At 50.1% G+C, this 142037-nt stretch overlaps 2 protein-coding genes across 5 annotated transcripts in view; both read left to right on the top strand.

Annotated features, from left to right (window-relative positions):
* The first annotated feature begins 21432 nt into the window (after positions 1-21432).
* Positions 21433-124816, top strand: Rasa3 (RAS p21 protein activator 3). Of its 2 annotated transcripts, none has more exons than XM_052751723.1 (24): positions 21433-21668; positions 67763-67880; positions 82469-82572; positions 88468-88562; positions 95966-96042; positions 100375-100455; positions 100817-100889; positions 104014-104090; positions 105604-105708; positions 106932-107088; positions 107639-107787; positions 108958-109072; positions 110595-110669; positions 111350-111473; positions 112666-112772; positions 114478-114555; positions 115468-115545; positions 117523-117596; positions 118951-119057; positions 119830-119912; positions 120153-120361; positions 121493-121596; positions 122280-122463; positions 123269-124816. In XM_052751723.1, the coding sequence occupies exons 1-24, from the start codon at positions 21614-21616 to the stop codon at positions 123342-123344; spliced, it is 2505 nt and encodes an 834-aa protein (XP_052607683.1). In that variant the 5' UTR covers positions 21433-21613; the 3' UTR covers positions 123345-124816. The 2 variants fall into 2 exon arrangements, with proteins under 2 accessions (XP_052607683.1, XP_052607682.1); XM_052751722.1 differs by lacking the exon at positions 21433-21668 and adding an exon at positions 22757-22874.
* Positions 124817-127390: 2574 nt separating this feature from the next.
* CUNH13orf46 (chromosome unknown C13orf46 homolog) overlaps positions 127391-142037 on the top strand; it is an 18325-nt gene continuing 3678 nt past the window's right edge. Inside the window, exons 1-8 of one of the 3 annotated variants that reach the window (XM_052751721.1) lie at positions 127391-131161; positions 133239-133278; positions 134402-134561; positions 134657-134704; positions 135626-135676; positions 136902-136969; positions 138739-138817; positions 141313-142037. The exon at positions 141313-142037 is cut by the window's right edge and continues 3678 nt beyond it. In XM_052751721.1, coding sequence (XP_052607681.1) covers positions 130972-131161; positions 133239-133278; positions 134402-134561; positions 134657-134704; positions 135626-135676; positions 136902-136969; positions 138739-138817; positions 141313-141378 — 702 coding nt within the window. In that variant the 5' untranslated portion in view covers positions 127391-130971 and the 3' untranslated portion in view covers positions 141379-142037. Of the gene's footprint in view, positions 131162-133238; positions 133279-134401; positions 134562-134656; positions 134705-135625; positions 135677-136901; positions 136970-138738 lie in introns of all 3 variants that reach the window. The other 2 variants (XR_008221385.1, XM_052751720.1) reach the window with 2 other exon arrangements.

Raw genomic sequence — 142037 nt, 5'->3', positions numbered from 1 at the left:
TCCAGTGAAACCCGGTGACAGTTGATCTGACCTACGGCAAACTGGAAAGTCTTGAGGGTAGCACACGTGAGAGGGGCCAAATGGCCCCAGAGAGTATCACGTGCTGGGGGGGGGGGGCGGCGGGAAGCAGGATGTGGATCAACACCAGGAGTCTCCTTGGATCTCTTTGCTTCATAAAGCAGCACAGTTAGCCTGGGACACGGCACAGTGACAGAGCACTTGCCTAGCACGCATGAGACCTAGTTTAACCCTTGGTTCCACAGGAAGGAAATTGAGAAGAGATAAAGGAAAGGAAAGAAGAAAATAGAAGAGTTAGAGAGAGAGAGAGAGAGAGAGAGAGAGAGAGAGAGAGAGAGAGAGAGAGAAAGCAAAGCAAAGCAAAGCAAAGCTGGTGTCACCAGAGAGACTCACTAGCAAGAAGATACATTGGAGAGATGCACAGAGGAGGGGCACACACCACCCTGAACAGCCCAGACCTGCCTGTTCAGGACTCTGTCACCATCCACAATCAACCTTCATCACAGGGACTCCTGCCAGCCCGGTGTGCCCTGCTATCTCCCAGAACCTCCATAAACAGCTAATTCAAGAAGGGCTTTCCTCACTCAGGGCTGAGTCATAGTTAGAAAGAACTGGCATGCAATCTACATAAGAACAGGATAAAAGAAAGAGGGAAGGTTCCGTGCAAGCTTCCAAGGGAAAGAAGCAACCGGCGATCCTCCCAGCTATGATACCTGTGAACCATAACAACTACCAGTATGGCACAATAACCCTAGGGTGCAGTAATGGCATGACTATCTTGGCTGTAACCAACACTCTCTAATTAGGTTTAAGACTCACTTGACAAGAGGAAAATCATGCCTTGTACTGGAAACCTAGCCAATTATCCAGGGCTAGTGAAGTCATGGATCTTGGAGGAGAACCCACAACCACTACTTGACTAAGTCATCATAATCCCTAACTACACTCTTAATGGTTGACCTAACACCCACAGATAAGTGTAGTCCCCACCCCTCATCAAGGAAACAACATTTCTTTGAGACATACAGACTACTACAGAACACCACAACCAATCAAAATGCAGAGTTGTGGAGCCCAGCCCCAACGGATACATCTACAATACAACTTCTGTCCCTAAGGCTCAGGGATCATTGTGCAAGAAGGAGCAGGAAGGTTGTGAGGGCCAGAGGATCAGGGAGTTTGCTGTGAGACTGTGTCTCCTAGTGATGTCAGAAACTGAACCCAGAATGTCTCACCAACATGACTGTTCAAACAGAAGCTGAACAAAGACAACAATAAGTATGCTAACATTGACAGGGAAAGTCCAGGAGGTCTCAACCCTACACAAAGAACTACAGGCAATCAAGGAAAGCTGAAAGCTGGAGAAACAGTCTTCCCCAGGGAAGAGCACACCAACTGGTTATCCAATACCAAACAGTCAGCCCTGAAAACACATGTACAAGTAACATTATAGACAGAATATGTGTGTGTGTGTGTGTGTGTGTGTGTGTGTGTGAGAGAGAGAGAGACAATTTAAAAAAAGGTAGTGAACTTAAAAGAGAGCAAGCAGGGGTGTGTGGAGGGTTTGGATGGAGAAAAGGGAAGAGGAAAATTATGCAATTATATTATAATCTCAAGAAATAAGTTAAAAAATTAAAACGAAAGGAGAAAAACAGAACAATAGTGGGTGCAGAGACAGAGAAACCCAGGAAGGTGGGGAAAGCCAGCCACACACCCCTGAAACAAAGACATCGCCTCCACATGGGGCACAGCCAACAAGGGCACACAGACACACTGTGAGATCCTTTGAAGAAAAGCAACCATAACCAGAGAATGTGATGCAAGCTATGAAGGCAAAGCCCAGAGCAAGCTCGGCCTTCCTGCTGTGTGTGCTGCCAATGACCTAAGCTCCCCACCGACATGAATCAACACATTTAGTTCCTTTTTTTATATACATATATATTTACCCAAATATTCACAATATAGAAAACTTCCATCACCCACAGTAGCCCCTGCTTTCTCTTGCATTTGATGTCTTCCTCCTAATCCCATCCTCATGCAGTCATGGATTTATTTTCATTACCTGTAATACTGCCTCTGTGAGACTGCCATAAGATAGAATCTTGAAGCGTGGAGTTTGCTGTGTCTGGCTTCATTCGCTTGCTACAGTGCTTTTGAGCTTCATCTTTGTTGACACAGACACGCTTAGTCTCCAAGCAAGGGAAATACCTGCCGGTGACCTGGTTCTGGTAGAACGCTGACCAAGTGACGTAAGCAAGTAATCATGGGAAAATGTCAACCGGTCATCATTTATTACCGGTCCTTTATTGATTGATTGATTGATTGATTGATTGATTGATTGAACTGGATAAGACTGGATCAAAACAGCTGCAGCAGTGTCTGTTAGAACTAACAGTGAGGGTGGTACAGGGTGACCAGATGAACATGTTTGAGGCCAAATGTTCTACTTTGAATTTTGTTGCTGATGATAAAATACTGACCCAAACCAACTTGGATTGGAAAGGATTAATTTCGTTTGTGGGTTACAGTTCATCATCCAGGAAAGCCAAAACAGGAGGAAAAAGTGTGTGTGTGTGTGTGTGTGTGTGTGTGTGTGTGTGTGTGTGTGTGTGTGTGCGCGCACACTGCGTTGAAACCCAGGGCCTCACATGTGCACACAATTTTTGTTTCCTAAGATGCATCCTTCGTACATTTTTTTTTTCCAATTTGCTCTACTACCCAGCCAATTCCCTAAATCCTTAGTTTTGTGCTACCCTTTTCCTTCCTGTTCTGGAACAACCCGGGGACTCTGTTTTAGGTGCTCGACTTTTGCCTTTGCCTACTTGCTGCAGGACCGTCAGCCACCAGTGGAAAGGCATCTTGGTTTATCTGAGGAAGGTGATGGCAGGACCCTGTTTCCTGCTCTGCGAGGTTTCATACGGGCTGCCCAGAATCAGGACCTCAGGAAACGCCGTGGACACACCACATCCATAGGTGGTGGTTGTATCGTTACATAACTGAGGCCTTTTGTTTCAAAAGTTCATGAATAAAGTCCAAATTGTTCAGTGAATAAAATCGTGAAGCAGATATGGCTGTGTGCTGGTAGAAAAGAACATGATCTGATATCAAGTTTTAAGCCTCAATCTAAAGAAGTATAGGAATAGAATTAACCTTTAACTTGGAAGTACAATGGTTTCGAGATTTTATCCTGTTTTTTTAAAAAAAATTTTCTATTTAAATGGCTGCCTCCTTAAACACTCTTATGTAAGCTAGGCATGATGGTGTGTGTCTGTAATCCCAGTGCTTGAGAGGCCGCAAGGCAGGAGGATGAAAAGTTTGAGTCCAGCTTGTGCTACAGAAAGAGACTGTTTAAAAAAATCATCTTTAATGGAGAAAAAATATTCTCCGAAAAATTAATTCAAATGCCAGGACTTGTTTTGTGATGGTCCCTTGGTTTCACTCTTCTCAGAACAGGACTTCTGTGTCATCTGCAACAGTGACCTTCCTGCAAGATCTACTGGGGCAAGAGTGGGACAGACCTTAGGGGGTCACCAAGCACTCTCTGATTGGATTTAAGGCCCGCTCATGAGACTGAACCCATGCCTGACACTGCTAAAGTGGCCAAGAACCCGAGACCAGACAGGCCATGGGCCTGGGTGGGGGAGAGGGGGATGACCTACTGCTATTATTCTGCTAAGGGAACATAGCAATACAGTGACTACAAGGGACATATTGCTCTACCTGCAGATCAATGTACTGCTCAGCCCTCATCAGAGAAGCTTCGTCTTGCAGGAGATGGGAATTAACACAGAGACCCACAACCGGTCAATGTGCCGTGGGTAAGAGAGGCTTTGGAGCACTCAGCCTGGATGGGATGCATTTATCACGGAATGCATTACCTCTTAAGACTCAGGGGTCTATTCAGAAGGGAGACGAAGACTGTAAGAGGCAGAAGTAGTGGATAAGTCCAAGGAAACAGCATCTCCCAGAGACAACTGGATTGATGCACATATGCGCTCACAGTGTCTGTGACAGCATGCACAGGACCTGCACAGGTTCAAACCTGGCAAAATCCCAGCTCTGAGAAGGGGAAGTGGACACAAAGTCCCACCCCTAACCAGGAAGCTGTTTGCAATTGGCGCTTGCTGGGAAAGGGAAATCAGTTTTCTTCAATGGAGAGTCACTGGGTATTTCAACCTACTCCAGGAGTAGTTAGTTGGCTAACACAAAATGGACTCCATGGTTTTTTGTTTGTATGTGTGTGTATGTGTATATGTGTATGTGTGTGGTATGTATGTGTATGTATGTGATATGTATGTGTGTGTTTTTGTTTCATTTTGATGTTTTTGTCTTATTGTTTTTATTTTCACTTTGTGTTTTGTTTATTTTTTTTTTGAAGCGAGGAGAAGGAACACAAATCTGGACAGGTAGGGAGGTGAGGAGGATCTGGAGGAGCTGGAGGAGGGGGAAGAATGTGGTCAAAATATATTGGATGAAAAAAATCTAATAAAAAACAAGGAAGAAGGAGCAATAGCAAAACAAACTAACAGACACAGGACTTCTGCTCAACAGATGCTACAAGTTCAACTGTAGGGTCCAGGACTTCGGGCCACACGCATGGTTCCAGGTGACTTCTCCCTTACCTAGAACTGCTCCTGTTTCAGAACTAAAAGTCTCACGTTTTGCTAACTCCCTCAGTGTCTGGCTCCTGGTCAGTCCACCCTAGAACCAATCACAAAGCACCTCCTGGAACTTGCCGACTGAGCTCACTCATGACTTGCCGCACCTGCTGCGCAGTCCTTGTGACCCAGTTATCCGTGTTACTGTGTGGTGGTAACGCAGCAGGACACAGATGAGGACTAAGGAGCTGCTTCTTGGGGTCAGGTCCACCCGAGAGGGCTGGTATTACCCCGGTATCCTGTGTCCAGCCTCTGACCAACCCAGCGTCTTCCCTATACTCTCAATCCCTCAGCTTCCTGCTCCTCAGCCAGGCTGAGGCAAGAATCCCTGTCGGTGGACCTGCGGCCTGGGAAGCTCCTGCTGAGAGCATGACCCGAAGGGCCTTGTCCTCTTTCCCAGTAGGTAACACATGCTGTCTGCTGTTAAAACACCGGAATGGAGTCGGGGTAGACACAGCTACCAAGGTGTGATCCTCCACAAGGACTGGAGGCCAGATGGCCTGTCAGCAGCAATCAGCTCCAACTCACTGGAGCGCAGCAGTGTGTAATTAAAAAGAACAGCGGGGCTCTGGCCAGCAGCGCTGGGACTAAGCATTTGGCTTTGGGGGGGGGGGTGAAGTGAGGGGTGGGTGGGAAGAGGTGGATGATATCCTTAAACCAGGCATTGCTACAGATGCTTTGCACTGTGTAGAAGTGGATACAGCACTGGCCACATGAAGCTTTCTGACATGCTTCCTCCCGGCTGGCGTGTGTGTATGTGTGTGTGTGTGTGTGTGTGTGTGTGTGTGTGTGTGTGTGTGTGTGAGAGAGAGAGAGAGAGAGAGAGAGAGAGACCAGCAACATACTCTTTCTGTGTGTCTCTGTCTCTTCTTCTCGAAACAGGGTCCCATTTTGTAGTCCAGGTATGCTTGCAACTCAAGATGAAGCCTAGAATGCCTCAAACATGTAGCAGTTCCCCCTCCATCAGCCTCCCAGGTACCGGGCGATCCACCAAGTCAAGTTTTAACTTCCTCCTTTTTCTAAGGAGTGGTGGCATGATACGCTCTGAAGAGAGAACAAGCCACAAACACATGTGGACAGTCTGCTGGGGTGTCTTGTGAAGCTGCCTCTGCAGAGCCTCATAGGAAACTTGGGGTGCAGGGACAGTGGATGCTGGGCAGTCCTCTCGGCTCTGGTCACTCTGTAGGCCAGGATGAATGTTCCTAGACTGCAGCCCATTCTGTCTTTGGAAGTGAGTTCTTCATGGTTGAAACACCATAGTGTTTGAAGTTAAGAAACACGCAAATGAAAGGTTTGATGTCCGATGTTCTGTGGGGAGGCAGGATGTCGTTTCCGACACTGAAGAATGGTCACACCTACGCCAAGAGAATGGGCAGAGCATAAAATGTCTGGGTCGCCTGCTTGGCAGTTGTTTGGTGTTGGTCTGCAGCCCTACCAGCTCTGTCATTCTTACTGTCAGCTCGACGCAGACTCTCATTTATTTGAGAAAAAAAAAAAAACTGTGAAGTATCGATAGTCTGAATGAGATAAGTGTTTTCTATGACCAAGTTTCCTACGACTAGAAAATAATTATCTTCACCAAGCTGGAGAGACACAGAGTCACCAGGTTAATACAAAATAGGTCAGACAGTGAAATGCATTGGAGGGTAAAGGACTAACGTGGGCAGGGTGGTGTCAGTAGGCAATAAAACCTCTCTCTACAGGGATCATGGCAGCCAAGTCCCAGTGGAAAAAGGGAGATTGATGTGCAGTTACCTGGGGATGATGACATCCTTGCAATGGAAAGAATGCACTCTGCTGAAAGCGTACCAAAGAGCCAAGAGTCCTGGAACAGTAAGAAGAGGGTTAGTAGAAGAGTCTGGAAGAGCAGCACGTGTTCACACAGCATCCACTTACAGGCTTGGGGGACGCTCAAAGGTCTTTGCAGAGGATTCGCGCTGCCTGTGCAACATTTGTATCCTGTGTCCTGTATGATGTGAGTCTGAACTTAGCAAAAGTTATGGAGTCCCAGCCGATCCTTGAAGCCTTCTATCACCATCAACACTTAAACATGACATTCTGCTCAAGACCCGCCCTTTCCCTAGGTCCCCCTCTCTGGCTGTCTTTCTATCCTTCCATCCTGGCTGGATCACGTAGCTCATCTCATGGACATAAAACACAGCTCTTGCTCCAAAGGCAGTAAGAACAGTGTATTCTTCACCAAATATGAGTAATCCTGGTGCAGGAAAATCGATTAGGGTCACTCCAAATGAAATGTTCCACTGGGGAAGTGGCTATGCTAAGTTTTTGTGGTTGTAGAATAACACAGTCATAAATCAAGGCTTTTGATAGACACATTAGTAGGGACACCAGGTAGGGATATTTCTGCTAGAGACCTCAGATGCTGTCTGGTGACACTCAGCCTTCTGGCTAGTGGAAGCCAGAACTCTGCTAAATTAATACGTTCCAATGCTATCAGACAGAGAGAGATGCACCAAATACATACTAAGGGAACTAACGATGGCCCCCAAGTAATTCTGGCTCCAGATCAGCAACCTTCCAACTCCCCACAATAACAAAGTTCTAAACAACCAATGGATCTGAAGCATCATCAACACAGGTATGGCCGTTCATGGTAACAGCTGATTCGGGCCGACCCCAGCTCTGTAGACAATGAGGCAAGAAAGACAGCGGAACGCCCAGTGACTAGGCTGAGAGCACCTCAGAGCGGTAGCCACGTGTGTTCTTTTTCCAAGAGGAAGGTGCCATGGTCAGCCAGCCCTTATTCAGCCCAGGCAGACTCGGGGAGAACTCTAAGATGGAATCAATCAGGCTCCACTTCCCTCTACCCCATAAAATGTGAGAAAGACCTAAGCAGCCCTAGACCATTGGGTCCCAGGCCTCTGACATCTCTCAGTGCCTTTGTTGGGTGGTCTGGGGCTCAGCTTCCCAAACAGTGGATCATTGCCTGTAACTGAATGTAGAGTTGTGGCAACGGTCAAAGGTTTCTAAACAGATAGCAACAAAAAACTAATTCAAAATCAAATACGGAACAGCTCCAAGGTGTTTTCTGTTGGCGCTTGCTGGTGCCAAAGTATTCGACTTAACTGTAGCCTTGATTCTGAGTGCACAGCACTGTGCCCTGAGCATCCCATCATGCCATGCAACACCAGTCAATATGGCTTGAAACACAGCAGCTCAGAATCCAGTCTATTGCGGCATCTCACTGTGCATACGTTTCTTGCTCTTCTAGGAAACTAATGGTCTAGTTTTGGAGAACAGAATCAGTAGTTCCCTCCTGCCATCCCTCAGCACATATCAAATTAGTACATTTTTTGTATTGTGTTCTATTAAAATGTTTGATTTTAAATATTGCTGTTTGCTGGGGCTGGAGAGATGACTCAGTGGTTAGGAGCAGTTGCTGCTATTCCAGAGGATCCAGGTTCGATTCTTAGCATCCATATAGTGGCTCACAACTGTAACTCCAGTTCCAGGGGACCTAACATCCTCTCCTGGCCTTCTTGGGCACTGTGTGCATATGGTGCACATATATACATATAATCACACAAGCACACACACAGACACACAAGCACACATGCTTGCAAGCACACACACACATATACATGAGATAAATAAGAAAAAAAATCACTGTTTAAGACCACTGTGGTGGCTCAAGCCTTTAATCCTAGCCTCATGAAGGCAGAAGCAGGAGGATCTCCATGAGTTTGAGACCAGCCTGGTCTACATATCGAGTTCCAGGTCAACCCAGGTTACATAGTGAAACCCTGTCTCAAACAGCAAAGAGATCTGGCAGCCTGGATAGATGGGTCAGAGGTTGAGAGTGTGCTGTTCTTTCAGAAGAACTGACCCTAGATAAGCTCCTACAGCACCCAAATAGGGCCCCAACCAGCTGTAGCTCTAACTACAGGGAGTTCTGTGGGCACCAACACTGAACCTGCACGTACCTACCCACCCCCAGGCACACACCCATATAGTTAAAAGTAAATCTTAAAAAAAAATCCCGGGGCTGGAGAGATGGCTCAGAGGTTAAGAGCACTGACTGCTCTTCCAGAGGTCCTGAGTTCAATTCCCAGCAACCACATGATGGCTCACAACCATCTGTAATGAGATCTGGTGCCCTCTTCTGGCCTGCAGACAGAACATTGTATACTAAATAAATAAATCTTTAAAAAAAAAAAAAAAAAAAAATCCCATTTGAATTGTTGACCTGAAATTCATTTTTAAAAAATTATGCAATGAATATTGGTCTGGGATGGGGACAAAAATTGTTTAACAATTTCTGAAATGGTTCTGAACACATTCCTGCCATTTTGCATTATATATTTATGCAAAGTAACTCCCAGCATTGGTGATTCTAAGATCAAAATATAATATCAAGAAGCTAAAGGTGCTCTACATCCTGCCGTATCAAATATGCAGCCAAAGTTTAATTCTTGATGCAAAAATATAGATGCACATGCATCTCATTGGCATGCAAATTTGCTTTTTCTCTTTCATGGTAACATGACATGTATACCAAATAACTGCTTTAGGATAAATTTCTTTATGATTTGTTGTCAGTGTGTTTGATGTGTGTATCTGTGTTATATGTCTGCACACCTGGGGTCGAGTAAAATTTTCTCAAGTGAAAGGGGACAGCAAGCGTTCAAACTCAGGAAGCCTTGGTCTGGAGGGACACTTGCTGCTCATTCACCAAAGCAGAGCAGGAGATGAATGCAACTCCTTCGGGGAGAGCGGAACACATTTTGCAAGAGCCTAGAGGACTCTAGCCAGCAGGCATGCTTCCCATGAGGAGGTGACTGGAGCAAACTTCTAAGAAGGGCCTCTTCCCTCCTCCTCACTCTTGGTGCTCTCTCCTCCCAGAAATTGCTTTGATGCATTTGGAAGGGACAAACAAAAGGGGCTTGAGGCTTAAGCATGAAGACACTGCAGAAGATCAGGCCCCAGAGGAAGACTTGCCCTGCCCTCCTCTCCCAGTCAGGGAGGAAGGTGTCTAACCAGCAAAACAACCCCTGAGCCTCCTCGTGGCCACCCACAGGAGCCCACATGTCCCACCTGCACACGTCTCGTCTTAGGGCAGGGTGGGAAAGGCCATCTCTAAACCTCCAGGCCCAGGCTGCATCCTATGGCCCTCACCTCCTTAGAGGTCCCAAGAGCTAGAGGCTGTACCTTGGGGGCAGCACTGTGCAGCACTGGAGGGCTCCCTCAGTCCTCCTGTCTGTCCACAGGTGTGGCAGGATTAGAGTCTGAGTGAATGAGGACCGGCTCAGAGCCCAGGGTGGAGCAGGACACACTGGAGGGAGCATGTGGCTATTGTACCCATGGCATTCTTCCCCAGTTAGCAGTGGCCCCAAGAACACAAGCTGTGTAATTCGAAAACCTCTCAAGAGAACAGAATCAACTTGAAAATGATGGGTCCATTTAGCCGTCTGCTCACAGAATTCCCAACAGTTTAATGGTTTTCTCTCACAAGCATGAACCATCAGCATGCCAGGGACTCACGGCCAAGTCTTAAAATCACCCTTTAAAAAGTAAACAAACCAGGGGCTAGAGAGATGGTCCAGCAGTGAAGAGCACTTGGCTGTTTGCCCAGAGGACCTGGGTTTGATTCCCAGCACCTACAGGGCTGCTTTAACGATCTGTAACTCTAGTTCTAGGGGATCCGATGACTTCTTCTGGCCTCTTCCGCCACTGCAAGCAAATGGTGCACAAACATACATGTAGATAAAACACTCATAAAATTAAAACATAAAATATATTGTAGAAATTAAATAAAGCAGATTACCCCAACGAAGCTAGAATAGCATTAGAGACGGTTGGAGCTACTGAGTTCACCTTCTGAGTGTGTACTGGGCTGTGACTTCACCGTACCATCTGCCTTGTGGTCCTTGAGCACTCTGAATTATTCTGGAATGGAAACAACCAGCTCCTCTCCTCCCATGGCTGGGTCAGGAGACTGTTACTCATTTCTGTGCGCCCAAGTCTCACAGAGCAGGCTGTGATTTAGTGCTAAAGCCTATGGCTTCACAACATCCTGCAGTCAAAAAGTTCTGGAGGGGGGAGGGAGAGAGAGAGAGAGAGAGAGAGAGAGAGAGAGAGAGAGAGAGAGAGAGAGAGACAGACACAGAGACACAGAGACACAGAGAGAGACACAGAGAGAAACAGAGACAGAGACAGAGAGAGACATACAGAGACACAGACAGAGACACAGAGACAGACAGAGACAGAGGCAGATGCACACACATACAGACAGACACAGACATAGACACACACACACACACAACACACATTGATAGACAGACAGACAGAGAGGGGAGAGGGGCAGTGTGCAGTGGGGACCCAGGCTGTGCTATGCCACGAGAGCCCCTGCCCTGGATTCCTCTAACTGCATCCTCATCACTGGATTCCACCTGGGGTGAGTTCCTTGCAATCAAACCACCCGGGCAGCGTGATGCTCACAGACCTTGAGTTTCCCCTGAGCTCAGCTCCTTCCCCCCACCCATGACATTAAGGGCTGGTTTTACAGAGGGCTGTGCCCTGCAAGGTGAGTAAACACGGGTCACACCCTTCCTGTGCAGAGGAGGTTTGGGTTCCTACCGAGAGAGCTTGGTTTCTGGAGCTGCAGTAAGAAGGGGACCAGGGTGGAGCAGGGCACGCTGTGACAGTGAGGTGACAGCTGCCTCCATGTCACCCTTTGCTCTAAGCATTCTAGCCTGTGAAAAACGTGGATTCACGTTCAGTTATAGGACAGAGGTCCTGTGGAGTGTCTCTGTTTTCTCCCAGTGGTAACACCTTGCAAAGCTACAGGATTGGAATTGCTTTTGGTATTAGAATGGCTAATGGCTCACTTAGGTTGCCTTCCCGTGTGTGTGTGTGTGTGTGCTGTGAGTGTGTGCGTGTGTGTGCTGTGAGTGTGTGTGTGTAGTGTATGAACATATACATGTATAGGTACTGAATGTGTGAGAATATGTTAGCATATGTGTGCTAAGTATATGCATATGAGCATGTGTGTACTGAATATATGAGCATGTAACCTTGGGCATGTATGTACAGAGTATGTGACCATGTGGGTGTGAGCCTGTGCAAATGTATATATGCTGACTATGCAAACACGTGTGTAGGCATGTGTGTGGTGATAACAGGAGTGTGTGTGTAAGCTTTTGTGGGCTGAGTCCGTGAGCATGTGCTGGTGGACACGTGGATCTAGACTAATGCAGTTCTCTCATGTATGTGGATTCCTGTCAAAACGCAGAGCATCTCCAGACATCAGCGTCAAAGGGCTCTTCTATTTCTTACCAGCCACAGCTTCCCCTTTCTCTAGCCCTGAGATCATCTGGGCCTCCATCTCTGTCACTCTGTCACTGGAGAGTGTCGTACAAGTGGCTGCCCTGCAGATGATGCCTGGCTGAATCTCCCCTACTGCCTTGGGGTTGCCCTAAGCTTGAGCCTTGGCCTGACCAGCAGTCTGCCTCACGTGCTTCACCCTATCTACTCGGCACATGCCTACTCAAGGAGAGGTCAAAGGTCATTTCCAGTTCTGCGTGTAACCCTGTTTTGTGTGCCCGACATCTTTTTTGTTTTTTTGTTTTTGTTTTTGTTTTTTGTTTTTTGTTTGTTTGGTTGGTTTTTCGAGACAGGGTTTCTCTGTGTAGCTTTGTGCCTTTCCTGGATCTCACTCTGTAGCCCAGGCTGGCCTTGAACTCATGGAGATCCGCCTGCCTCTCTGCCTCCCGAGTGCTGGGATTAAAGGCGTGCACCACCACTGCCTGGCCCAACATCTTTCAATAGGCAGTTTCTCTCTGTAGATGGAGTGACAGATCACGGAGGTGCTTGTGGTGTGAGGGATGGAGGTCCCAGCCATCTTCCTAGCATAAAGCAGCAGAGCAGTGGGTGTTGGGATCACTCGGGGCCTTTGCTGTCTGTGAAAGGAGGCTTAGTCTGACAGGATAGTGGTGCTCTGGGGACATGAAACCTATTGCACTACCTCACACACCTCTCCCTATGGTGTGATGTGAGGCCTATAAACCCTCCAGTGCTCAGCACATGGCAGCATCAGGGGATGAGAGGCCACTCCTGACTCTCAGGCAAAGTAGCCAGTACAGGCCCAGGTGCTCACACCACGGTCTAGAGCCGTGGTTCTCAACCTACGGGTTGCAACCTTTTGGGGTCACATATCAGATATCCTGCACACCATATATTTATATTATGATTCCTAACAGTAGCAAAATTACAGCTATGAAGTAGCAATGAGATAATTTTATGTTTGGGGGGGGGGTTCACCACGACATGAGGAGCTGTATGAAAGGGTCGCAGTGGTAGGGAGGTTGAGAACCACCTCTAAGAGCTGGTCTTAGAGGAGCTGGGGAGAAGAGGAATGCTCATCTGCACTTGGAAGACAAGGAGATTGGAGCAATGCGTACTGTGGGTAGACAGTGACTTTCTGTCACTCTTCACAGCCAAGGGCTCTGACGTGGATAGGGAAGCACAATGTATCAGTGCCCAGGCCGTGTCTGCTCCAGATGCACCACACAGTTGCCCCACAGGGAGCTTTACACTCTTCATTGATTGGGCCCAGAGACTGAAGTTTGTGGGGTGTGCCCTCCTCGGCCAGCCTACCCTCAACTCATTAGTAAGTGACAGAGCAGCCCCGTTTGAGGGAAGGAAAGTGGTGTGACCAGTGATCTTAGTCCCCCAGAGCTATTTCCTCTAAGAACACAGGCTCGGATTCTTCCGTAACATGGCCACTGTGGCTATGCCCAGGATGTCTCTATCTCTCCTCTACAGATGCCCCGTCCCTCGGAAGAGGGCAAGCTCACTTGTACCCGGAGAACCAGACAGGGGATTGAGCCCTTGGGCTGGGCCTGGCTGGGTGTCTCTGTTGTTTCATGGGAGGGCAGGTCCTGGCCACAGCCCAGTGCTTGGAAGAGATTTGTTATGTAAACCAGTTTCCAACCAGAGGCCACCGCATCTAAACACATATAGAAACTTCAAAGAGCCAGGAGAAATAAAAACTCTCGTGCTGAAGTGGTGGACATACAAGAATATTTTTGCCCATTTAGAGGTGGTTTTTTTTTTTTTTAACTGTTCAGCTGAGTCCCTTGACTAGCAGCCATTGGTAACATCTTTTTTTTCTTGATTTCAGCAGGCTTCAGCCACCGTTTCGGATGTTCCCTGCATTCACTGTCTCTCCAGCACCTTGGACAGGAAACACCTGTCTGTGGGGCGGGACTTCCCACAGCTCCAGTCCTGCTGCTGCTTTAAGCCTGTGTGGGATTCTGACCAGAGGTTCCTGTCATGACCGCTACCGTTCATTTTAAACTCCTTTGGGTAATTTCATGGAGATTTTAAATGGGATTAAAAATACTTCCCTGCCATCGTTAAAGAGGTAAGACATTTGAGGTCTCGTTAGCTGCTCTTTTCAGCAATTTCAAAAGCTATTTGGCTAATGAGGATAAAAATATTAAGCTAATTTCATTAAGATCAGAACCATATGGTCACCCCAAAAGAATGTTTTTATGGTCATCACAGAGACACGGCACACAAGGGTATCCTTAAACACCAGTTCTGCTCCTACCTTGACCATTTACACAAGCCCACACCTTTACCCTGAGTTCTGCTCAGGGTAAAGGTGTGGGCTTGTGTAAATGGTCAAGGTTTCTCTCAGCGAGCCAGGGCCTGCTCTCTTGAGAACATCTGCATTTTAATGCTCTGCGCAACTGAAACTCATTCTCACATGTGGAGACATCCACAGCTGCAGCTGCACTTGGAGCAGGTAAAGCCATTCAGTCACCAGGAAGGGCCATGAGGGACCCGGCTTGCTCTGTTTGCACTCTGTACTTCAGTATGAGGTTTGAGGCCCCATCAAGAGAAAACTGGGATGCACAGGGACTGTGACTGCCCAAGGAGGGAAGGGGGTTCACCACCTCCACTTATACTTCTAGGTAGAGTCCTCGGCCTGGCTGTGAGGAGGAGATTAGGGAGTGACAACCCACAGAGCCTCCTTCCTACTAGTGACAGAGAGCAGGGGACACCAAGAAGGGCTGTGGTGTAGACACACTCCAGCTGCTGTCAGCTGTACCTCTCCACAGCCTGCTCACCCTCTGCTATTTCTACACCATCTCCCCTGTGACCCATGAGACTACCGGAAGCAGCTTTCCCATGTTCTTTCTAGCTTTTCACGAAACAATGCAAGGAACTCAGACACTGACTTGGCCCAGAGCACGTGACTGCGTCCCGACTCTCCAGTGTCATTTAAGATCAAAAGCATATCCTTCTAACTCGTTAAACAACCTTTTGAATATTTTTTTGAACAAAATAGTGTCCTTCCTGCAGAGCTTACCTCTGTGCTCTTATTAGACACATAGTCCATGTAAGATGCTCTCTTTACGTTTCTCTTCTCAACTCCAGCAGGCACAGAGCTGACCTTTGTGTCCATTACACCAGCTTTTCCCAAATGATGACACCACAATTCCTTCCTTTGAGTCTTACTTTTGTAGCTTTTAAAAATTACTCGCCGGGCGGTGGTGGCGCACGCCTTTAATCCCAGCACTTGGGAGGCAGAGGCAGACGGATCTTTGTGAGTTTGAGGCCAGCCTGGTCTAGAGAGCGAGATCCAGGAAAGGCGCAAAACTGCACAGAGAAACCCTGTCTGGAAAAACCTAAAAAAAAAAAAAAAATTACTCTCTCATATATTGACCGTTTATCTTATGTTGCCTCAAATCCTTTGAAGGGAGATTGATTGGATATGAATAATGGGTGATCTAAGGAGCTACTAATAGTTTCAGACTTTGCAGGAAATAATTTTGAGGGGGGCAGAAGGAGATTATGCCAGAGAACAGAAAGAAATAGTAAGTTAGAAGAAAAAGAAATAATAGACTCCATATTACCATCTCTTGTTCCTTTAAAGTAGTTGTTCTCAACCTGTGGGTCGTGACCCCTTTAGGGTTGAATGACCCTCTCCCAGGGGTTGCCTAAAACTATCCTGCATATCAGATATTTTCATTACAATTCATAACAGTAGCAAAATTACAGTTACAGAACATCTGCATTTTAATGCTCTGCGCAACTGAAAATAGCAATGAAAATAAGTTTATGGTTGGGGAGTTCACAGTATTAGGAAGGTTGAGAGCCACTGCTTTAGAGTTTTATATTTTCCTATGTGTCACTGACTTTGTGTCTAGGACATGGATTGGGGAGGCCAATGATGTATGACAAAACTTTTCTGCTGGGAGATGCAACACACACACAAACACACATACACATACACACACACACACACACACACACACACACACACACACACACACACACACACACACATCTACTCACCCCAGATAGGGAGCCCATGACAGACCAAAGTATGGATGCCACCAAAGTTCAACTTGGTGAACCATGAGTTTTATTGGAGTTACTTACAGGAACAGAAATGACTCAAAGACAGTCATGTCACCAAAGCTCACCCCAGTGTGTGTGACAGCTCACAAAGCTGGGAACCTGGAACACACTTCACAGCTTTCAGGTACCTGCACAAGTTGGAGAGTGTCCTTTCTAAGTGTCTCAGTTGGTCTAAACCTCTTCCAGGCAGCTTGTCTGGTTTCTATGAGTCTTCTTTGCAGCTTGGTTCTGGTCCTCTGAGAGGGACTGAGCATTTATTTACTCTCACAGGGTGGGGCCTGTAAATCTGCTCAGTATCAGGGACTTCCTCAAGCTGAGTTGTTTACCTTCCTGCTCAAAGTGCTTCCCTGATGGATGGAATGTTTCAATCTTGAAGGAAATTGTCCCACAACAGCGAGGTCCACATAGTTCTTTGGCGGGAGACTCTAAGACATGCTTCATAGGCACCTATGCTTCACAAGGGGAAGGGGGTCTCCCCTGTGTATGACAGACTTGTGTGTCTGGTTAAACACAGCAGACAGTGAGCAGGGCAGCCTTGGGAGTGACACCTGTTCTCCTTGGTGACCATCCTGGGGTTCTCCAGAGAGTCTTGTGACATATGACTGTGGCACAGGGATCTCCCCTCAGTTCTGTCATGTGGTAAGGATGACGAACACAAGAGAACAGGATTGTAGAGGGGTTCAGGAATATGTTTCTAAGGCACAGGTGCTCTGTTGCTGAGATGCTTGCGTGGTAGAAGCCTCAGGTTCTGGTAGGAATAGACCAAGATTCAGTCCAAGGTGATATAAATTGTGGTGTCCCCAGCTGGCCCAGTAGCTTCTTCCCCAGCCCTGCTCATGGCCATCTGCATCCTAGGATAAGTGGCAGCTGGGTCTGCCTGGCACCCCCAGTGGGTATCATAGATTTCCAACTCTAAATGGCTGAGTGATGGTCTTATGGCTACACTGCTCTACCAGGGCTGAGCTGGACCAAAGGCTGCTTGCTGAATATCATGCTTCTTTCTTAGGGATGTTCCCTTCAGAGCCTGGAGGGCCGGTCTATGTTCCTCCAACCAAAGTGCAGCATGGACTTTGCATCCACAGACCACACCAGTGTTCTCTCCCTGGGTCTTGAGGGTAGTACATGTCAGACAGCATGGTTATCTTCCTTACATCCTGAGCTGCCTATAGGGTTCTCTTCTGTGCCCACCTCAAATTTTCAGCCTTCTCTACCCTTCTGGAGAAGTGACTCCAATTTCACAATGAACCCGTGGCCTCAGGCCCTTCTTCACAGAGAAGAGTGGGAAATATGTGACATAACTGCCCTTGTTTATGAGGAATTTCCTGGTGTTCCTGGGAACTCTGGACACCTGGAGGCCTCAGCAAGTAGCCTGCACAACACTGTTAACTTGCTTCTGGACCCCCCTGAGCATGTCTTAGCAAAGCCTGGTTCTCTCCCGCAACCTGTCAACGTTTTGATAACCACAGTGTCAACTCACAGATTAGGCTGAGGTGGTACAGAACAGGACTGGGAAGCTGTGGGGACAAGCTATGCCAAGAGGCTGCAGATGAACTACTTCAATTCCCTCCATAGCAGGAAGAGGAACACTTGGCGGGCAGCTTCTGGAAGCCTGGGCAGGGGCTGGCACCAGAGCTGTAGTAAGATGGCTAGTGTATCAAGTCTGTGGTTACCTATTGTTCCCCTTCAAAATCTATATGGCTTCTCAGGAACATGTCTACTGAATCATATTGACCACTTATGCTCCAGGGGCAGCATTGGTCTCTGTCCTGGGATTATTGCCTTTTACCTCGCATTATGATGTCTTGGTTGGCCTTCCCAACAGGGACAGCTCTTAGCCTACATGCCAAGGGCGTGCATGGGTGTTCCGACTCCCACTAAATTCACCTATACAAACTTCACATTCAGCCCAAGAGGGGATGGTGCCTTCATGAAGCTAAGTGTACAGTTGGTCTACTGTGAGCCAGACCTATGCCGGGCTCCGTTGTTTTTTTTGTTTTAGCTTCACAAATCCGCATTGCACAGCAGCATAATGACCTTGGGACCACAAGTGCCAGCTCTTCTAGAAATAGCTAAGTGAAAGCCCCTGCTAGGTGGCTGCAGGCCCTTGGGATGTCCTTAGCATGCGCGCACACGTTCATGTGCTCACACATACACACACCAGGTGTCATCCTCAGAATTCAGACTCACCTCAGTTAGCCGTCTGTAGGTGTGAAAGCTGCCCACTCTGGAAATATATGGCAAGGGCTTTGGGGGAGGAAAATTTTCTTTAGTTTCTTGATATCGATATTTGGTTCCCTTTGGTTTTGTAAATTAAGCCAGAGCTCCTGGGAGTGTTTTGCTCAAGTAGCTACCTCCGGGCTCTCCTGTCTCGATGGTCATGATGCTACTGCATACTCCTTGCTGCTGACGGCTGGTTACCAGCTTTCCTCTCATCTCCTGGCTCCCTGCTGCCACTGTCCTCACGGCTGTTAGGTGCTCAGGCCTGTCTTATCTCATCCTTGTATGGGCCGTCATCCCTGAGCATCTCCCAAGTGCACCTTCGCCAGCACACCCGTGTCACCTTGTAATAGAGCATCGTCAGCCCAGCCTCACAGAGCGGCTCAGAGGCCAGTGAGCCACTTCTCTGGGGATGTGAAACCCATGCCTGTTGTCTGCCATGACAACCTGGCAGCCTTGCTTCAGCAAATGTGGGGGCGTGCTTTTTAACAGCTTCAAAAGGCTGTCCGAGGAGCAGCGGGTATTTGCTAGGGTACTGAGTCCCCCTTGTAGGTGTGGGCAAAATTTCAATGAGCCACTCTGCTCCGTGTCCTTCAGGTCTACATCTGCCTGGCCTCAGCGCCTGGGGCCCATATTCAGTGTCTTGGAAGGGCTGTTGGTCAGCGGTCTCCTTCCTTACGGCCTGGCTCCAGCTGATCCAGTAAAGGGAAGGGACCAGTGGATGGAACAGAAGCAGGTATGTAGTATTTTGCAGAGGTCTCAAGGTGTTTCCAGGCATAGAGAGGTCATCTGCTTTTATTGAGAGAAATAAGACCTCTGAGCATATTCAAAGGAGTCCAGAATCCAGGTTTTCTTGGCCTTTTCTCTCCTTTGGTGGCTGTGTGTGTGTGTGTGTGTGTGTGTGTGTGTGTGTGTGTGTGTGTGTGTGTTGTGTGTGAATTTGACACAAGCTAGAGTTATCTGGGAAGAGGAAACTCGATTGAGAAAAGTCTCTATTGCATTTCCTGTAGAAAAGTCTGCAGGAATTTCTTGATTGTAGGACATTGATGACTGATATGGGAAGGCCCAGCTTACTCTGGGAAGTGCCACTCTTGGTCAGGCGGCCTTGAGTTGGGTCAGAAAGAAGGCTGAGAAAGCCAATAGAAGCGAGCCAGTAAGTGGGGTTCCTGAGCGACTTCTGCTTCGGTTCTTGCATCCAGGTTCCCACTTGACTTTCTTTTATGATGGACCATGATGAAAACAAACCATTTCCTTTGCTTTCTTTTTTTTTTTTTAAAGATTTATTTATTTATTATGTATACAGTGTTCTGCCTGCATGAATGTCTATAGGCCAGAAGAAGGCACCAAATCTCATAGATGGTTGTGAGCCACCATGTGGTTGCTGGGAATTGAACTCGGGACCTCTGGAAAAGCAGCTAGTGCTCTTAACCTCTGAACCATCTCTCCAGCCCTCTTTTACTTTCTTTTTTCCTTCCTTCCTTCCTTCCTTCTCATTCTTTCTTTTGAGACAGGGTTTCTCTGTGTAGCCCTGGCTGTCCTGGAACTCACTCTGTAGACCAGGCTGGCCTTGAACTCAGAGATCTGCCTGCCTCTCCCTCCTGAGTGCTGGGATTAAAGGCGTGCACCACCACCACCCAGCTTTTTGTTCATTTGTTTTGTGGTCTCACATTGGTTTTGGTCATGGTGTCTTATCGCAGTATAGAAACCTAAGACAGTCTTTCCATAATTTTGTGTTGTCTCCCCCCCCCCCCCCCGGCCCCCGCCCCAACCCCATTCCATTCCTGCCCAGCCATGAGCTTGCTAGACAAGTTCTCTACCACTGAGCTAAATTCAAGGGCTGGAGAGATGGCTCAGAGGTTAAGAGCACCGACTATTCTTCCAGAGGTCCTGAGTTCAATTCCCAGCACCCACATGGTGGCTCACAACCATCTGTAATGAGATGTGGCACCCTCTTCTGTGTACATAATAAATAAATAAAGCTTAAAAAAAAAAAAAAAAGGAGTGCGCTACCACTGAGCTAAATTCCTGAGCCAGGAATTCAGGGTTTTTAATGTGTCAACCTAGAGGGGCTCCCTTCACAGAGCCTGACTGTGACCCCTGGAGTCCCAATGCCTTACTGATAGTCCTGGCCTGTGCATCGTGGGTCTGTTCTCTGGCAACTGGTGACAGAGCTACCGCATAGCACCAAGGGGCTTTTGTGTCACACTTTTCTTTCAGTTGGTGTATCAATGATTTAGCCCCCTGACTCCACAGCCAGTGCCGGCTCAATTTTCAGACCTCCTAAAGGCAGTGTATTCTTCCCACAGGTCTCCCATCCAGCTTTCACTGCTGAAGGAAGGGCCTTCTTCAAGGTCACTGCAGAGGTCGCCTCTGTCACCACTTAGCACCCACCTGGGCCAAGTCTGTGGAAGACACTTCCCGTGACTACCATAAAGGCCGCTGAGGAGCCTGGAGCTCTTGCCCCTCGAGGAAGCTGGGAGTTGTCCCAGCTGCAGATAAAACTTCGTCTTAGTGGAAGGATCAGGATAGGACCTCAGAGAGGTCTGTTGGCTGCAGAGAGCCAACAACCTCAAAGTTGGATGGATACCAATCAAATTGCCAGTAAGCACCAGGTTTGAAGGTCCCGGGATGCCAAACTCAAGGCCCACGTAGAGGCTACCCAAGTACACCAGGGGGCAAGCAGGGTCTGCCTGCTAGGCGCGGGGGTCCACACGGACCTCATGTTGGCTGTGCATCACCGTCGGATTTCTTCAGCGCGATCGGCAGGTGTCACTTCTCTTAGGTGCTGAAGCTGGGACCAGAGGAAATCTTTTCCTCTCATTCCTTTGGCTTGAATATAACCTTTTAAAATTTTAAGCGCGAGTCAGTCTCGCGGAAGCTGGCGGTTAAAACACAGAACAGTACTCACGACCCTCTCTTTGTCCCCGGTCCGAGGAGACCAGATCAGCGGGGATCAGGAGAACATAAACCGCTAAACCCCGAGTCCCTTCCGATCCCGCCTCAGAGTCGGACTCCGCCCCCTTACAGATCCGACCAAAGGGACGCGGAGTTTCACAGTAGGCGGAGTCGCACGGCCCCGCCCCGCGCGGAGCCCTAGCCAATGAAGATCGGGGGTCCGGCAGAGGAAGGCGCCCACCGCCCCGCCCCCGAGCTCTGCCAATGGACGGACGCGAGGCGGTGCACCCGAGCAGAGCGCGGACCGCAGCGCGCGGGGCTCCGGGGGCATCCGCCGCTCGGCTCCGTCTGCCGGCCTTGTCCGCCTGTCTTGTCCTCCTCCTGCGGCCGCGCTGCCGGGCCCTCGCGCCTTGGCGAGGTCGACAAGCAGCATGGCGGTGGAGGAAGAGGGGCTGCGGGTCTTCCAGAGCGTGAGGATCAAGATCGGTGAGGACCGCGGTGGCGTGAGCAGCTCCCCAGACCCCTGCTCCTGGTATCCGGCCCGGCTGGACCAGCTACTCGTGCTTCCCCGCCCAGACGGCCCGGTTCTCCGTGGCACTGCGGGGGAGGCGGGACCTGCATCAGGGGGGCGTCTGTTTGTGTGCGTGAGCGCGCGTGGCTGTCTGCGTGTGTCCGTGTGCGCAGGACCGTTCCCGGACCGCTCCGGGTCTCGGGTGCCTGAGTTTACATGCACGAGCACACGCGGTTCCGTCCGGGTGCTCCCACTTCAGGGATCAGGGCTCCTGATGTTAGTCTCCGGGTGTCCCCTTCACAGTTGTGCGCAGGAACTTCCTTCCCAAGGAGGGGGCGCCCCTTCACCCTTTCTGCTGTGCGGTGCTGCAGGCTTCGAGGCCGTGCGCGCGCGACTGTGTGTCTGCGCGCTGCAGGCGTGGTGATGGAGCTGCCAGCACCTCCCCCTCCTTTCATTGAGAACTGGCCGTGGGAGCTGTGGCCGGCAGGCCTGGCATTCAGGCTGCACTCGGCTGTTCCGGACTTTGGCAGCAACGCTGGGGGCAGGGAGTGAAGTAGAACTGGGGTGATCTGGAAAGGACTTCCTGATTTTTTTTTTAACCTGAAAAATTTGCTTTTCCCAGTTGCCTTTTTTTTTTTTTTTTTAAAATCTTGTGAGTGATGTGTGAGTCCACTTCCTAACAGTGGTTTACTGAAGTGACCGTTACACATCGAACCATTAACGCACTGGGCAAGGGCCAATTTTCTGGAAGGAATTCTGGGTCCTAGCGCGCTGTTCCTGTAGTCCTTCCCCTCTGAACTGCGTTCCACATACTGGCCTGTTCCCATGTGAAAAGGCCCCTAGTGGGTGGCAGCAGTCACAGTCTAGTGTCAGTTGTTGATGACATTCGATGCTGTCTGAAGAATGCCCGCTACGCGCAATCAGCGTGTTGCTTCCTGTCCGCTTTATTTTGATTTTGAATCATCGCCGAGACAGTTTGATCTTTGGTTCAGAAGCACTGCGGATACCATGTGGTGCCTGGGCTCCCAGAGGGCATGGGAGGGATTTCTCTTGCTTTTGTGCCTGGAATCGCTGTCAGTTTCAGTCTGAGGAATGGGGCTGCTTCTGTCCGCTGTGCGGCAAAGAGCCCTTGTGTGAGGGTGGCCAGCTTCAGTTTCCTTCAGTTGAGACCATCTCACCAAGTGAGTCCACCGGGCTCCAGGGGTGCTGAGCCCCTCTACTCGAGGAGAGCAAGGCGGGGGGTCTCGTTGTGGAATGCTGTTAGGGGAGAATCCAGGCCTTCAGGTCAGCAGGTAACAAGGGTCCAAGACCTTCCTGTTCTGGCCAGTGTGCCTAGCTCAGCTACTGTGCACAGGGAAGGGTTTCAGTTCTCATCAAACAAAGAGGATTTCTCTTCCAGGAGGACACAGGAAGACAAGAGGGAAGGAAAGGCTCTGATACCCAAGACTGCAGCCCAGCCTGTCTGCCAGTGTAGGGTCTTCGCTAGAGGAGCAGTGGTGGGGACAAGCCGCAAGGTCTCTCCTCTGTTGATACATTTTGAATAAGGGTGTGCTTGGAGCCTTCATTGCCTCTGATTACACAGGGGCTGGGCAACACTCACATGTTCAGGATGGCGGCAATGAGGTTGGGTAGAGATACCCAAGCTCCAACTGCCTGCCCCCTCCCTAAATGTGCTCTGTCTCCAAGAGGCTTGTCTTTCTCAAAGGTCCTTACCCATAGGGCTCGTCAAGAGGGGTGCCCGTGTGCCCTCTGGGTGGAGTATGCAGGGGAACACAGCTCTGCATATAGATCCTGCCTCCTGCGTCCGAGCACACGGGTGGGTGTGTTGTGTTAGCCCTTTGGAGCCCAGAAAACAGCTGTGGCAACTGGTTTGGGTTTGGTGTTGCGTAGCTGCCCTGCTTTTCTGATACCACTGGGGTCCCCAGGGAAATCCCATCAGACTAAATAGGACTCCTTGCAAGGTGGGAGGTATGCTGGGCTCCCCGTGTGCTGGGCTCCCTGTGTGCTGGGCTCCCTGTGTGCTGGGCTCCCTGTGTGCTGGGCTCCCTGTGTGCTGGGTTCCCTGTGTGCTGAGTGGGCTCCCCGTGTGCTGGGCTTCTGGGTTTCCTTTTGCAGTTCTTGGTCTGTGGTCAGTTCACTCTGTGATTAACATCTGCCTGAGTGTCAGTGGCTGTGACATTGTAGTTGACTTGAGGGCACCACGGTTGACCCGTCCTGCCCCTCCTGTTTCTCTGTCTCTGTCTCTCTCACTTTCACACACACACACACACACACACACACACACACACACACACACACACACACGTACGTCACTCCTCTGAGCCTTGTCTCCAGGTACTGTGGCTTCCAGCAAGCCTGCTGGTGCCTTCCAGGGTGACCTAGAGGAGCCTCTTTCTTGTCACAGCCATTTCCCCATCTGAATAAAGCGAGAGCCCATGTGGGCTGCATCTGGTGGGAGTGCACGAGCTGTGTTCTGTCCTAGTCAACACCCTCCCCCACCCAGAGAAGGAAAGAGAGACAGTTTCCCCTAAAATCACACAGATAAACACCATCACCACTGCTGTAAGAACGCAGGGAAGGGGTCAACGCTGTGAGGCTTGGCCTCTACTTGGTTTTAGAGCATAGGATAGTATTGGTTTCATCAGAAATGAATCTCTCTGTTCTTCCTCTTTCTCATTCTGTCTACCCTTTGCTTGTACAGAAGAAAAAGCCGCAAAAAAGTAAAGTATCTTAATTTAAAAAAAAGAGAGTATTTTTTAAATCGCGTCTTGAAGAATCTGTTGCTTCCCCGTTTAAAAGTTGCATGGTTGTTTGGATGTGTTCCTCTGTGCACTTAGAATCTTAAGTGTCGGTGGTGACAATTACTGCTTTGTTACAGCCATCTTCAGCCATCACATGTGACTGACCCACGCTTCCTTGAGGCGGCTGCATTGAGGAAGTGTGTAGCCCAGCTCTCTAGAGTCGATGCTGGCGGTGATTGGGCGGATAGCCTGGCCAGAGCTCATCTGCCCAGCTATTTTGGGCCCACTGTTCCCTGCGGTTGCGATATAGCTTTACTTCCCAGTCATGTTTTCCTTTTGCATAATATTTATTACTTGTTTTTGAGAGTGCTCTCTGGATAAAAATGATGAGTGTTATAGAAGTAATTATCATCTGTCGATTAATAAATAAAAATTCAAAATTCTGGCTTTGCATTCCCAGACCAAAAATGTTCTCTTGCGCTGTTATGGCTTTCTTCATTTTCTTTCTGCTGAGGTCTCTGTTGAGCTCCCCGGGTCCCCAGGAAGGCAGGCTCTGCTTCCTGAGTTCCCACTGGGCTCTTGGTGACTCCAGTCCGTCTGCCTGGATGTCACGGCAGCCACTGTGCATCCTCGCTGAGGCTCTGTGCTCTCGCTCTACAGTTAGAATGTGGTTATGGAGAAGCGCAGTGCCCAGCAGAGCATACAACAGTAGCTCCTCCCATCCCGCAGGATTGGGCTGCTGTGGACCAAGGCTGGTTTCTCACTTACAATTCTCCCCCTTGCCTCTCTGCTGACAACAAAATCTCACCAGAATCAGGCCGAATCAGTGAAAGGAGGATGAGCAGGAGTGCAGGATGGGGTCAAACAGGGGTGTGAGCCGGCCTGGCTGCTCAACCACGCGTCGGCAGCAGTTGACAAAGCCCCAGATTAAAGGCTGGAAGCTCAGTTAGCCCACTGAGCGAAGTTGCTCTCTCCACTGGCCACAGCATGTTGACACCAGGGTTGCTGTGGGTCACACAGCAGGCCATGGACCTGCAGGGGGCGGTTATGCTTTACGGGTTAACACAGTTGTCATGGGCCGGCCAAGGCTGGATTCAGAGAGAAGAGGTGTTTTGTGAGTCATGGCAATAGCCTTTGTGATACAGTAGCTTCTGGGCCCGAGTTTAAGAAGATGCCGTGTGGGCCAAATGTGGTCCTTGGCATGGGAGATTTTAGATTCTCTTGAGCTCTCTCATGCTAAAATTAACTTGGGTATTCCATTAACCGAGCTCAGCTCAGCTGGCTGGGCTATTTTTAGCTGCCCAGGACTAATGTGCAGATCTAGGCTGTACCTGTGGAAGCTTGGAAAGCTCAGGGTCGGACTGCTTCGTCTGCTGATCCAGGTGCTGCCTGCTGGCATGCTGGGTTGGCCATGCCTATGGTGGGCAGAGAAACGCAGATCTCAAGTGAGGGGTTTGTTTGTGCACATTATTGTCTCATTAATTTTTTGTTTGTTTGGTTTTTTTTGAGACGGTTTCTCTGTGTGGTTTTGGAGCCTGTCCTGGATCTCGCTCTGTAGCCCACGCTGGCCTTGAACTCACAGAGATCCGCCTGGCTCTGCCTCCCGAGTGCTAGGACTAAAGGCGTGCGCCACCACCACCCGGCTGTCTCATTGATTTTAAAGATTGCCGGGCGGTGGTGGCACCCTTCCGGCGTCCCTCTCTGCCTCGGATATTGTGAGGGAGGCACCGCTGGCTGTGCATACAACTTTGGGCACAGATGATTTGGCCCGGAGCTTCCGACTTGGTGAATAGGTGGGCCTCCCTGTAGGGCAGAAAGCATGTGTAGGTAGGTCGTGTCAACACTCAGATATATGACTTGTAGGTGTTGGTTGGCTTCTCGAAGGCACAAGGTCCGTGAGTGATGGATAGTTAAGCATGTTGGCCTGGGAGGAACCTCATGGGTCACAGCTGGTCTTCTGTGGGTGCCTGTCAAGGTATGCTGGTCTATCCTGTCAAGGTCTGCACCAGGTGCAGAAGAGGAGCCGCCTGCATAGCTGGACTGTTCCTGCTCTGACCAGATGGTGATCTTGTACAGAAGTGCCTTCTGCACAGCCCCATAGCCCACAGTTCAATGAACCAATAACAGAAAAGTGAAGTAAATGCTAGCTGAAAGGGTGATCGAATCATGGAGCATCCACAGAGGGACAAGGGACGCTGTCTCTGGGCCATTGTGCACTGCATGAGACCGGGACTGTTTCCTTGGGTTCTGCTCTGGGCTTTCCCTTACCGTGAAGAGGCTACAAGGAACGACCCCACAGCAGTCAAGCTCCTCTCAGGGCTAAGATGGTCAGTCAGACTTCTCTTTGGTTTCTTGTGAAGAAAAGAATTCACTTTCATATCTGAAAGCGGTTCAGGTCAGTGGTTCGTTCGGCTTGCCAAAGCCAGGCTTTCTTCTCCAGGTGGGTTTTCCTGGCGCGAAGCAGCAACTCTACAGCTGGAGAGGGTGAACCTAGGTTCTGAGTCAACTCTTGGGGTCTGCTTCCATGCTGGGCCATGCTCACCTTGGCACTGCCGAGCAGCACCAGTGCCAACCACTGCTCCTAGAGCTGGTAGAGGAGCTGAGGACACACTGATACCTGTGGAGGATGGTTACGGTCCCGACAGGTATTTCTCACTTTTCATCCAGGACTCGGAGAAGCAAGGTGGCCTCCCACTAAGTTGTTCTGTGACGTGTCTGCTTCTCAGGGCCCAGAAGTCTTCATGATTGGCAAGGATGGTCCTTGTGGACTTGTCCTCCAGATGGGAATGACCAGCCTCTGAATGAGTGCCCTTCCTTCTCAGTACATTTTAAAAGCAGTCCCCCTTCGTGGGACTAGTCCATGGAGCACAGCTCTGACCAGCGCTGGGGTCACCAGGCAGCGTGGAATAGAGAGAGCTGAGAAGTCAGTGTCCGGGGTGACCATTCGCAAACCCTGTCCCAGCTCAGCGACATCTTGTCGGGTGAAACCTTCAGACCAGCATTACAAAACATGGCAGCGTGGAGATGCTGCTCTCGTCTCAACCTTGGCTTCCAGGGTACTTGATCTCTCTCTTTTACATACTCCTCTCAGGAGGGGTGAGATTCACTCTCTCCTGCCGGAGAGTCACTGCCTCGTGCCAGGAAAACCCACCTGGAGAAGAAAGCATGGCTTTGGCAAGCAGAAAGTGGGTTCAGTTTCAGTGTGGGGACGTATCTCAGTCCTAAGACCCTGAGCCTCTGGGCATCTGCTTTGTTTTGACTCTGGCTAACTTGGGATTTTCCAAGGCTGGGGTCAGACTGGGGCACGGGGCTATTAGCATATCCAGGAACATGAGGCACTTCCGGAAAATTCATCTGTGTGCAAGCCCCAAAGGCCCTGGCCAGCCTGCACTCTTGTCTAGAGTCTGGGATGAGTGCTGTGATGGGGCTGGGTTTCCCATGGCCTTTGGGGTGAGGGCTGAGCGGGGGAATTCCAGACCCACAGATACACAGATGGCATGCTTAGCCTTCCTGGGAAGCCTTGCTGGCCTGAGGCCCTTGATGTAGGCAGGCTGCTGCAGGAGGGAATTCTGGGAAAGCTCATCCACCACAGAGCCTAGAGAGGACACTACCTCTTGTCCTAGTGGCTGATCTCCAAGACTCGGCTGCTGGACTTAGAGTTTGTGCCAGATTTTCATCTGTGCAGCTGCCTCAGCCGGCTCCCTGAAGAGAGGATGCATTTCTGCCACCCAGTCCTTGAGCCTGGCCCTAGACTGGGCACAGGAAGAAGGAAGCAGGCTGCCGGCCTCAAGCCCAAAGGGGCACTGAAGATAATTCCTGAGTGTCAAGGCTATCTCTCAGTAGTGGTCATGAGAGCCGTAAAGTTGTTGACCTAAGAACACACAATAGGGTATTTCCTCCACCGTGGAAAGCTGAGTTCTAAGGGCTGGAACTGTGCCCTACGCTTGTCTGGACCGCTGGGGGTCTGACGCTGGCCACCACTGGTGCTTCCTGAGGCGTGAGGTAGGGAGAGAGAACTGACCTGCACCCATGAGGCAGTATTCAGGTTAAGTCAAGGGCCATTCTCTTTTTTATGAGGTGTCCACTTGTGATATGGTTAGGAGCTTATTTACACATGCACACACACACACACACACACACGCGCGCGTGTGTCTGTCTATGTCTGTGTCTGTGTATACACACTGGGGCCACTGGCAGGGCAGAGCTTCATGCCCCAGCATGCACAGTGTAGCAATTGTGGTGAGGGTTGGGGTTCTACACTTTCCAGGATTCGTAACAACAGGAACGGGTCACTCCTGGCATCGTGAGATTTGCGAAGTTTAAATTAGTCCAGATTTTCACAAAGTCCTATACTTCTCCTGTCACCTGCATATGGGCGGGGCTTTGTCACCTGGGGTCTAGGAACCCCTCAGACAACTTACCTCCTGCTACTATGACTTTGGTACTAGGGTGCGCCTGCCCTTCCATTCCCACGTCACCGTAAGATCTTTTCCCACAATTGTTTTGGATTTTTAATGTATTTTATATTTGCGTAACACACTCATGTTCTTAGGCCCGCAGTTTAGAGTTCTTCTCCTGGCATTTCTTCTGTTTGTTTCTGACCTGTTTCCCCAGGCAGGAGCCAAGGCCCAGTCTCCTAAGCTGTGTTCTCAGGAAGCCATAATGATTCCCAGGTGAGGATAGAACAAACTGAATGAATCCTTATCTTTGGGAAGGAAGCCATGGGCAGGTGTGGGAGCTTGACTTCAGTAGGTAAGATGTGACCAGGGACCCCAGGCAGGTACGGGCCATAGACTGTTGATGAGAAGCATGAAACAGATGCTTGCAGATCACTGTTTGGACAGTAATTTGGGGAGGGTTCATGGGCAGTTTTTACCTGCAGGTTGTTTCGGGCAGAGTTGGTACAAAGCCCTATGCCAGGTGGACTTTTGCCAGAGGGTGAATGAAGCTCTGCCGGGATGATGCCCAGCCTCTTTGAGCTGTGCTGGCTGCACAGCCCTCCGGCTATTCCTGGGATGCAGTTCCAGTTCCCTTGAGGAGTCCTGGAGGCCACATCTGAGACATTAGTGTGGCTGCCCAGCTCCCCAGCTGGTCCCATCCGTCTGGAATCTGTGACATTCCTTTTGCTGTTCATCACTTCCTGCCTTCGGCGGCGGCGGCGGCGGCGGCACTGCGTTTAGTGTTTAGAGGGAGAGTTTCTGAGTATTGGAACCCAAGAATGTGTTTATGCATGGCCTGAGTGGAAAGCAAGGGTCACATGGAAAGAAAAAGAAAAGTTTTTCCCTGTTTTTGCCGAGTGTCTTGATTTCGAATCTTGTTTCATGAAGTAGATTTCATGACGCCTGCCGGGAAACTTGGTCTCCTTTGCTGTTCCCTTGCTGAGCCCCAGGATGTGATTTTCTCCAGGGGGCTAGAGGGACCGGGTCAGGAGGGGTTGGCAGGCAAAGAGGTCCCATGGGGGTCTTCTGCCCCGAGTCAAACACACTTGCTTACTCCTTGTGATTGTCATTCTTATCATCAATAGTGTAGTTCATCCCCCAGCCTCAGCTCCCACTCCATGGAGGCCATCCACCTCAGGGCTGGCTACACCATCTCTGTAGCCACACTGCACCTCGTGGTGGTGTGGACATAAGAACGGTCAGCTGCAGATGTGTTGCCGCTGGGTGAGGGGCTGGAAGCTGATGGTGCGGGCAGGGTCTTGAGGCAGATCAGCTGCACTAGTTTGGAATATGATGGGTAGGACTGGAGTTGTAACTCTGTATGTTTGGATTCTGGTGTGTTTCAGAGGGGCTGCCTGCCTGGGGAATGCAGGGTAGGTGTTACCCAGGGGCTGCTACTCAGGGGCTGCACACAGGTACCATGTTTTGGGGTGCGTCTACTCCTTCCTAAGATGCCTTCTCAGTTCCCTGGTCCTTGTCATCAGAGCAAGGAGAGAGTGATAGGACAGCCCTTTTTCCAGAGTGGACATTGAAGAGAGGACTCAGAGGGAGGCCAAGTGTGTGTGTGGGGTGTTTACCCACCACTCCACAGCTCCCCAGAGTTTTGAGTGAGAGTAGTAGGAAATATTAGATAGAAGGATTTAGAGTGTGGAGATAAACAGAAAATACAGGATAGCCTCAAGACGGCCTGAAACCTATTCCAATGGGCCCCGACTGTCTCTGCCCTAGGGTATTTATAGAAATGCCAAGGGGTGGAGCAAAAGACCTCCTCCAGCACAGCCAAGTGCAGACCATCTCAGACACCTGCACTCAGGCCCGTGGTCCAATCATCCTCTCTATGCAGACCTGCTGGGTAAAGCCACTAAGAACTTGAAAATGGGCTCCCACACAAGTGGGCCCGGGAGAAGGTTTACCCGGGACCTTGGCCTCCCTGGTCATGAGCTGATGTAGAGGTAGGACCCCATCATTCCCCCCTTGCTGGCTCTAAGGGACCTTGTTACCCCCAGATTTGCTACACATGACTGAGAAAGCTATGGTTTCTGTCAGGTCAGACTGAAACCCGGGAGGAGAGGCTGTGTGGTGTCCTGTTTATGCGTGGTCTTCAGCACCTGCCACCTTCCCGAACTGAGAGCAGGTCAGCCCAGTGCACAGCAGAATCGATGCTGCCCCTCTGCCTGAGTCTGCCATCTCAGAGTCTGGAAGGAAGCGTGTGCAGAGGGCATTTCTCTCTGATGCAGAGGTTTTATCAGGCCATTTTGTGTCTCTCCCCGCCGCCCCAACCAAGGGTCATTTGGTGATAGCTGGGTTGTTTGTTACATGATGGATGCAAGCCATGGGCATCCATGGGGCATGGGGTGCTGAGGTGGAGCCCTTGTTCGATGACATTCTTGAGTGGCATGGTGGGAGGAAGGGTGGCTATGGGGATATCTTGAACACTTGTGGACACTGAGAGTGTGTCAGACTCAGGTCCCCTCTTCTCTTCAGGAAATAGAATATCACATTACTGTCAGTCATATTTTGGGAGCAGGGAGCAAAGGTCTCTTTGTCCATCTGCTGGAGGAAAGACTCCAGAGCTGTGTACTGTGTGACTGCTGCGTCACAGTCTTGGGTGCGGATCCAGGGGGTAGAAGCACTTGCAGTTCACTGGCTGGGCGACTGTCACATGTTACGTGAATTTTCTGTGCCATGGTTTCATGTGCAATGAGAATGATAATGGCCCCTTCCTAGTAGTGTCGAGGATTGGATAGCGTGTGAAGTGCCAGTTCCGTGTGGGCACAGAATAAGTCGAGCCTGATGTGGTCATCGCTCCCTTCTGGCTTTTTTATCTCACCCAGGAGCGATGTGGGGGTTGGTGAGCCAAAGGCTGGGCTGTGTGTGACCAGCAGAAAAACCTCATATGACTACGGAGTTTGCCTGATGAGTAGGCACCACGGGTGGAGTTGGGCTGGGAGGGTAGGAATTTGTGGGACCCCTGTAAACCAGAGCCCATGCTATCTGCCATGCCAAGGCTGTGTGCTGCATTAACTGACAGTGTTCAGATGCCTTCCAGAGTGTGCTCCGGTCTACCATGAAATGCTAACCATATTGTGGCCCCGTGCCTATGTAGAGTCTTTATACCATGTCTGCTGTGGGGTGGCAGCACCAGGGTGTGGAGTTGTACATCAAGGCTACCTTCCCAGAAGCTGCGACTGGGCTCCCTGCCACTGGTGATAAACAGTTGGTACGGGATACCGAACCTTGAATGAAGCACTTGAGTGTGGTTGCAGGTAGCCCGAAGCCACTCAGCATAGTTGTTGGCTCTGTGCTATTTCCCGGACTGTCTGGTGGCCATCTCCGCTACACAGGCCACCATGACAGCGGATGCAATGTGCCGTGGCAAGAGTGTTGAATGTCCCTGAAGGCCTGTGCATCAGAGGCTTCATCTCCAGGTTGATGCTGTGGGAGGAAAGATCTTTGGGCAGTGGGGCACGGAGGATGCTGCAGTCCTGGGCCCCTTCTTGTCCATTCTTGGTTATGAGGTAAGCTGCTTTACTTTCTCCACACTATCCATCCATGGTGTGCTAACCCTCGCCTAGAGTGCAACCTCCCGTGGCAGGAGCCTCCAGGGCGGAGTGAAAGCCGACCTCTCTTTAAGGTGGTGAACACAGGGGATATATCTCCAGTTTATTTTGCAGAATTTAGGAGGGCGTCCACATGGGGTCCAGCTTAGAGCAGACCCTGCGTAGCGTATAGCCCACGTGTGGACGGGCAAGGTCAGGTTCAGTGCTTGGGTCCCAGTGTTTTTCTCCGAGGTTCTTGCTTGCTTTCTGTTAAGATGTGTTCATTTGCTCGCACCCAGCAAAGCTGACTGGGATGGCTCCACCAGGATGCCCAGGAACTCTCCTCCACAGTGGCACAAAGGCAACAGGTACCTCGCTGCTCACAGGCAGGAACACAGTGCCCTCCCCACCTACAGCGAGGGCCTCAGGGCATCTGAAGGGACTCTGGATTGCTAGACCTTGGCTCTGTGCACCATGAGGCAGCCTGTCCCTGGAACTAGTCCTGCTCAGGCCTGAAGCTGCCCACGAGGGCTGGGTGACCTGCTGGTAACATTTCAACTCCAGAAATACCAGGGATCTCCCTGGCTTCCTTCTCATAACTCTTCTGGGGCACACTGGGCCACTTCATTGTTGATGTGTTTGGAAGCAGAGCCTCTGAGAAGTCAACACTGGAGGAGTGTGGGAGGCAGGTCAGTCCCGTGTGGTTTTAAAGGCCACAAGAATCAGCTCTTATGTTTTTCGGAGTGAAATAAGGTCTGGGTTCATTGCCTTCTTAGCAAGCAAATGGCTAGTTTTTAATGGGTGGAGCTCACGCAGCCTGTCAGAGCTGGGAAATGCTGACTGTCCTGGCCCCCTCTCCTTACCCTCAAATGCGTAAGACCCATATGTCCCGTAGCTCTTTCCAAGATAGTTTTGGACGCCAGTCTAATAAAGGAAACATCAGGAAATCCAGAATAGAAAGTTAGCACACGGCCAGAGGAAGTTCATTTTAAGCCCTACAGATAAGTTAGTGGTCTGACACTCTAACAGTACCACACCAGTCAACTCGCTGAAGACAAGAGGTGTCTCCTTCACTCAGGGAACTGGGGGTCAGTGTCCACTGGGAACCTGGGAAAGCGGGGTAGGGGTTTGTGGTGTTTAATGAGCTAGTGAATGTCTGACATCATCTATTTCACAAGCTGGGTCTGGGTGTCGCGTTAGGCTTCTCTTATTGTCAGGAGGCACTCGGTCACTGGGAAGGAACTCAGCAGTGGTCCACATTGTTTATGAACCTTTCTTTTCTTTATGAGCAGCAGCTTGCAGGGAAGCATGGCTGGCATGCTTGCCTCCCAGTGTGTCTGTCTGTCTCTGGTGCCCATGCAGGAGCCCTCCAACCCTGGGGCTCCGTGCACAGGTGTCCATGCTCCTTGGAAGCAGAGTGAACAGCCTTGCAGGAGAACACAAAGCAGGAAAGCAGCCTGTGGTCATGGAGGTGTGTTGGTTCAGGATGAGTGGTCAGGAATCATTCATACTCTGATTCCTGCCTGCTAGATAGTAGGGCCCTATACCCTGTCAGGCTTCCCTTCCATCGTAATGGGTCAGCTGTTACCATGGCCTGGCCACTCTGTGGTCTTAAGGCTTCATGGCATCCTCGTGCACCCTCCAGTCCTCCTGTCTTACCCTGGGCACTCTCCATCCCTCATTTCTTTGGAGTAAGAGGAGGGATCCACCCTATCCGTGCAATATCTACAAAGGACATGCTGTTCTGAGTTGCACTTGGAATCACCCTCAAATGACTCAGTGGTCCTCTAGAAACATATTTGTCAGTTCTAGCTTGTCCCAGATGCTACAAGTAAGGTATTTGGAGAAGCTGCGTAGTTAGAGGTTATTTGGGACAGAAGGCAATGTGCCTGTAGCTGAGAGTACTGAGCATTGGTGTGGCACTCTGAGAGACTGGATGTCCTGTGGGTGGGAGGTGGCATTTCCTCTGTGAAGGCATCAGCCAGTACAATTCAGTTTGTGGTCCAGCTGTGGCTGGCATCGGCAGGTGCTGTTCTGATGGTTCCTGCAGCCCTGACGATGGTGGCGTCAGTATGCATGGTGGAGACATACTCTTGGCTTGTTGGTATAACTACATGTACAGGTCCAGGTCTACACTAGAATCTCATCCTGCTGTTCATGTGGGTTCGGGGTTCTCTGGGTAATCCCTTACCCTCCAGCCAGCGTAAGACCAATGTGAATGTGTGTTGAGTTCAAGTGGTGATGCTCCTGTACAGACCCTCGCATGGCCGAGGAACCACTGTGAGCCCCACCTGTGTGGTCTGGGAACTGGGACACCTGGAGCCTGTGGCGACTCAGCCTCGCTGCTGTAGCTCAAAGTAGCCAGACAGTGTGTCACGGGGTAAGTGTGACTGCATGTCTGTGGAGCCTTATTTATGGACACTGACATTTGGGCTGCACATAATTGTCGTATGCTCTGAGATATCTTCTTGATAAAGTTATTTGGAAATCTAAAAGCCATGTCTGGAGAGATGGCTCAGTCAAAAAATTGCCTGCCATGCAAGCATGGAGGCGAGTTCAGATCCCTAGCGCCTGGGTAAAATCTAGGCACAGGAGAGTGAGCAACCTTGGAACACTCCTCCTCAGTGGGACATCTCTACCAAATCCCTCTCCTCCTGGCGCAGGGAACTCCATGGAAGAGGAGGGGGGAAGACTGTAAGAACCATGAGGATAGAGGACATCAAGGAAACAAGACCGTCTAGACACACCAGGACCCACACGCATATGAACTCACAGAGACTGTGGCAGCAGCATGTACAGGGCCCTCACAGGCTAAACCAGATGGGGTCCCAGTGCTGAGAGGGCATGGAGACATAGGCCCTCACCCTTAACCCAGAAACTATCTCCAATTGCTAATCGCCCACAAAGGAAAAATTAGTTTTCTCCGACGGATATATTCAATATATATTTGTATTCACTGGGTATACAAACCACACTTCAGGGCAGGCTCATGCCCAGCAGATGGCCAACACAAAACGAACTCAGTGGTATTTTTGGTGGTGGTGGCGGTGGTGGCGGTGGTGGTGGTGATGGTGTGTGTGTGTCTGACAATGCTTTGTCTGGACACTTCCTTTTCTACCTTACAGATCTTTTGCTTCTCATTTTATCATTATCTCATTATCATTTCCAATTTTGTTTTTATAGGTTTTCTGTGTGTGAGAATGTATGTGTCTCATTGTATATGTTTCTTGTGCTTTTTCTTTGGCTCTTTTTTTTCTATTTGCTTCTTTCTTACGTCTTATTCTGGTTTGTTTTTATTTTATTATTACTTTAGATGCCTGTTTGTATTTTAATGAGAGAGAGAAAAAAGGTATGGATTTGGGTGGACGGGGAGGTGTGGAGGATCTGGGAGGAGTTTTGGAAGGGGAAACTATAATCAGAATATATTGTATGAAAAAATATATTGTGTAATCAATAAAAAGTAAATAAAATAAAGTAAAACCCAGGCATAGTAGGAAACAGCTGTAATCCAGTGCTGGGTGAAGGGGGCGGGTAGGAAAGGAGGACCTCTGGGGCTCACTGGTTCCTCAGTCTGGTAGAATTGATGGGCTCCAGGTTCAGTGAGAGACCCTGTCTCAAAAAATAAAGGAGAGCTGGGTGGTGGTGGTGTACGCCTTTAATCCCAGCACTCAGGGAGGCAGAGCCAGGCGGGTGTCTGTGAGTTCAAGGCCAGCCTGGGCTACAGAGTGAGTTCCAGGAAAGATGCAAAGCTACACAGAGAAACCCTGCCTCGAAAACCCCCAAAAACAAACAAACAAATAAATAAAAATAAATAAATAAAAATAAAATAAAAAATAAAGGAGAGAGGACAGAGGGAAACACTAATGTTGACCTCAGTTCTCTACATGCATGCACATACATGTTTACGCATACCCATCCATCTGCATATATGTCCACCCACATGAATGTGTACCCTCCATACACATATACAAGCCAAGAAAAATATAAAAAGCCATTTTTATCTTGCATCGGCAAACAGAATAACTGATTTGGGGCTTTAATCCATCTTGCTGACCCCGAGCATTGGTGTCTCGATACAGAGCAGCGGGCAGCCTGAGAGCAGGGGTCCAGGCCGCTAAGCTGCTCAGTCACCAGATTCTCCAGGTTCTCTGCCACTGGTTTCCCTTTTTTTACGTTAGATTCTGACCATTTCTTTTCCTTGACACACTAAGTTTTCTGTTTACAGAAGGAATGTTTCTCCTCAGTCCACATTCAGACCACAGCTAAGTGAGGCTGCTCAGCGTCTTGTGAGCATGAGAGGGTCTGGCTTGTGCCTTGTACCCTGCCCTGACCTAGGGCTTGGCTGCGTCAGAGCCTAAACTTTTTGAGGGAAAGTTCCATGCCCCTGTCCTTATAAGCTCTGGGAGCTGGTTGCCCTTAGGGAAAGCAAAACTTGGAGAATCAGGGATTAGGGAAAGGCAGAGCCTGCTTCTGGGGACCCGACAACTCTCTGAAGTGTTTGGGTTGGAATTCTCGCTGCAGAAGTTTGCGAGCCAGAAGCACAAAGACTCTGGGGCCGGGAGGAGGTGAGGCTGGAGAGGGGGCGTCCCTGGCGGAAGCCCTTTGCCACCGGGCTGGGAGCTCCTGCCATCCTGGATGAGCTTCCTACCACGTGGCGGGTGTGTGCAGCCAGCACCCACTTCTTTGCTTTCACCTTTTAGGGGTGCATCACATGGTACTAATTTATTTATTTTTTCTCCACGAGACCAGTGTGCTTAGCAGTGCTCTGCTTGTGGGATACGGGTGGTTGTGAGCTAAAGTGATTGCACAACAGGCCCAGACCTTCCCGGAGAGGACTACTGTTCCTCTTTAGTGCCCGAGTGAGCTGGTGCCCCTCCCTGTGCAGGCCAGCGCTGGACACGCACTCCCGGCTTGGCCTCTCCTCCGCTTGCTTTGTGCCGCTCACGGTGCAGGCTCTGTGGATGCTCACAGTTCGGAAGGCTTCCGGCAGATGCGGGCGTGTCCCTGTGAGGAGGCCGTGGCAGGACTTCTTCAGTCCAGTGAGGAGCCTCAGGGACGACTCAAGGCCCCTTGCCTAGTATCAGAACTACTGGGGACCCCCCCCAAACAGCCCCAATGCACAGTCCACTCCCCCAAGTCCCCCAGGTTGGGCTGGGACTGGCTGAGAGCTTCTGGGGACCTGATGTAGGATCAGCCGCGAAGGGGAAGCAGAGGAAGGTGGCAGAGGGTGTGTCTCTTCTCTTTCCTCAAGTCTCTACCCTGAACTCTCCCCAAATCCTGTACTGCTCATGTCATTTGTGGGTTCCTGGCAACTGTTGCTCCAGGTCAGCGGTTCTCAGCCTTCCTAATGCTGCGAACCCTTTAGTACCGTTCCTCTTGTTGTGGTGACCCCCCCCCGAAGCATAATATTGTGTTCATTGCTACTTCGTAGCTGTAATTTTGCTACCGTTGGGAATAGTGATGCAAATATTTTTGGAGACAGAGGTTTGTTGAGGGGGGACATGACCCACAGGTTGAGAACCATTGGTCCAGGTCTTTGTATGCGTGTATGGAGCGGTGATGAGTGAGGTTGTATGATCACTGTAGACAGTTTGGGGGGAAATCCAGAAAAGCAAAGTTAAAACGTGTGTAGCTGTGCTTCCACACTGGGGTGCCTTGTGTGTAGGAACCCCCAAACGTGCTTTCTTCTGGAGGGCTGGGCTTTGTGGGTGTCTGAGACCTGGAGCATGTTCACTGGGTGGTGTGAGCTCTATGGGGGGCTGTCTTGCATAGTTTCAAGTAGACCCCATACAAAATTCTCAGCCTGTGTTGAGGGGAGACCCTCTTATCTAAAAGCTCTCTAGCCCTATGGCCTAGCCACACGTTGCCTGTGTGCATGGCCAGCCCTAAAAGCCATAGTTGGAAGGTCTGAAGGCCCTATTACTGTTCAGACGAGGACCTGCAAGTTTTGTTGGGTGGGCAAAGGATGAGCAAGACGTTGTTTTCAGGGATTCAGGTTTTGCTTTGACATACTGGCTATGGGTTATAAGAGCTGTTTGGGTCATCAACCTAGTTCCTTGTGTCTCCCCATACCCGTAAAAAGGCGAAATAGGAGTTCCTAAGCCAGCCACGTGTCTGGTTTTTTGTGTTTTTTGTTTTTGTTTGTTTTTTTCTTTCGAGACAGGGTTTCTCTGTGTAGCTTTGCGCCTTTCCTGGAACTCACTCTGTAGCTCACACTGGCCTCGAACTCACAGAGATCCTCCTGCCTCTGCCTTTCGAGTGCTGGGATTACAGGCATGCACCACCACCATCACCACCACCACCTGGCTGTGTGTCTGTTGGTTTTGTTGTGTTATTCTCTGCCTAAGATGATAAGCATGAGAAGTGTGGACTGAACTTGAGTTTGGAGACCTCTCTTGATGCTGATGTCTCTCTGATCCTGGGTCAGCAGGTGGGTAAGGGCCGTGTGCCAGCGGATGCTAACCCTTGGCTCCAGTACTAGGGTGTTGTTGGCAGGAGGGATGCACAGCCTGTGCCTGTCTGGCAAACTCCTTTTTTGGAACTCTGCTGGCTGCGGTGGGAAAGTGGATGGGACAAGGTTGTTCATTTCACATGTGCAGTATGTCCCTGGAGACTGAAGCAAGCAACCAGAATTGATCCATTTTACTGGTAGGGAAACTGAGGCTTGAAGCAGCTCCCATCTGTCCTTAGGGCTGTCTTCCATCTTGGGATGAATGTCCTACAGCGAATACAGGCCTCTGTTTCTGAGGACCCAGGGCCATGTGGTCAACTGTAATGTGCACCCTTCTCTGGTGGCCGCTGGAGATCCAGCCTGTCTACTGAAGCCTGTTAACTGCTACTGGCTTATGCTGGCTCTGGCTTCTTCTGTCATAGCCTTTGTACCTTCTGAGCTGACTGGGTACCATGGGAGGTGATGGGAGAGGAGACAGGTACTGTTTTAACTAGGGTCTAGAGTCTGCTTGAGGAGTATATAACAAAATGTCAAGGAAACTGTTCAGAGTCTCACACTGGGTGTGGGGAAAGAGGAGGTGAGAGCAGGCATGTGCCACACTCTCCTCCAGCAGGCTGGCGGGTAGGAAGATCAGACTCCAAAGCTTGTGTAGCAGGCAAGATGCAGGAAAAACCCTTCTCCACCAGGAAGCCGTTGATAGAGTACCGTGTCTGGCTCCAGGGTGGCGCGAGCCCAGGCTTAACCAGGGCGTTGTCTTCTCGCACACATTGACTTCTCTACCTTCTGCCTTTCTCTCTGCCTGGGCTTGGTGGAATTTGGGGTCCCTAGTCAGGCTCTGGAGCCCAGCGAGGTCATTTGTGAGATACGATAGTGGAAGTCAGTACCGGGGATTTCCTGTGAGTACAGTTGATTTTAATTCATGGAAGATTGAGGTCAGCTGTTGGCTGGATAGTAAAAGACAGTCTCCACCAACTAGAGGCTCCGGTTCTGGGAGCTAAAAATAGAACTGGTGTGGGGTGGGGGGGGGGGGAGGGGGAAGAACCATTTAGAAGAGGATTAAACTGAAGATGAAACTCCAGGGAGCAAAATTCAGGGTGAAATGGTTCTGTCGGCACAGAGCTGGAGAAAAATGGCCGCCCACGGGGTGCGGAGCCTCTTAAAGACACGCCTCTAATCAGGCTGTGTGTAGTTAGGTAGGAACGATTACTTAGACTTGCAGTAAAGTGAAGACACTTGGAATTTTGGTTATTAGCTCTGGTTAAACTTTAAAGAAGAGAAATTGTGGGGATGCTTTTGAAGAAAGGTTTTATTATATGTATGTCGGTGCACTGTGTGAGTGCATTGCCCTTGGAGGCCAGAAGGAAGTATCAGATCCCCAGGAACTGGAGTTGCAGATGGTTGTTAATTACATCGTGGATGCTGGGCATCAGCCTGGTCCTCTGGAAGAGCCAGCATTCTTGATGGTTGCGCCATCATGTTGCCAGCCCCGTTCTTTGGGCTAGCACCTGTTCTGATGGGAAGTTGGGCTTTGGAACCAGAAGTCATGAAAGGTGACATGGTTCCTAGGAACTAGGTAGACTTTGCATTCCGCAAACTGTCTTGGGATGCACGTGTGGTCAGTTTTTCCCGTTGGTCACAGGGGTCAGGCTTTCTGATGGGCAGGAAGTGATGCAGGAAGTGATGATCGCAGTGGGTTCAGAGCCAAGGTGGTGCCTAAGGAGGCATTTTAATTCCCCAAGAGAATGGAGTGGGTTTGATAAGTGGGGTGGCTTTATTACCCACTCACCTGAAAAGGAATTGCATTCTGGCTCACACTGTAGAAAACGTAAGTTCTATACGATTAAAGGTGATTTGTGGAAAAAATGAAATAACACAGAGTGTCCTGATAGCCCCAGGACCATGGGAAAGTTCATGACCAGGAGAACAAACCAGAAAGCAGAACCGTGACTCAGGAACCTACCAGCTGAGAATAAAAAAAAATATATGAAAAAAAAAGTACCTCTACTGAGCACAGTCTTTTCTCTTGTTATTCCATGGACAGTACTCACTTACAAAGCATGTACGTGGCTATTACAAGTCACCTAGAGAGATTTAAAATACAGATGAAGATGCTACATGTAACTACTTGCCATTTTCTATAAGGGCCTTGAACATCCGTCTCTGGGGCATACTGGGACTGGTCTCCACAGATGCTAAGAGTGCTGCATATAAGCCTTTACATGTCTATATGGCAAGATGTTAATGGCTGCAGATTGCTTTTTTTTTGTTTTGTTTTGTTTTTGTTTTTGTTTTGAGACAGGATTTCTCTGTGTAGCTTTGTGTCTTTCCTGGAACTCACTCTGTAGCCCAGGCTGGCCTCGAACTCACAGAGATCCGCCTGACTCTGCCTCCCGAGTGCTGGGATTAAAGGCGTGCAGATTGAAGTAGACCCTGACCCCCAGTGGCTTCTACAGAGCGACACCAAAGCTCAAGGGAACACAAAATGCAAACTTGATGCTGTCGTCTTGCCCACCCAGCACTTCTGGAAACAAGCAGGGAGCTGTAGTTACAGCAGGGAACCACGGGCTTTCTCTACTCAGATCGATACCGTTTGAGGGCTCAAGGTAGTGAGTGTGTGAACTCTGCCCCAGGGCTCCACTGTATCTGTGTGTGGGCTCCTGTGTGCCTAGCCTGTACGGTGATGTGTGTGTGTAAGGGTTTTGGAGGTCAGTTAGTGATAGCCCTCCACAGGACTGGCAGGTGTGTGGTCACAGCAGCCTCCAGCATGGACATGAGGCAGGAGCTGCTGGAGAGATGAACAGAGCAGTTAGGGTAAAAGCCTAGTGATAGCTTTTTCAATATGGTAGAAGGGTGGGGAGCTACTTCAGTGTTGTGGGATAAAACTTCACTAAAAGTAGGCTGTGCATGGTGGCACACACCTTTAATTCAAGCACCGGGGAGGCAGAGGCAGGCGGATCTCTCTAAACTCAAGGCTAGCCTGGTCTACATAGCAAGTTCCAGGCCAGCCAACGATACATAGTGAGAGCCTGTCTCAAAACAAACAAACAAACAAAAACAACTTTAGTAAAAGTTCAGAGCGCCTCCCCGTTCCTAAATGTATTCGCTTCTTGTATGGTGGTGTGTTCAGAGAGAAGGGGACACAGGGGTCCACACCATGTGACTTGCTTGGCCATCTAGGTGGAGGGAGCAGAGCAGATTCCCTACTGAGGCCCATGTGATACATACATACATATCTATAGAATATATGTATTATATAATAACGTATTTTATTAAAACATATAAAGTTTTAAAATATAGGAAAATGGTTTTTGAAAGATTTAATTTTGGACACGCACAACATCTTCTGGGCTGCTGCTGCAGGAGCAAATGTGAATCCTGCCCAGTGGGTCTGTGGTAGTGTGGGTTCCCTGTCAGGAGACTGGACTGTGTGTAGTTCTTTCTTGCGCTTGTGCCAAGGCCTGTGGCATCTGGGTTTCCAGCAGCAGTGGGTTTCCTTGCTCGACCCAGCCATCAGGACGGCAGAGAGTGGGCGCAGGCAGCATACCCAGAGTGATTACAGAGTAGGACCTGTCCCAGTTCTCTGCCCCTTGTGGAGAACCACAAATCCAAGCTTGAGCCAGCCCCGCCCCGCCTGGGTTCTTGGTGATGGTCTTAGAGTAGAAGGAAACAGTAAAATTAGACTTTGGTTTTCTTTCCTTATTCATTGCCTGGGGCAAGATTGCTGGTGAACAGAGATCGGATTTCACATGTGTGTGTGTGTTCCGCTTGGATGGTCCTCAGCCCGTGTGCCCCAATGTCAGAAACCCCACCCAAACAGTGCGTCTGACTGGAGCGGCAATCACAGAGCCCACGTGGGTTTGCTGTAGGTCCTCTGCATACATGCTGTGGTTGTTTAGCTTGGGGTGTCTGTGAGACTCATAACGGTGGGAGTGGGGGTGTCTCTGACTCTGTTGCCCATGCCTGGGCCCTTTTTCCTCCTACTGGGTTGCCTTGTCCTGCCTTGATATGAGGGTTTGTGCCTAGTCTTATTGCATCTTGTTATGCCGTGTTCAGTTGATATCCTCGAGGGGCTTGCTCTTTTCTGAAGAGAAATGGAGGAGCAATGGATATGGGGGAGAGGGGAGGATACAGTTGGGATGCATTGTATGAGAGAAGAAAAAAAAAACAAAACCAAACCAGTGGCTCTTACAGAAGAGTGGCTGTGAGTGCTCCCTGTGGCTTCAGCTTCCTAGATAGACCATAAAGTTTCCTCTCTGCTGCAGTTAGCACCCATGCATGTAAGTCCTCATCCTGCCGCAGAACCCCAGGTGATAGCTCTGCGCACCACCCAGAACTCACAGGCTGCTTTAGGCTTTCCTGAGACCTGGGGATTCGAGAATAGTCCCAGTGAGAACTCAGGGGGTTCCAGCTGCAAAGACACCTGGACCTGTCATCCTCGGTCACCGCTGGACTCCCTTGGTCAGTCATATGAGTTGGTGATAAAAGACTGAGCCCAGCAGCACGGAGGCAGCTGCCAGTGAGGAGCCCTGTGCCCGGGAGTTCTCAGGAGCCTGGCTTTCAGGCTGCTGGATGAAGCGAAGCCCCATGAGGGGAGCCGTGCTTGCAGGTCCAGCTCCATCTTAGGGACAATGAATCCTGGGCAGTGCTAGCCCCGACATGTTTCCCAGAGGCCATGTCGTATCAGAGGAGAAGGTGAGAAAACACTTCCTCGTCTGTCTCAGAGCTGGCACTGGGACCAGAGTCTACCAAGGCAGAACTGTGCAGAAAAGCAAGCTCTGGCTCCAACTCACTTCTTGTTTCCCCCTTAGACTGGCTGTGGTGACAAGCTCACAGTTTCTTGTCAGCCCTTAAAGGACATGTGTTAAAGAGGCCCTGTAGAAGTAAATTAATGTTCTGAATATTCTTTAGAAATAATACACCAAAGTTTTGAATGATTTTGAATGAAGTGTTTATTATAGAAAACAGTTTATTAGAGGAAACAGAAGCCATGAACTGTTCTACTATGGAGACCCCCTCCAAGGGACAGAAGGGGCAGGACCATGGAGGAGCCTGACCCTGGACTGATCTCCAGTCCTCTAGAGAGGGATGGTCTGGGGCTGGTATAGGGCATTGCTAGCATGTTCAAAGCCCCATGTTAACCCCAAGCATTACGCAGACCAAGTGTGGTGGCTCCTGCCTGTAATCTGTGCTCTGGGAGGTAAAGGCAGGAGCATCAGGAACAAGGTCATCCCCAGCTGTAGATCCAGTTGCAAGCAGCCTGGGATACATGAGACCCTATCTCAATAAAAGCAGGATGGGGAGCTGGGGAGACGAAACACTTGGCACACAAGCACGAGGACCCAGCTTCAATCCCCAGAGCCACATACAAGGTTGAGCACAGTGGCTTGTGCTTGTAATTCCAGCTTTGGGGAGGCAGAGACAAGCAGATCCCCAGGGACCACCAGTCAGCCACCCTAGCCCTGATCAGGGAGCCCCAGGTCCCAGTGATGGCTTCTGAGGAGCAACACATGCTGAGACTGACCTTCAGCCTCCACAGGCATGCCACGTGTGTGTGCACACATACACACACCACACATGGAGTGGGGAGGTCTGAGTAGGGAGGTTAAACCAGAGTTACGATGTGTGCAAGTCTTCTGACTCTTCTCGGTGTCTCCTTTATTCTAACAAGTTAAAAAGAGATCATGCTTAGGGCTGTGAATCTAAGCATGGTCCTTCTAATGCAGGTGACCATGCATAAATGTGGCAGTTTTCCTTAAGAGTGTTAAAAAAATAATTTTGGAAACTTGAAACTGTCTTTTAGCCAAATGACGTTTGCTTGTGTGTGAACATGGAGGAGAGGCTGAGCTGTGCGCGTGGAGGCTGCAGCGGGCTGCCGTAGGGCCTTGGTGGCACAGTGACATTGTGCTGTTTCGATCTGCTTCCTGACACTAGGCACGGGGTGGGGAGGCTGGTCGGTTATGACACTGGTGTCCTTGCTGGAGCTCAGCTAGCACGTCTCCAAGGACTGATCTGTTGACCGAACCAGAGGACTGCCTTGCTCAGGTAGCGGCAGCAGGCTACGGGACAGTCTAAGTTCATTCACGACTTTGACCCTTCAGCAGTCACCACTTGGCTCTGGAGAGGTTCAAGCGTGTGTTTGGTCAGAAATGCTCGGTCTCAGGAAGTGATGTGAGAGGTACAGCTGCTCTGTGCGGGCGCTGTGAGGGCTGAGTCAAAGGTGACAGTGGCAGTTTGCTGAGGGAACTCAGAGACCAAGGCGGTTCTGGTTCTAGTGGATGCCCAGTGAAGCCTGCTGGAGGAGAGGGCTTACACACAGGGCCACAGGGTGGCTGGAGGTATCAGCAAGAGGGAAGGGTATGTCCAGAAGTGGCTGCAGATGGGAGTGTGTGCAGGAACGTCAGGGGAAAAAAAATCTGCATCAGCCCGGGCACAGGTGGCCGTGCACCAGTTGGGGTTTCCATGGTGGCTGGGATAGAGCTTGACTGGAGGCAGCAGAGAGAGCCTTTGCCTGCCTTTCAGGAAGGAGAGGAGACGTCTCGAGGGTGACAAGCCCTCCTGTAAGTCAGTGCGCTATACACATGCTAGGAGAATGGGAGTGAGCAGAGGACCTGAGGTGTGGGTTTATTGGGTGCAACAATTCTTCCTGTTTAGGGACCAGGTTATTCTGGGTGGGGATGACTACATAGAAGTAAAGGAGAGTCTCATCTAGGAGATGGGGTGCAGGCTGGGAGCTGAATATTGGGCATTAAGCCACGTCAGGGGTCTGGCAAGAAGTAGATGACACTGAGTGGGAAGAATAGTTCATAGATGTCATCTGAGGCAGGAGGATGGCCCAGATCTGGCATCCTGTAGTGCCAGGAGAAAAAAATGACTAGGGCACAGGCATGAGATAGGGCAGTCATTCTCAGGCAGGAAGTCTGGATGCTCAGGAAGCTTGTCCAGGGGTCTGGCACTTGTCGGGTGTCTGTGATATCTGATGCGCACACTTGTCAGCCTTTTCTCTGTGGAGGACTTTAATATACATTGAGTGAAAGAGTAGCTTGAGTTAGCTCACAGGAACAAAGAACATTTTTTAAAATTGTCATTTGAGACGGAGTCATGCTGTGTATTCCAGGCTGCCTTTGACTTTATGATCCTCCTGTCTTAGCCTTCTAAGTAGCTAAAGATCACAGGCAAATGCCACAGCATCTGGCTAGATCATGGTTTTGTTTTATTTTTGTTTTTTACTGTAATAGCTCTTCCCACTGACTTGGAGTGCAGTGGATGCGGTAACATACCTTGCTGCGTGGAGAGATGTACAGGACTGGGGCCAGTCTACACTGGCCCCAGCTAAACCTCAGGAACTGTAGCGTCGGAAAGAAACTCAGAGTGGTGGTTCGGATGAGAATGGCCCCATAGGCTCATATATCTGAACACTTGGTCTCCAGTTGGTGGAACTGTTTGGGAAGGATTAGGAGGTGTGGCCTTGTTGGAGGAGGTGTGTCACTGCGGGTGGGATTTGAAGTTTCAAAAGACTCACACCATTCCCAGTGTCTCCCTCTGCTTCCTACTTGATCACTCTGTGAGCTCTTGGCTGCTGCTCCAGGACCGTGTCTCTCTGCTGCCTACTTGATCACTCTGTGAGCTCTTGGCTGCTGCTCCAGGACCGTGTCTCTCTGCTGCCTACTTGATCACTCGGTGAGCTCTTGGCTGCTGCTCCAGGACCGTGTCTCTCTGCTGCCTGCTGCTGTGCTCCCTGCCATGGTGATCATGGACTCCAGCCCTCCAAGGCTGCAAACCCCAATAAACTCTTTCTTCTGAAAGTTGCTTTGGTCATGGTGTCTTCTCACAGCAACAGAAGAATAACTAAGACACTTAGTTGGCTGATGACCAGCCACGTCACTTACAGGTGGGAAAACTATGGCCCTGAGAGGCCGGACAACTCACTCCACGTCCCCTGGATTTGTGGGCGAATGCCTTACTTCTGGGCCACAGCCACAACTGTGCTCCCCAGGCTTGTGAGAACGTTTGACCACAGTGCTTTCTCTTAAGTGTACTCTTGGTCCTGTGCTGTGGTGACTGTGATGCCAGTGAGTTGAAGCCCTAGACAGGCTGTGACATGACAGAGCCTGGAAACACAGTACTGTTATAGAAGTTGGGTACAAACCCCACATATTTGTCCATTGGTGTGACGTGTCCACAGCATTGGTAAATCCACAGAAACAACGTAGAAGCGTGGATTTCATCTTGAGGTCGAGGGTGACTCTGGTGGCAGTGAGTTGCTTGCTTAGGTGATGAGCAGCCTTTACAGTGATGTTGTGCTGCTCTGTGACACACTCAGTGCCTCCAAGGTGCAAACTTTAAAAGGGAGAATTGTGTGGTATGTGAATTACATCTCAGTAAAATGTAAGTGCAAAAAAAAAAAAAAAATCTCAAATTAACTACTGTCTTAGTTAGGTGACTATTGCTGTGAGGAAACACCATGACCAGAAGCAGCTTGGGGAGGAAAGGGTTTATTTCACTCACATTTCCTTATCATAGTTCAATGTCAAAAGCAGGCAGGGTAGGAACTCAAGCAGGGTAGGACTCTGGAGGCAGTTGAAGCAGAGGTCATGGAGGAGTGCTGCTTACTGGCTTGTTCCCCATGGCTTGCTTAGCCTGCTTCCTTACAGAACCCAGGACCACCAGCCCAGGGATAGCCCCACCCACCATGGGCTGGGCTCTCCCCCATCAATCACTAATTTAGAAAATGCCCTGCAGGCTTGTCTACAGCCTAATCTTATAGAGATTTTCTCAGCTGAGGTTCTCTCCTCCCAGATGACTCTAGCCTGTGTCCAGTTGACTTAGAACTAGCCAGCACAGCTACCTTCTGAGTGCCATAGGGGACTAAGTCATCGCTGGAGAACTCAGGATACAAAGTAATACAAAGTAATAATAATTTACTTGGTGGCTTCATGAATGGCTCACAGAAACAGAAGAGGACTTCTTATCCCTTCAGTTCAGCCTATCAGTGAACATGAAGTACTCAATTTTTGTGTGTATAAGAAGAGGCAGCCGGGCGGTGGTGGCACACGCCTTTAATCCCAGCACTCGGGAGGCAGAGCCAGGCGGATCTCTGTGAGTTCGAGGCCAGCCTGGTCTACAGAGCGAGATCCAGGAAAAGGCGCAAAGCTACACAGAGAAACCCTGTCTCAAAAAAACCAAAAAAAAAAAAAAAAAAAAAAAAAAGAAGAGGCAAAGAGAGGTTCTGGAGTCCTGAAAGATGCTGAGCTGGGAGGGAGGGTGTCAGAGGTGGCTGGCATCCCAGGGGGAAGTTCATTCTCACTGCTAGGACTGGATGTGAGAACCCATGAGCTGAGTTTAATGAATGTTTGTCATATCCCACTGGGCATGTGACAATAATAAAGCTAAAAATAAACACCAAAAGATGTGTTTCTTTCCACGCCTTATGGTTCCTTACAGAGATGGGGATTAGAATGTGAGCTGGTGTAAGGAGTGTGAAGTCATGTGTGTGGGTGATGGCCTCTGTCAAGATGGAGGTAACCACTTTTAAAGAGATTGGTTCAGGGGTAGGGAGGAAGCTTAATTAGTGTTTGTCTTGCAAGCCTTAGGACCCAGGCTCGAACCCACATCAAAAAGCTGGATGGAGTGGTGTACACTTGTAACACCGGTGGAGATGGAGACAGGCAGATCCCCAGGACTCTTAGGTCAGCCTTACTTGATGAGCTCCACGGAGTGAGTGACCCTGTCTCAATAATGTGGATGTCTCCTGAGGAACGGCACTCAAGGTGGATCTCTGGCCTCTACATGTATGTACACACACACACACGTACCCACCTACACATACACACATAAAATAAAAATACAAAATAATTTTGCAGATGGCACAGAGCATAAAATTCAGAAACCTGCAGCAGTAACCCATTCCCTTTGAAGGGTACAATTCCCATTAACCATTTACCGCCTTGTGCCACCATGGACCTCTAGTTAATTTTGTTATTTTTAAAATCACTTCCAGAATATTCTCTCTCTTTAAGTAGCAACGTTCATGCCTGTCCAGATGATTGGCCATGGTTTGTCAACTCTTGCATCAGTAGGCACTTGGGTTGTTCCCACTTGCTGGCTATTGTGGCTAAGCATATCCACAATTATCTCTCCCTCCCTCCCTCCCTCCCTCTCCCTCCCTGCCTCCCTCTCCCTCCCTCCCTGCCTCCCTCTCCCTCCCTCCCTGCCTTCCTCCCTGCCTCCCTCTCCCTTCCTCCCTGCCTCCCTCTCTCTCTCTTCCCCGTTCCTAAATAAGCAGAGGGGTCTGTGGGTCCAGGGAGGTGCTCATGTAACTGGGGTTCCGCAGGATCGATCTCTACTGTGACTTTGTCTTGTGATGTCCTGGCAGGCGATGCTCCAGGGTTCTGTCCTCTCCATCCTCTGCCCTGCTTGCTTGTTTCTTCTGTTTTTCTCTTTTAAACTGTAGCCGCCCTTTGTGGGTGTGAAGTGATATCTTGTGGTTTGGGGTTGAGATTTTGGAATGACTAATGACTTTGGCGTTTTGTATTTCTCTGAGGAAGTGTTTGTTTGGGTCCCTGAGCTTTGTTTTGTTTTCTCTGTCTCTCTCTTTCAGTTTGGTTTCCTTTGTTGAGGTGCACAGGTTTTTAGGATTGAATTCTAGGGCTGGGCATGTGGCGCCATGATAGAGCATGTGCCAAGCGCGTGCACCGCCCTGGGTTCTGTCCACAGCAACACACATGCACACGCACACGCACATAGGAGGCTTGTGACTTGGCAGCTGCTGCTCTCATCTCGTGGGGGCCTTCCTATTTAGTCTCTGTTCCCAGACGCCGCTGTCATTGGCCCGCTGCTTTCTGTGGTGGGGTAGGTGCGTGTGCATGTGTGTAGGGGGGTAGTTATGTTGACCATGCCCTTGGAGAGACAACTGCCCTGAGTGTCAGTGATTACTAGAGCTCCATGGGAGTTGTGACAACTATGTCTTTGTCATCAGAGCCATTTGTCTGAGTATTCCTGCCTCAGCTGACAGCAGGGGAGAGGAGAGGAGGGGAGGGGAGGGAGGGGAGGGGAAGGAAGAACCTACTGGCTTGTAATGAGAGTGTGGCCTCTCTGCTCACTGCCTGGTGGAGCACGTCCTGTCGTTGGGGCTGTGTGACTGAGTAGCTGCACCCCCCCCCCCACCCCCCCGTGTCTTCACTAAGGTCACACATGCATGTTGACCTTTGCTGCACAGGAGCTCTAAGCTGCACTGTGTGCGTCCTCTCTGTTCTTGCTCTTGGAAAAGTATCCCAAGAGTCGTCCAAGGTAGCCTGAACTACCGGCAGGATGCTTGAGCAGCCCACCTGCCTTGTGTTTCGGGAAAACCCTGGCTTTGGCTGGAGCAGTCAGTCCTCAGTGCTCCTCAAGCCTGGACAGTGTGTGGCTGACGTCTGGATCCATAAGACAGCCTTCTGGTTGTGGAGCTGGGACATTTTGTCACCTGCCTGAAAATATTAAGCAGGTTTACCTTCCAGTCAGAGACTTATGATGAAATAGATGCATCCATGTATAATTTGTTCTGTTTTTTTAAAATTTTATCTATCTATCTATCTATCTATCTATTTATTGGTATCAGCTAAATTGAGGATAGGCTCTGGTGTTCTGATTAGAAGTGGGGGGCAGGTTGCTAAAACTTTTTGACATCCAAATGCTTTTCTTTATCATGTCCGATTCAGGATTCTTTAAGATAATGATGGGGAAAGGGCAAAGAGAAGTAAGTAATCCCCAGGTGAGAATTGCAGAGTTCAAAAGTTCTGTTTGATCTCAGAGGAAAAGATTTTTCCCTCTAGTGGGGAGCAGGTGTGTCACAGGAGGGAGCCCCTGTTCCTAGGTCAGGACTAAGGCTTGGTGGTGTTCCCATGGGGCTAGGGTTCTGTTTGTTTGTTTGTTTGTTTGTTTGTTTTTTGAGACAGGGCTTCTCTGTGTAGTTTTGGTGCCTGGCCTGGATCTCGCTCTGTAGACCAGGCTGGACTCAGACTCACAGAGATCCACCTGCCTCTGCCTCCCGAGTGCTGAGACTAAAGGTGTGCGCCACTACCACCCGGCTGGGGTTACAGCCTTCTAATCTGTCCCAGTCTCAGTGGCCTGGTGGCTGATTCCCCAAATGCAGTGTTTCCCATCTCCAACTCCTTGACTCGAAACTAATAAAGCACATGCCAGAGGAGTCCTTGCTGCAAGCCTATGTGGCAGCATGTCCAAAATCTGTGGTGCCTCCCGAGATGGCTGTCGGGGAGAGCTCTAGGGAGGTGGCAGGGACCCTGCAGCCCCAGGAGGGATGGCTTTGAGCCCCTGGGCTGACATATGGCTGGATGCTTTAGTAAATCGGAAGTAATAGGTCCAGGAGGTGCCGGGAAAATGAGAACTTTGATAGTAAGGATGATTTTGGTTCTCCTAAACGGTGTCTTGGGGGACCCCATTTGAGAGTCTGTGCTCGGTCTCCGTCTGTGCCTGTCCCCGGTCCCGAGGAGGAAGAGAGAGTTGGAGAGAAATGTGACGCTGACCAGGGATGGCTTTCCAATTGATGAAATAGAATTAGAGTCCTTTGAAAAAGCTCCTGGTAATAAACAGACACTCCGTAAATGCACGCCAGAGGGAGGGCGCGGGAGGCTGGTATTTTTATCGGTCTAGCAATGTGGTCATTTAAGTAAATTTTGTGCCAGATATTTTAAGTCTAGGAATTTATCACACAAAAATGGACTCTATAGATGTCTGTTTATGCTGCTTTCTTGGTAATAGCAAAAAATGGAAAATAGCTGAAGTGCCCGTTATTGGGGAAGGCTAAGCTGTAGAACCCGTGGCAGGCTCTCTCTGCTTCCCATACTGGCAGCGATGTGAGTTTCATGATGTTTTTAAAGAGCTCTGTCATGGAATGTTGTGCGCAGGAAGATGAAAGAATGCCAGTTTGAAACTGGGATCCAAACATTGTCAAACCAGCAAACAGGAACCCCAAACCAGGACTTTTGCCTTGTGCTTGTGTGCGGCGGAGGGTACCAGTCTTCTACCCTACGTGTGGTAGACGGGGGTGGGGGTGGGTGGGGGAGGAGTGGGGTGGGGGTGGGGGGGGGACGGACGAACACGACACATGACCAGACAGAAAGGGATGGATGGTGACAGAGGAGGAGATGGCAATGGCTGGACAGCACAATGACTAAGGCCACATCACAAACAGATGTTGGGGTTAAAAAAAGTTTTTGTATCTTTTGTGTCCAGGTTTTGCCTGTATGCGTATGTATGCATCACAAGCATTCTCGTGCCCTCAGAGGCCAGAAGAGGGTGTCAGATGATCCCACGGAACACAGTTAGTTGTAAGTGGCCATGTAGGGACTGGGAATTGAACCTGGGTCTTTTGGAAGAGCAGCCAGTGCTCTTAACCATTGAGCCATCTCTCCAGCCCAGGTGCGCTTGGGATTTACCATGGGTTCCAGGGACCCCTGACCAGGCCACGCATGACACTTGGTTCTCAGCAGACAGTTGGATGATGATGATGTTGTAGATGACATTTTGTGGGGTCAGAATATTTAGTAGTTGACTTTGAAAGAAAACAGGGTTAGTTGTAGACACAGAGAAAACTCCATTTTAGACAGAGTGCCCGGTCTGACAGAGAAAGTGGCAGCCGGCTTCATTCTCTCTCAGCGGGAACCAGCAGACAGCTTGCAGGAGATATGCTCAGAAATGGCAGGGAGGCTGGCTGTTGAGGAGGCAGGAGTTGGTGCCATCCATGGCTGTTCTAGAGTGAGGGAGCAGGAGTGTGGCTGCACTTGGTTTAATCTTGGACCTCACGGGTTGAGTGTTTCCTTCTGTGCATTCTGGTGCCATGAGAACATGGTGCTGGCTCCAGCGTAAACGTCCATCAGTGTGGTCCGTCCACGCTGTAGAGTATTACCCAGCGTGAGAAGCGGAGAAGCCCCGCACAGTCATGAGCTACTCTCAATGTAAATGAACCCTGAGAAGAAACACACGTAGTGTCGGGTTCAGGGCTGGAGGAAGGGGAAGTGGCAGCCAGCGGGACTGGCCTCTTCCATGGGACAAGAATGTCCTCACATTGGCTTTGGTGATGCTTGCACAACTCCGCTGCTGTCCTGGGAACTAGTCAGTTGTGTGCTGAGTGATGTTGAAATGCTGTCTCAGTAGAGCTGTTCCAAAAAAAAAAAAAAAAAAAAGCCACCAGCCAAAAAGCAAAAAACCCCCAAGGCCCAAGACACAAGAGATACACAAAACGTGTCCCCCACACCTTACCGGCGAGAACAGTTGGCTGCTGGGGTGGTGTGCTTTACAGTTGGCTGGCATCCCCATATCCTGCTTCCTCGGAGCAGGCTTTCCTCCGAGGCTCCCTGCACAGAAGACAGGCATGTTCTTGCTCTCGCTTGGCACTTGCCCTTGGTGTGTGTTATTTTGACACCTCCTGTCACCTCCCTGCCCTCTGGTCATTTCTGAGAGGGGCCCAGACTTCCCCAGGAAAGCGGGTGTTATATTCAAGTCCCCTTCCTCGGCCCGTTTCCTGGGGGCACCCCATCTTTTGAAAGTGTCTGTGTTGTATTAGCCTGAGCCTCCCAACGCTGTTCCTTTTTAGTCTCATCATATCCCTGCCCACTCTGTTTCCTTTTATTTTCTTCCCTGTGCAGCTACCCTGAGCTTCCCAGCCCACGGGCTTAGTGACAACCCTCTCAAAATTGTTGTGCAGTGACTAAGACCAGAGCTGAATCGCAGCAGGATCCTTGAAGATAGCCTTGCAGGAGGCAGGAGAGTCCTGGGTCCCAGGCGTGGACTATTCCCGGCTGGGAGAGCTGCAGCTTCCCAGCCAGGAGTGACAGCCTCTGTTGGTGTCTGGGCCTCTCTTGTGCTTTTTTTATTATTATTATTCATTGATTTAAGGAGCAGCATTCAAAAGCAAAGACACAGAGATGAGTTGGGAACCCACAGAAGTAGACTGACTCAGCCTCCCGGCCCCCAAACTCTAGAGCTCCGAGTGTCTGGCTGTAGTGACTTCCTTCCTTTGAGGGTTACGCTTTGAGAGGGAAGGAGACAGTTTAGGGTGACACAAGAGAATCACCTTAGAAGTGACTTGGGCTGGAAGTCAGGGGCCTCTGTTAGTTGGGCTAGGCCTGAGGTTGGTGGTGGTGTAGCTCTAGAGCTCAGTATGGGCTGGACACTACCTAGAGTCGGGCACCCACCGTGGCCTTTGGAAAGCAAAGCATCACGCAGTACTTTCTTATTCAAGGGCAGGATAATTACTTCTGCTTCCCAAAGTTGTCACTCACTAATAGCAATTGTTTTACGTGGAGCTTTGCAGCCCTGGCCTAGGGATGTCGTGTGTGTACAGAGCAGTGTGAAGCTTCCTAAGTGTAGCATGATGAAAATGTCATCTAATTTTAATTACTATTTAAAACGTACCTGGATCTGTTTGGGAGGCTTCACCCAGCTAACTTAAGGACTAGCAATGAACACTCTCCCTGGGTCAGCTCCCAGGAGCTCAGATGGCTTGTCCTTCACTAGTATACAGTGCAGGTGCCCAGCACACAGGAAGCTGGTCCACAGTCCTACCCAGTGAGCGCCATCAAAGACTACTGTGGCAACACTTTTCTGATGATGCTGGAAGCCTGTGACACCTGTGACCCTGCTGGGTGCCCTGGCTGGTCGGGTGGGCAGAGGCATAAAGAGACCAGAAGCCAACGAAAGATTTGTGTCCCCCCTTTTTTAAATCCAGCAAATGCAGGAATCAGGGCAGAGCAGAGTAGTCCTGACAACTTTGTCATGGGTCCAGGGTCAGGACAGGCCTCCTACATCATTCAGGTTTGAACTTGCAGAACTGTTGATGAGCAGATCCCTTCTGTGGCTTGTGCAGCGTAGACAGGCCCCGAAAGCCAGATGGGATGTGATAAATACAGCTCTAGTGGCGTGACATGTGCAGACAGCTGGATAGAGCCCTCTCCAGACATCTTTACCTGGGACTATAGTTTGGGACTGCTGTGGACCCCAGTGATATCCCCATGTGTTTGGAAGGCCTGCAGGCTGGTAGCTGATGGTGTGAGGTTTCCTGGAAGAGAACAGTATTCTCATTTGACGTCTCTGGCTTCTCCCTCTGGGAATTTGATGGCAGAACATATTGGCCCTTCAGGAGTAGTCTATCCTTCACTAAATGGTATCTCGGAAACAGACTTCCATTCGGTACAGAGGCTTTGATGGTGGAACGTAACTCATTCAGGAGGCAGGTGGACCAGTGTGCCTGCCTTCTGTGGGTGCCTGTGTCTACTTCCATGGGGGCCTATGTAGCTCTTACCCCACTAGTCTCGTTCGTCCATCACCCACTTCAGTTCCCAGGCAGGTCCCGGCACACGTCGAGGCGTGCACAGAGGCAGCTTGTTGAACCTGCCAGTCAGAAGCTAAGGAAAGCGTTGGATCTGCTGACATGCACAGTTCTGTGTAAGGTCTGCGGTATGATTGGAATATGTTGTACCAAGAGTGAGGGTGGTAAATACCCAGCTGTTGTTCCCTGGATGGTTCACCTTCTGACACCGTCGCACATCTCATGCCTCCCTGAGTTGAGCCAGGTAGCGACTTGAGGGTGGGTACATTAGGCTCTTTGGCTGCAGGTTGTTTTTCAATGGTCTGGGCTTAGAAAATGATGGAGAAAATGTGGGTGTAAATAAGATCTGGTAGCTGAAGCTGTCACACCATGACTAGCACAATATAAAAAACAAAACAAAACATAAGCCGGGTGGTGGTGGCGCATGCCTTTAATCCCAGCACTCTGGAGGCAGAGGCCAGCCTGGTCTAAGAGCGAGTTCCAGGATAGCCAGGGCTACACAGAGAAGCCCTGTCTCAGAAAACCAAAACCAACCAACCAACCAAACAAGCAAACCCCAAAACAAAACATTCAAATAAAACATACAAACTTTCCAGGATTTAATCCTTTGATCAACCGAGTCACTTGGGACATTAGCAGATGAGGGAAGCATCAGCATTCCTGAGGTGAGGCTGGAGGAGGCCTGGTTGACACAACTTGAAGAATTTAAGGCCAAGAAACAGGCTGTATGACACCCATATGAAGAAGCCATTTTATGTGCTCAATAGGCAAGTCCAAGCTTCGTGACAATGACAGGTTGCCATGTTGGTAGGTTATGGGGACAAGAGTGAAGCCACTGTAAGAACCTGTCGGCCTATAAAATTATCTGCTTTTAAATAAAAGATGTTCTGCATTTTAGTGCTTTTGGTATGCTGTGTGCTCCATTTGATGCTTGAGTAATCTATGACAAGCCTGTGTAAACACATGCATGTGTGTTTTCTCTGGAGATCCGGTTGCCAGTACTTCCCGGCGCCCCAGCTCAGCATGGTCCCTTTTGGCTGGAGTTAGACATCATGCAGGTTGGAATTATTCCTCCTACGCCTCTGTCTGCCTCCCCGAGCTTGATTCCGTAGAGACAATTCTCCCCATGTCTTGTAGGCAGAGATTCTGTTCTCTTTGCCTCCCCACACCCCACCTCTTTGTCCATAGCCTCTGAACGAGGGGAGGCATGTCCCTACCCACTGCAGTGAAAACATGTCCCACCTCCTCTGCCAGCCTATGATTCATGTTGCCTAAGCTCCGGCTCTTTGCAGTGTGTGCGCAAGCAGCACCCATGCCCTGGGTTGGGAGTACTAAAATTTGCAGCAGCGATTGGAGTTAATGCAAAAATCTCTTTATCTTGGACCAAGAGTTGCTGGTTTCCTGCTGCGTCTGTGAGCTGGTTTATGAGGAGCAGCTCTTGACAGAAACCAGTGTCTCCAGCCTGGGCTATACCCCAGAGCCACCCAGGAGCATTCATGCCTGGTTCCTGAAACCCTTAACCCATACCGCCAATAGGATTTGGACTCTGGGTGTACTGTGGGTGCCCGTCTCCTGAAGGGCCTCCAGAGGTTGTACTGTAAGGGAAGTCTGGAGCCATCTCTGTTGTCAGCATGAAGCACGAACACCTGGGATGGAATCTGGGGCCCTGACCTGAAGGTGTCTCCATCGATTTTGTTTGTATGTGGCAGACACCCGACACAGGATTAACCTTCAGGTGCATAGAGCCTGTGGACCTGTGCTGTGTGTCAATAGAAAATCTACATCTGTGCAGTTGCTTCCTTGCCTGTCTGTGAATTGGCATGGAGCCCCAGGTTTTCTCCCCTTTCCACATTTCCCAGTGGCTGTGGCTTGCAGCATAGTTGCAAGCCAGATGTTTGTGGGTGTATTGGAGTCTCCCGGCGATGTGTCTATGGAGACGATCTCTTCTTTTGTGACTGCCTATCTCCATTATTTTGGTTTATTATCCTTGGCTTGTCAGAGTGCCACTCTCATTTATTTTATATTTAAACAAGTCAGAAGCAGCCACATTAGTTCCCTGATGTACTCCCACAGGGCTTCCGTTTTCAATCTCCAGGGCTTGAGAATTTCCAGACTAGGTTCCCACATGCTGCTCAGGAGTCAAAATGCACAGACCAGCTGAGGCCCAGGCTTTCCACCAGGATTCAGGGTTCAGGGGAGAGTCTAGGAAGTGGAAGAGGCAGGTGGGCAGAGCCTCCAGGGCCTGAGCCTGAAAGGAAAGATGCTTGTTGTGGTGGTGGGAGGGACCTGTTCCTCTTATGTGCTCAGTTGACTGGTGACCTGTAAACTCCTGCTAATGCTCTCAGGGGCCGGCTGTGAGTGGCTCACTGGACATGCTTATCAGGATCCTTCCAAGCATGGGTCGAGACTTGAGCTGGATAAAACAAATGCAAGTTAATGTACCCGGGTTCATAGTCAATTCTTCTGCTGAGCAATCTTTTCTGGGAATTTGTAATTCACCCATGCTGTTGGCTGCTCTTAATGGGGCTAGAAAATATGGCCTCATTTCTGCACCTTTTATAAGTCTTCACGGAAGACTCATTATTATGTCTGATTCATTATTTAATATCACTTGCATAAGATGTCTGGTAAATCCCTCCTGGAGAGTTGGTGCATTTCATTTTAATAAAATAAAATAATAAAATTATGTTATACCAGCTCCCAGAAGCTCAGAGGAGTGCTGTTCCCACAAGCTAGGAATGGGTAGATGTAATTTTCCTTATTTTTGCCCTTCCCAGTCTCCTTATTTCCACACAACAGTCTTATTTTATGCTTGTCTTTCTGGAAAGTGCTTCCTGTCCTTTGTGGAAACTGAAGGACTCTGAGATGTGGCAGTGGCCACGGGGCAGGCTCTTCCCAGGGGCCCACTCGGTGCTGGAGGCCCATGGTTCCTGAGCTCTCTAACTCAACGTGCTCACAGTCTGTGTGATGTGATTTAGAAATCCAGACTCACTAAAATAAAAAAGGCAGTAAAAATGCGTTCCAAGAGTAGAATATTTCGATGTCGTTTTTGGAAAAACTCTTCAGTGTTGTTACAATACACGGCCTTGACAGATGTGAACTCCGAGGCCCAATCATTGATTCAGAGTTAAAGATGTTGGTTTCTGCACTGCGGGGAATCCTGGACTCCAGTGGCCCTTCCTACCCTCTTCAGTTCAGAGCTGTTACTAGTTGAGTCTGGGAGGGAGACAGCTTTCAGCCAGCAGCCAAATCCTTCCCAGTTCCCCAAACTCAGACTCTGGTCATGCTGGCTTCTGGTTTATTCTGTTAGCTTTCAAGTGCTGCCGTTGACTCCTGTTGGTGTGTTTCAGAGTCTGGGAAACCCCGGGCAGGGAGCAAGGGTGGGAGATGTGGTTGATGGAGCTGCAGGAGTGAGTGTGGTCACCTACATGGCTCTAAGAATGAAACCTGTGTTTTGTCCCCATCACCTGCCGATTAGGATAGCTGCACTCCAGCTGTCTCTGGTTTATTCCCCAGAGATTGTAGCAGTCCATGAGTGGTTGCCATATACCATCTTCAGGTCCACATTGACCTCAACACAATCACAGTAGTTAACTTCAATGCCCTACTCTTACTAATAGACAACACACACACACACACACACACACACACACACACACACACACACACACACACACACACACACACTCATCCACTCAACAAAGAGACCTTAGAGTATAATGACATTGTAAGATTAAAATAGGGGCTGGGCACATGTCTTTAATCCCAGCATTTGGGAGGCAGAGGTAGGTGGAGTTCAAGGCCAGCCTGTCTACAGAGCAAGTTCCAGGACAGCCAGAGCTATGTAGTGAGGCTGTGTCTCAAATTAAAAAAAAAAAAAAAAGAATAGACCTAATAGATGTCTATAGAATATTCTTCTCAAACACTACATAATACACATTCTTTTTGGTAGCCTGTGGAATTTCCCATAAAATAGACCACATAAAACAAGTGTTAACAAGTACAAGAAAACTGAAATAGTTTCTTGTATTCTATCTGGTCACAATGTAGTAAAACTAGAAATCAACAGCAAGAGAACTTGCAGAGAATACACAAACTCATAGATCTTGAAAAACACAGTATTGAATGATGAATGGGTCATTGAAGAACTCAGGGGAGGGGGATTGACATTTCTGGCATTGAATGAAAACACCACCTACTGGATGGAATGTGTCTGATGAAAGCAGCTCAAGCCGGGACCCCAGGTCTTAGAAGAACAAGGACAATCTAAACCTAAAACCAGGAAATGGAAAGAAGTAACGAAGATCAAGCAATAGAAACAGAAAGAAGAATACAAAGAATCAATGTAATGAAGAGTTGGCTTCTCAAAAAAATAAGGGTTACAAACTCTTACTCAAACTGAGAGAGAAAGAGAGCCAGAGTGAGTGACAGAGAGTGTAAGTGAGAGAGAGAGAGATCTCAATTTATAAGGTTAGAGGTTAAAAAAAGGAGACATTGCAAAAAAAAAAAATCAATCAGTGAATTCAGAGGATTATCATGGCATATTTTACAAGCCTATACTCTAATAAATTGAAAAACCTAACTGAAATAGATACATTTCTAGGGATATCTCACTTACCAAATGTAAACCAAGAAGACATAGACAACTTAAGCAGATATACAATAAGCAATAAAGTTGAATCAGCATTAAAAAGGCATCTGCAGCTAGAGAGCTGCTTCCGGAAGGGAGCACTGGCCGTCTTGGTCTTTTAGAGGGCCTGAGTTAAGCTCCCAGTGCCCACGTGGTCGCTCACAACCATCTGCAGCTCCAGTCCCAGGGGATCCAACACCCACTTCAGGCCCCAGAAGTGTGTGTACACACGTGATATGTAGACATACAGACAGGCAGAACACGCATACACATAAAAATTAATAATGAAAAAAATTTAAAGACTCTGAACTGATAAAACCCTAGGCCCGGATAGATTCACAACTGAATTCCATCATCGCTAAAGAAGAGCTAACAGCAATGCTCCTCAAACTATACCATAAACTAGGGAAGGGACTCTGCTGAGCTCATCTTTACGAAGCTGGTGTTACACTGATTAAAAAACTGGACAAGGGCACAACAGCAGACTAAGTGATAGGCCAATCTCCCTGGTGAACACAGTTGCAACGATGATCAATAAAATACTTGCAAACTGAATTTGACTATATGTCTAAAGTATCGTTCACCCCGATCAAACGGGCTTCATTTCAAGAATGCAAGGACGGGGCAAATCAATAAATATACTATAATCCCATTAATTGTCTCAGTAGATGCAGAAAAGGCCCTTGATAAAGTTCAGCATCCCTTCTTGATTAAAAAGCTTGAGCTAGGAGTAGAAAGACTAGACCCCAGCGTAACAAAAAGGCTTTTTATGATAATCCCATGTAAACATTTTACTAAATGGGGTCTCAGAGCAGTTCCACTAAAACCAGCAGGGCGTTCACTTCCTCCACCTTATTCAGTGTCGTCTCTGAGGTCTCAGTGTCACAAGACAAGAGAAAGGAGTGGGAAGGATACTGATGGACAATGAAATTTATCTCTATTTGCAAAAGATGTGATTCTGCGCAGAAGAGACACAGAAGGCCGCACAAAGCTCTGGGAACTGGTGGACACAGAATTAACATGCAAAAGTCAGTAGCTTTTCTACATCACAGTAATGAATGTGCTAAGAAAGAAACCAAGAAAACAGTCCTAGTCCCAACAGCATTTAACAATGCCTAGGGATGAGCTTGACAAAGGGGTCAAAGACCTTGGCGATAAAAACTTGAAGACCCTGAAGAAAGATGTTGAAGTAGACATGACAAGATGGAAATGCCTCCTGTGCTCATAGATTAGCAGAGTTAATATTGTGAAAAAAAAATGGCTATATTGCCAAAAGTAATCTATACATCCAGTTCAATCCCCAGTAAAATGCCAGTGAGGAGCCGGAAAGCTGACTCAGCAGTCAGGAGACTTGCTGTGAAATCATGAGGACCAGAGCTCAGATCCCAGCACCCATGTATCCAGATGGGTGTCCCTTAAATGCCTCTAACTCCAGCTCTAATGAAATATAGCACCTTCATCTGGCCTCTACATTCATGCACACAGGTGCATTCAGCTACACACAGCTGTAAACACACACACACACACACACACACGATTAAAACACATTTAAAATTTCCAACGACAATCTTAATCAGAACTAGAAAAAACCCTCCTCAAGTTCACAGACATAAACCTACATAGCACCAGCTACCTGCTTTTTGGTAAAGGTGCCAAAGACATACATTAGAAAAAAGACAGCTCTTAACCAGTGGTGCTGGGAAAACTGGAAATCTCTATGTAGAAGAATGAGGGGAGATCGCTCCATGCTGGGAAAACTGGAAATCTGTATGTAGGAAAATGAAGGTAGGCTCTTCATCCTGTATGAAAATCAACTCCAAATGGGTCAAAGATGGCAGTCTAAGAACTCAAAATCTGCAGCTGTTACAGGAAAGCATTTTAAGACACAGACATAGCCAAAGACTTTCTGAAAAGGACTTCACTGGCTTGGTAAGTCACGCCAAGAATCGATAAATGGGCTGTGTGAAATTTAAGAGCTTCTGCACAGCGAAGGAAACAGTCGCCAAGCGAAGAGAGCCTGGTTCCGAAGAGGAGAAGGTCTTTGCAGGCTGTCGTTTGGCCAAAGGTTAATACCTAGGATGTAGAAAGAATTTAAAAATGAACACCAGAAAAACCAAACAATCCAGTCAACATATGGGTCAATAAAACGAGCAAGCAGCTCTCAGTCCAGTACAAGTGACCGGTAAACACATGAAAAGACGCCCACTCAACCATCAGGGAAATGCAAACTAAAACCCCATCGAGATTTCATTTGACCACAGTCAGATTGCCCGTCATTCAAACAAACGACAGATTCTGGCCGGGATGTGGAGAAAAAGGAACCCTTGTACACTGTAGGCGGGAGTGTGGATTTGTCCAGCCTCCAGGGAAATGAATATGGAGGGTCCTGAACTAGAATGAGAACTATCCTATGACCCAGCTACACCACTCCAAGCATTTCACTAAAGGACTAAGGGGGCACACCACAGAGTTACCCGCTCACACCCAAGTTTACTACAGAGCTCTTCTCAATTGTCAAGCCACGGAATCTGCAAGATGAAGAAATTGTATGTGTGCAAATGGAATTTCATTCAGCCATGAAGAATGACATTATGTCAGTCGCTGGGAAATGGATGCAGCCGGAGACCGTCATGTTAAGTGAAGTAAGCCAGCCAGAAAGATGAACACTTAGTCAGTGTTCATTACTGTGAGGAGACACCGTGGTCACAGCAACGCTTATAAAAGAGAGCGTCTCATCGGGGCTGGCTTACAGGTTCAGAGGTTCAGTCCATTATTAACAAGGTGGAGAGCATGGTGGCATGCAGGCAGACATGGTGCTGGAGGGGTAGCTGAGAGTTCTACATCCAAATCCACGGGCAGCAGGAAGAGAGTGATCCTGGGCCTGGTTTGGGCTTTTGAAACCTCAAAGCCCACCCCTGTGACACACTTCCTCCAACAAGGCCACACCTCCTAATCCTTCTCAATTAGCGCCACTCCCTAGTAACCAAGCATTCAACTCTATGAGCCATTCTTGTTCAAACTACCACAAATACCATGTTTTTCTACTTGTGGGTCCTAGGGTTTATTTTGTTTTATTTTTTAAATCTGAGACAGAGTCTCTCTATGTAGCCCTGGTTGTCCTGGAACCTGCTATGTTGACTAGGCTGGCCTTGAACTCAGAGATTCACTGTCTCTGGCTCCCAAGTGCTGAGATTAAAGGCTTGTGTCACTATGCCTGGCCCTGCTAGAATTTTTTTGTAGATATATAAAAGCATGTGTGTGTTTATGTGTGTATGTGTATGTATGTATATGTGTACGTGTGTGTGTATGTATATGTGTGTGTGTACATGTGTGTATGTATGTGTATGTGTGTTTATGTGTGTGTGTGTGTGTGTGTGTGTGTGTGTGTGTGTGTGTGTGTCTGACATGAAAGCAGGGGAGACTGAGATGAACTAAGATGAGAAGGAAGAGGAGAAGGCAGGGCACTAGGGAAGAAGCACTACTGGGGTGAATATAGTCAAAATACATGATATGATACACAGTTGTCTTCATGAAAACCAACACTGTACAACAAATATGACCATTTAAAAACAGGAAAAGGAACACATACAGTTTGGGAGGAGATAGAGTCCTGCTGTCACTCAGCCGGATCCGCGTACTTGGGATAACTCACTGTTCTCCGTTCTTTATGATGCAGACAGAACCTCTGAGTCTAGGGACCCGGTGGGAAGACACAGGGCAGATGTGTGATGCTCTCGTCTTCCTGGCCAGAGTGGCTTGCTAATGGATGACTCAGAACAACCATCTGTTGGCTGGGGTTGCTGTTGTCATAGCAATCGGGATGTTTCTACCCTGTCTAGGTGTTGGCCAAACTGTGCGGTGCCAGTGAGTGAATCCCACAAGCTGTTGGGGACTGACTGGACGCCCTTCCAGGGAAGCACAGTTGCTATTCTCCTATTTTGACTTTCTGTGGGTAATAAACAGGATATCAGGTCTGTGTCTTCCACCAAAAACCATCTCCCACAGGACCTTTCAAAGAACATTTTTTCCAAGAAACAGGGCGACTTGTGGCTAACAATCACTCAGCACTCATTGTAAAAACATGTGCTCACACAAACCAAAACAAACCCAGACATAAAAAGCGAAAAGAGAAAACAGTTAAAATCCAAAGGAAAGGAAAGTTTTAATTTATAAAGGAAAGCTTTATTTTCATAAAGGTGTCTGCCTGGAAGGTAGTGGAGTCCAGTGATTTTCAGCTCAAAATTTGTGACCTCTGCTGGAGCCGTCAGTCTCCAACCAGAGCTGGGGATGGAGAGTCCCTTTTCCATGGCCAGAGCTGCAGCGCTCCCTCTGAGACCAGCAGGGTGGCTGTAACTTCGAGCTCACTCCTATAGATGTTGTGAACCTTGTTCTCACCTGTGAATTCATCATGGTCGGTACAGATGATGCACGTGGTGTAAGGCCGCCATGTCTTAGGGAGCCAGCAGAGGTTGATCTTCTGATATGTTGAAACTGGGCTCAGCTTTACTGCCTCACACCAGGTTAGCCATGTCTTGATTCTACCCAGGAAGCAGCAGACGCTCTGGGAGAGCCGTGTCTCTAGGGCGAGAGTGACTACAAGAAACGTGCCGGGTGATTGTTCTCTGAACCACTGTTGGTCATGGATGGTTCATTGATGAGTCCTGAAGAACCCCAGGGCTAGTTGGGCTTGGTGGTTCGGAACTATAATCCCAGCCTCCTCAGGAGGCTACGGCAGGTAGATCACACACTCAAGGCCAGCCTGAACAATTTAGCAAGACTCTGTCTCCTGCTGGGCATGCCTTTAATCCCAGCACTCGGGAGGCGAGCCAGGTGGATCTCTGTGAGTTCGAGGCCAGCCTGGTTTACAGAGTGAATTCCAGGACAGGCTCCAAAGCTACACAGAGAAACCCTGTCTTGAAAAAAAAGGAAAAAAAAAAAAAAAAAAAAAAGGAAAAGAAAAGACTTTGTCTCAAGAAGTACAAAACAAAAAAGACAAACAAACAGAAAACAAAACAAAACGTAAAAAAGAGGGCTAGGAATGAAGGCCAGTGGTAGAGCACTTGCCTGGTACAGTGAAGCCCAGGCCCCCCCTCCACATGATCACCAGGACCTTTGAACTGGGCAGACTCAGAGCCCAGAGTCCTCAGAGTAGGGGCCTACTATATGCCCCCACTGTGGGAAACAGCGTTATGCAAGTTAAGACCTGTGGGCAGCTCCAAGAGATGATATGTATTGGCACAGGTGTCCAAAGCGCTCTGGGACATCGGAAAGAAAATGTGGTACAAAAAAAATCACCCATTGAAAAACATCTTCTGTTAATCTTCTCCTTCACTCCGTGTCTGAGGTGAACAACCTTAAGGAAGAGTTTAAAAGTGAGCTAGATGCTCTGGGGAGTACTTGGCTGACCAGTTTGTAAGTTGGTATTGTTCTGGCTGAATTGTTTTCCTCAAAAAAGCTGAGCATATGTGCCCGCTTGTCGCTTGAGGAGGCCAAGGCTGTTTGCTGCTGTCAGACCCGGCTGACTATGGAGCTCTGAGGAACATCTGTCATGGCGTGGTTGGTTGTGTTGCTTGTTAGTGCTGACATAAAGTGGTATTGACAGGTACCAGTGTGTGCCTTCTGTGTCGCTGCCTGGTGTATGGTGCTACTCCTGGGAAGATGTGAACACATGTCTGTTCACCTAGTAGTCAGCCGGTGATGGACCAAAGTGCTGGTACCACCGAAATCCAGCTCGTGTTTACTGGGGTTAATTAAGAGAGTATGGGTGCCGGGTTACTTACAGGAGCAGGGATAACTCATAGCAGCTGGATCACCAAAAGCCCACCCAAGTATGGTTGATGACTCAAAAAGCTGGAAACCTGAAGAGCTCTGCAGGACTTGCAGTTCAACAAGTAGGAGAGTCTCCTTTTCCTCCTCCTCCTCCTCCTCCTCCTCCTCCTCCTCCTCTTCCTCCTTCGGTTTTTTGAGACAGGGTTTCTCTGTGTAGTTTTGGTGCCTGTCTTGGAGCTCACTCTGTAGACCAGGCTGGCCTCGAACTCACAGAGATCCGCCTGGCTCTGCCTCCTGAATGCTGGGATTAAAGGTGTGCACCACTGCCACCCGGTGAGAGAATCTCTTCTAAGCAGCTCTTGCTGTTTATATAATCTTGGGGAGAGAGGGACCTTGTGAGCCTGGTAAGTTTCAGGGACTTACTGAGACTTGTGAGTTGTTTACTTCCTGAGTTTTCATGAGCCTCCCTTTAGAACTTCCAGAGTCTTAAGGAGCCCTCTTCCAGGATGGAAGGTTTCAACTCATAAAAACTTGCTACACAACAGCAAAACATTGCAAACTGAGTCTCCATCCTCGCTTCTTCCCTTATGCCGATGTGATGGGATGATATCTTGCCTCCCTCTATACCAATGGACTACTGTACATGGGCATCTGGTGCGAAGTGCCTTTAGAACCAAAATGGCTCAGACAGTTGATGCCTTTTAGAAGGCAAGGGAGTTCTAGAGGTGCTTTTTCACCTGGTTGCACTTAGATGGGTACCAGTAAACTCTAGGATGGAAGTCACTGCTTGTATTATCCACCTCATTCATCCATAGGTTGGGCCACTTCCAGAGCTGTTCTGTGCTTCTGGCCCAGGAGCCAATGGCTGGGCTTAGAAAAATCTCCTAGACCTACCGAGGGGCAGTCTACTGCAGTATGGCAAGAATGTTCTGCAGGCCCTGCTGGCACAGGCTGCCTCAGAATCTCCTACAATCTCCAGACACACTCAGAACCTTTGTAGGGCTTCTCAGAGGAGGAGCAGCCCATGGAAGGGAAGCAGGGGCCATTGCGGCCATTGCAGGCTTCTCCTTCTGGACTTTTTTTTCCCCCCCAACTGGCAAATCACATTTGGAGTTTAGAGTTTAATTTTGTGAATGAGAAAATGAGTCCTTGTGGTTATTGCTATCCTTACCATAGTAATAAAATTAAATATGAAAAAGCCACTTGACACATGAAGGGACAAAATGTTGTCTGTGCCACATTTTGAAAGGAAGCCTTGAAAGGAAGAAAATCCTGATATGCTCTATGGTTTGGAGGTTACAGGCCAAGACAGTGTGGATCCGTGACACTGAGCCTCTGGTGGGATGGTCAGGAAAGTGGTGGCACAAAGTGCTCACCTTGTGGCCAGGAAGCAAAAGAGGGCAGACGGACCAGGGTCTCACAACCCCTTCAGCGGCACAACCTCAACAACTATCCAAAGCCTCCTGTTCCCAAAGGCTCCACCGCCTCCTGGTGGTGCCACCCTGGGGACAAGCAGAAGCTAGACCTGGTTTCACGAAGGCAGCCCCCAGAGCCGTCAGTGTCACAGCGGTAAAAAAAAAAAAAAAAAAAAAAGAGAGAGAATGGTGGGTGCTGGGAAGGTTCAGGGGAAGTATGAGGGAGGCATGAGGGGGCCCTGCTGAAAGAGGTAACGGTCCAAAGCGGGGAGATGGAAGCTGTGGGTAGATGGAGGCGTTGGTGCACAGCAGTGTGACCACGCGTACCCGCTTACTACACTTGGATGTGGTGGGACACGCTGTATGGATTTTTCCTTGATTCAAGTTTTTGTCGACTAGAGGGACGAATGTGGGCAAACAAAGAATAATCTCCAATCCCAGAGCTAGGGATCCTCACGCTCCTGGGTTGCTCTAGAGGTGGATGCCTGTGTGACAAACATCATTCTAGACAGTCTTTTGACTTGTAAGAAAACCATATGAAGAGCGAATGAGTGTCCAAGGTGAAGGCACGCAACTCCCCATGAAGTGATGCCTCGGTTCGGGCGTGTGTGTGTGTGTGTGTGTGTGTGTGTGTGTGTGTGTGTGTGTGTGTGGCTGGTGGCTACGCTGAGCGTCCTGGGGTCGGCGAGCGATGTGGAGGACGGCGAAGGAGGTTGAGTATTCTGTGCTAAGTTGGTGTGTGTCACATTTTTACTCTTCAGGTGAAGCCAAGAATCTTCCTTCCTACCCGGGGCCAAACAAGATGAGGGATTGCTACTGCACAGTGAACCTGGACCAGGAGGAGGTTTTCCGGACCAAAATTGTAGAGAAGTCACTCTGGTAATGTCCCCTGCTGCTTTTATTGATTCTGATTCCACATCTGCCTGTCTGTGCCAGGCTGCTCATGGAGTTTTTGTGTGTGTGTGTGAGGAAGCATCCACTGGTGTGGGCTATAGTGGGCACCTCTGGCCTGAGGAGATAGTGTTCCTGATCTGCAGGGCCCCGAAGCATGAGAAACTCTTGGGGCCATGTCTTTCCCCCAGGACATGAAAGGAGCTTTTTGAGAAAGTGTGCAAATGAGGCTGGAGAGATGGCTAAGCAGTTAAGAGCATTTGCTGTTCCTGCAGAGGACCTGGGTTCAGTTTCTAGCACCCACAAGGTGGTTCATAGTCATCCTTACCTTCAATTCCAGGGGATGGTACCCTTTCCTGACCTCTATGGGAACCAGGCATGCACACGGCGCACATACATGCCTGCAGGCAAAACATTCATATACATACGTTTTTTTTAAAAAAAAAAAAAAGATAAGAATTTTAAGAAAGGAAATATTTTAAAGCTTCCTCACCCCACACCATATTTCTTTAAAAAATGTTATGAGACACATGGTCCGTACACGGAGCTGTTGATTGAGGAGAAAGGCCTAGAAAGCGTTTATTGGCGTACTTTGAGTAAGGGAGGGTCAGCCAAGGAGAAAGGGAATGTAATGGGAGCTCTAACTTGTTACTTTGTGGTCCAGGATGAGAGCTTTTTGTCTCCAGCATGAATTTTCAGCATGGTTGCCTGCCCCAGCGTTCTGGGGGCCAGACCTTGCCTTGCCAAAAAGCGCCCAGTCTGTGGAGGGTCTGGGCTGTGGCTAAGAGCATGTGGGGACAGGAAGTGACATCTTAGAACCCACAGCAGTGACCAGAGAGTAAGAGGGGGAAGAGCAAGAAAGCCGTGAGCATCCCATGGGAGCTGGTAAGGAGCCCAGACTATCATCAAGGCTGGTACACCAGCCTCTTTTGCGGTTCTTCAAGATCAAAGGCGACAGCACTGAGCCAGGGACTCCACCTTTTGGGTTTAGAATTATGGGTTGTGCGGTTTCAAGACGCTATTCTGATTTTGAGAGCATTTTTAGCAGCCGAATTATATCCTTGCCTATTGCTGCTTCAAGTGGGAGCAAGCAGCGTGTCCTGATGACTTAATGAGCTTATTTTTTGGAAAACCGCTAATGCTGCCCGCCCCTGAGGGAGGTGGATGGTGTACTCAGTTCCGTCTGCCTTGCAGCCACCCTGCTGAGGCCCCACGGTTACAGCTGTTTGTGTTGTTATTTATGCATGCTTCGATTTTTTTTAAAAAAAATGAAACTGAAGACAGAAAAATACAAGTTTATGTTGAAGAATGTCTTGTGGGGTTGATGAAGATAATGCTTCATTACTAATATTAACTCAAACATCACCTATCACATGTGTACTTATGCATGCGTGTATCTGCGTGCATATACACATAGATGTATGCATGCATGCATGTATATATGCTGCAGCAGAGTTCACTGGTTTCAGAAGTCTTGAGAACAGGGAAGCTAATATAAGTGCAAATAAGTCTGTTGGTGTAATAACAAACCGAGTTGTGAAGCCCAGCGGTTATTCAAGAGTCAGGCTGGGAGATCAGAATTGAGTTTCAGGAGTGAAATAACATGAAGGGACTGACCTAGTCTAGGTGAATGAGTGTGTGGACAGATGGACCGCCACAGGCCCAGACAGGTGAACAGGTAGACAGACAGACAGCAGTTCTAATATGCCATGTCAGCAGTGGGGATTAAGCCAAGGTAAAGTTCCTGGGAAGGTTAGAAATTCTGTCTTTCAGTCCTTGGTGCACACACCAAGGGCCAGACGATTGGTCATGGGGTAATCGCTGTGCTGGTGTTCAGTCCTTTGGGGTCCAAGGGATGGAGTTACATCCTTCCATGGTCTGCCTTATCCAGTGAGTTCTTGTGTCCTATCTTCCTGACAAGACCTTAATATCCCCCACAGTCCCAAATTCACCGATAAATCTGTTGGGTGGCGTCCTTTCTACCCAAAGTTTGTTGATATTTAAATATTCTTACTTGAAATATCTCTACGTAAAAGAAAGTCTCTGTGTTTGCCGCTTTCACAGAAAAAGGGTTTTCTTTGTTTTTGTTTTTTTCTCAAGACAGGGTTTCTCTGTGTAACTTTGTGCCTTTCCTGGAACTCACTCTGTAGCTCAGGCTAGCCTCGACTTCACAGAGAGCTGCCTGGCTCTGCCTCTGCCTCGAGTGCTGGGATTAAAGGCGTGCGCCACCACTGCCCAGCTGAGAAAAAGTTTTAATTGTCCTGGAACTTTTGGTTCTCATCTGGTGAGAGACTTCAGCCAGACTCTGGGGTGAGGGGTGAGGGACTCTTTTTCCCTTCCTTGTCCCCATCTTCCCAGCATGCCTCGGGCTATGGATGGAATATGCCAGCTGAAAACTGGGTCCTGTTATGAGTACAAACTGGTAGCCACAGAAGTGAACATAGGCACTATGGCAAGAGCTTTGTGTGTAGCTGAGCCCTCCTCACAGTGGTAGACCTTCAGGTTGGCACCCCAAGCCCTGTGTGTTCAAGTGTGGGTCTGTGTGCCCACTTCATGTGTAGCTAAGCAGCCCTCTTTACAGTGGTAGACCTTCAGGTTGGCACCCCAAGCCCTGTGTGTTCAAGTGTGGGTCTGTGTGGTAGGTGCTGCCTCATCCTGGTGCCGAGTCCACATCTGTGGCCTGCGAGCCTCAATCCATGTGTTCTAGGTCCACACTGGGTCAGCGTCCACTCAGGCCATGAAGTGTCCATCAAAGGAAATCCAATCATCCCTTTCAGTCCAAATCTCAAAGAGTTTTCCTGTATAAAGTTCCATAGAATGTCCCATAGGAGGGGCGTGTGTTCAAAGAAAGCATGTTTGTGAGTGTGTCAATGAAGGGATGGCTGGGGTGACAAGCCACAGGCAACAGATGGACACACGGCAGGGGGACGGAAGGCCATAAGGAACATTCTTTTAAAGTAGCCCTTGTGTGAATGGACAGGCAAAAACTTACATGGAAAACCTGGTGAAGGAATTAAACCGCTCCTAGACAGAGCTGAAGAAGAAACCGAAGGCCAGTTCGAAGTGGAAACTGGAAACGCAGGGAGTCTAGAGAAGTGGACGACAGTGTGGTGACAGTGTCATAGCTTGCTAGATGGGCATTCAGGAGCGGGGAAGGGCACAGAGTAGCCAGGCCTGAAAGGCCCGGGTCCTACTTAGATTCTGGTGTGGCCTTGGGGCCGGGGGCCGGACCCAGCAGCAGCTGTTGATGGGGGGGGGCAGACCCAGTGGCCACTGTGATAATGATGAGTAGTGGGACAGAGCAAGTGAGACACCCCTGCCCCCCCTCACTCTCCCCACCTCCTCCACGCCCCCAACCCGCGGTCCAGACTGAGAGCCTATAGCCAGACACCACCATTCCCATCGTGTGACTGCCGCCCCACAGAGGGCAGCTATGCCCATCAAACACGTTCCTGGCATCAACCTCCAGAAGCAGAATCTCCATGGCAACAGTGCCCTCCAGCATCAGCATCGCCCTTTAGATGAGATATTGATTTGGCGGCGTTGCCGCAGGAACCAAAGTCTCAACAGAGCCGCAAGTCTGAACTGGAAAGTGTGCAAGGGTGTTCTGACGGCACACGCATGCAGCCTGGCAGAGCTGGTGAGAGCAGCAGGAGCTGCTCATGGTCCCCTCCCTGGGAGGGTGCTCACAAAATACACTCGCTGTGAGTCCTTCTGTGTGCCTGGACTCAGTGCAGAGTCACACAGTATGTGCAAGGGGAGAGGGAGCTGAGTTTCTTTGCCCCCTTTTCACTTTATGGACGCTCTCTCGGAGTCCGTTCTGCGTCTTTCCTATGCATGGATGGGACCTGCTGGGCTTCGGTGTTTGTGCCCTCCCTCCTGAGCCAGTGTCTCTGGGAGAATACTGTCCCTTATATCCCTTTTCCGTATTGTTAGCTCTTGGAGCCCAGCTCGCTGGCCCCAGCCCTTCCCAGTTTCTGAAAGTCATATTGTCGAAGGTTACGACGTCCCACCTGAAAGAGATGCTCCTGGTGTTGAGAGCAAACGGTCTTATTCACTGTTCTGTTGCTGTGAAGAGACCCCACAGCCGAGGCAACTCTTACAAAAGAAAGCTTTTAATTGGGGGCTTGTTTACAGTTTCAGAGGTTTAATCCATTATCATCATGGCAGCCAGGCAGCCAGGCAGGATGCTGAGTATTACCTGAGAGTGTTATATCCTGCTCCACAGGGAGCAGGGAGAGAAGGGTGGGGAGAAAGAGAAAGACAGAGGGAAAGAGAGAGAGAGGAGAGACAGAGAGAGAGAGAGAGAGAGAGAGAGAGAGAGAGAGAGACAGAGAGACAGAGAGACAGAGAGACAGACAGAGAGAGAGACAGACAGACAGGGGCGGGGAGGGAGAAAGACAGAGAGACAGACACAGAGAGAAAGACACAGAGGGAAAGACACAGACAGACAGATAGACACAGAATCTGTATTGGGCTTTTGAAACCTCAAAGCTCAGTGAGTGACACATCTCCTCTAATGAGGCCACGCCCCCTAACCCATCTCAAACAGTCCCACTCCCTGGTGACTAAGCATTCAAATACACCAGCCTGTGAGGACCACCTTATCCAGCCACCACACAAACCTCTCCTCACTCCTGACCTCGTAGAGCTGTAACTTTGACCTTTCCTGTGAGGGCCGCCCACTCCACCTTCTCGTTCACCAAAGTGCTCGCTCTGTGACCCTGGTCTGGACGGCTGAGAAAGCAGCATGGCGTGCCGTCGTCGGAAGGCATCTCGGGGCTGCCGCTTTCAAAGTCTGTGCAGATCTGTGTTCCAGGGTTTCAAGATAAGCAATCCTACCCCACACCTTAGCTACACTTCGGTACCCTGCAGCCAGTGAACTGCAGGCTTCCTGCCAAAACCCTGGCGTGTTGGGCAGTGGCACACAGGGCCCCAGGCAGGAAGCTGGCCTGGTGTGGAAGCACCGTGACCTGACCTCAGGGTCACGCTGTTCCCAGTCTCCTCCTGTAGATGTGGTCCGAGAGCCACCAATGACGGTTTTCGGTTTCGTACTGGATGGCAGGTGTCTTCCCCTCGGCTCCCCATTCTGTGGATTCTCTGTGGGCGATTCTGGTAGCAATTTCCCAAGGGCTCAAGCCCAGCACCAGTGGTTAAGTCTGAACGGCTCTGTCTTCCTGGCTGCCTGTGATGCTTTAAGAATCTTAATCCAGGGGACCTAAGAGGCAGAGCTGTGCAAAGCAGGGAGGCTTCTCTCAGCTCAGAGGGAAACAGAGTCCCTCTGTTCCCTGAGGTCCTTCTGGAACAGACTGTTGCCCTCATAGGACCCTTCCATGCCCTGAAGCTTTAGTCTACCCCCAAGCCTATCTCCCTGGGGACATTTGATATACTGTGGGCTTTGATGGAAGTTTAATCTGGCTTTTTATTAGTGACGAACCCAGTGCCTGTTTCGTAGCTGGATGTTCGGCCATTGAGAAACAGGCTGGAATCTTGGTAGAGAGCCGCTTCCAGCCCATGGGGCCAAGAGCCCAAGAGTCACGTGGCTTCTGCCCTAAGTCCTCCTGGCCACTGGCCGTGTCTGCATCTCCTCAGACACTGGGGCACAAAGACCAGGCTCCCAGAGACCCACCCTGATTCCATTCTTCTTCTCCACACAGCCCCGCCCCTCCCCCGCCCCTCAAGTCCCCATCCCGCCCGCCTGCCCGCTAGCTCATGATGTTGGGAAATAGGCCCAGGAACTTGCTCCAGGGAGGACACTGGGGACCCGGCTCTATCATTTTCTCATGACCAATGTCACTTGTCACGAGGCTCATGCAGATGGGGTGGGGTGGGGTGGGGCAGCGGTAGATGTCGGGAAATGACTCAAGGAAGACTTGGTGGTTTCTCTGCAGGTCCCAAGTGAGGCTTCTGTGAGCCCTGTGCCCAGTCCGATGGGCAGCGGGAGGGGGAGGGAAGTTGGAGGACCATGAGAGAAAGGATTCAGAGGGCTCCTGCCAGAGGCTCCACTGGGGGATAATGGCCCATTGTCAGCTTTTCTGGATGAAAGTCCTTGATTCTGTGAACCTCCTCTGAGCCCCGGCTTCTTCCTTTTTGATGAGGTGAAAGACAGCATGTCTGTCATTCTGGTGGCCTCAAGGCAGAAGCTTCTGGCTAGATTAATTTCCTCTTGTCAAACAGCAAGGAGGAGTGAGGACTCCAGCCCTCCCCTGTGGGTCTTTTCTTTATTGGGAAAGAGGTTTCTGGAGCCCTTGAGCTGAAATGGGGGCTGCCTGGCTAGCAGTATCATGCCTCTCCTGCCACTGGCTGTGGCCTGGACAAAGGCAGCCTGTGTGGATACAACTGTGGCTAAGCAGTGCCTGGGAAGGGAAGCACCCTCCCTGTGTGCCCCTTTGAGGGCCACAGAAAGGAGACTTTGTCCACAGGGAAGCTCTGGGAGGAGGGTGCAGAAGAATGTCCTCCCTGGTGTTCAGCCGGTTCCCTTTTCTTTCGAAAATACGCTTCAAACTCTGATGCCCGGGAAGGGACACAGCCGACTCCCATTGATGAGAGAACCCAGAGCACAGGGTGTTGAGGTCCTGATGCTGTGTGCCTAGTTCTTCCTGCTTCTAGCCTGATGCTTAGCATCCGACACAGGAGGAAACCTGGCGTGCAGCTCACCACGGCCTGGGTGTCTCTGCCTTAGCTGGAGGAGCTTGCTGTGGGCACTCCCACAGGTCTTCATTGAAGGCACGATGTAAGATTGGGGCAGCCATGGCCCAGTAGGTGAGAGGTCTAAGTCCTGCTGGTGAAGCTGGAGGGTCTCAAGTCACCCACTAGTAATGAAGTTGTCTGCAGATGTGGGGTGTGTTTCCTTTAAAAGGGTTCCTCCTATGCTGTGAATTATTGGAGCATAGATTCAAACATTCCTAATGAATCAGTGTCCTGAGAGAGAAAGAGAGAGAGAGAGAGAGAGAGAGAGAGAGAGAGAGAGAGAGAGAGAGAGACAGAGAGAGAGAGATACTAATGGAAAACAGGCCAAAGTCTTTAAGAAAAGTGACGTTTTAAAAGCCCATAAATATATGGAAGAATCTCAAACTCACCTGTAATTTAAACATTTCAAATTAAATCATTTCTTGATTCTTTTTTCCCCCCCTTGCTATCAACTGAGTCAACTTTATTTTTTGGTGCTTGGAGATGGGTATACCCAGGGTCAGACCACACTCCTGTGCAAGCAAATTTTAACCTTATTGATGTGACCTGGCACGCTGAGACGTGAGCCAGTTCATGCTTTCTGGAAGGGTCTGTGGCATGATGCCTCCAGAAGTTTGCTGCATTCTTTACCAACAATCCTACCTCAGAATGGTTCTGCGGGAGCCGGCAGGAGCCATGCAGACCCGCTGTCTGGGTGTGGGCTGTCACGCTGCTTCTTCTCGCTGTGAAGGTTAAGGAAAGCCAATGGGAAGTGAGTTTTGTTGGTGGCCATGGGGACATTTGGCCCAGGGTGTTAGGTTTGCTTATCCTGAAAGTGGCCATCAGGATGATGCTGAGGAAGAGCTGTGTCGGAACATACATGGCAATCCCCCTTTTCCTTGGAAAATCTGTCTGTTTCCATTTCTCTATCTGTATATTTAAGGCAAAACATTTCTAGGAGGGTCTTATCCCAGAATGTTAATTCTAGTTTCCAGTTTTCTGACATCTGGCTATATTTTTGTTTTAAAAATAGTTTCATTGAAATATAATTTTCCGGATCACTTAAAAATCTCAGCTCCGTGGCTTTTGGTGACTTTGCAGGCCTGTGTAACCATCACCCCCATCGCTTTCAGAACATTTCACTTTTCCAGAAGAAGTGTGGCTCCTGAAACTGTCGCCCTGTCCCCCGTGCCTGGCACCCGGGCCGTCTCATAGCGGCGGAGCTCTGTGTGGGGCTCATCTTCACCCGGTGTCTCAGGACTCGTCTGTGTTGTCGCACACACAGGGCTGAGTTCCACACCGTCTGCTGATGCAGCTGTTCCTCCCTCACTGTTCTTTTCAGACAGGCTTTCTCTGTGCAGCCCTGGCTGTAGACCAGGCTGGCCTCGAACTCAGATCCGCCTGCTTCTGCCTCCTGGGTGTGTGCCACGATGCCTGGTTTTCCTTTTTTTTTTTTTGCTGATGTGTTGGGAACATTTGTGTGTAAGTTCTGATTTGCTGAGGTTTCATTTCTCTCAGGTGTATGTATACCTAGGAGTGGAGCTATGGGTCACCTGGCAGCTGTGGGTGACAATGAGGACTTCCAGATCTTTCTCCTGATACCGTGCACGTGGCCATCTCCCCGCCAGAGCTGGTGGTAGCATTTCTGTTCCCAGGGCCTCACCTTGAATGCAGTTTGTGGCCATAGCTGTCTTGGTGTGTTTTTGGTGTTGTTGTTTGTTTTTGCTTTTGTTGTTTCTGTTTTGTGAGACAGGCTTTCTCTGTGTAGTCCTGGATCTCGCTCTGTAGCCCAGGCTGGCCTCGAACTCAGAGATCCACCTGCCTCTGCCTGCTGAGTGCTGGGATTAAAGGTGTGTGCCACCTCTGCTGTCTTAGTGTGCTGCTCTTTGTTTGTTTTTGAGACAGGGTCTCACTGTGTTGCCCTGGCTGACCTGGAACTCTCTCTACAGACCAGGCTGGCCTCAAACTCATGGAGATTCACCTGCCTCTGCCTCCCGAGTGGTCGGAGTAAAGGCGTGCGCCATCACGATAAACCAGGCCATAAAAGTAAATGTTTTAAACAATGTAGCCATAATAGATTTTTATTCTTTTTTATTTTATCTGTAATTTAATTTTATTTCTCATTAAAAAAGGCATTCCTTAATATCTTAATGTTAGTTAAAATGAAAGAAAACATCCTTTGTCGTGGATGTCTCCTGTTTCCAAAAGCCCACAAATTGGGAGTGTCACAGAGGGACACATGGGCAGTTCTACAAATTTGCACATGAACTGTGTTGTGAATTAATTTGTCCCCAAAAATGGCACTTTCCTGGGTATTTGCTGACTTTGAAGAGAGGGCTTGCTGAGCTGTGAGACGTGAGGCTGGCACCTGGTCGGGTCTTGCTCCAGTCTCTCTTATCTTTCAGCCTGGGGTCCCTGCTACCCCGCTGTGACCTGCCTCTCAGCCAGAGCTGGGACAGCTGGGCCATCTCTCCTGTGCCTGGTGACTGTGGAGCGCTACATGCAGAGGCTTCTGTTTCTCTCAGTGACATCCCACGCTGGCTAAGGAGAGAGCTGGTGCCAATCTCACACCCACCTTCAGCAAACACCAGAGAATCTGGGGCTACTCTCTGTGACAAGCAGTTTGCTGGAGGATTTATAGCCGATAAGTGGGTATTCATTCCTTCTGTCTTCTCTGTCTCTGGAGCAGAGACAGGGCTGTGGTGTGGCACCAATGTCTAGAGCAAAGTTCATCCCACTAATAGTCCAAGTGAGCCCCCGTTTCCCACCCCACACATCAGCCTGAGAGTTTCTCAGGTGCTGGTCCAAAGGGACAAGTCAATGGACTCCTCTCCGTGTGCCCATTGTTTCTACATGCTGCGCTGGGTCTGGTGGCCCCAGATTACATGCATGCAGCTGTTGAGTGAGCAGGAACTTAATTCTAAGGGCAGGCAGCATCGTGTTAATTGTTTTTACAGACTCTCTGAAACACCCGGGGTGGACTGTAAAGCAAAGAGGGTAGTTTGGTTGGTTCAATCTGAGTGGCAGCTGTCTGGATGGTAGGGAGTCCAGGCAGCAGTAGCAGCATCATGATGGGGCAGGCAGGTAGATGGTGTATGTGTGAGTGCATGTGTGTGGTCTGTTGCTCGAGCCAGGGCTCAATCATGGCCTTATCTGTGTTCCTTCCTCCCTGCCTTCCAGCCTTCGACAGTGCCTTGCTGTGTAGCCCAGGCTGGCCTGGCACTGATAATCCTTTGGCCTCCCAAGCAGCAGGGATTACAGGAAGACTTTGATGTACCCAGCTTACTTTATCTACTCCTGATCACTTGCAAAGGGCCCCACTCCTAAACACTGTAGTTAGACATTCCCACCCTCTCAACACCTCACTGTAGGGACAAGACTCCAGTATGTGGAGTTCCAGGGACACTCAACCCAGAGTTTCTGGGGAAGCTCAAGCTGCTTGTTGCCCAGGATAGTGGCTGGGGGTCCGGTTTGTGACTAGACTGCCAGGCAGGGGTGTAAGTGAGGTGGGCAATTAGCTGCATCCCCTCATTTAATTTCCCAGCAGGCATGTGAATTGCAAGGCTGGTTCATTTCGGTGCTCAGGATTGGACTTGGGCAAGGACCTGGGTCATCTCAGTCATGCTCACAGCAGTTCTGCGGCTAGATATCTTTGTGGACACTTTGTTTCTAAGAGCTGACCCACCCGCCCTGGAGTCTCATCTACCTCATCGCCCTGCCTCAGTGGCCGGGCATGAGCTGGGACTCTGTGGACTCTGCTCTAGGTCAGGTAGCTTCCCTGGTCCATGCACACCCCAGGGAATGTCCCAGTACAGCTTACCTAGCTGACCCCACTTCCTGCCTTCATTTGGACTTGAGGAGCTTAAGTAACTGAGGCAGGAGAATCTCTGTGAGTTTAAGTCTAGCCTGGGCTACATAGTGAGCCCTAGGACAACCTGGGCTATATGGTGAGACACTATCCCAAAACAAACAAACAAACAAACAAACAAACAAAATCCCATGCAAAATAAAACAAGCATGAAATAAGAGAAGAAAAAACATTTAAGGTGATTGAAACTACTAGAAAAAAATTACAAAAAGATGAGACAAAAGGTCACTTGTCTGCTCTACTGGACCTGCTGGGATGTCCTTAGCTCTTTGGAGGTATGCCCAGTGCGAACAGTAAGATCTCAGCCCCTTCTGTTTTTCCCCTCTGCTTTCCTGACATATGGTTTTGCTCCATCACATGTTCCTGCCACGATGGCTCTCACATAGCCCCAGGACAACCGGCCAAACAATCATGGACTGGAATCTGCAAAACTCTGAGCCAAAATACTCACTTTCTCTTTGTAAAATTGGCCAGCTCAGGTATTTGCTATTGTAGTGACATATCACGACATAAAGCTAATTGACACATCATTTGGACCTCTCTGTACGTGGGTCACAATGGGACCCTAGATGTGGCAAGAGGTCCTCCCCAGAGCCTGGTTCTCAGAGGTCCTCCCCAGAGCCTGGTTCTCAGAGGTCCTCTTCAGAGCCTGGTTCTCAGAGGTCCTCTCCAGAGCCTGGTTCTCAGAGGTCCTCCCAAGAGCCTGGTCCTCAGAGGTCCTCCCCTGAACCTTGGTTCTCAGAGGTCCTCCTTAGAGGCTGGTTCTCAGAGGTCCTCCTCAGAGACTGGTTCTCAGAGGTCCTCCCCAGAGCCTGGTTCCCAGAGGTCCTCCCCAGAGCCTGGTTCTCAGAGGTCCTTCCCAGAGCCTGGTTCTCAGAGGTCCTCCCCTGAGCCTGGTTCTCAGGTCCTCCCCAGAGCCTGGTTCTCAGAGGTCCTCCCCTGAGCCTGGTTCTCAGATCCTCCCCAGAGCCTGGTTCCCAGAGGTCCTCCCCTGAGCCTGGTTCTCAGGTCCTCCCCAGAGCCTGGTTCCCAGAGGTCCTCCCCAGAGCCTGGTTCTCAGAGGTCCTCCCCAGAGCCTGGTTCTAGAGATTTTCCTCAGAGGCTACCCAGAAGGGACAGAAATGCCAGGTGATTTTAAGGTTGAATATCCAAGTGTCTTAACCCAAATAGTTCCTTCAGCATCAATCCCTCTGGGTGTTGACACAGGTATATGCAGAGGAACTATTTTATACTTTAAAAAAAAAACCCCGAATGTTTTACTATTGACTGTTAAATGGAGCCATTTAGCAGTTCTTGTGGCTGCTGAGGTTTCTGGTGGATGACAAAGTGCCTGTCTGGACTTGTTCTGTGCTCCCTTCTTTGAATTTTAGGGTTGATGATAGTTTTCCTTGTTCTTGGACCAAAGCCTGTGGAGCATGGGCTGTTTCCACCATGACACATCTTCTTGGAACGTTCACAGACAGGAATCAAGAGGTGTCTTGTTGGTAAAATCTCATCGTTTTCCAGCATCTATGGCTTCATGTGGAGGTGGACAGGTTTCACTCCACACGACAAAGGCAGTGCATTATGGGGAGACATGCATTGTCTGTGCTTTTACACATGCCTGTGGCCCACACATGCACTTTATGGGCTGACATACGCATATGGAGCACACACAGCTGCACCCAGGGTACAAGTACATAGATACATACATGAAGGTACACATGCATACATATCCACAGGTACCCATACACATCTGCACGCATCGGTGTCCACAAACACGCACACTCACACCTGCATCTGTGAGCACGTGTACACATACCACACCCAGAGGTACACACACAGGATTATTTACACTTCTGCACCCATACACGTACATGGACTTCTGACCGGGAGGTTCTGTCTCCCAGGGCTTCAAGAATTTTTCATGTAGAAAACGCAGTGTTTTTAAGGTTCTCGGTTCCAGAGAGGATGATAGACCTGAGAGATCAGTGCCCAGTGCAAGGAGGCTGGGGATGGAGGTTTACACGAGGCCTTGCTCTGTTGTTGGATTGTGTCTGGCACACATACAGGAGATTCAAAGGCTCACGTGAACACAGAGACTAAGTGCAATTTCCTTTAAAAAAAAAAAAAACGCCGTTAACCTAAGGGATTCTTGGTGAAGTCCTTGGGCATCCCGCTTCTATGAAAGGTAAAGTCATGTTCCCTGTTGTCTTTAAGTTACTGCTTCTCTGTACCCAAAATGCTCAAAACAACTTCAGCATCTCTGTTTTCCCTTCAAGGATTTTGCTTTTTATTGCAAAGAGGTAGTTTCTTACCTAAACTTCACCCCACTTCTGACAAATTATACTAAACAATGCTACCTATGGATGGAGCTGTCGGTCTATAGCCCTGGCCTGAGAAGGAAGGTGTGTGGGCTCCTTCTCTGACCCCAGCGGGGGGAGACACAAGTATTGCTGTCCCACCCAGAGCCCAGGGTGGAAGGCTCACCTGTGTCTCCTGCTTTAATTTGTATTTCCCTGTGATCAATGTCTGGTTACTATGGCAATGCACCTGCTAGAAACAGCTGCCATTTGACATCTGGCCGATCAGGATGCAGAGAGCTCAGACGGCAACTGGAAGCGGAGGCCTGCCTTCAGGGACCCACTTGTGCTAGCGAGGCAATATCCCCGAAGGGCCCCACAACCTCAAGTGTTTGAACATAGGACCCTTGGGGGAGACGTTGCACGTTCAAATCACAGCAGCTAATGATAGTTGGCATTTTTCATGCTCCTTGGCCATTTGGCTTAAGTGTGGTATAAATGTTCTTATTGTGGACACAGACCCTTTGTCAGATAACTGAGTTACAGATATTTTCTTCTCTAGTCTCTACTGTCTGTGCTCTTAATGACATATTTTAAAGCATAAAGACTTTAGTGTGTGTGTGTGTGTGTGTGTGTGTGTATGACACACTTGTCGTGTGTGCAGATACCCAGAGACACTAGAAAGGGGTGTTAGATACTCTGGAGCTGGAATTATAGGCTGTTGTGAGCTGCCCAATGTGGATATGAAGGCTGAACTCAGATCCTCTGGAAGAATAGCAAATGCTTTTAAACACTGAGCCATCCTTCCAGTCCCCAGCATAAACATCTTAATGTTTTATGTTGTTAGTCTAACTTAACTGTTTTTTTTTAAAGCAGTCATGCTTGTGATATCACATCTAACCTAACTCCAGGTCACAGCTCTGTTCCCATGCACTCCTGAGAAGTTTGTGGGTTTAGCCGTTAGGTCCGTGTGTGATCTGCGTTCATTTTGTCTGTGGTGGTGGTGAGCAGGTCTTCGCACGTGGATGCCAATGGCCCTTCCCTCATGTGCTGTCCTGCTGCTTTCCCTGACGGTGACACCCTGCCTTGGTTCCCCCTTCCACAGTCACCCTTCCTGGCTTGGACCTCAGCCATGGCCGTGCATGGCATTGGAATCGCATCTAATTTTAAGTCCGGCCCCCATGTCTGCACTGAAGTCATCGGGTTTCCTTCGCAGTTCGCCAGGTCCGGTGGTGTCTTCGTGGTGTCATGAGCCAGTTTTTCCTAGCCCAGAACAATGGGAAGTTTGTTTAGTGACAAAGCCCTCTGGCCTTCTGCCCCTTTAATTAGAACTTGGGTTTATTTTAACTTTCCGTTTGTAGGGCTGCCGCAGCTGTGGGGTGACTCACGAGGGGGCCAGTGAGCCATGAGGAGAGTGGGAGTCAGCCGTGGGGCTGGGTCCTCTCCTCACAAGAAGCAAGGGCAGACAGGTCTCTGCGGGAAAGGAGCGGATCTGAAACTTCAGCGTGTTTTCCTTTTGATGCATCCAAGAAGGCTGCCCCTCCTCTCAGTTCCCGTCAGAGCTCTTTAACAGCCTGGAGGTTACCGTTACGTGTAGATAAATATACTGGAGATGGCCTTATTAATGACACCCCCCACCCCCCACACCCCATTTTGCTGTCTGACTTTTTCAAGCCCATCACCTGGACATGTCAGTCTTTGCGAGGACTCATCATCCACTTACATTCTAACCACGTGCATTTTGTTTGTTTGTCTAGCCCCTTTTATGGAGAAGACTTTTACTGTGAAATCCCTCGGAGTTTCCGTCACCTGTCCTTTTACATTTTTGATAGAGACGTTTTCCGAAGGGATTCCATCATAGGTAGGTACTGAAATGGTAGGTACTTCAATGGGTGTTGTCTTCCTCTTACAAACAGGATCTCATCCTGGTAGAAATGGCAGATCTCTCCTAAGCACCTGCTGCCCTTATGACTGGGAGGAGATCAGCATTTAATCCGAAGCCTTCCTGAATAGGACCGTACGGCACTGAGTCACTCCTGATGGGAGTGACTTGGAGGCTTGCCTGTGTGGCCTGGCCTCTTGCATTGTCCTGTCTTTCGACCTGACAATGTACAGAAGAGCTTGCCGCTGGAAACTCATCTCTGGAACACACTGATCAGGGCCTTCTTAAGGCTAGCATGGAGCATGTCCCCAAATGTCCCTAGACAGATTTCAAGAGCTCCTTCCCAGATACCCTAGGAAAGTATGGCTGTGAACCTTCCTTCTTCACTGTCTCTAGGCTTCTCTCATCCCTAACCCCAGCATAGTGGTAGGGATAAGAAAAGGCCAGGGAGAGGGTTCGGGGCCAGTCAGGCATGTGTGAAGTTAACCCCATGTCTCTGAGCCCCAGTTTCCCTGTGGCTTCAGGAAGGCAGCAATCCCGATACTCTCCCAGACGATAGTCATGTGATGAGTCCAGATGATGGGGCAGGCCAAAGGGTGGTTACTATTTTGGTACTCCCTCGAATCCAAGAGAACGGTGATAGGGTAGTACCGGAGTTTACCCACTCACGCCTACCTGAACGACACTGTCCCAGGTAGGAAGTGGCTCTCTCTGTTGTCTGAGGCCCCATGTTGCTGAGATGAAGAAGTCACAGGAATGCAGAGGTGAATACTGCTGAAACCAAGAGGACACTAATCTAAGCCTGACCAGATGGAAGCCCTGAGCCTCTCAGCCAGAGACTCTGTGGGTACATGTCAATGAGACGGGGGCGTGGCCTGGAAGAGGAACAGAACTTACTTCATCCCCCACATCTGACCTCACACTTCCTTCTCTCCCAGCTTCACACTCACTCCTCGTACCCAGTCATACTTCACCCCTTCACCAATCTCTCTTCAACTGTCACGACCATTCCACCTTAACTTTTGCACTAGACCCCCTTAACCCGACACCTAAGCCTCCCATTCCACCTGTTCTCACCCCAATGCCCCACCTGACCTCCCGGCATGCCCACCTTGCTGCTCATCCCAACCCCATTCTACCTGATCCTTAAGCCCATCTTACCCCGGGCCTCATACTCACCCTTACACTCTCTGTTCTTCATACCCTGTCTTAGCGACTGTTCTGTTGCTGTGAGGAAATGCCATGACCAAGGCAACTCTTGTAAAAGAAAGCATTTAATTGGGGACTTGCTCACAGTTCCCGAGGGCTAGTCCGTTATCATCATGGTAGGGAGCATGGTGGCGGGCGGGCGCTGGAGCAGTACAGCTGGGAGCTTAGATCAGATCCAGAAGTTGCAGATGTGGTGGGGGTGGGGCAGGGGTGGGGGGGAGGGTGGGGCAGGGGTGGAGGCAATGGACGATGATTGAGACTGAGCGGGCATGGGCTTTTGGATCCTCAGAGCCCTCCTCCCAATGGCACACCTCCTCCAGCAAGGCCCCACCTCCTAATCCTTCTCAAACAGTTCTGCTAACTGGGGACCAGGTTTTCCTTTTTGGTTTTTTTTTCCAGACAGGGTTTCTCTCAAGGAGTCTTTCCTTCCAGGCTTTTTCTTATGCACAGGGATTATTTTGCGCAGTTGTGATTCCTGCATACACCCTTCGCTTCCCATCACGCGTCTATTAATTTTGTTTGAGTGGAATATCTCAGTGTCCTCTTGGTGTGTGTGGCCTCCTGTATCTGCCTTCAGGGCCAGGGGAATCATGTTGATCTGCAAATTCTCATGACAATTAGACGGTCACTGTGACTGTTGGATGGCACCAATTGAGGGCCACCCCAGAACTCAGTACCCTACTTTCCAGCCTGTCCCTGTCAGTGACTGGCTGCTTGTGCGTGTTGGCGTGACATAGTTTGGACAACTGATTTTTTTTTTTTTATTTATCCCTAGCTAGCAATATTCATGGATGTGGCATGGGATAAAGAAAATGAGTGAAGTTGGTTGCGTGTAGTAGGATCTGCAATAGCTCCTGTCTGTGCTCACCTTACGTCTCAAGCCTCGAGAGAAGTCCGTGTGAGCGAGCCTGACACCAAAAGACCTGAGCCCCGATAAGTCTCTCTCTGAAGGGGCTGTGATTCTCGAAGCTTTGTGTGTCTGCCTGGTGGGCTTCTGGGTGCAAGCCACTAGTTGGCCGCTATCAGGAGTGCCCAGGACTGCCTAAGCTGCTGTGGGGATGGGGAGCTGAGGCGACAGTGGAGCCAAATTTTCACTTTCAAAATCAGCTGGAGAATCTGGGTGTTTTCATCAATAGCCTTGCATTATTAGAAACAGAAAATAGATGTGACCTGTTGGGGACACATTATAGGGTCCCAGTTTTCAGACTGTTTTGACCTTGCTCTTGCAAGCTCTGTGGGTGTCCAGGCTCCACGCCCCCCTTCCTGGGTACCCCTCATGAGGACTGTGCTCTCCATCCCTCCTCCCTCCTCCTACACAAACTTTGTGTGTCCATGTAGTGAGTGTTTCCTGGTCTCTGCTGTGGGCTTCCTGTGTACTTTCCTCTCCTGCACAGGCCAGTTCAACCATGACCCCTAGGAACCCTGAGCTCCCAGAGTGCTGTCTGTGCAGCACATTTGTGTACCTGTGGGTTTTGGTGGTGCTTCTTCTTCTTCTTCTCCTCCTCCTCCTCCTCCTCCTCCTCCTCCTCCTCCTCCTCCTCCTCCTCCTCCTCCTCCTCTTCCCTAACCAAGGTCTCATTTAGCACAACCTCAGACTCGCTATGTAGCCGATGAACTTGAACTTCCAGTCCTTCTCCCTCCACCCCCCTGAGCACCGAGATGACTATGCATTGCTGTGCATCTTCATGGTTTATGTGATGCTGGAGATGGAATCTGGGGCCTCGTGTGTGTTAGGCAATCGTTCTACAACTGTTTCATATATCAGAGCCACCTGTGGCTTCCATTAGCCAGGGGCAGGAGACCCCCAACTCTGCCACAGCCAGCAGTCTCTGTCCTGGAGAGAGGCAAGACCATGAATGGTCCTCAGCTCCAAACAAGCCATGTGCATCCCAAACATGCCAAGGAAAAATTGGGTCATGCCTTCGAAGAACGAGTGAAATTTGTTAATCCAGGTGTTTCCCAAGGGAGAAAGCAGGGCAGGTGGTTTTCCCGTAGGTGGGCAGGCGTTGTGTGTGCAAACTCCCCGTCAGGCCCCTCACCGTGGAGCCATCTGCCATTCCAAGTGCGTCAGTCCTTAGCTCTGGAGTTTGCCATTCTCGGGACCGTGCCCTTCACTGTAGTCTCCTGAGAGTATTGGGCCCCGGCCTGCTGGAAGTTTGCTTCTGGTTGGAATCTGTGTCTGCCCGGGCTCCCCTGGACCGTGGCGCTCAGGCACAGCCTGGGAAGGTCCACCATGATAGCTCCTCTTTTGCTTACAGCACCATTGACCGGGTCTCATCTGTGTTTGTTTCCTGGGAAGACTACCTTGGTTGTGTGGTGACTGCTATCCTCCCATTTAGACCGATTCCTTCCTTACTTGTGGCTCCCGCCTGGCACAGGGCTCTAGGCCCTCAGTCTAGACAATAGGGGGAGCTTGCCCTTCTGAGTGTAGAATGCTAACGTCCTAGAAGCCAGTTCTCGCCAGGAGCCCTTGGCTGGCCACTGCCAGGCTCCAGTCCCTTCACTAGAGGGGTGTTCTCTTGAATGTTTAAGGATCTCTCAGAGATGCTGAAGGTCTTCCCAGGATCTGATGTTCTCTCAGGTTTGGGGGTGCTTTCTCAGGCACTGAGGGCCTTTTAGGATCTGGTGTTTGTTTTTGGTTTCTCTCTGAGGTCTTTTCTCTTCAGGATCTAGTGTTGCTGTCTTAGGCTCTTGGGTCTCTGAGGTATTAGAGGTGTTGTCAGGTCCTCAGACACTTGGTGACCCTTCCCTTGGCTCTCGCCACCCCCAGCGACTGACCTGATGGCCTCTTGGTTTCAGGCCATGAGGAATGGCGGCCTCCAGGTTACAGGTTTCTCTTATCGAGAGGGGCCTGAGGGACCTGGTTGTGTGTGCTCTAGAAGCACAAAGTGGGGTCAGTTTCAGTAGAAGCTCCTAGAGAAGAGAGTAACAGACCAAGCGTGAAGAAACAATCCCCAACTACCTCACAGGGGCATGGGCCAGGCATCCCAGAAAATATGAAATATTATCACTGGAAGTCTAGCTGTGTTACCATACTTCCATAAATGCTTGCCTCATATAAGCACGTAAGTGTATGCCTCACAAAATAGTCCCATTGGAGAAATCCACAGAGAGAAAATACACCAAAACACCCACGAGTCGCTTCATCTTGGAGAGGGAGAGGGGCTTGAGGTTGGATCTGCTATTTATGAAGCTTGGGCCACAAGCCGGCGTGTATCATGAACTGAACTCACCCTTTTTCCTAAGCTGCCACGCTACCTACAGAGCCCGGCTCAGCAGCGTGAGTGCCAGGTGTGCTGGTTCATCTGGGGTTTATTAAAAAAAAAAAAAAAAAAAATGCTTGAAGTGAGAACTTCTAAGTAGCGAGGCTGGAGGGCGTGGTGGTTCTGTGTCTGGAAGGTTCAGGAAGCATCCATACTACCTTCTCCCTGACAAGTCCTTGACTGCGTCACAGCACAGACGAGCAGACGAGAAGGAGGTGACGTCGTGTGGCTGGGCCAAGCATGAGGCCTGCGTCGCCTTCCCACTGCCTGCTTTGGGGATGTCTAACCTTTTCACAGCTAGGAGAACAAGACGCTGTTGACAGGCACCCCCTTGTGGGAGGGGGACTCCAGGAGAGAGGTGCCTTCGCCCTGTCATCCTCCTGAATGTCTTGAATCTTGTTCTGTGCATCAGACCACATATGTAAAAACTGAATGAAGTACTTCTAAAAATAAATGCTGGTCGTGGTGTCTGAAGGGTAGGACTCAGGATGAGTATCATGCACGTACCAATGCTCCTTCGGCCAGTGTCAGCCAGTGAACGCATGGAGTCGTGAGGACGTAGCTGTTACAAACTTGAGAGGTTAGCCCTCTGTCCGGAGAGCTGAGCACAGAGCCCGAGGATTTCATTGCCCTTTTTCACGGACTTGAGCTCAACCTCGTGAAATTTTTTGTTTCATGTGTTCTTACTCACAAGAGACCAAAAGGAAAAAAAGAAAAAAAAAATCAGCTCCGACTGTGGGCAAAGGTCTGTTTTGCAAAAGCTGCGTTGGGTGGTCAGAGGCCTCAGGACCCTCCTGTGGAAAAAAGTCAAAGAAACGCCCAGCAGGTGGTGGGAAGGGAGGAAGGACCTACGGACAGGTTGTGCCCTTGTGGCAACGACTATTCTTCAGACACACGTGCAGGACCACATCTCACACACACACACACACACACACACACACGCCACAGAACATGTAAATTAAAGATGCACATTTGTGTCCCGTTGTTCCGTGGCTTCTCTTAGTAGACACACACTCCTGCTAATGTGTCACAAACCTGTAAAGGGTGTCTTACTCCTGACTGCACGTGATGGATGGGAAGGACGGCAGCAGGAAGGTGCCAGGACAGTCGGATCTGCTGTGTGGGAGCCTGGCGGCCACTAGGAAACAACAGGCTGACCCCTTTCTCTCATAAGCCCGCCCGCTGCAGTGGCTTAGATAAAAGGCAAGCTGGGAGAGTCTTTATTTGTGAGATCTGGCTATTTAGCTTGCGGGAGGGGCTGCGGGAGACCTGCAGCCTTGACCAAAGCCGGCGTGAAGTGTGTCGTTCTGAAGTGTGGACTAGGCGGGACCCAGCCTCCCTGAACCCTTCTGTGTTTCCACGGCTTCCCCTCCACGGCCTTTACTGTCTTTTTGTGCTCCAGGCAAGGTGGCCATCCAGAAGGAAGACTTGCAGAGTTACCACAACAGGGACACGTGGTTCCAGCTGCAGCATGTGGACGCTGACTCGGAGGTGCAGGTGAGGCTTTGCCCACGTGGCCTGGGGTGAGATAAAGCTGCAGGCTTCGGGCCTGAGGCGGGAGGTGTTTTCACCTCTGATCAAGCTCTGCAGGCTGGCGAGCTGTGTTTGTTGCTGGGGTTATTGGCACGTTTTGTCAGGCAGATGGAAGCAGCTTTAAAAATACAGAAGGTGGGAAGGGAGGCGGCGCCGAGGAGACAAAGCGCATGTAGTAAACTTGGGCAGGGCTCTCTGTGCTGCTATTCTGGGCGAGAGCAGCTGAGCCACAGGAACTAGCCGCCGCCGTCCAGGTTCCCACCACCCCAGTAGCCTCCCCATGGCCTGCTTGCATAGTTTGCCCTCTGGGGCTGAGCACCCAGCTTCCGAGGACAGAGAGATCATGGGCACTTAGTTAGGAGGCCTGGCATGCCTGACCCTTGATGAGCAGCAGAAAACCCGGTAGCTTGGCCCTTCCCTCCTTAGCACAGCCACTCTTGGACTGGCCTGTGAGGGGGATGCAGCAGGGTCACTTACCCAGGGTCAAACCCGTACATGACTGTGGGGCTGTCCCAAGCCCTGGCCCTAGATGAGGAGCAGCTACGATGATCCTCCAGTTTGCAGGTGCCCTGCTGTGGCCGTGGCATGACTGGGAGCTGGGTTAGTCTTGGGTCGGTCAGAACTTAGCTCCCATGGTCAGGAGGAACATGACCCGATGGCCAGTCTCTGCAAGCCTCAGTTCCTCATCTGTAAAGTGGGGTTTTCGTAGGCTAAGGTGACTTCCATGTCGTCTTGCAATACTGGGTCTTGCACTGTGGGGATATGGCGATAACTGCTGTTTGTATACTGTCGGGGGAACATCCATGAAGCAGACATATTGTAAAGACCTGGTCTGCCATTCAGCAGAAAGAATTTACCGACAGTTAACCGGGGGAGCTCTGAGTCCTGTGTCCCTTGTGTCCTAGGACTACAGGCCAGGCTAGCCTGCGTGCCCCACATCCTCAAGGGTTCTCCTCCCCAGCCTGGCTTCTCTATGTACAGGGCAAGGGTTCCTTGCCAAGGTCAAAGGTCAAGCACAGAGTTGGCCGTGAGACCAGCACGAGAGAGACATCAGGGCACTGAATAGAAGAATCCCATGGCCAAGCTTCAGATGGGCCTGTGGAAGTCCCACCCATGGAGGGACACATCTGATTTCCCTATTCTTTGACCCGGCCTCCCGGGAGCCCACTCGTACTGTGAGAGCTAAACAGTGCAGTAGTCACTGGTCGAAGCAAGAGCGGCGCCCCAGTGGGAAAGCTGAGGCTCTCTCAAGGCGGCAGCCCCCCCATCCCCTCCCTGGCTGGGAAAGCTTCTCCAGAGGGCACTCTGCATTGCTGGAAGTTTCGGGCCTGTTCCCAAGGCCAAGGCCAGCTCAGCACGTTCAAAGAGCTGCAGAAGTCCCTTTCTGGGCATGGTTTCCCTCGAGTTGGACCTCACTGACAAGTGTGACATTTCCTAGTTCTTGTTTTTTTATTAGGTATTTAATTTTTAAATGGCTGCATGCAGATTCACAGGAAGCTGCAAACAGGAGTCCACAGGGAACATGGCCGGAAAGTTTGTGTGTTATCTTTTTACAAAGGAGTCCACAGGGGAATATGGCCAGACAGTACATGTGTTATCTTTTCTCTACCTAAAGATGGGATACCATTTGTGAGGACCCCATGGCTGCTTCTCCTGGTGTGGCTGGTACAGGTCACATGACTGTGCACTTATCTTGTGTGATCTCACCAGTATATACATTTAAACACACACACACACACACACACACACACACACACACACACACACACACACACACACACACACACACACTAGCACGCACGCACGCACCCATGCAAGCACACTGTTCGGTTTTTTTTTTTTTTTTTTGAGACAGGGTTTCTCTGTGTAGCTTTGCGCCTTTCTTGGATCTCGTGCTGTAGACCAGGCTGGCCTCGAACTCACAGAGATCCGCCTGCCTCTGCCTCCCGAGTGCTGGGATTAAAGGCGTGCGCCACCACCGCCCAGCTCTGTTCGGTTTTTTAGTGTGGTGAAATACAGGTCTCATAAGACTTGCCACTTCATCCATTTCTAAGTACAGTTCAGTATCATCGGGGGCATTCGCGTTTATGCCATGTCTCTCTCCATCTCCAGAACTCTGTTCAGACCATGACACACAGGTTCCCGGGCCCAGAATCCACTCCTCTGCTGGGCCAGGAGTAGGGAGGGGGTGGGGCATCGAGTTTGCTTAGACCTCCTGTGAGTAAAACCTTGAAGACTGTCTCTTTCTGTGACTGTCTCATTTCACTGAGTGTTAACTCCCGGCTCCATGAGTGTTGTGTGTCAGGATTCCCTGCCTTCCGAAGGCTGGGTGGCTGGACCACATTTTACATATCTGTTAACCTAGGGACAGCACAGGAGCTGAGGCGATTACTGGGTTATTAGGTTTCTTTGCAGCTTTATCCTGTGTACACGTTTGTATAACAGCTACTACAGTCAAGCTTCAGAACCACAAAGCTATAAACGTAGATGCATGCGCCAATCTCATGTCTGGAGGGGAATTTCCTACTCGGTGCCAGAAAGTGACTATAGTGCCGTCGGGCGGGATTTCTCCCTCTGTAGCCTGGCTCTTACGTCAGTGAAGACAGAGCTTGACGCCGGCCCTCTAGACTCTTGGGGCCTTGGAACATTTCCACAAATGAAAGGGCTAGAAGATGGATCTACAATTAAATGCATGGACTGTTCTTCCAGAGGACCCCGCTCACAGCCATCTGTAACTCCAGTTGCAGGAGATCCAACCCCCTCTTCTGGGTTCTGCAGGCACTGCATGTACATGGTGCACGCACATACATGCAGGCGAAACACCCCCACAAAAAAATAAAATATAAATAAAGAATTCTCAAAGGACAAAATGAAAAAAAAAATAGACTAAGCTGCTACAGCTGGACTGAGGAATAAGCAGACCTCTCTAGTGTGTGGAGTGCTTGACTTTCGTTCTCAGAGAGGCTGAGACAGGGAGACGGCTCCTCCCCTCAGCCTGACCTTTAAGTCGTAATTGCCATCTTTTACGCCACAGCTGCGGCTTGTTTTGAAATGTCACATTTACAGTTTCTAGAAGGGCAGAGAGTGGCATTTGGGTTCTTGGATCCACCTGTTTTGTAATTCACAGGAAAGAATCATGCATTATGACAGCGGGAACTGGGCCCGCATGAGAGACCATGTGTCACAGAAGTGGAGAAAAAGGCGGCTGAGTATCTTGCCTTCTTCCTCAACTGATGCTTTTCAAAAGTCTTTATAAGTCACTCTGTTACATAGAATCCGTCACCCCTGCCGCTCTCTTCCCAGGGACACGTCAGAGGACAGGGGCTCCAGCTGGCTGGGCACCCTGCAATGTCCAAGGTCCTCCAGTTCTGAATGGTGAGGGGAGGGATGGTACTGGTCCTTCTCTCCTGGCTCCTCCCCTACTGTGCCCGCCCCCAGATCTGTGTTTCTGAAGGGCTTATGGACACGTGATGTAGTCAGGACCCATGGTGTGTTCACATAGATCTGTAACTCATGACTGGCCCAAGGCCAATACCATCTTGGGGATGGTGGTTGACTCTGAAGGCCAGAGAAGGGGGTGGGCATTCCACCTCTCCCAAAGTGTTTGGGGATTTGTCTCTGGGGTGTCAGATAATCTAAAAGGTTGCCAATGGTTGTCCATGGTCAAGGGCCACTTTTGTCTCTGAGGGTTTGAGAGCCTGGAGGCTAGGAGAAGTACTGACTTCCTTCCTTCCATGGCCCGGGCCTGACTTTTTTTCCTTCTCTTGCCCTGCTCTGTCTTGGCTACACAAATCTCACCTAGAGCTAGCTCCACACTTCTCCCTGCCTTGGCCTAGTGACCTCTCAGGATGCTAGGGACAGTTCAGCACTATCAGGAGCCACCTTCTCATGGGGGACTGACCAGGAGTGTTCTCTATTTCCTGAGGCACCTATTAGTGTGTGTGTGTGTGTGGGTGGGTGGGTGGGTGGGTGGGTGGGTGGGTGGGGGTATCATCCGAGAAGAAATCAATGGACCACCAGTATTTTATTTTGTTTGAATTAATAAAGTTGAAATTGTGTTAGAGTCTTAACACAATTTATAGGGAAACTAGGCAGAGATCTGAGTTGTACACATCTTCCCGGAGCCGCGACAGTTCCCCAGGTGACCAGTGTTGCTAGTCATTGTTTCCCAAAGTACACAGTTCACACTCACACCCCAATGGTAAGTGGGCCACAGCCAGCTTGCCGCACAGGCAGCCACGCTCAGGTTGGGCACACCCTCATTGTGGTCTAGGGAATCTGTCTTTCTCTTTTGGTCTTGGTAGCCTGAATACAGACCTATCACTCCAACCATCTCTTCAGAGAATCTAATCAGGGCTTTGACTTCCTCTGACTTCCTGCTTTCAGGTTTTGTTTTTGTTTTTGTGTTTTTACTTCTAATCGGGTGTTTGGTTATTTCTGCTTTCGGGGGGGTTAATTCTGTTCTTGTAAGGTTACTGACTCCGGGTCTTTTTCCTTTCCAGAGCATGCAGCTAGCACTCAGAATGTCCCTCTAACATAGTGCTTCTGTGGCTCTCACAAATTCTGATAAGCTCTTCTTTAGTTTCATTTATTTAAAAATATTTTTAGATTCCTCTTGAGACTTCTTTTTACCCCTGTGGTATTTAGAAGTTGTCGTCTCTATGCATTTGGAGTGCTCCTTTTCATGACTAGTTTCCAGTTTGTTCTCATGAGTTCTGAGAGTGAACTCTGTGGTTTTCCCCCTGCATATCTGATGAATGGCCCTAAAGGTACTTCCCTTGTCCCCAGTGAGCTCAACAGGGTGTTCCCTGCTGTGTGACAAGGTCTAGGAACTCTGATTGGCTCTTCTCAGGACCTCATACAGTGGAAGCCTGCAACCTGTCACTTCCTGTCACTGCCTCCTTTCATGAACGTTCTTGATGTTCATCTTAAGTCAGACTGGAGGGTGGGCTTCCAGCACTCCCTTCTGCACCATGGAAGGGTGTCTCTCACAGAGCAGAGCATTCAAGCTCACCTGCCTGTTCTTCAGTAGCTCTTAAAGAGAAGGAAGGCACCTGGGCCTGTGGTGTAGAAACTAACTGGACCCAGTTGTGGGGCCTGGGAACAGAGGGTATGGCTCCGAGGGGCTGAAGCACGGGTGTGAAGCTGAGGTGGTGTTGTGTACCACCTGCCCACAGCACAAGAGGCACCTCCCAGCCTCCACCCTGACACCTCGCCCTTGAGGAAACGCCCATCGTCACAGGGATGGAATCAGAATGGTTCTGGCCCACAGGCTTGCCGAGAGCAGCCTCCTGGTACGGAGGGGTCACGGTGTGGTCTGCTGTTTCACCTCCTCCTAGCCTCTCCCAGACCTCTAGAAACGGAAGCCACACTGTTCATTGAGGTGGGAGCCGCCCTTGTGAGGAGTGTTTGTGCTGAGTCTCAGGGCACTGCTAGTGTGTGGGAAAAACAGGAAACAGGAAGGCAGCTGCCATCAGCTGTGGGCGGTGGGGTCATCTGCCTCACCCCAGTGCTTCTGCCTTTCAGAGGCTCAAAGATGAACAGAGCTCCATCTATCTGAACAGCTCACAGCTGGGTCCCGAAAATGGCCTGTTGGTGGTAAGGCTGACTTCAAGTGCCTGGGATGGCCATTATTTCCCGTTCTCAGTTCTCACCCATGTTCTAGCCTGAGTCAGCAACCACTCAGGCTTCAGGCAGTGGTAGCTTCAGGCAAGCTCCACCAGTCATGAAAAACGGCTCTGCAAAAAGCCTTTGATATTGTAGTTCTTACCGTTTGGGTATTTTCCTCCACCAAACAGCAGTGGTGGGGAGTGGTGGGGAGCCGGTGCCCTCCTCCCTGGGCCTTCTGTCTTAGTTAGGGTTCCTATTATTGTGACAAAACATCATGGCTAAAAGCGACTTGGGGAGGAAAATGTTTATTCTACCTCACAGGTTGCAGTCCATCCACCCAGGGCAGGAACCTGGAGGCAGGAGCTGATGCAGAGGCCATGGAGGAGTGCTGCTTACTGGCTTGCTCTTCATGGCTTGCTCAACCTGTTTTCTTGTACAGCCAAGGATCACTTGCTCAGGGGTGACATGGCCCACCATGGACTGGGCCCTCCCACGTCAATCACTGATTAAGAAAATGCCCCACAAGCTTGCCTACAGGCCTCTCTATGGGCGCATCTTCTCAACTGAGGTTCTCTCTTCTAAGATTTGTATATCTCTGTGCCGAGGTAACAAAATAGATAAATAAATAAAGCCACCAGAACACATTATGTCAGCATTTCGGGGTGGCAAAGGTTTCCCTGGACTTCTAAAGACCTCCATTCAAGTCAAATCAGGATTTGTGGCTTCAGTACAAAAGAGAGCTCAGACCTTGCTAATGTGAAACAGAACAGCGATTTAATGAAGATATTTGAATATAGGCTCAAGCATGAAGGTTAGGAGAAAGGTGCTCAGAAGACACACTTGAGAGCATGGGTGTGCTCTCGACACACTTGAAAGCATGGGTGTGATCTCAAAGAGCCACAGAAAGTGGAACGCCCAGGTGTAGGTACAGGTTCCTCGAGGAGAGTCACAGTTGATTGTGTTTTACAATAGGGTGGAGGATCTGGGTGAGGTTTGAAAAGATGTTAAACCTGAATGAGATCTCCGAGTAGGTCCTGGGGGCCTCCTGACAAAGGTACACTTGGTAAGGAAAAAGTCTAGCTTACAGTGATATAGGAAGGTAGGATATCTTTGTTGTAAACAAAGTTAACAATTTTGGACTCTCTTAGGCAAGGCATTGTTCGATGACTCTGTAGTCCAATGGTTTCAGTCACAAGAAGCCTTGGAGACTGCCTGGGTTTGCCTCCCCGTCTCTAATGACAGACACCTTGGCTTAACAATTGCGTGCACCCAACCCGTGGGAGGTCCCACGTCCCATGTGGATCCTGCTGGGTAACAGGGCTTTTTCTCCTGATGCCATTCCCTCTGAATTCTCATAGTGTGTGGAGATAAACAACAGGACATTTGTGCTGCCAGCTGCCTGTTGCCCTTCTAGAAGCATCCATGAATATTAACATTGTTCATGAAGAACAAGATTTGGATGCTCTGGCCTCCCCATGGAGACTGTGACCCTCTTGGGAGAGCCTTACTTACTGTGTCTTACTACATGTCCTGCATATATGCTGTCATAGCACTTCTAGGGCCACATGTCCAAATGTCCTTTTTTTTTTTTTTTTTAACACTCTTGGACCCATTAACTTTGAGCCAGCATAAGACCAGTGGGCTGCACCCGCCCTCTTAGTGTCTGAGCCTAGGTTAGACATGCAGTGGCACAAGTACCACCCACTTGATTTTCCATAAGCCTTGTCTACTTGTGACACTGTCCTTGTGCCTTGCAGGGCAAGGTCCACCTGGAGCTGAGGCTGAGTGAGGTCATTACAGACACCGGTGTGGTCTGCCACAAACTCGCGGCACGGTAAGTCACCCAAGGAGATAAGTGCCTCCTTCGTTTCCCCAGAGGTTGCCTGTTTCATCCCTCCTGTCCTTGACGGAGCTGATGCCCACCCCCAGTGTGATTGACAGGCAGATCTTGGAGAAAACCTGATGTGTTCAGTGCCATCCTTCAGCTAAGAAGTGGGTCATTACCTTCCAGAGCTAGAAATGGGTATGAGTTGATAGGCAGGGAGGTAGCCCAACAACAGTGAGGTCACGTGGCTACATACAGACGTAGGAGGCACACTCCAAGTTAAGTTAGTCCCAGGACTTTGCAGCCGAGCACTCAGCCCCTCTGAAGGGTGGTGGGCACTTATAGTAATCCACAGGATGTCATGGCTTCAGGAGGGCGTAGTTCCACACATTCCATTTTGCATTCGTGTTTCAGGTTGATCCCACCCCGGCCCTGGGAGTGCACACCAAGTTGAGACTTTGCCCTTCAGACCATGGCCCTCAATGTGCTAGATGGATTCTCTTTGCTCCCTCTCCTTATATCATGTGCAGAGTAGCTCCATACATCACCCCTGTCCTGCTGGCTTTCAGGTCTCGGTTGGCTCTCTCTCCCTCTCTGAGGGACTCAAGCTGTGTCTTGGAGAGTCTTCCACATGGTTGGACAAGTAGAAGGGAGCTCTGGTGATCAGGGACATCACCACCTGTTCTCTACCTACTGTAACGAACTACTTGAGGCCAGGCAACTGACAAAGAGCAAAGATCTGTCTGGCCGTGGTTCTGTCAAGGCCTTGTGCTGTGTCCTAATAAGACGGAACAATCCCCAGTGAGACTGAAAATCAGCTATTGGCTAAGCTTTCGTCTCACCACCCTGAGTGTGGTCGCTGGGTTCCTGGAGCTGTAAGGAGGCCTTGGATAAGAGAAAAGAGTCTGTCTGTGATAAGGATATAGAAGTGTGATCCTGAGAAGGAATCCGGGGAACAGGGCCTGGTCTTGTAGCATCAACTAGACAAACCCAACCTCCTTCAGCTGCCCAGTAAAGATGGGAAGGGATGGAAGTTAGCACCCTATTTTGTCTGCCCCGGCTCTCAGTGCAGCAAGGGACCCAATGCCAAGTTTTCAATGTCGGCCTTGGTCAGGAATTAGTGTGGATGGTTCCTCCTGAGACATCTCCATACGCTGCATTTCCCTGATGAGATAGCTCACTGGTATGCGGAGCTATACCTCAACAGGTCCACACCGATGTAGCATAGGCCCATTTTGAGGGTTCAGTTGAAGAGTAAATCCCATAATTAGTAAACACAGAATGCTACAGTTCTTGTACTTTAAACTAGATTTGGGAACTTATTGTGATTCAAATTTTCCATTCACAAGCTTCAGGAATGGCTTACCAATGGTGGTGGGGGCATGGTGAATATTTTATTATCTTTCTCTTTCACACAGGTCATGCACTGTGTTTGTGAACCTTGATTCATGTCAATTTGGATTTAGATGAGTGCAGTGCGCAGTGTGGGACTATCCCTGATTCCAAGTCAGATAAACCTGGCTTCTGACTCTCAATCAAGGGTCCCAGTGTTGGAGCTGGAGAGGTTGCTCAGTGATTAAGAGCATTTGCTGCTCTTGCAGAGGACCAGGGTTTCATTCCCAGCACCCACTCTTGGGTAGCTCACAAATTCCAGATCTGTGGAATCCAGTGCCTTCTTCTAGTCTCCACAGGTGCCCACACACATGTGCACAGACACACACAGACATACGTGCACACATACAAATAAAATATACCTTTAAAAATATGAGACCCTAGTGATTAGACTCTTAGGGTGGAGAGTTCAAACAGTTGAGGCACTGTATCACCCTGCGCTGTGAGGGGCATGGGAAGCCAGCTGGCTTTTACTCCGAGTGACATGCCCTGCATGTAGAAGATCTCTTCCTGGTCTGCAGCTCCTCCAGCCATTGTAGGGCAGTCTCAGGTTGAACTGGAAAGTGTAGACTTTTCCTGATGTCTGCATGAGCTGGAGAGAGGATGCAGTAGTACTCCACAGATATACCTGGATGCTGCAATGGGGCAAGGCTGTGAAAGTCCCTCCGCCCCACCATGTCCAAAATGTGGTTGTGCCTGTGGAGCCTAATGCTGTTTGCTGATTAATAGCTGAATCTCATAAAACAGGTTTGCATTAGGTTGAGACTGTCCACCCAGGTGGGTCTCTGTGGCCTTCCTGGGCCAGCAGCTGTCCAATGTCTCCCTATGACAGCTGCCTCATTCCTCTAGAGACCCCTGACCACACTGAAGGGTTGGCTGCTACCTGCATGTCTCTGTATTATCCGGTTCTCTTACCTGTGCGGATCCCACAAAAATCTGTGGAGCAGTGGCCAGACAAGCAACACTACAGTTCTGACTATCATTTTGTATGTTCCTGGTGTGCCAGACAAGCAGACCTGAGCTGTGCAGGGCCACCTTTTCACTGCTCCGTGCTCGCTGATATTTCAGAATAGCCTGGAAGACGACAGAACTCAAAGGCCATCTGTTCAGTGGGCCTGTTGATGGATGAGTGAATGAGAGAAGGAAGGAAGGTAGCCAAGGGCCAAGTCATCAGAACGGATGAAAAGCATATCCCAGAAGGCAGAGAAGGGCACAGGGCTGGAGAATACTGGGTCAGACTGGCAGAGGTGCCAGACCATGCCACAGGGCACGTTTCTCCCAGCAGTAGTCTTGGAAAGCAAGAGGGTGAGTTAAAGAAAGCCTGGCAGAGTGAGCCGTCTCACAGACCCATGGGTGACAAGGCTCCCCCCAATACACGTGTGCGCGCGCGCGCGCGCACACACACACACACACACACACACACACACACACACACACACACAGACTACAGACTACTCAGGTGAAACAGCCCCAGGCATTCCAAGCAGACCTAAGCTCTTTGGAGTGTACTTCATGCAGCACCTCCCAGGCAAGTGTCTTCAGCCTTTTAAGATTCAGGAGGGGGCACTGGGACCCATGATGTGTGCAACTGTGCCATCAGTTGGGATCAGGGTTGAGACTGCTACCTTTGACTGATTGAGTTACAGGAACCTCATACAAAGGAACATGAGATGCACTGTATATACATTCATATATATGTGTATATACATACACATTCATATATATACATTCATATACACCCATTGTATATACATTCATATACATGTACTGTATATACATTCATATATTACATATACATTCACATATATACATTCATATATGTATACTATATACATTCATATATACCCATTGTATATATATTCATATATATATACACACATTCGTATATACGCACTGTATATACATTCACTGCTTCAGAAGCCACGGTCAGGGGACAGCTCTGAGCCCCCTGAAAAGAAACACATCTTAAGACATGGAGTCTCTGACTCTGTTTCCACCCAGCTGATGGCAGAGCACAGGCTGAAGGGAGCTGTGGCATGGGGTATTAGATCCTGGATGGAGCCTCAGCCCCGTGTCAAGGACCATTAAAAGCCCCCCTGGGTTTACATGTGTCTAAGAACCACTTGTATCCCTCTAGCCCGGGGAAGAGCCTTGTTATTGCCCAGAACACATAGTGCAGACAGAAAGATGGCTACAGCTTTATCAATTGTGAACCATCTCGAGGAAAGAGTAGCCTCCCCCAAAAGGCAGAAGATGAAACTGGCCAAATCAGAAGAGTGATAACCACAACTTAGAGCTTGACCTCAGCTACTTTGTTCTTTAATAACCAGCTGTGAAAATTCTGGATATTTGACCTAAACTTCACAGGGCCTAGCATCTGCTCAAAGAGCTCATGTCAATGGAGAGTAAAACTAAACCCCCAAGAGGTGCCGTCAGCGGAAAGACTAAGAGTGGCGGAATCGTGGCGCTCGCAGGCCAGTATAGGAGAGTCACGGTGCCGGCCAGAATATATGGACAACCTCGGGCATCGCTGTAAATCCCCCGCCTGTAGACAGGGATCAGGGAAGCAGCGGGGGTCCCAGGCCGAGAGCTTGCACTGTAGGAAGGCAAGAGAGGTGTAGGGGCTCCACAGAGGGGTTTTTAGTGCAGGCCTCTGAGCAGCGGAGGGCAGTGCTGGCCCTGGGGTGACACCTTGGTACTCAGCTGTCACCTAGGTGCAGTGGAGGGGCTGTGACTGTGGTCACAGGACTCAATACCCTAGAAGAGGTAATTTTGTGAAGGCCACCTGCTCTGTACTTTGCTTCCACAATGCTTTGCAATTGCTAATCCTCATTCTTGCCAGAACTTGCCAGGCCATAGGAAAGAGTAGAACTCCTGGTCTAGGAAGCACTGGTTTGGTTTATTGTGACCTCCATGTCCTTCCCCTGACCTCTGTCTTCTCTGTCTCAGCATCTTCGAGTGCCAAGGCCTCCCCATTGTGAACGGGCAGTGCGACCCTTACGCCACAGTGACGTTGGCCGGACCCTTCAGGCAAGTTGTCTTTCTGACATCCTACCCTGCCTGGGTTTCAGTTCTGGGTTGGGGGTGCAGGGAATGGCCAGATCGAGCTCCGGAGGCAAGAGGTTGGCCCTCTTTTCAGGGAGGTGGGCGTGGTGCACTTGGAAGCAGAATGTGTCATGTGGATTCATGGTGGCGAGGTCTGTTTCTCGGGAAGCCTTTGCGAGCTTCGTACCGGGTATTTTGGGCTCCGAAAAGGTCCCTGTTTTACATGCCATCTGGAGGTGGAGACAGACGATCCTTGAGAGATAAATAAAGGTAGTAAACAACTGTGCATTTGACAGCTCTGTTTCAGACCCATCTGGAGCCGACAAACTCTCTCTCTCCACTGCAGGTCGGAAGCGAAGAAGACGAAGGTGAAGAAGAAGACGAACAATCCCCAGTTTGACGAGGTGTTTTATTTCGAGGTCGGTGCTCCAGCGGGAAGAACTCCGAGCCTTGGCCCCGAGACTGAGAGCAAATCTCAGTCTGAGCCACCTGACTGTGTCTCAGGAGCTGTCCAGGCCCAGCCCAGGGATCCTCAGATCTAGGTGGCATTTGATTCCCTGGGCGTTCTCCTCCCTCTCAGGAGAGAAAAGCCACGGGTCTCTCCCTGAAGCGGCTGGCTCACGTTGGAAGGGCAGGTTGATGCTGTCACAGTCCCCAGGACTGGCGTTTGGGTTGTTTGTTTGGCCTCGGGGCTTTTGTTTTCCTGGCTGCTCACCACAGCTTCCCCAAGCAGGGTGAGGCTCATTTCTCCGGAAACGTGAGGGTTTGAGCGAAAAGGGGAAATGATTCAGCCCGGAGCACCCTGGGGCCTCTTAGAACTAGGGCAGGTTAGCCAAGAAGGGCGAGGTTGTAGCCTGCTCAGGGCAGCAGGTCCCCTCTCAGCCTCAGGGGCTCCTGTGTATTCTTTAGCACCAGGTTCTGGGGGACGAGGGGGACAGGCAAGGCCTCAGTTCCCATCTTCAGGGCCTGCCACCAGGCAGGAAGGAAAGGCAAGGTGTAGGTGCCACACAGCCTGGTGTTGTGATGGGCTGTAGACCGGCGTGGTGGCCCAGCATATCTAACGCCTGCACTCAAGAGTCAGAAGCAGAAAGATCGTAAGTGTAAGGACAGCCTGGTCTGCATAGCAACTTTCAGACCAGTGGGTGTTAAAGAGCTAGACCTTAATTTACAAAGTAGGGCTTGGGGAGATGATTCAGTAAAGCATTTGCTGTGCATGCATCGAGTCCTGAGTTCAGACCCTAGAACCCACCTAAAAATCCAGGCATGGCAGTGCACACCTGTAATTCCAGTTCTTAGGGTGAGGAGACAGGTGGATCCCAGAAGCTCACTGGCCAGCCAGCCTGGCCAAATCAGTGAGCTTTGGTTCAGTGAAAAAGACCCTGCCTCAAAAAATAAAGGTGGGGAGCGACTGAGGAAAGAATTCCTACATCAACGTTTGGCTTGCACACATTATAAGACAGACACACAAACCCAGTCAATACATTAAAAAATAAAAGCCACCCGGCTCTGGTGGCACAGACTGGCCGTGGTGCTGAGAGGGCAGGGCTTCTCAAGTGTGGAATTTTCCATAGCTTGAGCAGGGCTCCCAACCTGAGACTGGTACTGTCAGAGCTGGGGGCAGGGGCTCCGTCAATCTTCATGGACCAGGGTGCTGTGGATGGAATCAAGTTAGTCAGAGCAATGGACAGTCTTCAGAGCCAACCCTAGGCAGGGAGGAAGAGGCCTGAAGGCAGGTCTGCGGCCTGGAGGGTACAGGGGGGAGTGGTGGGGAGTAGCAGTGCTCTGTGCTGGCTAGGAAATCCTTGCCATACAGGCAGGTGGAGATGTCACAGAGCGGGCATGGCACTGGGGCCTCAGCGGGCTCTGCTGGGAGGCGTGAACTTGTGGTCAGAACATGTGAAAGTTTAGCAGGAATTGACAGTCAAAGCCAGTGATGTCTGTCCTTGTCTGGGCGCCTCAAGTGGCTCCACCAGGCTGTTATAATATGGCAGGAGTGAAGATGGACTCTTGCAACACCATGTCTACTCTGGTGACATCCTCATTCCTACTCAGTTTCTACTGTGGGAGACCCTGCGTCTCTGGGCTGTGCGTGTCTACTTGCTAAAGACATGAGCTCCAGCCGATTGGGTTAACTCAGTGTCCCAGAAGAAGCTTGAGAATTACGTAGTGTGGCGTCTGTCAGACTTCCAAAGACAGGTGGGGTCCCTGCTCCTCCCGGTCCGGTCCCAGCCTTGAGGTACTGCGGCTGTCAGTCTTTCAGTCCAGTGACTCAGCAGCCACACCCAGCTTACAAGACTTACCAGGGTTCTTTATCACTGTTTGACTTAAGTTGGGGACAGACTTGGGGGTGGGGGTGGGGCTTGGAAAGAAGATGAACTCCCTGGCTGACTGTGTAGCCTCTCACAGGGTACATGTTTTAGTAGAAGGTAGCTTCCACATCATTTTCTTCCTAGACTTAGCTTAGATCCTCCTTGCTGGGGAGAAGGGTGATGGGAAGCCTGGAGCCTGCCTGGGGCGTGCTTCCCTGAGACTCACTGTGGTCTGTACCACCGTCTTGAGTGGGAAGACGGGAGGCAGTAGGGACCAAGGGCCATCAGGACAGGGTGGTGTAGGAAGATGCCGGCGCCTGGTGGATGTGTTTCTGGGAGAAGCAGTTGACGGGTGTGGTGCTCAGGAGGGAGGCAGGTGCCTAGGTGTTCACCATTGCCTCACTATCCAGTAAATTAAAGCACTATCCAGTTAAGGAACATGAGCGTCAAGTTCTAGATCAGGGCTTGGAGCAGAAAGCCTCTCTCTGATCCTTGGGAAGGACCCACAGTGAGGGCAGCATCGTACACTACTGTGGTCAAAGCAGAGCCAGCCCCTTGGCCATTACCCTGAGCCTGAATTCCAGTTCCTGCACTGATGGCTTTCAGATAGGGTCTTGAGTGTCTCAGGCTGGCTTTGAACTCGCTATATAGCTGAGGATGACCTTGAACTTCGGATCCTCCTGCCTCCACCTCCTGAGTGCTGTGGTTATAGGCATGAGTCATAAGGCTATGTTAATATGATGCTAGGGATTGAGCCTTGTGCATGGTGGACAAGCATTCCACCAAGATACATCATCAGCCCTCCTCTACCTGTTAGGTTACAGTCATTCTAAACTGTCAGAAGAAAAGAGTGGTAGATCATTCCTTCAGTTCAGACTTCTCCCAGGCCTGCGTGTCCCTGCTGAACCTTTACTGCCACACTGGAGCTGTGGGTCACAGGCCCTTCCTTCTTCCTCACAGGGGCTGAGGAAGGAGCTGCACATTGTCAAAATGATCCACAGCCAGTCTCTTTCTCTCTCTCTCTCTCTCTTTCTCTCTCTCTCTCTCTCTCTCTCTCTCTCTCTCTCTCTCTCTCTCACACACACACACACACACACACACACACACACACACACACACACACACACACGTGCATCTATTCTTACAAGCAAGTCGCATGGCCCTTCCTTGGGTTGCAGGATGCAAAGCCGCCTGGCACATGTGTCTGACATTATTTACCCGCTTCTGACTCTAGGTGACCAGACCCTGCAGCTACAGCAAAAAGTCACACTTTGACTTTGAGGAGGAGGACGTAGACAAACTTGAAATTCGGTGAGTCGCTCACAGAGGTTGATAGCAAAAGTTAGGAGATGTATCACTTCAACAGGTCCCAGCCCCAAAACTATTGAGGTAGCCCTGGCACATCACAGCCACAGCTGTTGGGGGGGTCTCATTACTTGCCACCCTCAAAGGTCTAGGATCAGTTTTAGAAACCACGAGGGCTGCCTTCTCACTGGTACTGCCCTGTGGGAAAGCCTGCTGGCACCCGCCAGGTCTCTTTTCCAGACATTTTCTGAGCTCTGACAACCCCTGTAGAGACCATCCCCTTTGATGTTACTGATTCTTTCTGGGTACTGTGTGGATCCTGTATGGGTCTGCCTGCTCTGTTGCTATAGAAACCAAGTCTTCTGTAAAGGTTAGCATGCACCACATCCTCCCCCTGTGGATTCCTAAATCCATCTAAGTTGTTTGGGGAACATGCTGGTCATCCAGTGACCAAGCTTGCCATCAGGAGCCTCAACACTGGGATGAGAGACACCATCTCTCACATACGTATGTTCTCAGTGAAGCGGCCTCCTCCCTCTCGGTCATACAGGTATGCTCTGTAGGACGGGCAAAGATGACAGAAAGATCAGCCAAGTCTTCTGAAACATCCTCTTCCATAGCAATGCCCAATAGTCAAGGCCTGGGAGAGCCTGTGTGAGCCTTTCATCTCTCTGGCCCTGAACTCTGCTGAGTGTTTAATGCTGTCAGGAACCATGCTCCCAACCCACTCTTATTCTGGTGCAGATTTTTAGCCCCTAGTCTGAGGGAACAGGGAGCAGTTCTCTTGGGGAAAGGGCATCATTGAGTGGCCCATCCTCCCAAGAAGCACCGGACACTGCCGTGGCTACAGACTATGTTGTAGTGTGTGGCTCCTTGGGACCCAACTGCGGGCCCTCCAGTGGGTATCCTGGTTCACACCCCACAGTCTAGTGTTTGATGGAGACCGAGGCAGGGCTCCTAAGTTTTAGGAGCAGGGATGCCCACAGTGTCCACTACCCCTCCGAGGTATAGCCATGGTGGAGCATCTGCCCTGGCTGGCTATTTTGTCTTGTGGGCAGCTGCTCAGCCTGATGACGCCTCTATTGCTTGATGTGACGGGCTCGAAGATCAAAGCATGGTACATCCGGGCAGAGCCAAGGCCCTCAGGGCCTTAGCACATCTCTAACACCTGCTTAGGGCCCTTGAGTTACTCCTAGGTGAAGGGACCCAGGTCATAGCCAAGAATGGAGCAGCTGTTTGGCTCTGCCCCGTAATTCCCTCCACCAGACTGAGCCGGGGATCCCCACTGGCTCCCAGACACAGGTACCCTGTCTGCCCACGGCTTGTCCATTGCACTGAGAATCAAAGTCTCTGCTCCACAATGCAGCCTGGTTCACCCGCTCTTGGTAAAATCTTCACCCACTCTGAGAACTGGAGGCCTTTATTCTTATCCCCGCTGGGAAGCAGCCTTCCTCCATCCCCTGCCCACTAGGTGGGGCTGCTTAGTGAGACCTTCATGACACTTGCTCATCCCTTTCAGAGTTGACCTCTGGAATGCCAGCAACCTGAAGTTTGGGGACGAGTTTCTTGGGGAGCTGAGGATCCCTCTCAGAGTGCTGCGACATGCTAGCTCTTACGAAGCCTGGTAGGTGTGCATTTCAATATACAAGGCTGGGAATATAAAATAACTTCCCACTGTGCAGGGCACTGCACTGTGCTGACCTCTACCCCCACCTGCCACTGCCTGCTCTCCCTTTGCCCAGCTTGCTGTCTTGGCTTCTGTTCTTACGGTAGGTAATACCCAGCAGGTGGAGAGAGGTGACCTTCGGGCAGTGGTGCTGGGAGCCTGGCGACAGAGAAGGGTCCAGTTAAAAGCAGGTTCTAGAACTAAGAGCAGCTTTGGCCCTCTTCTGGGAGAGCGTGTCAGCACAGTCCAGTGGGCTGGCTTGGCTGTGGATGGGCCTTCCTGAGCATCTTCAGTCAGGGTCTGTTTGCAGGATATATGGGTCTTCATAGGCTGCTCCTCAGACACAGACTTTCTCTGTCTCAGAGCCCACCCAGGTGCTCATACAGCTTTCTTTCTTTAGACACTCTGGCTTTAGCAGGAGTGTTTCTTCATTTTATTCCATGATTGGTTCCTTAACGACACAAAGCACATGGATCTCAGTGTCCTGCTGTCCAGTGTCCAGTGTCCCACTGTCCAGTGTCCTGTTGACTAGTGTCCCATGTCAGGTGTTACTCTGAGGATGCTAAAGTAGACTCCTGTCACCAGGAAGTTGACTTCCAGTTCTACAGATGTGGTGCTCATGTAGGTCTCCTGCTAGTTCCATGGCCAGGTTCTGGGACACAGGGCTCCACCCCAGCAGACGACAAGTTCCCCGGCCAGGAATATTTGGGTGGCGAGGGATGGCCAGTGTGAGCCATCAGAGAGAGAGAGAGAGGTCCTCAGAAAACACTTCAGTGACCACCGGCCACCAGTACAACCCAACTTGTTCTTACGAAAACCACACACTTGTGTTAAACTGGTCCCCATCTTGTCTGAGCGTGGTATGGGGCCTGTCCTCTCACAGATGCTGACTACAAAGGCCCCTGGCCTCCTGTCTTTATCTTCTCCCAGCAGCTCATCTCTCTTTCCTCTCCTCTCCTCATCCACCCAGCTTTAGCCTCCCCTTTGCCTGTGAGTCTGGGGCTCTGCTACCGGAAACATCCAGGTGGCCGTGCCCTGAGAACAGCCCTGGAGCCTTGTCTTTCTGCCTGAGACCCATCTGTGACAGCCCAGACTCTCCAGGGGCAGGGCACTAGGCTGTCCTGGGAATGCCTCTGGGAGGACCCTGCCCTTACCTGCCGCTCTATGTCCTTCCTTCTTAGGTACTTCCTCCAGCCCCGGGACAATGGCGGGAAGAGCCTGAAGCCAGATGACTTGGGGTCGCTGAGGTTAAATGTAGTTTATACAGAAGACCATGTCTTCTCCTCTGAGTACTACAGCCCACTGCGTGACCTGTTACTGAAGTCTGCGGACGTGGAGGTGCGTGTCAGCCATGTTTACTGGTGGAGGCCCAAATCCAGCCCCACACACCTGCCCTGTGTACCCACCCGTCAGGCTCTGCCCATCCAAAGCATCTCATTGAGCCTTCACTACCCTGTTCCCAATACTTGGGGACACCTGTACCTATTTTGCTGTGCAAATGACACTTAACTCTCTCGGGTTATAGCTTCTGGAGCCCGACCTACTCAGGCTTCTGTCTTTTCCAGCCCCAGCGCTGCTGGATTTGGAGTTTGGTGGGAGAATGCTTAGGCCACACTCGTAGAGTATAGCCAAAGAGGTCACACTAGAGATTTTAACAAGGGTTTTCATAAGGTGTGGGTTTCTCTGCAAAGAGGGATATTTAATAGATGGGAAAGAAGCCACAGACGGAGTGAGTGGCTCTCTGCGCGGTGGCCTCCTTGTGCTATCATGCACATGACCATAGGGTGAAGGTCTGGAGTCATCAGGTACCGACCTATGGACGGGGCACAAGCTGCAGGGGGTGGGTGCCACCTCGTGTGCTCACTGCTCACACTTGCCCCCTGCCCAGCCTGTCTCAGCCTCGGCAGCTCACATCCTGGGTGAGGTATGCAGAGATAAGCAAGAGGCAGCCATCCCACTGGTACGGCTCCTGCTGCACTACGGCAGGGTAGTGCCCTTCATCAGTGCCATCGCCAGCGCGGAGGTGAAAAGAACTCAGTAAGTGTCCCCCGCTGCCCCTCGTCCCCTGCATGCCCAGCCCCCTTCCCGCCTGATGCTGTTTTCCCCGTACCCCAACCCCGTACAGAGATCAACTACCATTCTTTTACATTCCACGTGACTTTGCTGCTCTCCAGACCTAGCCATATCCTCGATGGGAAGCTGGGCCCCTAAGTACCCCGTGGTTAGACACCAAAAGTAGCCATCCTAACCCATGTCTGTACACAGCATTGGTGGGGAGTCAGGGTGTCGGGGTCTTCAGGAGCCAAGCAGGTTTCTGACCCCCTTAAACAAATTTCCTTGTTGGTCCTTTCAGAAATCACCATTTCTGAGAAAGTCCAGAGAGGGTGGGGGAGGGGTGGATTGTGCCCTAGGGCTTGAAGGACCAGCTCTGTCCACCTTGGTGAGCTCCAAAGAGGGGGTGGCCTGGGCCCCAAGGCTTGAAGGACTAGCTCTGTCTACCCTGATGAGCCCCAGATTTCCCTGTTGAGCCCCATTACTGAGTCAAAAGGTAGGATCTGCTCCTTTCTGGAACTGTAAGCCTTGTCTCAAGATGCTCTTGATGAAGAATGAACCAGAGTGAAGGCTGTTCTCAGGGCACGGCCACCTGGATGTTTCCAGTAGCAGAGCCCCAGACTCACAGGCAAAGGGAGGGCTAAAGCTGGGTGGATGAGGAGAGGAGAGGAAAGAGAGATGAGCTGCTGGAAGCAGCTACCACTGCTCCACTCATGTGCCTCAGTCTACACCGCTCCACATACCTGCCTCTTACAGGCTCCATCAGCTCCCACTGTCTCCTGAGGGCCCAGACCTGACCTTGTGAGCCCACAACCTCACCCCATGAACTCCACCGGTTCTCAACTCAGGACATCAGCAGCCAGTTGATGCCCGGCTTTGTGCGCAGCCTGAGGCTTTGGTGCAAAAAGCCAAAGATTTTGCAAAAGCACCCTTCATAGAGGGGTGAGGCAGGGTCCATCCAGCCCTGCACATCAATAGTTCAGAACTTGTTGAGATAGGGGTATTTGCCCCAGAGCACCAGGCATTGAGTTCCTCATGAGGTGTCTGGAAACAGGCCTGGCAGCATTCATGTCCCCACCCGGTGACCAGGCTCTCAGAGGAGGCTTTGCTCTCTTAGTGCCTCAAGGCAGACATCATCCCAATGCTGTTTTCCAGGGACCCCAATACCATCTTCCGAGGAAACTCACTGACATCTAAGTGCATAGATGAGACGATGAAGCTGGCGGGCATGCACTACCTCCATGTGACCCTGAAGCCCACCATTGAGGAGGTGAGATGGCCCTGGCCACTTTGGCATGGTGACCAGCACTTCTACGAGAGACAGGACTACCCACCAACCCACAGGGACCTCATTTTATTATATATTACAGAATCCTCTTTGCTTTAGGATGGATGGATAGGGTAGATAGACAGACAGAAAGACAGATAGATGATAGATAGGTGGGTGGATGATTGATTGATTGATAGATAGATAGGTGATGGATGGATGGATTGATAGACAGGCAGATGATAGATAGATAGATAGATAGATAGATAGATAGATAGATAGATAGATAGATGATGGATAGATAGATTGATAGATAATGGATAGATAGGTGATTGATGATGGATAGATAGATGGGTAGATGGGGATGGATGGATAGATAGATAGATAGATAGATAGATAGATAGATAGATAGATAGATAGATTGACAGACAAACAAATGATTTCCTCACTGTTAAAGACAGGACATGCATGAGAAACCTCATTTTCCTCAGCCACTCCTTCCCACATGCTGTGGGTCCCTCAGTTCCTAAGGCCTCAACTGTGACCTGGATTGTCCCTGCCTATGGTTCAGCTGCCTTTTGTATCCAAACTACCCCTGCTCCTAACTCCACCCCTACCATGACTCTTAGTGGATGTCTTGCTGACAAGACGGGTTGTGAAATTGGGTTCTCTGCAATGTGTGAAAATTTAATCTAGAATACTGGTTTATCTATGAGCAGAATCATGGGAACATTTGAGAGGACAAATGTGCTTGAAGCTTTGAGGCATCTCTTCATGAGTAAATCAAGCAATTCAGTCTTGGGGAAATGCCCACGGCATGGCTTCCTTGTTTATGGGTTCCTCCCAGCAGCCTGTGTAGAGGCAACTGTCTACTGTGTGGAGTCTCATAAGGCCTCATGGGACTCTGTGGGATTCTTTGGGGCTATGTGGTGTTGTAGAATATTATTTTAAGGTGTGTTATTTTTGTTTATGTTGCATTTGTTTAACTCTGTGAAGCTGTGTGACTTTGCCTGTCTAAAATACCTAATGGCCTGATAAAGAGCTGAACAGCCAATAGCGAGACAGGAGAGAGGATAAATAAAAGGAGAAATCTGGGAGGCAGAAAAAGTAGCCAGAGAAGGAGGAGGACCCAGGGGCCAACCACCCAGCTACACAACCAGCAATGGAGTAAGAAAGAAGGGTCTACAGGAAGAGAAAAGGAAAAGCCCAGAGGCAAAAGATACATGGGATAATTTAAGAAAAGCCGACTAGCAACAAGCCGGACATTTGTAATTAAGAATAAGCCTCTGTGAGTGATTTATTTGGGAACTGGGTGGCAGCCCCTCCCCCCAAAAAGGAGCAAAAAGAAACAACAACAGTGTGGGGCCAAGGCTGGTCCTCAAGGTAGCTGCAGTTCAGCCCAAGCCTCGGGATGCTCCTCCATGCCCGTAGCTGTCCAGCGTCCATTGTGGGCGCTGCCTCCAGGAGGGAAGCCTCTCAGCTCTGTCTTCCCACCTTGTGCAGCACCATCTTAACCCTCTTCCAGATTTGCCAGAGCCACAAGTCCTGTGAAATTGACCCCGTGAAGTTGAAAGACGGCGAAAACCTCGAGAACAACATGGTAGGTACCGGCTTTGTTCTGGGACACTTCCCAAAGCCAGCCTCCTGTTGGGGTTTCTGTTCACAGACATATAGACGCTGATTGAGGATCTCAGGCATGGTAGGGATGGCTGGGCCCCAAACCACTTGTCTGGCTCTTGACCTTGTACAGTATTGAGCCCATATGACCTATCAGCATCGGATGTCTATTAACCTCCCGTCTACCACTGCTCCACTCATGTGCCTCAGTCTACACCGCTCCACACACCTGCCTCTCAGAGGCTCCATCAGCTCCCACTGTCTCCTGAGGGCCCAGACCTGACCTTGTGAGCCCACAACCTGACCCCATGAACTCCACCGGTTCTCAACTCAGGACAAACAAACCTCTCCACTTGAATGCGTTAGGCTGCTCGAGGGGCCCCTGCATGTTAGGGTCTTCTTATGCCTTCCTACGGACTAGACTTCGTTAGGTTCACGCTTGCAAACAGAAGTGCAGGTTCCTTGGATCCTAGTGAAGTTCAGTCTGTTCTGTGATGCAGAGCAAGAGGACCCAGGGACCCGATTACTGTAGCCACTCGATACGGATCTTTGCAGCGAGTGTTTGTAAACTTCACGAGGTCCGGGCTCTCCTGTCCCTGGGCATGTCTCTGGTGCTCTCTTGGCCTCAGGGAGACTCTGGGTCTAACTTCCCGACTCTTACAGGAGAGCCTGCGGCAGTATGTGGACCGCATCTTCACGGTCATCACCAAGTCTGGAGTGAGCTGTCCCACCGTCATGTGTGACATCTTCTTTTCTCTGCGGGAGGCGGCTGCCAAGCGCTTCCAAGGTGAGCCACCAAGGGCCTGAGCTGGAGGATGAGGACGCAGACATCTTGGCTCACAATCCCCCAGTGTCTGCCTTCAAATGTTTTCTTCCTGGGGTCATAAATTCTGAGTTACTGCATTGCCAAGAAGACCAGTCCCTTGGGGGCCTTTCCCTCACCGAGACCCCCAAGGTTTCCCAGTGACCCACTTCTGCAGACCTATTCCTTAGTCCCACTAGCTCCTGGAGAAGCAGAGATGCCCTCCCCACAGTCCTCCCTAAGCTACATGTTTCAACCCCCCCCCAGAACATGATGCCTTCATGGCAGTCCCCCTTCTATGACATTGCCCAGACTTCTTGGACCCTGTAGGCCTTGAGCCCAGCACCTGTCCCATGCAGACTAGACCAAACCTCTCAGACTGCCCCCTACCTCCTCCTACCCCAGACCCCAGTACTATTGACCTCTCCTGCCCCAACTCTGGCCCCACCCACACCTCTCTAGGCCCCACCCATACCTCTCCAGGCCCCACCCATACCTACAGGCTCCACCCACACCTCTTCAGGCCCCACCTACACCTCTCCAGGCCCTGCACCTACCACTCCAAGCAGATCATTCCACAAGCATGTGAGTTCCCATTACTATTCCACACAGGCTGGAGCTGCATCTCAGGCCAGAACACCTTGCTCCTGGGACCAACCTCTGGGAAACATGAATCTGCATGTGTCCTGTAGACCCCAGGCAGCTCCATTCCCAGAGCTCTGGTACTGCAGGCCTCAGAGGGATAGGGAGGGTGTTTCCAACAACAAAATAAAGTTATCATCTCACTCCACATGGGAGTAGATCACCCCATGAGTCCTCAGGGGGGCTCTGGTGAATGACATTACATCTGTGACCCTCAGCTGCCAGACTGTGTCCTCTTGTGTGACATAATGAGAGAAACAGCTAGGGAGACAGAGAGATACAGAGACAGGAAGAAATATATAGAAATATGACAGTACTATTGAGACAGACAGAGGAGCAAGAGAAACATATAGATATATAAACTGAAGAAAAAGAACAGAAGATGCAGAAGAAATACATAAACAGAGAGAGGCAGAAAAAGAGTCTTAAGCCAAGTCTGGCTCATCGGTGTGGCCCTTGAGAATTGCCGAGCAAAATCAGAACCCATACATCATTGCTTCTGTCCCAGACTAAAATGTCCCCTGTCTGCTTACAGATGACCTGGACGTGAGGTACACGGCTGTGAGCAGCTTCATCTTCCTGAGGTTCTTCGCTCCTGCCATCCTGTCCCCAAACCTCTTCCAGCTGACACCCCACCACACGGTGAGTGAGTTGTCCTGGAAGCCAGACAGCCAGTCCACCTCAACCAGCCAGTCCTCCTTAAATCGCAAGGTTTCCACCTCAACCAGCCAGTCCTCCTTAAATAGCAAGGTTTCCACCTCAACCAGCCAGGCCTCCTTAAATAGCAAGGTTTCCAGCTTAACCAGCCAGGCCTCTGCAAATGGAAAGGAGGGTGGATTGAGCAGCTTTCTTCGCTCTGATGGGAGAATCAATACTATTTTATCTTATTTTTTATTTGTGTATGTCTAGGTATGTGTTGGAATGAGTGGTGCACAGGTCAAACTCAGATATCTTTCTTTATGCACCAGCCATCTTTTTTTTGAAACAGGGTCTCTCACTGGTGTAAATAGACATTTCCTGTCCCACACACCAGTTCCCAAATAACCACTCAGAGACTTATATTACTTATAAATGCTCAGCCAATAGCTCAGGCTTATTACTAACTAGCTCTTACATTTAAATTAACCCATTTCTATTTATCTACATTCTACCATATGTCTCATGGCTTGTTACCTCATTTTATTCATGTCCTGCTTGTTCGGTGGCTGGCTGGCATCTGCTGTGACTGCCCTGACTCCTCCCTTCTCTCCCAGCATTCTCCCTATGCCAGGTTGTCTTGTCCAATCTCTTTCTGCCCTGCTATCAGCCAATCAGCTTTATTATTAACAATGAGCCTAATCCACAGCACACTGGGACCTGGAGCTTGCCATTTAGGCTAGACTGACTGGCCAGTGAGCTCAAGGGATCTGTCTGTCTCCACATCTTCAGTGCTTGGATTACATGTTCCACTTTTCATGTGGGTGCTAAGGATCAGACTCATGCTTGGATAACAAGCTCTTTACCAACTGAACGATCTCTTCAACCCCTAGTTAATACTGTTTTAAATAATAATTCATGGTCTGACCAGGGTCTTACCTGCTAGTCTTTACTAGCGTTCTTCCCACCGCCTAAGCTACGCATGTATTACTTCATCTACTCATGGTGCACATGCTGTGGCCAAGCCCTGTCTGGGTGGACATAGCCTTCTACTGGGGCGACATATGTATGCCTGGTAGAGGCAAGGTGCAGGGAGCAGCCCCCTGCTAGGGGTTCTCCACCCTCCAAGCCATGTCAAAGCTGCGGGTGTCCCTGGCCAGGGTTGTGGAACCTCGGTTAGCGCTGCAGTGACCTGCTGGATTGCTGTAGTTTTGAGAGGGTTTTTGGCATGTCCGGTGGAGAGCCCTCAGCCATGTGGCTCTTCTCAGCTGTCAATGCCAAGAACCTGGTGACTTGATAAAATGGTCCCCTGGGGTGCGGCAAGGTCCAGCCCCAGGCAATGCATATCTTCCTGAATCTTCACCGATGTATCTACTCCCATTCTATGGTAGGTGTTTAGAGCAGTAGTTCTCAACCTGTGGGTCATGACCCATTTGGGGGCCAACTGACCTTTTCATGGGGGTCACCTAAGACCATCAGAAAACACAACTATTTACATTATGATTCATAACAATAAAAAATGACAGTTATGAAGTAGCAATGAAAATAATTTTATGGTTGTGATCACCACAACATGAGGAACTGTATTAAAGGGTCACAGTGTTAGGAAGGTTGAGACAGCATCATTTGTCTTATTACCTTATTCTGGAATTGACAGTTACTCTTCTACAGAACTAATAAAATTCACATTTCTCTTGTCTTGATCTCTCAGGATCCACAAACTTCTAGAACCCTGACACTTATCTCAAAGACAATCCAGACTCTCGGCAGCTTGTCCAAGTCCAAGTCTGTAAGTCTACGCTCATTTTATCTGATTCTGAACACTGGGTTATTGTTTTTTTTTCTTCTTCAGAAGCTATAAATGAAATGTTTTGAATATAGGGGAGGGTGTGTTCATCATAGCTATTAGGATATTGAATAGAATCAAAGCCAGTGTCTCCATCCCCCATCTCCCAAAAGTACACGTTCCAGCACTTCCTGCTGCCTCTGCCCTTACCAGTCATTGTGGGGGAGGTTCAATGGCCATAGTGATGAGCAAACCAGCCCCATCTGACTCTTTAAGGGGACAAGAGAGCTGAGCCTCCTCAGCTTTGCCCCAGGACCCCAAGCCACAGTAGGCCAGACGTGTTATTGACCTTGGCTGTTGGCGCTGTAGAAGCAAACCTAGGGACGGTCTGCACTACTATTCATCCACATGTAGCCTCTACATCCTGGACAGCAGAGGCCGAGCCCCTCTTACCCCTTCCGTCACAAGCCTGGATTTCCCCTTCGCCATCACTTGCCCTGGACCAGGGTTGGTGCTGAGGTCTTTGGCCTGCCCTGGACTCCTGTTCCTACAGACCTACCCTAGCTTTGATCCATGCTGCTAGCCCCAGGCTGCTGTGACCACATCTGTAGCTAGTTTGTAGCCCTTAATCCGGGTTCCCAGGTGTTGATGAGAATGAAGATGTGCTTTGAGCCAGGGGCTTCGACACAGACTCCCAGCAACCTCTATGGCTGCTGCTTCAGAATCCCCAGCTTCATGCAGAAGCTTCTAGGTGGGGCTGCCTCTAGGTGGGCTGCATGCTTACCATTCACCCGTGTGGCCGGGAATCACCTCACCTGTGGCACCCTAGGCTTGTCACTGTGGGCTGCAGCTTTCCGATCTGGCCCATGGGCATTGGTGCCGGTGGCTGTCAACAGATGACCTGTTTCCTTTCAGGCCAGTTTTAAGGAGTCATACATGGCGACATTCTATGAATTCTTCAATGAGCAAAAGTATGCAGATGCTGTAAAAAATGTAAGTGTCCCATCCTCTAAGGCACAGTTCCCCACACCCTCTCCATGGCCATTGCAAGGACCCACCACACCCCTTAACCAGAGGCTGGCCTGCCTGCCCTAAAATTCACCACCTTTGGCTCCCCTCAGAGTCCAGTGTGGAGACTCGCCCTCTGTTTTCTGTGCCAAAGGCTTTCTATTAAGTTACTTTCTGTTGCTCTGATAAAACATTAACCATGACCAACTTGGGGAGGAAAGGGTCTATCTGGCATACACTTCTACATCAAAGTCTGTCACTGAGAGACATCAGAACTCAAGCCAAAAACTCAAGCAGGAACCTGGAGGCAGGAGCTGAAGCAGACACCGCAGGGCAGTGCCATTGACTGGCTTGTTTTTCAAAAAGCTTGCTCAGCTTGCTTTTTGTCCTGTTTCCAACGTAATATTTTTATTGATTCTTTGGGAATTTCATATCTTCCACCCTGATCACACTCACTTCCTAGTCTTTCCATGCCCCCCTGCCCTTGTGACCTTCCCCCAACAAAAAAGAAAACAAACAAATAAAACAAAACAAGTCCAATTTGTGTTATCTATGTACTCACTGGAGTGTGGTCAAACTCTCAGTGGCCTGCCCCTTAAACAGAACGGAGTCCCTGCCCTCCTGCACCCCCGCCAGAAGCCATCAATTGTGGAGTCAGCTTGCTGTCTTATACCACCCAAGACCACCTGCCCAGGGCTGGCATTGCCTACTGTGGGCTGGGCCCTCCCACATCAGTCATTAATCAGGGGACGCTGATGGAGGCAGTTTCTCAGTTGAGGGTCGCCCTTCCCGGATATGTCTCGGTTTGTGCTGAGTTGACCAAAAGTGGTCCACGCGGGTCTTACATTGACTGTGTGTTAACACCCGTGTGTGCTCTCTGCGCCCTGGCCTGATGCCTGTGTAGAAACAGACACTTCAGGACCCTTGGCTTTGCTCTTCGTCTACCGTTCAGAAGCAGTCTACACAGCGTCTCTCTTAGAAATCATAAAGTCCTCAACAGTGAAAGGGAAGTAGGGACCGAAGCTGGGGGTGACAGAAGGAATCCAAGGAGTGGTGAGGTCACACACCAAAGCTAGGGTGAAACATGAATCTTAAAAGGTCTTATTAACAGAAAACCCAGAACCAGATATTGGGGTGAAGGCTGAAAGATCAGAGAAACGGAACAAAGCACAGCCAACCTCACCTAGCCAGCTCCTCAGCCGATCCTGTTTCCACGAATCCTCAGACTGAAAGCCTCTGAGTCCTCACCCCTGAGGGTCTCAGTTGAACTGCTGCTTAGTTCCTGTCTCCTCAGGCCTTATACACCGTTCTCCACCCAGCCTGTCACTTCCTGGGATTGAAGGCGTGTGTGCTTTCCAAGCAGAGGCATGAAATCTCAAGTACTGCGTGTGCCACCATGCCTGACTCTGTTCCCAGTGTGGCCTTGAGCTCACAGAGATCCAGACGGATCTCTGCCTCCCAAATGATAGGATTAAAGGTGTGTGCCACCACTGTCTGGCCTCTATGTCTAATCTAGTGGCTGGCTCTGTCCTCTGATCCCCAGATAAGTTTATTAGGGTACATAATATGTTGGAGTATGCAATATATCACCACACTGGGGGCCAGGAAGAAGAGCGACCTCAGCCAGGCAGACTAGTGGGGCTCTGGATGGACTAACGCCTCCTTCCCACATACCTCAGGGTGTACCACTAGAACCTGACTTAGACCTACAAAGCTCAGGTAGAATCCCTAGCATGCACCTGGCTCCTGGTGAGAGCCCTGGCAAGGTCACGGCAGATGGACAAGACCTGGCAGGATGGACTGGGCTCATCTCCTGGAGACAAGAGCAGACAGCTCTCTTAGGACTCACATCCCCAAACCTCTCCCCCAGATTCAGAGGTCTCAGCATCCAGCCAGGCTTCTGGCAGAGCAGACTCTGTCCACATGCTTCCCTTCTGACGGTCTGATTTCCTCCCACTTCAGTTCCTGGATTTGATCTCATCCTCGGGGAGAAGGGACCCCAAGAGCATAGAGGAGCCCATCCTGCTTAAAGAAGGGTAAGGAATTGGGTCTTGGTGGTCGAGACTGTGGTATTGTTGGCCTCCTTCTCTGCCCCCATCCCTCCCGCCCCATAGTCCTGCCCGAGGGATCCTGGGAATACATCCTGCTCTTGTTTGCATGAACTTTAACAGGCATGCCTAGTTCCCATGAGCCCTGCTCTGCATCCCAGTTCCCAGTTCCTAGTTGAGACTATGTTCAGCTAAGCCCATGACCCTTTGCTCCAGCTGGGGCCATCTACAGGTCACCATCAGGCTGCCCTAACTGTATCTGTTGTTTTTCTTCAAATCACCTTCTACCTTAACCACGTGTTCAACAATACATACATGACACCATGGGATATGCATTCAATTCACAACCTCTAAAGCAACAGGTTTTGTCTCATAATCCTTAACTTGGCCCAGTGTGTCCAGGCCTTGCAAGCCTTGTATCGATGGTAACAAACTCTCCGGGTAACCAGCCATTGCAGGAGGGATGCAGCCTCTCCAGCTCTGCCAACACACTACGAGAATTTCACTTGCTTTCTCATGCCGGGGTTTGGGGCCTTGACCCCACACTGAATCACTCACTGCCTGTTCCTCTTCCGGGTCATGTCCTCAGAACCACACACAGCTCTGTGCATAGCTGCCATGTCACCCTGGAGAGTGGCCTGTCACTTCCCACCCCATCTTATCATCTCCATCCACTTGTGGAAGTAACTGTGTTCACAAAGGCCTACACCATGATTAGGTGCACTTCTGCTTCTGCCAAAACATTCCTCAGTCCGTCACCTGCCAATACACAGGACTGTGAGGTCGACTTTGTGCATTTCAGTGTATTTGCTGGGTAAAGTCAGCCCTGCTTATGTGAGGCCAGTGACCCTTATTGTAGCCTCCAGCATTGACTACTGCCTGTCCCCGTGAGGAAAAATTGGTGGCAGTTAGAAAAAGTCACTTATGCATGTGATACTTGGGTCAAAAATTGAGCAAGAATAGTTATGAATCCCTTTTCAAGGATCCGCAGGTACTTCTCCATAGAGCCATATAGTGTTCCTCTATATGGTAAAGTCCAACATTACAAGTGATGCTGTGCACATACATTTTGCACACATTCCGTGTGTTTACATGTCAAAGAGAATTGTGTTTTCTAGGAAACTACTAGAAAGAAGCAGAACAAGAAAAAAAAAAAAAAAAAACAAGAGTGTGTATGCCCTTCAACTTCAGCCTTAACACAAGGTCATAAAAGGACAGGGTTTTAGTACCCCTGCCTGCCCATGGCATATGAGAGTGCAGAATTATTATGGTTATGTGTCTGGAGGTAGCTCGGGCCCTGACCTGAGAACATTCACTGGGCGCCATGTGCCCTTTGTGCCAGGTTCATGATTAAACGGGCCCAAGGAAGGAAGCGATTTGGAATGAAGAATTTCAAGAAGAGGTGGTTTCGCCTGACGAACCATGAATTCACCTACCAGAAGAGCAAAGGTAACAAGTTTCTACACTCCTTCACTTGGGGCCCAGCAAGGCAGAGAGGCTTCCCTGGTTAACAGGCTGACTGCCACAGGAGCCTGGGGAGCAGGGGAGACCTAAGAGGAGCCTCAGCCTCGGGCCCTGTGAGCCTCGGTGAAGATGACCGTGTTCTCAGGAATCTGCTCCCCTTAGAACCAGAGGGTACAGAGCTGACTGTGGTACAGCAGACCCTTCACCCCCACTTTTATTTCCTCAACTGTCTGTAGCGTTGCTGCCCCTGGTACCCCTTTTTGTGTCTTTCTGGCTCCTGTTCCTATGTAGGATGCACAGCCCCAGAGCAGTGATTCAGCAAAGAGAAGAGAGGCCTCGGGTTTGGCAGCCACAGGCTTTCCTTAGGGAAGATGTACTTAGCCAGGTCTCCTTGTGCCTCATCAGTTCTGGGTTCCAGTCATAGGGATAGAGCTGAGCAGTCCTGCCGTGCCCTAGATCCAAACGGGCTAGTGTGCTGTAGTGCTGGAGATGGTGTGGGCCACGTTCCTGTGGACCTGACTGAGACACTTTATCTCCAGCGTGAGAACAGGGCCAAGGTCCTGCCTTGGTGTAGGCACTGTGCTCTGAGGATCCCACGCCTACCCCAGCCCCACATCCATTTCCAGCCTTTAGGAAAAGACAGCCAAGAGCCCTCTCCTGCGGCCTTGCAGTCCCTGGGCCATGGGGAGCCTCACGCCGGCGAGGGGCGGGGCACGCTGTGCACCTGAGCACAACTCCCACCCCTTCTCTGCTGCAGGTGATCAGCCCCTTTGCAGCATCCCCATCGAGAACATCCTGGCCGTGGAGAGGCTTGAGGAGGAGTCCTTCCGGATGAAAAACGTGAGCGATGGCCCAGTTCCAACCCAGCGGGTTGTCCTTCCTCCTCCTTGTCCACCTCCGCTGTTGGCCATGTCCCCTCCCCCATGACCCTGCCTATCCAAGCCTGGGGTCCCTGCCACCTGGCCACTCATCCTCCCACCTCCTCCTCTACCTGGCTCCGTGGTAGAACCTACGAGAAGCTAAGCAAATGGCCCGGCGCCTGCTGGACTAGCAGCCCCTGATCCCACCCTCCGTGCTCAGATGTTCCAGGTTATCCAGCCAGAGCGTGCCCTGTACATCCAGGCCAACAACTGCGTGGAGGCCAAGGACTGGATCGACATCCTCACCAAAGTGAGTCAGTGTAACCAGAAGCGCCTCACCGTGTACCATCCGTCTGCCTACCTGAACGGCCACTGGCTTTGCTGCAAGGCCTCCTCGGACACGGCCGCTGGCTGTACTCCCTGCACCGGGTAGGTCCACGGCTCTGCAGCCCTGTCCAGCCAGGCACAGCCGTCAGCCTTTGCGCTATGTAAGGCGAGTCAGCTGAGATACGGAAGTGTGACTAAGATGTAATGAACCAGAAACCACACGCACAGAGCTGTTCCTGAGGGAGCCCTTGGTGAGGTCCTCTGAAAGGCTCTGCATAGGCTGGTGGGAGCTGCAAGCCTTCAAGATTCCTCTCTATCTCCTGCCTGGGGCAGAGATGTTCAGAAGTAGGCTTGTGTGGAAGGTCTTCAGCAGAGGACCCAGGGCAGGGCGCTCTGTCTCTTCGACAAGGAACATGCATGGTTTGTGCATCCCTGAGCACATCCTCAGCTCACAGATGCCTCGCCCTGGTTTCTCTACTTGAATCACTGCCTGCAACCCCTTCTTGGAAACTGAGGCAGGTCTTTGCCTTCCTGGCCCTGTGGTGAGCTGGGCTTCCTGCAGTTGTCAAGACTCTATCAACTATGCCGGTCCTGGAGGCAGCCTAGTGCCGGGAAGATTGGTAGTGCCCCTACATGACTTGTCCACGTAAAGAAGCAATGATAGCCTCATGTGACAAGTCCTGAAATGGAGGACTGTTCAGGGTCACTTACCCTTCAGGCTGTTACTGAACCCTCCCAGAGCTTTGGAGTCATTGTACCCAGCTTCATTAGTATAGGGCCTGAGGCTCAGGAGGGTCCCTTGTCAGGCTCTCAGGGGTGTGTGTGTGGTGTGGCCCATATCCCCAGAACCCTCCTGGGAGGAGATCAAGGGTTTCCTCCATCTTTACCCTGGGACAGGAGCCAGAGCCCCTCAGCCTTCAAGGATGTGAGGACTCAGGACTCATGTGTGTGGTTCTTCTGGGTCATTCCTACCCTACGTGCCCAAGAAGACCTTTTCTCACATAGTCCTTTCTCATATTGCTGCCATGTCTGAGTTTCGCCCCTCTCTCTCTCTCTCTCTCTCTCTCTCTCTCTCTCTCTCTCTCTGTCTCTCTCTCTCTCTCTCTCTCTCTCTCTCTCTCTCTCTCTCTCTCTCTGTCTCTCTCTCTCTCTCTCACACACACACACACACACACACAAAGCAAGTGTTTAAGGAAATGCATTAACCGTTCTGTACTTGCTGTGTTTGGACAGCGGACTCCCAGCAAACATCCAGCTGGACATCGACGGGGACCGTGAGACAGAACGCATCTACTCTCTCTTTAACCTGTACATGAGCAAGTTGGAAAAGATGCAGGGTGAGTGTGGACCCTGGGCACCAACCATGGAGAGTTGTGAATTGGGATGAGTGACCTCAGAAATGCTACTACAGAGCCTCTGGGGTCCTTGGTGCCCGCAGGCGTCTGTTACACCTCAGAAATGCTACTACAGAGCCTCTGGGGTCCTTGGTGCCCGAGGGCATCTGTTACACCTCAGAAATGCTACTACAGAGCCTCTGGGGTCCTTGGTGCCCGCGGGCATCTGTTACACCTCAGAAATGCTTCTACAGAGCCTCTGGGGTCCTTGGTGCCCGAGGGTGTCTGTTACATTGGACAGGGAGCTTGGTGAGGGTTAAAGAGTAATCGGTAGGAGAGTAGTTTGGCCATGGAATATTCTGACATTTTCAGATAGAATTTAACGGGCAAACTGTGAACTTGGGGATTCTTTGGCCTTTCTTAATAACATCGCACCAACAAAGGATTTCATTCTTCTGTGCTTTCCAGAGAGGTGTGTACGTATGCATGTGTGTGTGTACATATGTTACATAGACATGCACACATGTGGATGCACACACTTGTGGAAGCTTTTTGAGGGAGGGGCTGCTCTGAAGAGCACACTGGAGTAACCTGTGCAGACATCCAGAGACAGGGCTGGGGAAAGCAGAAGCCTGGACTACATCCCACACTGACACTCTCCTGCCCGCCCTCTCCCGCTCTTACAGAGGCCTGTGGCAGCAAGTCTGTGTACGATGGCCCTGAGCAGGAGGAATACTCGACGTTCATCATTGATGACCCCCAGGAGACCTACAAGACGCTGAAGCAGGTCATCGCCGGGGTGGGGACCCTTGAACAGGAGCACGCACAGTACAGGAGGGACAAGTTCAAGAAGACGAGATATGGAAGCCAGTGAGTGCTGGGGCGCTCCAGGGCCATGGGGGTCGATGGAGAGATCTGGACCCTCAGTGAATACCCACCTCATGTGGAGGGTGCTGGGGCTCCATGGGGTTCAGTGGCCTGGGCTTAACTTCATCTGCTGTCTCTTGTAGAGCAGATACCCGGCTCTGCACACACCAGGGCGTGTGCAGGGAGGCAGCACCCTCGCCTTGCCCTCCCTGCTTGAGACCTCAGCAGTAGCTTGGGCTCAGCCCCACCTGCCATTACACATGACCTTTGCCACCTTCCCAGGCCACCGAGGGCTCTGGGTGCAGGGTCACTAACTAACCACATTCTTGTCCCTGGTTGAGGTGGGAGGGGTGGAGAGGTGGAGGACTCAAGCCTTATGGAGGAGACCTTCAGCCTGTCCAACTCTGGCCATGTGGTCCCAGGCGAGTCAACCTCTATAGGTGAAGAGTTTGGGAAGATCAAGTTAAGATCCACAAAGGCTGGGACAGCTCCTGTGGCCCACCTCCATCCAAAGACTGCTCAGGGACTTCTCTAAGTACGCACGGCATAGCCCTTAATGGGTGGGTGACCCACAGAGAGCATAGAGCGTTCACACGTACAGCATGTGGAATATGCCATGCACAGCAGAAAACAGTCATGGCAGGTGCTTCTCGGGGTCAGCGCTGGCGCTGTTAGTGGATCCCCTACTTCCTGTATTTTTTATGATGTGCGTGTGTCACGGTGACAGACACAAGGACTGCTAAAAGTACAGTGGTTGTTGGGGTATCGGGAGCAGAGTCTCACTTTCTCATCTCTTCCCCGTCTCCAGGGAGCACCCTATTGGAGACAAGAGCTTCCAGAACTACATCCGGCAGCAGTCTGAGATCTCCACCCATTCCATTTAACGTCACAGCATCTCCTGAATGTGCTGTTGAGCCACGCCAGGAAACCCACCACCTGTAAAAACGGATAAAAGAAGAAAACAGAACACACACGCAGGGGAAGGAACCACGCTCACCAGTTCACACAGGTCCTACCCAGCTGGCGGGACTACCCAGCGGGCGGGCCGAGCATGCTCTTCCCCAGCAGGGACTGTTGCCTGGGCTGGGCTCTTTCCTTTCGCTGCCAGCACAGGTGGTCTGAGCCATTCTGGAATGTATGATCATTTGTCTTTTTACTCCTTTGGTTTTACGGGGGTCCAGGGATCTGTTAACTATTAGGGGAGTGTGGACTTTGTCTAAACCTGTTCCCACATGGCCCAATCCCTCCTCACGGAGGCATGGCTGGTTCATTCATGGCGACGTGCACCTTCCGCACAGTACACTGTCTCTTGTTCTTGGCCTGCTGAACTCTGTGGCCCTGCCACGTACATGTAGCAGCCCGGCCCTAGCCGTAGCAATTGTACTCAGTCCTTGTCTGGGATGTTAGAAGCAGTGTTTTCCTGGCAGCCAGCAGGCAGGCAGCCTTTTTCCTTAGTTTGTGTTGGTTTGTTCCTGGCCAAAGGGTCGTTTTGTGGCTGGGATGGACAGGATGGTACAGGAAGTCTTTGATCTTTGGGGACATGGAGAGGGAGGGCTGTGAGCCCAGTCTTCGCTGGGTGACCATCAACCCTCAGTTTGAGCACACGTCTGGATGCCAGGTGAGTTTTTTAAACTAAAATCCACATGCTTGCTACCTTGATGAAAGTTTGGGGAAGAGTTTTTAAATGTGCATTTTTCAAGCTGTTTTTCTTAATGTTTTTAAAGGACTGTTTTTAAATAGCATTTTGATATAAGGCAGTTTGGAACATCGACACCTATATGCATTAAAGGGGATGGTACAGGGAAATCCCAAAGGGAACAGTATTTGTTTTCTCACAAATCCAAAGGGTCCTCAGGGACAGAGACCCAGGCTGGGGACTGCATCATCAGCAATAAAGGCCAAACATGGTATTTCACATGCCTGTGTCTCTGTGAACCCAATAGGCTATACATGGCAATGTCTAGAGATACTTTTGATTGGGGTGGGAGGGTCCTGAAACAGACAAGACAGACTGCATCAGCTTGGCCCCACAGTGCTGCTGGAGCCTCATCCCACACAGCATCTCCAGAGGCTGAGAGAAAGGCACTCTGTGGGCAGATGTTGCTGAAGGACACCCCGCGCACCCCAGTGCCAGTTTCTCTTTGTTCTTGTTGGGATGTTCACTCTTCATCTAGAAAACATAACAGCATTTGGTTGCCACAGAAATGGAGGATAAAAAAAAAGTCTCTGGACACAGCAGTTAGGCTGCACTGAACCGGGTTTTAACATGGATTTGTAACTTAATGTTTCTGTTTATAAGATACTAACAATTTGCAATGTATTTTATCGGTCAATTAAAAACAGATGTTTTATTCTTTCTGAGGAGTGGTTTGGATTTCCCAAGGGGTTCACATGATGGGAACGGTGTACAGGAGGTACCCTACAGGAAGGGTGACAGATAAAGGTAGATAGCATCGCTGTCAGACCAGACAGGTGGCATCTCTGATGACAGATGGCGTTTCTGATAGCATATGATGTCTCTGACATGTGGTGTCCACTGATGACTCTGTGAGAGCCTGGCTTTTTGGTGTCCTCAAAAGAGTATGGCATTAGGCACCACTGGGGGGTCCTATGTAGTTGAAGACAACTAAGTTAGGCGGGGATAGATTCCTCCCATGTCTGCAGGGACCCAGTGGACTGAGCTCGTGGCAGAAGTGTGTGGAGCAGACATGCGGAAGCTTTGGGGGGGCTGCATGGCTACTCAGGCCTTGCTGTCTCTCTTGGAGGCCTAGAGAGTGAAAGGGCCACAGCGTGGAGGCCCCTCACCCGGCGAGGGACACCACTACATCACCTAATTCCCTTATCCCTCTGTTCTCCATTTGACTTTTACTCATTTCTCTTTCTTTAATTCCACTGGGAGTCTGAACCATTATAAGAAAAGTCTGGAGTTTGACTTTGAGAGCACTGAATGAGACATTTCTCTGGGGCCAAGAACTTGGGCCAGAAGGCTTCCAAGGACAAGGTGAGACTGACATGGGTCGCCGGTCAGCCACCTCTGGCTGAAGAAGAGTGTGGAATGGAGCAAGGAAGGTTTGACCCTGCTCCTTGGCCTCTCGTCTGCCAGTGAACTGCTAGGAATGGAGTGGCGAGTGTCCGCTGCCCTGACCACAGGCCTCTGTCAGCTTGGATCAGCTGGAAGCAAAGTATCCATAAAGAATTGGATAATACCAAGCCAGAGGTCTCACTGCCAAATCAGAGCTCTGCTTATACTGGAACATGCTTGTCTCGGGCCCAGTTCACGCTTGGGCATACCTAGTCAGGGCTCAGCTCAAACTGGAGCATGCCTAATTAGAACTCAGCTCACATTGAGTCATGGCTAGTTAAGACTCAGTTTATTCTGGGGTATGTAGCTGGAGTTTTTCTGCCTGGCCCACAGTCAGGACAAATCTCTGACACCCGCCAGTCCCACAGCCATTCAGACCCAACCAAGTAAACACAGAGACTTATATTGGTTACAAACTGTATGGCCGTGGCAGGCTTCTTGTTAACTGTTCTTACAGCTTAAATTAATCCATTTCTATTAATCTATACCTTGCCACGTGGCTTGTGGCTTACCGGCATCTTCACATGCTGTTTCTCATCGTGGCGGCTGGCAGAGTCTCCCCGACTCAGCCTTCCACTTCCCAGCTCTATTCTCCTCCTTGTCCCACCTACACTTCCTGCCTAGCCAATGGCCAATCAGTGTTTTAATTATTGACTAATCAGCAACACACTTGACATACAGAACATCCCACAGCACTTCCCCCTTTTTTTTTTTTAAAAAAAAGGAAGGTTTTAACCTTAACAAAGTAAAATTACATATAATTTGGGAATTTGGGCGTAGCTTCTCTTACTACTTCCTGCTGGAGGGGGGCGCTGTATCTTATGGGGATACAAAGAAAGTTTTAGGATCATGGAAAAGTCCATGAGGGTGTATCATCTGAGCCAGATGCCTTCAAACCATTCTGGATGTTGGATCATCTGGGCCATGGTGTCATCGGAGACCTTTCAGGGGGTCTTGGCTGGTCAAACCTGATGTATCTTAATCTGGAACAAATCCATAGCCTTTGGCTTTCTGTGGGAACAAAAGCAGAGTCTCCTTTCCAAAGTAACTTATCCTTATATCCAAATTTTGAAGTCAAGGTACCTTTAAAATATACATTTTGGCATAACTCAACAGCTTTTACAATCAAATATTTTTCTGCAGTTAAAAGTCCCAAAGACAACACAATGCAGATTCTCTGTGTAATATCCATTTTTACGTGGCTTATTTTTTATACTACCTTTACTGTCTCTTTAAAGACTTTATTTTTTAAAACTATGTATTTATTTCTATAACTCTATATATCATCTTTTTTGTCTCTTTCAAGCCTACGTATCTTTTACACACATTGTAAACTATTACATCTGAATCTGTCTTATTGTGAATCTATTGCCTTAAACTGCAGCAGCTGTGGCTGCTGGATCCACCCACCTCAGCTTCCCAACATGGCCATGGTTTACCGCCAGCTCTGGGAGCTATCGGGGGTCTATGCTTTTAGCCAAGCAGCGTGTAGCCCAGAAACCTCCCCTTTTGCTCTGCACCAGCAAAGGCTAAATCCACCATGCAGCTCAAAGTGCCACTTGCAAAGGCCTCATTCCCGCCATAGGCAGGTCGAGCACCACGCTAGGAACCCACCAGTAGCTCAAACCGGCAGCTGCCGCTCATTTGAGAGAAACAATTAGGAACTGTTTTTAGCTCCGTTTTAGAATCTTTTTTCTCAGTTTTTAGGTGGAAACTCTTGCCCCACGTTGGGCGCCATTTGTTGCTAGAGTTTTTCTGCCTGGCCCACAGTCAGGACAAATCTCTGACACCCGCCAGTCCCACAGCCATTCAGACCCGACCAAGTAAACACAGAGACTTGTATTGGTTACAAACTGTATGGCCGTGGCAGGCTTCTTGTTAACTGTTCTTACAGCTTAAATTAATCCATTTCTATTAATCTATACCTTGCCACGTGGCTTGTGGCTTACCGGTACTTTACATCTTCCTTATCCTGATGGCGGCTGGCAGAGTCTCCCCGACTCAGCCTTCCACTTCCCAGCTCTATTCTCCTCCTTGTCCCGCCTATACTTCCTGCCTAGCCAATGGCCAATCAGTGTTTTAATTATTGACTAATCAGCAACACATTTGACATACAGAACATCCCACAGCAGGGGTATGCCTATTTAAGGCCCAGCTCACAGTCTAGCATGCCTAGTTAGTTAGGATTCAGCTCATTGGGGTGGGAGCAGGGTTCACACTTGATCACGTCAGTGAAGAGTCAAACGAGGGGAGTTGGGGATTTAGCTCAGTGGTAGAGCGCTTGCCTAGCAAGTGCAAGGCCCTGAGTTCGGTCCTCAGCTCTAGGAAAAAATTAAAAATAAATAAATAAATTTTTTAAAAAAGAGTCAACCGAGGGATAACTAGGAAGCTGGGAATAGACTAGTACCTGAGGAGTGGGGGAGGAGATACAGAAAATGAAACACCAGAGTACACAAGGCTCTAAGCCCCTCCATAGCTCTCCCTGATGGAGAACTCAGTCATGTCTGTGTGCCTTTCTCCCATAAGGTCTGTTAGTCACTGGAGAAAGCAGTCTCCATGAACTACCTCTAGGCTTCCATCTTGAGCACCAACCATCAGAGCATCTGGAGTGGGATAGGGTGGCCACCAACCCCGTGGGTGCTAGGTCTCCAGGATGGTCACTGGACCAGGTGACCTGCAGCCTCCTGGATGTGAGATGCTGGATGTGAGGGGGATGTGTGTGTGTGTGTGGAGACACCTGCCTGCACAGGGTGACCTGGCTGTCGGGAGCTGTAAGCTCCGAAGGAGTGATTTTGAGGTCACTTGCAAAGCCAGTGGCTGCAGATAGAAACCTCAGTGAACATCTGCCCTGAAGCAAGAAGCTTTGTCCCCCTGAGGGTAGAGTGAGGGACCTCACTGACCCATTCTTCTCCATTCAGCTAGCAGGAAAACATTTATTTTGCTACTTTCGGCTTCATTATTTATGAAGCTTTGTTTTAGTTTGGTTCCTATGATTGTGGTAAACACCACAACCAAGAGTAACTTGGAGAGGAAAGGGATTTGGGCTTATACATCCTGGTCACAGCCAGTCATTGGGAAGGCAGGGCAGAACCAATCATTGGGAAGGCAGGGTAGAAACTCAAGCAGGATCCAGGGCAGGACCCATGGAAGAAAGCTGCTGGGTGGCATACTGTGTGGAAGAGAGGGATTCTCGACCCTTTGGAGCCCAGAAGGTCATATGTGAGTCCTAGACACCAGACACTAAGCTATTTAATTTTGGTTTTGCTTAGCTTTAATTGTAACTTCCCTGGTTCTTCCCTTGTGGAATAAGAAAATGTAAGGTATTAACTTTCCATGAGCCCACAGTTGAGTGACTTCAGATTTTTAAAGAGATGTTGGGTTTTTAAAGAGAAACCTAAACTTTTAAGTTATTGGAATTGTTGAAAGACTCCGGGACTTTGAAAAGCTAAACTACATTTTCTGTCATGGTAATATTAACATGGCATCTTGGGGACAAACAACAAAGGAAAATGTATGGTTTGATGCTGATGTGTTTGTGTGTCAAGTTGACAGAAACTAGCCAGCACAGGGCCCGTGCCAGAGAAATAAATTCATATACCTGTCTTCCTGCTGAATATACCTTGAGTCAGTTTGATTCTCAGGCCCGATCTAAAGCCCTAGAGAGGCAGGGTGCCCTTCCTGCCAGCATCGTGGCTATCGGTGGCTGTGGACTCGAGCGGGGAGCCAGGGAACTTCTGTTAGGCTGTGTTAGGTCGAGCTGTGCCCCCAGCATCTGAAGTTGATGATCTAACACCAGAAACCTCAGACATGACTGTGTTTGAGAAGGGGGCCTTGGAAAGTTATGAAATAAGGTCACTAACGTGAATCAAAGCTCCTAGAAAGATTGACAGCTTACAGTGAAGCCGGTTAACTGATGAGAACCTCAGTGACTGTGGAGAAGTTGCAATGTTGCAGGTCCAGAGCCTAATTACAGTTTATCTCGGGCTATCTCTAGCCAACTTCAGGGCCGTTCCTTGCCTCCCTCTGTGTCTGACATAACAGCCTGTGACTAACAGGTACAACAACCACGAAACTCTGATTTCCCGAACCAAAAGGTGACGGTTGCCACCAGATAGCAGCTGAGGCCTAGAGCTGAAGAGCCCCTGCTTTTTTTTGTGGCCATCTATTTAATATTTCCGCCAATGTATTTGAAAAGTACCTTTGTTTATGGCTTTCCTTGTCCTGCTAAGATAAGAACTTCCAGAGGCTGAAGACAGCACAAAGAGAACATCTCGAGTTCAGTTCCCAGAACTCAGGTTGAGTAGCTCACAACTGCCTGTGACTCCAACTCCAGGAGACCTAATACCCTTTTCTGGACCATAGCAACACCTGCACTCATGTGCACATACAACACACACACACACACACACACACGCCTATAATTAGTAATTTTTTTTCCCTCGGGACAAGGTTTCTCTGTGTAGTTTTGGTGCCTGCCCTGGGTCTCCCTCTGCAGACCAGGCTGGCCTCGAACTCACAGAGATCCGCCTGGCTCTGCCTCCCAAGCGCTGGGATTAAAGGCGTGCGCCACCGCCGCCCGGCAATAATTAGTAAATTTAAAAGAAACTTTTTCAACTGTCACCGTGTTGGGGCATGGAGTTTGGGGTCATTTGAATGTGCTCCAGGGCAGTGATGGCTTGTATTTAGCTCCAGAATAAACTTTTATCCACTTTGAGGGGATAGTTATGCGTTATGTTGACACTAGGGGGAGCCCCAACCCAGCGTGCCTTCAGACACAGACTGGGGACCGCCCCTTGAAGATGACATCTGTAGACCCTGCAAGGGGCTGCAGGGGAACCAGCCCTGCCCCTCCTGGATCTCATCCTCCAGCCTTCAACTGGGAGACATTTTTCCAGTTGAACCCATCCAGGCTGTGGTTCTATGTAGACGGATTCTTACGTCGGGGTCATTTAAATCACCAAAATGTCTTCCGCCAAGCCTTCCTCTCTGGGTGAGTTCTGACCCATTGGCCTGGATGTAAATCCGATCACACTGACCCAGGGCCCTTCGTTCATTGTCCTGACTTTGCCTCCTGCCATCCTCATCTCTGAAGAAAAAGGAAGATTCTCAAATGGGAGAAAGCTCAGGCGTCCGGAACACACATTTGTGAGGCATTGTCTTTGGGAAGGCCCCGGGCTGTTGAAGAATCCAGAAGTACAGGAAAGCAGCAGACATGAAACCGCTGAAAAAAACCTCGAGCCTGCAGAGACCTCCGGGATGGCCCTCCACAAACAATCAGCCCTGCCTTGTGATGTCACAGCAGTACCTTAGCAACGGAGACTGAGCGTGCTCTGGACCGCTTTGCTGGAGGAGAGAAAGGGAGAGAGGCTGGCAGAGATGCCTTTGGTCTGAGGTTGCGCTGGTGGCTCCCTCCTCCCCTCTGGGTCAGGATGGAAAAGGATCCCCCCATTCACAGGAGGCACAGGCCTGGTCCTGGAGCCCTGCCTTCAGGAATAACCCCTGGATACCTCAAGGTGGCCAGTGAGGGGCCTGAACTCCAGAGGAGCAGGAGTGTGGGTGGCTTGCACCAGAAGGGGGATCCACCAGTCTGCATCAGGAAACTACTACGTAAGGAGCTAGGTGGGGGGGTGGCTCTCTCCTGGTGGGCTGGGAGGGCAGGCCAGACCCGACCCAACCTCAAGAAAGTAGAGTTTGTGGACATCTGAACATGGACAGTTTGTGCATCATGCAAGGCACATTCCCGTAAGAAGTAGCTGGCTTCTACCTCAAGAACTGCACCAGGCTATGGAAATCCTACCTTTCTCTTGACTGTTCTTTGCCAAGTACCTTTCACAGGAAGGATCAGGGCTAGAAGATTCTCCTTATAGTTAGCATCTTCTAAAACACAGGTGCATGTAGACAGGTATACTCAGGTGGGGCTGGCAGAGATCTTTATTTTATGTGTATGGGTGTTAGGCTAGCGTGTATGCCTGTGTTACTACGTACATGTAGTGCTATGAAGATCAGGAGAGGGCTTTGGATCCCCTGGAATTGGAATTAGAGTTATGAGCCCCCGTGTGAGTGCAGGGAATCAAACCCTGGACCTCTAGAAGAGCAGCCAGTGCTTTTAACAGCATTTCTCCAGCCCTTCCAGACCATTTTTAAATCCTTCTGGAAATATTTAAACCACCAGGAGGCCTTCCATGGAGCTACTCTCCTCAGGTCATTCTGACCCTTTGGCTGGGATGGGACTGAAACCTGCCTAGAATTGCCAAGGTCCAAATTGTTGTACAAAGCTATGTAACACACACACACACACACACACACACACACACACACACACACACGCACGCACGCACGCCCCCCACACAAAGCAAAAAGGCCTCTGCCTTGTGCTTCTCTGTTGGGCAGGCAGCTTCCATCCACAGATGCCCACAAGTCCGGGTCCAGCACTGTGGGCAGCAGAGGGAAAAGTGTGAGGTCTCCTGAGAAAGGGCACACACGGCACAGGCCAAGGCCAGGCGTGCTGAGCACAGGAGGGGACAGGCTCCCTTCTGGGAAGGAGGCAGCTTGAAAGCACCTAGCGTCTCTATGAAGGATAGCACGGGGGGGGGGGGGGTGGCTGGAGGGGATGGAAAGAGAGGACCGACTGGGGAGGAACTGTCTCCTGCATGGGCATCAACCAGTCTGGGAGCTGACCCCAAGGAAAGGGCTAGCCCGTTGTTAGGGAACCGTCCAGAGCAGGGCAGCCTCCAGTCCAGTCTCTGGGCTTGGCTTTTCCCACAACTCTTCTTTAACATTTTGGATTGCCCTCTGAATCCCAAAGCCACCATGGGGATCAGATAATACCAGCCATCCATGCTGAGGTCTGGCCTCCATGGCAACCCTGGGGGAGAATCCAGAATGAGGCCTCAGTGAAGTCATCTGCACATGACTCTTCCCGTGAGATGCTGTGCTGGGCTGCCAGATGCCTGGAAGGGGAGGGGAGGAAGTTACATGCAGAAGGAGTATGGCATGTCAAGGGAAAGCTCACAGGCCAACTAGTGCCTCCCAGGATCACTTGCACGATTCCCTGCAGTTACTTCCCTGAAGCTGTGGAATTCATGTCTCATGTCCACTTGTTAGGGTCTCCTCAGCCTTGAGCACATTCAAGGTACCTCTTGCCCCACGGGATAGAGGATAATTCAGATCACCTCAGTGGTGGCCCTCAGAGCTAGGAGGCATCAGTGGCCAGGATGTTCCTAAACAAGCCACCCCATCTCTAACAAGTGGCCATCTTGTGAGGGTCCCTTTTCCTTGTCTCCTGTCCTACCATTCCAGTAATCCATGCTGGGATGAGGAAGATCTGGGGACCCCTGAGTGTGTTCCAGGAGGCCCTGCATGCCCAGCCTGGGTCACAGAGGGAGAATAATAGAGCAAGGGGGTGGGCTTTTGCAACTGTGCATGAAGCAGGCTGAAAACTCTAGCCTAGGCATGGAAGGTGCTGGACTAAGGGGAAAGATGGACGTGTGTTTGGAGCATGGCCAAAGAAGTAGATGAGGAAAGGAACTCTTTTGAGCCATGGCTGTTCCCCCTCGGGCTGGCCTTGAACCTGCCCTGAGAGGAGTGCCAGGCAGGACAGTGAACCTGTGAGGTGGCAAACTGTGGGGAGGTCTAGGTGCAGGAGCCATCCTACCTTGGAATGCTCGTTTACTGACCGACCGCCCTTGCTGCTCAGACTCTGAGGATCCAAGAAATGACACTGATGACATCATCTGGTAAGTGGAAGACACGTTCTTCTGAAATGTGAGGACTGAGGTCGTGGGGAGCAGGGATGGAGCCCTCCCTCAGGGTCAGGACTTGGGAAGAGTCCTTTTAGTGGGGGTTGCTTGGGATGGTTGAGGATCCTCTTTATCTGAAGGATTCATCATGAAAACAGAACCCACCATAGTGTGTCCCCGAACTGCAGGCAGTCCTGCTCACTTCCTGGGTAGCCCTTCTGGCTGGTCCTTGTCTGGCATCATGCGGGCTTGGTGAAAGTATCTCAACAAATATCTCCATGTGCCTCTCCCAGAAAGGAAGCTCCACCTTGTCTCATGTCACCTGGGCCCCTTGAGGTGTCCTTGCTGAGCAGGGAGGGTACATAACCAGCCTCCTCACTATTGCTCAGATACAGCAGGCTGTCTGGCCCACCTAACACAGAGCCATCCCTCTGCACTGCCTTCCATGGGGCTTAAAGGTCATTGAACCCAAAGACCCTTCTCAGATCCCAACGTCTGTTCACCATGGGCCAGGCACAGGCCAGGCTGTCTGTTTACACATGATTTCCCATGAGCCCACACCAGTAGAAGGAGCTAGACCAGAAAGCATTGAGGTGGGAGGGATGCTGGTGCCTAGGATGCCACTGAAGGTGCCATTGGATGGTAGAACTAGGTACCCACATGTCACATAAGGCTGTAGCTGTTGTCTAGCCTCGGGAAAAGGACAGGCTGGAGCTCGGAAGGCCTTGGGGTGATGCAACCCAAAACACGTCAGAAGCCAGCAGCTATCTATCTGAGTCTTACCTCTGGCAACGGTGAGGATGTGCCTGTGTTCCCCGTAGTCACACTCAGCAAAGAACATGGAGTAGGGGAGCCACGAACGCAGACATGAGTGGCAGACACAGATCAGTCCACTGATCCCCACAGCCCTAAGGTCTCTACCTGGAGGGGGTCGGGCTGGTGTCTCCAGACAAGATGAGTTATTAGGTGACAGAGGAGAGCCTTTTTGCCCCCAAAGGGTCCACAGGCTTTACCCCACTCCCAGCGTTAGGGGAGGAGCCAGAAAGTCAGCAACTGATTCCTGTCGTGACACTTATTCCAAACCGCTTTTTCGACGCCTCCCCGACCCACTTATCCCCAGTCAGGTGAGCCTAGAGGAAGACAGAAGGAAAAAGAACCAGGATGAGCCCAGAAAACTGGACCCAAAGTGTGGGAAAACGGAGCCAGAGAAGAACGGCCCGGAAGCCAGCATCACAGAACAAGATGATGCCCGCAGAGGAAGAAGTACCTCAGTGGCCGAGGTCAGGCCTCGGGCAGCTCTGCACCCCCCTGCGCACCCCGGCCGCCTGCGTGGTGTCCCCTGTACTGACCTACTGGTATCTTCTTTGACTTATAGGGACAAGAGCCAGAGCCCATGAAGCTGAATAACCTTCTAGAAAAACAGGCAAGCATTTCTCCCTTTAGTCACAGGAGTTAAGATGTGCAAGTCTGTCTGTGCGCAACTCCCAGTGGGCTACGCGCACACTGTAGACTTGTAGCCCTTAAAGCCGTCTGAGCAGGTGCTGTGCTGTCCATCCAGGCTAGAAAGGGGTTCAGGGACCAAGCTCTGGACCTCTTTTCCTGACCCTGCAGCATCGTGCCCTAGCTTGCCAAACAAGGAAGTCAGTTAAGGTGTGGATCTTGAGATGATTTCCCCTTCCAATTGAACTTGACCCAGAATAATACACACACACCCCAGAGCCAGGCACACCTGACCTTGGTCACTGAGGGGCATCGGTGCAAGCCTCAGACTGAATTAGGAATTCCACGGTGCCCTTCATGAAGGAAGGTAGCTTTATCTTCCTTCCCAGACCATGTTCTAGGGAACAGTCACAGAGGGACACATATTTCACCGCACTTCACAGCAGAAGTCCTTGGCAAGATTCTGGGCCAGCCAAAGAGTCAGAGACCGAGGTGGCATACTCTGAGCTGCCGGATCATCCCGCTTTATAGAGTAGATCTCATTTCAGTGAAGCTTGGCTCTAGGCAAATGTATGGATGTGAGCCACATGCTCCCAGTAGGTCAGGGCTGGGGAGGGATCCCCAGGTCTTCACAGTGCCTTGTCACCTGAAGGCCCTACCACTTGAGGTGAGGAGGAAGAAACTCGTGGAATGTGAAGAGCTGGTTTCCCCTGAGTAGGAATGGGTCAGAAGGCCACACTCCTCTCATGCCCAGAGCTAGCCTTCTGGACACTGCTCTCTGTGCTTCAAAGGGGCTCTCTGTCATCACCAGAATCTGGTGGAACCACCCAGACCTAGATGTCTACAAGTCAGAGCCTTGCAGGTCCTTCCAAGCTCACTCACAAATTACTGCTTCCATCCATAGAAACCATCTGTGTTTGTGGAGATCGACCTGGGAGACCATATTGAAGAGGAGGTACAGCAAACCCTCCAGACCAGAGGTCTAAACTGCCCCCTGGGAGAGCACCCACACTGTGGGGGGCGGGTATAACAGATGCATGAAGGGTGAGGCAGAGACCCAAGGCCAGAAGTTCCCGGGACTCTCCATGGTGCTAGTGCTGAGGACCGACTGTGGGTGTAGAAGGAAAACACCTGTGTCTCCTCTCTCTCTGCTTTAGCACAAACCTGGGTCCTTGGGCGCCCAGAGCTGCTGAGGGAGCCTCAGAAGGAGGCTGAGAGAATGGGAGACCGATGGCTTTCTCAGTAACAGCTCAAAACACTCATGACCTCTTGTGCTTGAGTTGCCCACCGTGGAACCATATACCCACATCTCCAGGTTGTTTCCTGAAGCTCTCACAGCAGTGGCCTGGGAATTAGGTATCACCATTATCTCATCACTGCTGTCATCACCGTCTCCAACAGTACCACCACCATCCTCACCACTGGTCTCACCGCCATCATTACCGTCAACATTATCACTGCCGTAGCAACCGTTGCTGTCATTGTTACCACTATCTCCATCATATTTCCACCCTTGATATCATTGTCACCATCACCATCATTGTCGTATCACCACCACCACCACCGCCACCATCACCAATATCACTGCCATCATCATCAATATCACCACCACATAGTCACCATCATTGTCATCACCGTCAACATTATCATTACATCACCAATATCATTATCCATAAAATGATGAGACTTTCTCAGTGGCTCATCAACAGAATTATTTGGGGTCTTCCTCCAATCCTCTGCTGTAATGAGCAGATGTCTTTCTGGATGATTCCTGAAGTTCTCAGTTGACGAGTTTAAGGAGCACCTGAGGGTTGGTTCCTTTCCAGATTACACCTGTTACACCTTCAGCTTCCGAATCACACTATATATGGTAAAAAGACTGGTCACTAAGTCTCTATGAGGCTGCTCATGGGGCCCCGAGTTCTAAAGACTCCAGAAAGGTCAGCCAATAGCAGAAGTAGACCGAGAGGCCAGTTCTCTCCATCTGTAGCCCAGGAGCCATAGAGGCTCACACGGGGAGCCATGGAGGCTCTCACGAGGACCCAGAGTCCCTTGTTGGGCATTCCCACTCGACAGAGTACTGTCTGGAAGGAGGACATTCAGGGCCACAGTAAACTGCCTTTCTCTGTCCCTATCTGACCTTGGGTGGGTACCATAGGTTGTTGTACCCCCTCCCACAGGTGGTGACCTGTGCCGTGAGAGAAGAGAAGAGGCTTCCAATGGACACAGGGGACTTGTCAGAGGATGAGTGAGTATTGCTCAGGGGATAACTTGGATGGGGGTGCTTATCAGAGTGACATTCCCACCACAAACTCCTACGGTGGCGGCACTGTGCCTTCCTGCCTTTCCTCCATCCCCTGAGCCATGCATAAGCCAAGTGATTATGGGGACCAGACGGGCCAAGGAACAAGCAACAATATGGTAAACACTCTCAGAGCCTGGGAACAAATTTACCAGGAGCCACATCTCACTCCACCACCAAACCACGTCTCCTCAGCCAGCAAAGTGGCAAGAAGCAGAAGGTGTCAGCGTCCCCCATTGGGAAGACCCTGCACACATGGATGCCATCAGGGAGAGAGCCTCTCGGAGCTGGGCTTAGGCCTACAGGGTTTTGCATACTGGTACTAGGACTCATGCCTCTGAGGGGACCAGCAAAATTTTGAGACTTCCTGAAGTTCAGAGGCATCAGCCACAAAGGATGTTGGGATCCAGGCAGATACTTGCCTCTGGCTCACGGATCTATTTTACTTCATTTCTGACAATACAGAGAAATACAAAGAACAATAGCAGTTACTCAAATCCCCACCCCCTCAGAATTAGTGTCTTTGTTAGTATTTTGGCTTATTTATTCAGGTTTTCAAGATAAAATTTCTCTTTTGGATTTGTAAAACTGGCATGTGGTCTTCAAGGAACAGACACTGTGGAACAGCAGAGAAAAGGAGTTTAAGAATCACCCCTAACCCTACCTTATAGACCCAGGACACTGCTAGGCTGCATGATCCTTGACGTCATACTCAGACATAAGCTGGGTTTGTGCAGGGTGGTGGGTACCCCTTAGCCCTCTGCTCGGTGGGCAGTTGGGAATTATTGTTATGGTGATTGCCATCTTTGCTTCAAGCTTCTGTCTTGGGGGAAGGAATTCAGTGATTTTGTTCATTTACACTGCGAAGTTTCCCTGACTGACCTCCACATTACCAGGCCATGACAGGTGACCATATCAAGCTTTACCAAGATATCAGGACACTCTTTTCACACTCCCTGGTCCAGACCTGATAGATGCAAGTCTTCTCCAAGTGATTCCTTTTCTCTCTGGTTCTTGGATGAATTTAACCAGAGGCAAAAGGCTGATTGGCTTTACACTTTATCTTGAGAGATAGTTAAATCTGTTGTCTGCATCTGGGTTCTAATCCCTAATACTCACTACCCTAGGTAGAGTAGGTGCCAGAGTAGCCCTGAGAGCTGGCAGTTACCTGGTAGGGATGAGGGTCCTACATGTAACCTGATTAAGACAGGTGCCAGGACACCCATCTGTGCCTCTCGCCTTGTTGATTTCCAATTTTATGCCCAGGACCCCTCAGTGAGGTAGGCCAACCATGCACCCACAGCCCCATTGCTGCCTGCTTGGGCAGCTTTGATCATGAGTTGGGTGATTGCCTTCACAGGATAGTGGGAACCACTGCCTCCTATGGGCGGAAAATAAATGGAGGTTACCTTTCTCCACCTCCAGGCTTTGCTGCCTGGAGGTTATGACTAGGTTCAGTTGGTCTCTTGTATTTAAAGAGTCCCTCTAGCCAGAAAATAAGAGACTTGGGTACCTGAAGGACAAAAATAAGCAACTAGCTTTGGAATCTGGTTTGGAAGAGAGTTGAGCTGGCTTGGGGGAAAGCCTTGCTTCCCTGGGTCTTTGTGGAGTGAGAGCAGTGAGGTTTGAGAGTGTGGAGTGGGGGCTGCCGTCCATGGGGCTGGTGTGTTACAGGGCAGGGAGGGCATTCCTATTCCCATGTTCTTGGCGTCCAGGACAAGGACCAGCTGGGTATGCTGCATCCCATATTCCACAAAGAAGAAGGTGAAGGAAGCTACCAGTGCTTTGGAGAAGGTATTCAAAACCTGGAGGGCAGGGAAGGGTGGGACTCTGAATGGCTAGGGGCACGGGGGTGGTATGCCCACTCCAGAGCCCCTCTGGCCAGATCCCTGGGGGTTCCATTTCCATCTCGCAAGGCCAGCCATGGCTGGGAGAAAGGACAGTGATGCTGTAATGTAGAGACCCCTAATCCGCTGTAGCCCAAGAATACTCAGGGGCATGGACCACCCAGGTGTGTACCCTGGCCTCCAGAGACATGATGATGTGATGTTTGTAGATCATGTTCTTCCTCCGTGGGATGTGGACACAGGCAGGACGGTGGCTAAGTCCTCCATAGGCACCTGTCAGTAATGGTGGGTGATGCTGATAGTCCTACCCTGAAGATCTTGGAAACATCTAGAAGTAGCTATGGGCCCAAATCCATGATGTAACATGGTGCTCAGGGGAAGGCATTGTGGGTGCCAAGGTCCCTGCAGGGTAAGGTCAGGGATGCCCAGCAGCCTGAGTCACCTCTGTGCTTGTTGCTGGGCACAGGCCCTGGTAAAAATTGGGGAACAAGAGCCCCAGTATTACCATATAATCCACATCATGGGAACTCCTATCTTTAGGTCTGATCATGGCCATGCACTGCCACCCACTAGGTGTAGGAACTCAATATCCCCAGCTTTGTTATCACCAGACATACAAGTTAAATGTGCAAGGATAACAGGGCTGCAGAGATATTGTTTAATGCCTGAGGAGGCCTTCTGGAACAAACCCCAAGCCCAGGCAAGTTGGGTCAGGGGCTATCACCTTCCCAGTCCAGCCGGCTGTCTTCCCAGCCTGATGCTAGAGCCAGCTTCTTTCTTGGAGGTCACCACAGTCGTGGTCCCAAGTGATAGATGCCAGGATGCCAGGACCTCAGGAATATCTAGGCATCTTGACCTAAAGACAGGGAGCCTGAGCTCCTTGGGGAGAATGCTCAGAGCTGATTCACAGGGTCCAGAAGGGGAACCAGGACAGCCAGGCGAGAGCAGAAGGCTGATAATGCATGCACACTTCCTACCTTGCTTAGCCAGTTGAATGAGAGATAGACATGCTTGACATTCACATAGGTATGTTCATATGTACATAGGACACACATGTACACACCCATACACATGTGAGTGTGCGGGGCTATGCGCCTCAGCTCCTCATACACATACCACACACACATGCCCACCCTTGTACAGTCACATGTATAATGCACAGTGCACACATTCACATTTACATACCTCATATGCATTCCCTTACATAGTACATAGTACGTTTGCACATTTACATACCTCGAACACACATTTCCTTACATAGATAACTGAAACTGTGACCTCTCAGGGTGAGAGTCTTGAGGAATTTACTTTGCAGGGAGGCCCTTGTCCAGGTAGAGAGGGGAGGAAGGCCCACCCATCAGTTTCTACCCAGACCCCTGACTGCAAGGGCAAGCCTTTCCCATATTATTACTCATGGGACACAAACGGGCCCAGATGGTCCTCTGAGTGGGTCTACACAGTAAAGCGAGGCAACCCCTTGGGCCCACTATGTAGTTTTGAACCTGTCCCATCCACCAGCTGCCACCAGAAAGGTACTCTAGAGACACACTTCAGAACAGACAGCTGCTGGCACCTTTGCCAGGGTGGAAGAAGAGGCCTTGGCCATGGCTCCTGCTCTCTTGCCACAGAGCAGGCATCAGTGTGAGTCTGTCTACCTGTCCGTCCTTTGTCACCATGTCTGGATGGCAGTTTCGTGTTGGCCAAGGCCAGGCCTCTGGATACAACCTTAGCTTAAGTCTCGATGATGTTGTTCCTTCTGTGTGTCTTTGTCGAGGGTCACGGCATCTGCCAGGTCCAAGGGTGGATATCATATTTGGAAATCATATTACGAAGGGCTCAAGGCATATTTTGAACCTTGGTTCTGAGCATTCCTGCGCGCCTGAGACCTGGCTCTCACTTTCCTGCCTATGCATCCATCTATCTGTGGATTCTGAGCCCTGTGGCTTCTTAGCATCATTTGCCCCATCAGAGAAGAGAGGTCCTGGCAGGGGGAGAAGAGGGTGGTCACCCTGTGCTGAAGGCTCAGCCTCAGGGCGGGAGCTCAGCTATACTTGGGCAGCAGCTGGCAGCAGCCAGTTTCACTGGGAGGGTGAGAAAGGCCTGGAACTTGAGGAACAAGAGGTTTCTGCACTCTGCCCACATGTCCACGGCTGGTAAAGATGCGGAACCACTCATCCGCGTGAGCGCGGGGTCTTTCTTGCCGCTGCTTCTGGTGGCCAGAGGCCGTTGAAGAACACCTACTGTTTCCATCCAGCACAGCCACTGGCTCCTCGGATCCAAGTGAGGCTGGGATTCAGGGAGGATTGACAGCCTGGCTTCTGGGGTCCCAACTCCCATCGCCTGGTGCTCACCAGGAGCCCTTGTGACTCAGACCCCGAGAATCCCATCCCCCTCCGGCTGCATCTTCCCAACCAGGTACTGACGCAGGCTTGGCTTTGTTAGAACCACCAGTGGTCTCAGGACAGGACCTATCTGACTCAGCCACTAGTAGATCTCTCTGGGGACTAAGGGAAGACAGCCCAGGCCTGGAACAGCTTCGTGATCCCCCCTTCCATGGGCAGGGCCAGAGTGACAGCAGCCAACGGAGACCCACAGCAGGGACCCTCCTCCAATCCAAGGCCAATCACAGGTAAGGTCGAAAATGGCAGTGAACTCCTGACCTTCTGGTAGAGGGGTCACTGCAGAGGGAGGGCGCATGGACCTCGTCTCAGGTCAGGGGTAGAATGTTACAAGTTGGGGTCCCATTGCCCCTGAGTTTATAAAACACTGAGTTTTCAGTGTATAATGAGCATGGTCACTGAACTGTTTTAAGGTGCCAGTCAGTACCTGAGACAAGGGATGCCCATGGACCAAGGCCCCCATGGGCCCTTCCTGTAGCTGGATAGACAATAACTCTTGATCCTTCTTATTTTAGCCACAAAGGGTTTCATAAAAATTAGTCTTTGGGTAAATATTAGTCAAGCTACTGAAGACATGAGGGCAGGATTCGTATGGAGGTGGGTGGTAGGTCGAGGGTGTTGGGGGAAGGGTGCCCTGTTAGCTGTGTGGGCTTGTGATTATCAGTCTCTCCCATCACCTCTGCAGAGCGGGCTTCTGCAGCCCGCCAACCTCCCAGCAGTTCCTGCTCTGTCTTCCCCAGGCTTTAGTGCAAACACGAGGACTAGGAC

Source organism: Peromyscus californicus, unplaced genomic scaffold, assembly GCF_007827085.1.
Source record: "Peromyscus californicus insignis strain IS unplaced genomic scaffold, ASM782708v3 Scaffold_23__1_contigs__length_62951481, whole genome shotgun sequence".
Classification (NCBI taxonomy): Eukaryota; Metazoa; Chordata; class Mammalia; order Rodentia; family Cricetidae; genus Peromyscus; species Peromyscus californicus.
Note: the sequence above shows the minus strand (reverse complement) of the source record. Positions and strands in the feature narration are given on the sequence as shown.

What these genes read in the sequence shown, in the direction of transcription:
- Rasa3 (XM_052751723.1), top strand. Translation starts at nt 21,614, where the DNA reads ATGGCGGTGGAGGAAGAGGGGCTGCGGGTCTTCCAGAGCGTGAGGATC. An exon ending in ACGAGGTGTTTTATTTCGAG is followed by an intron (nt 100,890 to 104,013) that starts GTCGGTGCTCCA and finishes TTCTGACTCTAG; the next exon opens with GTGACCAGACCCTGCAGCTA. An exon ending in TGAAGCCCACCATTGAGGAG is followed by an intron (nt 109,073 to 110,594) that starts GTGAGATGGCCC and finishes ACCCTCTTCCAG; the next exon opens with ATTTGCCAGAGCCACAAGTC.